A 144,179-nucleotide genomic window follows, 5' to 3' on the forward strand; every position below is an offset into this window, starting at 1 on the left:
CGTAAGGAGGAGAAAAGGAAAAATCTGTGGGCAAAGAGCTCTGAAGGGTGGTGTTTGTTTCTCTTTCCTCCCACAATCCCTCTCTCTGCCAAAAGAGAGAGTTCCTCCTCCACCAAGTGTGACTGCCACTGCCCAGCCATAAAGGAAAAACAGAACTAGGCAGTTTAAGCTACCTTTACGCTTGCTAAGTCTAAAATGTCAGAAGAAAAAATGCTTTACTGTTGCTCTAAATTTGTTTCTGTAATGTATTTGAATAACTAGAAACCACAGTAGCAAATCTAAAAAAAGAAATTTCCAAATGGTAATTACTCATCTCCATTTGGTCAAAACAGTTATTTTTCCAAAGAAAACCTGAAGTTTTTAAATTATATTTTCATTCTTATATATAGCAATTCAATTTGAACTTTTGTGCAATTTTTTACTATCTTTTCACTTTATAATTTCAACATTTGATTAAAAGTTTTTTCAGCTTTTTCCTATTTTAATGTTTTTCTCCATCACATTGTGATGCAATGTTTGTGGTATTGTGAAAAAAAATGTGACTTGAGAGACGTTACAATTTGTATTTACATCTACTATTAGGGACAAATTGTTACGGGCAATTATTGCTGCATTATTGATTCAAAAATTTTAATCCCCTTTTCAGAGCTGAAAAAAATTCCTACGTTTGTCAATGTAAAAAAGTGTGCAAGTTAAGAAATGTTTTTTAATAAGAATATCAGACAGTGGGTAGGCTTTGGTACAGTAATGAGTCTTGGTTTTCTCAAGCAATTACTTTTATCTTTTGATATGTCTTCCCTTCTTTTGTTTTCTGCTACTTTAAAGCTATAGCATATTTTGTTTCTTGGCATCAGGAGTAATCTTTGCCTTCTCTACTGATTTGCCAACTTCTTTTGAAGTAAATTTTCTTTGTGCTAAATATTATTTAGCATTACTCTGTCTTTAGGCAGCCTTAATTAGAAGTGCAAATTTGTTTTGCAGGCTACATCAAATGTAGAACTTCAACACTCAAAACAGTTATTCTCAAGTGTAAAGTTTGAGATTTCTTTAGAAGACTTTATCTATTTAAGACTTTAGAAGACTTAGATATTTACAATACAATCCAACCAGGTATCTTCAGCTGTCCTGCAATTCTCTAAATATAAACATGCAATTGTCTCAGTGTGCACTAATGGACCAATTCTTCCTGACATTCTATTGAGTGTAAGGAACCTGTGCAAGGCACTCACATCCATCTGAAGGGTTATTTATGCTTTGCTTTGCAGTGTGCTATTGATAGCACAACTGGCAGGATTTGATCTTAATGATGTAAGAAATCACTGTCCCTCTCAAGTCAAACACATTTCTAGGGGCAATACGTGCAGCAGCAGCACAGCTGGGCTGATTCCTCTCAGTGCTCACAGCTGGAGATACCTGCAATGGGGCCCAGGACTCACCTAGGACTGACATATCTAGCCCAGTCTAGTATTTAGACCCCCACCCAGCTCAGCCTAGTATGTAAAACCCACCGCGGTCAAAGGTGAGAGAAAGAGAGATTCCCACAGACAAGGAACTGTCCATTTGTCTTCCACACCAGTGTTCAGTGAGGATAATTTCCAGGTTTGATTTGAGAACTGGTACCTGATACTCAGAGGCAGAAGTGAGAAGACACAAGTCTGCAGTGGTTTTTAATAAAACCACTGCTACAGACAACACTGACATCATGTCCATGCCAATATATTTGTATTTAGGAATGGATCTGTTGGAGTCTGTGGTGCTGCCTCCTGCCCTTCTTTGTCTGAAAAACTGAGAATAGGGACTTGGAATAAACAAAATCTACTTGTTTTAAGCAGGTAAGGAAGACTCACATTCTTCTGAGATTTCAGGTACAAATGTATTTTCCATACTGCTCCAGATACAGGGAAACACGAACAAACCTATTCCGTGAGTTTTAAGATAAAAACTGTGCCGAAAGCTGAGGAAAAGGTGGAAGAAACACACTTCAACTTTCCTTTATTACTTAAGGAGTTCACAAAAGGAAAAAACAAGGCTTGGTTTGGAGTGCTGGATTAATCTCATCTGTCTTTGGGGTTGAATATGGTTCAGGGTGCAGACACTGGATTTAAGTCTCCCCACAGAGGTGTCCAGAGGCTTGCTAGCAGCTAAGCTCATGCTGCAGTCAGCAGCTCAGCTGGGATCTCTTAAGTGAATGGGATTGAAAGTCTGCCACATATACTTGCCAAAAATAAACATTTATAGGCTGAGTTTTCGAGCCTGTGACTTTTTTTTCTATATTTATACCATTATTTTCAGTATTTCTTTCCAATTCATTTGCAGTTAAAGAAGGCAGTCTGAGCATCATCTGAAAATGTTTGGCAGAGAGAATTAGATAAAGGGCCCTTTATCTTAGATTTTATACATCTTGGTGGTAGGTGGATGGGTGATCTGTGATTCTATGGAGCTACAAAAGAAACAAAGTGTGAAAAGCAGAAAAATCAGCAGAAAAAGGAAACAATTTCTGAATCATTCAATTTTAACTGCACTTATTCAGTGCCTGTGATTTCTCTTTTCCTTTGACAATTAAGACATAAAGAGATCTCTATAATACATTCAATTTTGTTGCTAATTACACAGAAGAAAGCTTTCTTCATGGGAGACGAGTACTTTATTAGCAAAGACATGAAACAGTGTCTTAGCAGGAAGACATAGGTTGGCCATGAGCCCTATGCTACAGTATTTGCAATATAATATATATTATATTCAAATTCAATTCAATTCAATTCAATTCTATTCTATTCTATTCTATTCTATTCTATTCTATTCTATTCTATTCTATTCTATTCTATTCTGAATAATATAATATAATATAATATAATATAATATAATATAATATAATATAATATAATATAATATAATATAATATAATATAATATAATATAATATAATATAATATAATATAATATAATATAATATAATATAATATAATATAATATAATATAATATAATATATAGTGTTTACATTTTTACTATTATAACCCAACAGTGACTGTGGTCATGCATACATGTTTAATAAAAATTAGCAATAATTTTTGTAACCTGAGGCCTGAAATGACAGTCCATAACAAGATACCTTTATTTGTTTTCCATGAGTCACAGCATTTATGTGGGGTTTAATTTGTTCTTCTCTTTTTCAATTAAAAAGAGCTTCCATAAAGTAATCATTCACTAACATGGGCTGTAGGATGAAAGAAGAGGATATTCTGCTTGACTTACAATTTCCCTGTAGCAAGAAAAATAAAAAAGTTGTTTGCATTAGGAGTGACAGCAGATGAGATTCATTTAATCATGAGATAAATCTCTCAAACTAAATATAACCTCAAGACTCTCACTCTCTGAGGGAGTGAAACACAGAAAGCCTTAGGGAATAAATGTAACTATTCTTTTAAATGGTCAACATTTTAGCAAGAGACCTCAGGCATTTTTTTGTGACCAAATCTTTTGCTGAAAGGCTCTGTTTTTTTCACCTCAAGGTCAGGTTTTAATTTCCCATGTTGTCTTGCAGCTGAAAGCAGCAGTAGGAGCAGCAGTGATGAGCACAGCTTGGAACACAGCCCCATGGGGGTCAGACAGGGCATCCTACTGCCACCTTCTAATTAACAGAGCCAGCATGATAAATGGATGTCTCAGCCCAGCTCCTCCATTAACAGCAAAGGGGAGCAGGATTTGGATGATCCCACCCAGTTCCAACTTCCCATGCTGTGTGCTCACCTGCCTCAACACTGCTGGCATCAGCTGCTGGCTGGAGGTGCTAAGGACCAATGTTCCCATTAGTCCTTCTCTGGACATTTGTATGGCCCAATGGAGGGGGAAGGTGCCTTTTGGGATATGAGACTCTTCACCACCTAATGTAAAATGCTCTGCTTTAAGTCCACCACTGTTTAAAGCCAAAACAAATGCTGTGGGTTGCAATTTCCTAATCAGCCTCTGAAAGACTGCAACAAGTATAGCCATATGCTGAAATGTTTTTTTTAATAAGATTGGTTTTCAAAGTGTTACTCAATCCCTTAACTTCTTTGTCTGTGGCTACTTAGTCATGATTCTGGTTCACCTGTCACACACATGTCCTTGAGGCTATAACTGAGGAAAAAATTTTTGACCTAGAAAAAGCAAACCCAAACTTAAAGGACTTTCACCTACTATTCAGTGAATGTGCCTAGTAAAATCATCAGTAAACCCCTTACTGGAGCAAAATCAGGATATTAGCCATGTTACTCAGAGGGGGAGAAGAAATTGAAACACAAATTTGCCAAACGATGTTATCATAGGGTCATATTCACAAACATTTCTCAATTTGTGTTCTGCCTGAATTGCAAGCATCCGCTCCCACTGGCTAAACAACTCATCTTCTGTTAGTGGAAAAGTCTCTGCAAATTTAAAATCAATATTTCAAATATCATATATATTCTTAAAAGAACCTCAGTTCTCTGTCATAAATGCAAGTACAGAGAAAAAAACATGCTTTTAAAGAAAAATGAGGGACTTGACTGCCATTAGGATGAAGCAGAAGAGATTCTGAAGTCAAGTTGGAGAGTGCTGTGTGGCACATTGTCCCTGCCACTCCTGGCGTGCAGGCTGGCACCTGTCCCAGCCTGACACCAAAGCGAATGTGGGAGATGCTTGTGGCAGGTCTATCCTCCCATGTAAATATCCACAGACAACTTGTTTCTGCCCTTAGATTGCAAGCCCCGCTTTCCCGGGTAAGGGCTCTGTTTTGCCATGGGGATCAGTGCAAGCAGCGAATTTCAGGCAGGCGGTGTGGCTGCGGGAGGCTGCGAGAGCGCCCGCCTGTCCCTCGGCTGGGTAGCAGCAGGAACGCCACCCCTTATCCTGTGCGCTCTGCTCCTTCCCGGGGCCAGCAGCATCCCTCCCCACTCCCACCGTGCCAAAGCCCCAGAGAAAAGCTGCTGCGGCTGCAGGCTGTGCTGATGTGGATTTTATTCATTTTAATATAGAAACTGAATAAACCCACTGCTGATAGAGGTCTCTGGGGTCTCCTCCTAAATGACTCATGTGGTCAGGCAGGCAACCATTTATCACTGCAGAAATACCATCGTGGGGACCACCAGGCAAGATTACACCCAGGCACTGCTGTTTCTCTCCAAAATAGCTGCAGTTCAGTTTGGGGGTGAGCCTGTGTGCCCAGCATAATGACACTTCTGCTCAATGTCCTTGACCCAGCCTCCACACCAGGTCTGCACAGGGGGCATTTCAAAAAAGATAACATTGCATTTGCAAAGCAGAACACGATCCCTTCCTATCTTGACTCATTTGATGACAGTCCTGCTACTGCTGGCACTGCTTTAAAAGCCCGTTGGTTTTCTCTGTGCAAAAGGGAAAAAAATTGAGAAAATAGTACAAGTGTAGTGAAAATCTTTCCTGACTTTTGGAGCATTTAAACACTAAATATTGCAATTCCTTCAACTGAGTTATATAATCACAATCAGTTTTAGTTATTTTGGCATAGCTTTCTAATTGCTGTTTTTCAACTTAATGTAATTTGGCAAATTCTGTTTCAAATGCATTTTAAATTTGATTTGGAATAAACAAGGTCAAAAGTCTGCTGATATTGCTAATGTTAAAAGTAGTAACTTATAACTACATTTTATTTACAGAAATGATTACCTAGTGACCTTTTTTCAAGTTTATTTTTCCCTTTTTCCTTTGGAATATTTTAACCAAAACATTTTTTAAAAAATCCTAATATTGACATTCAGTTCCCAGATAAATGATCTTGCAGTGCACACAAGATTTTTAAAATTGTCTGCAACAAGCTAGAAAGCATTATGAAATTTCATAAAATCTTGGAAAATATAAAAATAAAGGTTTCACTTGGAATCCCACAAAATGGAAGCATACAGATAATTTCCTTAAGTATTTTATTTTTTCAACAGTTATTTATTGCAAATATTCTCTTCTTTGGTATTTTATTAAGTGTTGAGGAAAAAAAGTCTTTATCTAAAGTCAATTATTTTCTCTTGAAAAATGAACAGGAAATTAATTTAAAAAGAAAAATAACTCTTCTCTGCTTTCTCTGATGTCCTGCCCAAGGCACTGGAGAACTATTTTCTTTCCATCCCTGTCCAAAAGATTTAAATCTGAGAACTGAAAACTTTTGAGTCCTTTAAAAAGGCAGTGACTTTAAATCCACTTAGAGGAAAGGTTATAAATTACATTAGCCTCTTGTCTCCAGCTACAGAGGGGGTGTTAGAAGACCCCTCTTTATGCAGGGCAGACAGACACCAACAGTCCAGTAGTGGTCTTGTCTGGAAGAAAATGAGATCTTCCTTCATGCCTCCTCCTTCTCGTGCCAGAGGGCTCAGGGGTGACCTGCCATGAGGAGCCATCATTTCCTGCTGTTTTGGAGCCCATGGAGGAGGCAGGTCTCTACTTTGTTACTTATGTTAACCACAGAGCATTATTTTTCCCTTGACTTAAAATCATTTTCCCCATGCAGAAAGTCCAAGTCATTAACTGTGTGAAAAATGTGGGCTGGAGCATGTGTTTTTTCCTCTTACAGATTCTCCAATCTGATACAGTGCCAAATATATTGAATTGCTGTTGACTTTTTATTTATTCCAGAAGAATTGTGAATAATTTCCCCTTAAGGTCAGACAAAACAAACAAATTAAAACAAACATACAAAAAAGCTTCAAATCCAGCCCGTCTTTGCTGATGGAGTGGTATAAATTGTCAGTGTGCCTATTTTTGATGCCAGGGATTCAGTTTCTAGTTTCAATGTATTTAATCCAAAGCCCAAGGGCAGTTTCATGAAATAAAACAGGGCTATTTCTGCAGAAATGTAGAGAGGTGCCTGCATTACAGAAAAATGGGAACAAAGTCAAGTTCCTATAAACTTTTGGCTTATGCTGTGGTACTTGCACTAGTCTTTCCTACTAATTAGCATACAGGAATAATTCCATTTCAGAGGTTTGTTAAATTCATGTTTCACTGACTTCATGCTGTATGAGCTGTGCCTGTGTGTTTGCTTAGCAAAATGCTATACACAATGAGATTGAAGACCAAATGAAGATTCAATACACCCTTTATTTGATTTAAACTTTACTTTGAGAGTTCTAATTCAAAGATTTGTTAAGATTTGACAAAAAGACCCCAAAGCAAGCTTGGGCAGAAGACTAGGACCAGCCTTACTGTCTTGTACAGTTGAGAAGGAGACAGCATTTATGCTTAAATATTGTTTCTTGAAAATTGTAATTGAATGGCAAGATGCGAAGAACAAGCAGAAACTGGAATGGAGGAAGGAACACATGCAAGGAAGAGACTAAATTTGTCAGGGCAGTGACATGATGGGCTGATGAAGCAGCTGCCAGAGCAGCAGGCCTGAGGTGAGGTACAGCTGGCTCCATGGAATCTGTGCGGCATGACGTGCTGGGCCTTCAACCCTTGGCAGTAGCTGCCACCTGAGGCCGTGGTCCTTTCTCTGTGACCAGGGGCCAAGGACGCTCTCCCACATCAGTGCCCACAGCAGCAGCATTTGAAGGAACAGCAGGAAGATTGGGCAGATCCCAGCCACCTTTGAGCCCCAGTCTGTAGTACCTGAACTGGCCCTAAATGAGTCCCACAGTGAGCTGTTGCTACTGCAGGGACAGGGGAGCAGTGCTGCAGGCCTCTCTTGGGGTGCCCGCTCCTGAAGGGTGGGCAGAGGGAGCTGTACCACGAACCAGCACCCACGCTTGCTGGGACACCACACAGGACTGCACTCCCGGGAGGCCTAGAGGAAACTCATGGCGCCACTTGCTAATCTTCTGTTCCCTTTCATGGCACTTAAAAGTAAAGCGAAACAGCCTACTCTACCCTTTCTCTAGATGATCTCTAGCCAGACAGCAGCCCCACTCTGCTGTCAGTGGCCTTATGGCTTGTTCTGCAGCATAAAAGTCCCTGCAGATTTTGGCCCTGTGTCTCTGAACAAGGAGTTCATCAGCTGACAGCTGACGCAGATTTCTTTTACCGTAGGCAATTTTCCAGCCTCCACATTCTGGAGCACAGCTCTAAGGAAGAGACTGAAGCGAACAAACAGTCTGTTCTTCTCATGTGTTCCTTGGAAGACATGGGGTTTGAATCCTACAGATTGAGTCCAGTCTTGGCCTGTCAGTGTGATCAGCTGTAGGGTACCAGAGCACTGCTGGGGCCACCCCACAGCAGGGAGGATACCCAGCCAGGGAGCCATGGACCAGCCCCCCTGTTTGCGGGGTACTTCTGGACATGTGCCAGCAAAGTCATTACGGTCATGTCTGTCCTGTGCAATGAAGGAAATGACCCAATCTTGTGTATATTTGGTGTACAGTGTGTCAAGGACACGTTTTTGCCAAGGACATTGTCTAACTACAGCACTTGATGGAAGCTGCTGACAAAGCTGTGTGCTCTGAAGGCACACAGGACGTGTTTCTTTCCTCACGACTGATTGCAAGGAAAACCCCATCCATTTAAGGAGGTCACCTGGAGCTGGGTCAGGACATCTGGCTGGGGTAAGTTTTTTGTGTGTCAGTTTATGCTCTGCATCTCCATTCTGTCTGTAATTGTGGACACTGGGTACACAGGATGGTTTTGTACATGACCAATAATGAGTAAGGAAAAGCCACAAATTGTATCACTGAAAGTAATTTTAAAGCCTGATTGTGAATCCAAGCAAAAGTGATATTTTAGAACTTTTTGAAGCAGTGGTTCAGCTTCTGTCATTGCTCTGCTACAGAGCTGTGCAGATGTTTGTAGTAGTCACAAAAAAGGAAACGAGGGCAGGCTGCACCAGAACATTTTAGAAGCCATTAATGAGACTTTATGTTGTTATTCTGAAGGGCATTTTCTGCTGCTCTCAGCACAACATTGTAACTGGCCTTCCTGAGATGGAAAAAATGAAATATTCTTTTTTCATCCTAAATAACTGCAGTCAGTGTAAGAACAAATCCCAGGGAGGACAAGATGATTTGCAGCTTCTCTACACGTGAGGAAACTCTAATGTTATACGTATAAAGGGGCCCAAATGCCACCAAGCTTCAAAATGTCACCTGGCTTTGAAATAGGAGCAGCCAATCTTTTTGCAGCACCCCAGAAGAGAGAGAAAAATCTGACCTTGAGCTTGCTGAGCCGTGGCTCTAATCCCTGTGTGGCAGCTGAAGCAGGGAAAAGGGCTTCTACCAGTCGTGGATTAGAAGGAAGTGGCAGCTACAGCCTTTGACAGTGGCAGCCCACTCTCAAGGACTTGGCCCCAGGCTCAAGTGAGAGAGCGTTCACATCACTTTCTGCAGTCCCTTCTGGGTACAGCATTCCCCAGAGTGGCACATTTCAAAATGAAAGAAATAGCTTCTGCTTAGGGGACAGGGAGAACAAAAATTTATTTCCTTTTAGGAGAGAAAAATAAGATACTTTGTTTCCCCAGGAATTCTTGTATTGATGCATTTACTTTAATCCCATTTTGTCCAACTGGGACAAAAGTACTACACAATGATGTATTTTAGGAGGGACACTTACCTGAAGGATATTTTAAAGAGCCACCATACAATCCTTTAATTTTGGACTTTATGATTAAGACACAGCATTGCCACACAGAAGTGTCTGATACTGACCTGGCTGGAAGCAGTGCTTCAGGTCATCCTGCAAGAGGTGGTGTTTCCTTCTTGAGGGTGGCACATCCTGGGCTGTGGGAACTGATCCTCTAGGAGCCACTGGAGTGCCTGAGGTGGGATAACCCATTTGCAGCTCCAGTGTGTATCTCCTAGGATTTACCACACTGCACCATCAGAGAATGGCTGTATCTGTCAGGGGACTTACAGCTCTTTTAAGGAAAAGAGCTCTAAAAGTGCAGCTCCTATGAGACTGCATCAAAACAGAGGAATTCATTAAATAGTGTTACATAGAATTGTAGAATCACAACTTGATATGTTTCAGATCAGTCGGACAATGCAAATAATCTCTACATGATTGCAAATAAAATATTTTTATTCTGGAAAGAAAAGAATAATTTGAATAAAACAATTTTTGACCTTTTTTCATGTTTTCTTATTCTCTCTACTTTCCACAGAACTGTATGTCTGTATGTAGGTAGCAACTTTGCAGCAAGAATCTACCTTGTGCACATCGTGGATTTCTCTTCTTAATGCAGACAACCCTGCTAGTTCCTGAACTTTGCCCATCTGCTCGAGCCTAAGGGGCAGCAATATTAAATTAATCATAGTCTGACATTTCTTTGATAACTGACATTTGCCCAAACAAGACCTACATGCACATGTGCACATTAGGAAATTAAAGTGTAAAGTAAATAAGATTATCCTTGCGTGTTTCTCCTCAAAAACATATTGCAAGTCATTATCTCTCCCTCTAATGACTGAAATTCTGGGTGCAAAACGGAGTAATTCAATTTACATATCTGAATGCATGCCATTTTCTTGCTGTTGCAGGGCCCGTAGTGAATGCCTCGTGAGTTAAATCATGTCATCGTCAGGAGCCGCCGAGCTGCGGGCGGATAACTCCTCCTGACACATGGCGTGAGAGAGCAGACACACGCCGGCGAGTTCTGCTCCTGCTGTCCCTCCAGAGCACTCCTGGCGATTCTGGGGGAAGGTTTCTGCCGCTGAGCAGCTCTCCTCTCCCTCCAAAGGCAAACCCTCCTCCCAGCCCAGTTTTGTAGTTTTTAGCCTAGAGAAAAGGAGATTTAGGGGCGACCTCATCGCTCTCTACAACTTCCTGAAGGGTGGCTGTGGTGAGCTGGGGGTCGGCCTCTTTCTCCGGGTGACAACAGACAGAACAAGAGGACACAGTCTCAAGTTGCGTCAAGCGAGATGTAAGTTAGAATTAAGAAGGAAATATTTCACAGAAAGAGTGGTCAGATACTGGAATCATCTACCCAGTGAGGTGGTGGAGTCATCATCCCTTGAAGAATTCAAAAAAAGACTGGATGTGGCACTTGGTGCCATGATCTAGTTGAGGTGTTAGAACATCGGCTGGACTTGATGATCTTATAGGTCTCTTCCAGCCTTGAACTTCTGTGATTCTGTGATTCTGTATCTCTTTGCAATCCCACACAACCCAATAAGGTTTTTTCTTGTCTTTGATGGTAAGACCAAGATCAAGCCCACGAAAACTGGGTGAATTTCAACTGCTTGGATAGAAGTTCGCAGGATGTTGAGAAGTCCTGTCCTTCTGTCCATTGACAGCAGGTGTAAGGCTGTTGGGTTGGTAGCTACCCCAGACCCCTATGTTCAGACAGATAATATGAGTTGAATGAAGTAAACAGAATGTGAGGGACAGACACTTTGCAGCTGGTGCAGTGTGACTGAGGGTATCCACATGGGATGCCACAGAGGAGGAGCCCAGGCTGACATGCTAATTAATTTACATACCAGGATCCAGCCTTGTCCAGGTATGCATGGGGAGAGCAACCAGGCACTTCTCACTGTTTTCCTTCTCACTGTTTTCCTTCTCAGTGAGTTGATCATAAAGAGTTTATTTTTTTACTGCACATAATGATGCTGGGGAATAAAATTCCCCATATAATAATAAGAATAATAGATAAATATTATCTATTATTATTATATGAGAAATAAAATGTGGAGCAAAAAATATTAATTCAGGAAGCACTTACTATACTGTGTTCTGACATAAACTCCAGCAGTCAAGAAAGAGGAATAGGTATTTTCTTTTTCCAGCTCACACAGATAGTTTTGAGATCAGAAAAGATTGTGTTGTCAAATGTCCATATCATTAGGCATCATAACAGGTGGGAATAGAGCACTTCAGAAATGATTTTTCAGCCTGGCCTGACAGTCTCCAAAGAATCCCTCACTGGAGGATTTTTCTATGGTTTCTTTCTGCATCAAGGAAAAAAGAATTTGTCTCTCTCTACTGCAAGCTGCAATCCCTTCACTACCAACTGATAAATGGCCTCAGATTTTATTACGTTTTCTTCTTCTTTTGTTCCTATTATCTCCGCCACCTGTGATTTCTCTGCTCTTTGTAGAACCTTATTTCCTCCAGATTTAATTCCAACTGAGGAAAGTATACACTTATCTTTTCATCACATGAGGCCATTAATCTCTCCTGGAATGGTATTTCTTGCTGAGCCACAAGCACAGACACAGGCCAGGCTGACAATCTGTGCAGAGCACACCTGGGGAGAAAGACTCAGGTTTGTTGGTCAATGAGAAGCTGAACACACCCCTGCAGTGTGTGCTTGCAGCCCGGAAAGGCAACCATTGTCTGGGCTGCATCAAAAGAACTGTGACCAGCAGGTTGGGGATGGGATTTTCCCCCTTTACTTCACTCACTCTTGTGACAGCACTGAGTCCAGCTCTGGGGTCATGACAACATAAGAAGGGCATCATCATGCTGGAGCAGATCCAGAGGAGGCCCATGAAGATGGTCTCCACATAGAGCATCTCTCTTACAGGGGCAGGCTGAGAGAGCTGGGGTTGCTCAGCCTGGAAAAGAGAAGGCTCTGGGGACACCGTTTGACAACTTCCAGTGCCCTGGGGTATCCTGCAGGACTGCTGCAGAGGGACTTTTTACAAGGGCGTGTAGTGATAGGACAATGGGTAATGGCTTTAAACTGAAAGTGGCAGATTTACTTTAAATATTAGGAAGGAATTCCTTACTGTAGCACTGGTGAGCCACTGGAACAGATTGCCCAGAGAAGCTGTGGATGCTCCGTCTTTAGAAGTGTTCAAGGCCAACCTGTACGGTGCTTTGTCCAACCTGATCCAGGGGAAGGGATCCCTGCCCATGGTGGAGGAGTGGGAACTAAATGACCATTATGGTCCCTTTCAACCCAAAACATTCCATGATTCTATAAGACCTGCTGTGGTTTGAGAGGCTCACCAGAATTTCATGCCAGCATTTCTCTTCATGTCATCACAGGGAGCTGCAGATACTGAGAAGGTGGTTCTGGATTGGTGCTTGTCATATATGAGAGTATTCAGGAGAAGGATAAAATCCAGGGGCCATTGGGAGTGTAACAGTTCAGCACAGGTGTTCATGCAGGGTTTTCAGGAGATCAGGAGATGTAGGGTACCACAGCAATCCTGTCTTAAGCCCCACCACAACCAAGTGCTTGTGTTTCAATGTCTATCCCATGTCTCTCAGGCCATGCCATGTGGCAGAGTCTGGGACACCCCTTATTTGTAGGGAAAGGGAAATAATGAGATACTTTGACTATCAGCACTTCTTTACTTCTCCCATCAACTCTCTGCTCCCACCAGAGGAAGTTCCCACCATGGGGCAGCACTGCAAGTGTCAGGAAGAAGCTGAAGCACACCTGGATCTTAAGTTCCATTTTTCAGGGGAACATACATATGACCCTGTTAGAAAACTGGAGAACTCCTTAAGAGGTACCTGTCACCTCTGGACCAGCTTTTCAAAACTCATATTCTTGGACCAAACAAAAATGTGTTAGAGTTTACAAATGTGATGCTGGGATAAAATGACATTTTTCCACTATAAAAGTTCCCTTCACTATTTAAATGAATGAAAGAAAAGGAAAATCTCATCATGTTAAGCCTAAGCATTTAGTAGTGCTCTCATTTCTTTTCCCTGTTTTTTGAGGTGATGGTTAATTTGTGAATTCTGAATATCCTTCTGGGCAAGAAAAATGAGAACCCCTGCAGTAGGTGTAAAAAAAAAATCAAAAATGATCATAAAGAAAGCTGTGAGTGGATGGATGATGTTGTGAGTGACTGACAACTCTCTTCATGTTACATTATTACAGCCCTTGCAAATGGCCTTGCCAAAATTGCGAGATTCTCAGGTTTCCAGCAGCATGTTCAGACATGGTATCTCCACTAACAAGGACAACAGAGCTGTCTCTGCTTAATGTTATAAGGAGGCACATTCTGCTGAGGCACCTTGGCATTATTTGATATGCTTTTAGATAGCCTTGCAATCATTCCCTGACAGCTCCTCACAGTGGGAACAGGATTAGCTTCTGCAGCCCTGCTCAGTAACATCAGATTCTTTCTGGCATTTGAGATATGCAAACACCTGATGGTTTTACTGACCAATGTCCATAAAACATTCATTATTATTAGATTTGTGGCTTACTTGTCACTTGGACTGGCATTTATTGAATATTGTCTTATTTTTCACCATGAAAGTTTAATTTACTGTTCTTAATGTGTAAGTCTAGATATACTGCTTCATATTTTTAAACAAATAAGACTAGTACAGTGGAAAAGCTGTATTTTTCCCTCTATTCTTATATTCACAACTATTGCATTGAGGCTTTACTCATAGCTAAATCTCCTGTCTTTCTTTCAGATAAAAACCATTGTGTTTCCTGGGTGTACAAATTGAATAATATGCTCTTGCTTGAAAAGAAATTTGGGTTCTCCACACCAGAAGTGGCTTACTCCAAAAGCAGGAAAACTCTCAGCAGATGATATGTTTGTTTTGATCAGAGAACAGGAGGAAAGGGAGCATTGACATCACAAGGTGCAACAAGCACTGCAGAGTCACAGTTTTCCTCTAGCAGCCTGAGATTGCCTTTGCTTCTGCCATGCTGGAAGCAGCTCTTGACTGTGGACACTGACAGCTCTCTGCATGGTACAGGAGGTTAATGCATAGCCAAGTACGAAACAAAAACATATTTTTATTCATCAGCCTAGTCATACAGAGGTGATCCTAATGCATACCTCTGGGAAAGAACAGACTCATTACAAAATCAAGACAGAGAGCTTCCCATAACCAGAAAGCCTTGATTCTCTCAGACCTTTTTATTTTACCACTTCTTCCCCTATTATGCTCATTAAACATTAAGGAAAAAAAATTGAGAATCTAATAAATAGGGGTCTCTCTTTTAGCTGGCCATCTGGTTCAGGTGGATAATTATCTTCTGACATCTGTTCAGTGATATGCACTATACAGCAGTACTTAGATTTGTGATCTTAAGCCATTTTCTACTGGACACAAACGTATCTGCAGCTGCAATAACATTCTAAGGGTCTGCAAGGTCACTTCTGGGAAGCACTCAGCACATTCAAATTCTAATACTGCTAAATGTTAAACCAAAGTTGTTTACTGGCAGTTAAACTTGTCAAAAGATGTGCACCCTTCACCTCTAGCCTTGAAAGACACAGTGAGGATGTTAAAGGGAAGGATTTCTGCCTTTATATCTGCCTTTACATTTGTATTTTCTGCAACACTATCATTGCCCTGCCAGGAGTCTGTAAGGGTCTCATTGTTTTTCCCAAGGAGGATGGCAAAAAATGTACAAAAGCATCTTAGCATCTGCTCAATTTTCCCAGCCTAAAAGAATCAAACACACATCAATTGTAAAATTGCAACGCTGACCCCCATACGGTCTCCTGTTAACTCACCAGTTCCTGTCACTGCCAGGGGTTTGCTCCATTTGAAAAGGCTCTTTCTCTGTCATGAGTTCTGTGATTAAATGCTCTCTGCTGAAAATGCCAGGTTATTGAGTGGGAAAGTGTGAACAGGAGAGGTTCTTCCTATGATAAATAAAGCCATTTCTGAACATCTAGGAAAAGAAGTTTCAGGATGTTTTGCTTTAATAGCTTCTAATTTTTCTTCTAGTCCAAACCAGCTTTCAAAGTGCAGATAGCCCATGCTAAGCAGAGATGGAGATGATCAAAGGTAGGAATGAAAACTTAGACTCTTTGAATGTACTGATCTACAACTGATTTTAGATACCCATTAATCCCATTTTACAGCAATGCTATTATGCAGCTACCTGAGCAATTTCTGCTCAGCAAATTTGCACAGAGTTTCTGAGGTAATATGGTCTCTGCCTTGGCCCTGTTCCCTGTGAGAATTTCCCATAAATCCTCTGTAGGACTGTGCTTGGTGACAAGCACGACTTCCCTTTTGACCAGCCCTGCCAGCACAACTGGGATCACTTTTCCTTGAAAGCACAGAAAATGTCACCACCTTTTCCTTAGGTGTTTGCCCAAAACTTGCTGCAGGGTTGACAGTGACGAAGTCTTGCTGCGTATGGAGCTCTAACCCAAAAGACAGCACTTCACAGCTTGTCTGATCAGACATGAATCCAGGAGCAGGCAGCATAATGTTGTGGATGCTTTATTATAAATCTCTCCCCCATCCCACATGAAAGCCAATAGTTGTATCCTGGGGACTTGGGAACAGAGCACACTACAGAGAGGAGCCACATGAAAATGCTGGGGATGTGGATGCATCCCCGTCTCTGTCTCCCTGACTGTGGGTGACAGACACTGTGCCACCGAGTGGCTGGAGCTGACAGCCACCTCTGGTCCATCCCTGTCTCCAGCAGGGTCCACTAGACCTGGATGCCCAGGACCAGATCCAGGTGGATTTTGAGTAAGTCCAAGGACAGAGACTACACAACCTCTCCAGACAACCTGTGCTGGTGCCTGGTCAGTTTCACAAAAACAACAACACTATTTTTAATTTTGTTTCAGTTTTGTGAACATTGCCCCCAGTCACGTCACTGTGTACTACTGAAAAGACCCTGGCCCACTCTTCTCACTTTCCCATCAGGTGTTTTACACATTGGAAAGATCCCCCTGAGTTAGACCCAGCCCATCTCTGCCCCATCCTATACAGGCTCTGATCAACCTTCTTTGATGCTTTACCCTCTGCCAAATCCTCCAAGAGATGAGTGCTGCTGCTGGACTTGGGCAGTTACAGAGGAATGACACCCACTCCATGTCTAACTATTTCATGTTGTACACAGCATCTCCTGAGGTCAGATTAATGACCTGGATGAAAGATCAGTGGGGATTTATAGTCACCCTTCTCTCACTATAATGCTCTAAGGCAACCCATCTTCATCACACTTAGCAGGGTCTTATATATTAATAGGAAAAAGGAAGATTTGCATGTAAAACCTGATACTCCCTTTGTTGTCTTATTAGATACATCCTATTTTCAATTGTTCTGAAATAATGGTTTCAAATTTTTTTGAACTAAAATTGAAAAGAAAAATCAAGGAGTTGAGGTTGGTTTAGAGATCAGGTTGATGTTTCTAGAGACTAAAGCTAAAAGAGCTGACTAGAAACAATACTATTTTTATTTTGGCTATGATGTGACACATATATTGATAGAATCATAGAAAGGCTTGGGTTGGAAAGGATCTTAAAGATCATGTAGTTCCAAACTCCTGGCCATGGGCAGGGACACATTTCACTAGACCAGATGCTCTCCAACCACGCATTGAATACTCCCAGGGGTGGGGCATCCACAGCTTCTCTGACCAATAACGGTCTCCTACTCAGTGTGCAACAGATATTAAAATAAGTTCCAGAATTTACTTTCTTCTCAACTTTCCTCACCTTCTAATGTACTAATTTCCTCACTAATATATTCCCCTTGAGGAAGAAGAAGGGGAAAGACAAACAATTTTTAAGATCTGTGCATAGTCATTAGGATTCAAGGTTCCTGTAAACTCGCTAAAACTTAGGAACAACATTACATATAGCACCACAAAACATTGTTTATTGAAAGGAAATTCAAGGCTTTTGCAGAAGAGTTTTGGCACAGCCCCTTCCAAGAACAATCTGTGAAACAGCTCTTCCTCCTTTTCTCCTTGACAATTTCGTAATGTGCATTTTATGGACAGAAACTTTGTTTGTCTTTAACAATCTCAAGGGATTTATATAGATCCAGCATCTCTTCCTTCTTTAAGGTTTATGGAAATCCAATTATTTTCCCTCACAGAATAAAATCTATCACACTAAGTCAGTGTAATACTTCACTTTGTGTACTGTGGCAGCTCATTTGTCAGAGCTGTGAAATATTGCATTTTAAGGACAGCAATCAAGCTCTCTGCATGTCATTTCTGTTGACATTTTGCCCAAGGTCCATTTAAGCTTAGAACTTGACTTAGTGATCTAGCAATATTATAGTACAACACTTAGCACAAATTACTTATCTGAAAGCAGAGAAACTACATTAGTGCAACATGCAGGTGTCTCAATTATACTCCAGCATATGTGCTTTAACTTTTAGTGCAGAAGTTTTCTAATCCAGTTATCCTTGTAAATTTATTCATAACAGAATCTACAGTTAATTATTTGCTAAGGTAACTGTGGTCCATTTTTACCATGTTACCACATGTATCTATTGCATTTTCAAATCAAGCCCATGAGGATTTAATATTTCAAATCAGGCTGTATGCAATTTTAAAAAATCAATGCTTAGGTAGTTGTTATTTTGTGTTATATTCAGTAAAACCTTTTTTTTTTTTTTTCTTCTTGTAAATCCCAGGGATTTTTGCACTGATTTCCTTATTGTAGATTGAGAAGGTATAGGTCATTTTCAAATGGCTAAACATAAACATGTATATTTTCATCACATTAACAACCTCCTGTCTGAGCCTAGTTAAATGGGGCATTTGCCAATCGTGGGATGCTTCTCTTCTAGCCCACTCTAATTGGAGGCAACTGCTCCAGCTGGACTGGCTGTCTGACACAGAAGATGATGACTTTGTTAGCAGGGTACAGGCTCTTCTAACCATCTGTCTAATGGCAAGGTGCTGGGCTATCTTCAGCTTTTCCCTGTTGGCTGGGATTTTCAAAGGTGATGAAGAAGATAAAGTGTCTGTTCCTATTTCTTTGGATCTGCTGATCAAACACACTTGGGCTTCTCCAGTAATTCTAGCTTTCTTGCAACTCTGCTTAATGACCTAAGTATCCGCAATCTATGACGACTGATTAGCACTACATTTCCATAGAGGCATGCAAAGAGAAAAACTGTGGAAGCCAATGTTGTCCTTCTGTCATTCATACAGCAATTGTACCTCTCATCTCAGACCATTGGATACTGAACTCCTGCTTTCCATCTCCAGTGCATGTGCAGCTGTGTTTGCCTGGGACCTTTGTGCAAACCTAACAACAGCCTCGGAGTGTCAGCTCTCACAAGTTCAAAAACTGTAGGTCAGAAATCAAAATAATAGAAGATTAATCTAAAAATAGAATTTAAACTACTGAATAACACTGGGCAGTAATCTTCCACTGTCTTTCTTTTTTCTGCCCATTTTTCATACATTTCACAATTGGAACAGTCAATATATGTTTCTTACAAAGAAATTACAGCCCCGGCTTTTGTGATGCTGTTTGACTTCCCCATTTGCTGGTCTCTTCACACTCATGTTCCAAAGGACACCTCCTTGCCCCAGCTTCCAGCATTCCTGCAGATGTCCTCCACTCCTTTTCCATGCTGGCAATGAATTTCCTACTCTGTATGTGATGGCTGGAGCAGGCCCTCTCCCTGCAGCCTCAGAAAAGCATTGCACTGGGCTGCAAATGCTTCTGCTATCTGTGGCACTGAAGACTTTAGCCACACCAGTGCCACTGAGGGGACATTGCAAGGGACTGCAATAAATGCTCTGAGGCTGATGCTCTTTCTCCTGAGAGAAATGGCCCCCTAACATCAGGCTGCCTTTTCAACCATGCCTGAGCACTGGCAACCCTTTGCGAGAATTAATGTGAGTTCCTTGTGATCTCCTGATCATAAATTTCATATCCCTAAGACGCACGGAGCAACCCTCACAGTTATCTGTAACCAGAAAAACAGCTCAGCTTTCGTTCAAAGTAAAAGCAAGCCATGTTAAGAGCAGGAGATTCCCCTTTTCTTTCAACCTATTCCCCAACCACTTCAAAATGACCCTTCTGCAGCCAGAGGGAGCTGCAGATGGGGTCTTCGTTGCTCCTAGAGAAGGCATCCTCCATCAGACCCACTGGCTGGGGGTGAGTGCCTTGGCAAAAAAAAGCCTGGGAAATGGGGATTATTACCCCTTAATACCATAATAATGAGTCTTGAAAGAATGTACTATTTGCCAGTTTCTTTTGGAAAAAGATAACTCACCCACTGGGATTTTTATTAGCACACTTAGAGCCTCGGCTCCTTCACTGGACATAGAGGGGTGGATGTGATTAATGTGCCCTTGGCGGTTTTGTGTTTCTTTCTCTTCCTAGGTGTCTCCAAGAACACTGGAATTAAGCATTAGAAAATTTTAAAATGCAAAGCTTCAAAAGCTGTATACACCTCCAGTTTCCCTGAAGACTCCAAATGAAGTAAGGAAGAGCTCAAGGGGGCAGCTGAGACTCAACCTCTAACGTGAGATGCAGTATTAATGTTACATTGCTAATGGACTAATTCTGTGTATAGACTAACCAAGAACTTATATTCTGTTTTTTCTCCCAGAGGAAACACTTTACAATAAAAAAGACAATATATGAAATGAAATACAGGTGTAGAAGTCGAAGTGATAGGTCTGTAAAACAGAGATGTGTAGGAGCAGCAGCACTAGTATTGGAGACTTGGCAGCAGGGAGTGAGAAACATAGAGGGAGAAAGAGATCTGTGGAGTTGGGGTGAGGATGTGTACTGCATAAGTAATGTGTGCATCAGCAAAGGAGTGGCTTGACAAGGAAAGAGTGGGGAGCAATGGAGACTGAGGCTGACCAGGAGAGAACTGGTGGATGGGCAGTTTGGGTCAGAAGATGTGGGAGAGGAGGCCTCAAGGTGGGTAACAGTGGGAAGCAGACAGGGACACGGGCAGGTGTCACACGGAGGCATGCAGGATTAGCTGAGCAAAGGCAAGCAGCTTTCTGTGGGCTGGTGTTGACACAGAGGTTTCTCTCTAGGACAATGGTTATTTGACACTGTCAGCCTTCTAGCAGAATTAGACTTGTGACCCTCTCCTTCTTTTATATGCTTTTTCTTCTAGTTGCTTTTCATGTGAGAGAATAAGATAACAACTAAAAAAGCTTGTTATTAACACCAGTGCAGAACCTTGACTTCTGGCCCCCAGAGAATGTTTCATTCTTAGAAATGAGACAATAGTCTATTTTTTTACATATGAAACATCAAAACCGATAATATGGAAAAGTGTAAAACAAAAAAGAAGGGACAAAAAGAACATGAATACAAAAGCATCTAGAAGACCCCAGAGAGGGAGCAGGTCACTTGGGAGGTCCAAGGGAAAATATGATCTCTCCCTGAAGGCAGGTGAGGGTGCAGGGATGGACAGGAACAAAAAGAGACCTCTAGTCCTGAATAGCCCAGGGTCTGAGTTGTCCAACAGTCTACACCTAAGTGGAGAAGCCAGAATTGTTTTGCACAGTGATTTTCAAAATCTGTGGTAATTTGGAAAATATTGTACTCTTAGAAGAATAAATTTAATGCTGTTAAGATCTACTCAAATGACACTCCCAAGTGACATTCCTATAGAAATAAGTTTTCTAACAAAAGCCATTTTACAGGCAGTAGACATTTAAAGTTCCTAGTGGCTAAAAAGTATCGTACTTCAGTCCACATGATTCTGAACCTTTGAGAACACTTTGAGAAACTGGGGACTGGGAGAGGGAGCACTGGAGACTTGTGCTCCTTGCAAAGCTGCATAACTGCTTACCATTGCATTTTCAGAGATTCTGGTATCAATTCCTGCAGCTGGCAGATGTGTGAGGTATCTGAGAGCTGAAAGCAGTGCATAAGCATCAGCTCAATCACAGCCATCACAAAGGCTTAGTAGGGACCCTTGGGTCTCAGTAAAAGCTGAAAGCAAAAGAAGTTGGTATCACAGCAGAAATAAATGGTGAAAGGATAAAATGTTGAACTTACCTGTAGAAGCAGTTACTAAAATGTTGTGTGCTGGGCTTTTTATAAATCATTGCGCTATTTTCTTTCTAAACAAGAGAAACTTATGGGCTTGATAATTTTTTCAAAGGTATTGACGTTGCAGGTGTGAGCACAATTTCTATCTCTGTGTGTATGTTTCTAACAAAAGCAAATCTCACTGTTTTTGAAAGGAAATACATTGCAATCAGACCATAGCAGCATTTTTAAATCCTGTGCAATGAGCTGAAATAATGAACGTGTGATTGTAAAAGTCAATCAATTTGTATCCTTATCCCACCTAGAACAATTTCTTCTGAAAGGCAAAAAAAAAAATATATTTTAAAACTGTATCAGTTTAGTGTAATGTGGAAATGGAAAATGATGTTTTGGAGCAATTTATTAATTAAATTTTTTTTGAGAAAATTTAACAGAGAACATTTGGTTTATGTATAGTACTAAACAACTGATTTCCATGTGACTATCCCAGAGTGTTCTTTCCAGTCCTGATTAATGTTTTCTGGGTATTCACCTTTGAAAGAGAGATGAAAAAATCATTAATTGTAACATTTGTATTTAACACTATATCTGATCTCTGTGGATGTTAGATGTAATTATTTATTTTTTAGAGAGAAGGAACAAGGCTAATGGACACCTCTTTTCAGAATCAGAGTCCACTGCTTGTCCTAGTCAGTCTTGTCAGAATCACAGGCTAATTGGGCTGGAAAGGACCTTCAAAAGCCACCCAGCCCACCCTCCCCTGCCATGGCAGATACCTAACTAAAACATGCTGTAAGGCAGAGTCTTCTGCCAGAGGAGGATCTCAGGTTTTTAGTTGGTTCAGTTTAGGTTTGAGTGGGAGGAATTGAGAATAGATGAGAATTTCTTACAAGTGGAAGATGATTTCCACTAAAATAACTTTTAAAATTCATTAGTCTAAGGAACTGGCAGAGAAAAAGCAGCAGAATTAGTTATGGAGGGAAAAAAGCAAACAAAGAAAGTAGGAAACTAGTGGGAAGAATTTCTAGAAAAAGTCAACTGATTTAAATACAAAGAGGTGCCAAAGACTGACAAATATTAAAGGAGATTATGTGAAAAGCAAAGAGGCAAGATGGACCACTGCAATGAAAAAAAAATAAGATAATTAGACCAACAGAATTATCCTAGAAGTTTTGGAAGTTGAAAATCAAACAGATATTCTGAAAAATATGGGAGAAAAGAGCAGTCTTTAAATCAGAGGATAAGGTTGAAAGTGAGGTGAAGATTACAGCAAAATTAGGGGAACCAAGAGAGAGATGTGCTAACTGTATTAAGAGCAAGTCTAGATCTACCACTTCAAAAGAGAAAAAGCAAATTAATTTATGCAAGAATGCAGAGATATGGTGTGCTTTCTTGGCATAAAAAGAGTTAACTCCAGTCATTGAATCACTAGCTTTCATTTGTGGTGGTGATAGAGGAATAGGAAAGAAAAGAAAGTGAGATGTATGCAAGCCATCTGATGAAGAGGACTGCAAGAGGGAAACAACTGACTTACCTTTAAAAAGCAGAAAAAATTGAACCCACGATATCACACACCCATCAGTTCACCTTCGATCCAAGGAAAGCATGGATCTAGAGGATAAGATGGAATAAAACCAGCCAGCACAGTCCTGTAAATAATGCATCCCACTGCACCAGCCTACTTCTTTTCTTTGGCAGAGTAGCCAGCCTTGTGACTTTAGAGGGTTGTTATGATTCATTCTGGTTTTAGTGAGGTTGTTAAAACTGCAGTAGACAAATATCCTGCAGATGCAATCATTAAAAGTGGGTGCATGGCACCGTGATGAAGCCCTCTTCACAAGAATTCATCAAAGATTCTCTGCCACTCTTCGAGGGCATTGAAGTGTAGTTGTACAGGGGTCAGAGTCATTAGCAGTTTCAAAATTGTGTTTAATAGCTGAGATGATGGAACAGAGCACGTGAATACCAGGTTTGAGAATGACACCAACCTGAGTGAAGAGAAATAGCAAGAAAGAACAGGAATGTAAAGTGGTTCTCAGTGAGATGAAACTCAATAAAGTCAAGTACAAAATGCTAAATTTAGGCAGAAGGCTCCCATGTAGAATGGGATGTATCTGGCTGAGTGTCAGCACTGCAGGAAGGACCCACACGGAGTAATGGGATGAAATGATGAAAAAAAAAAGAGAAATTTTATTCAGGAATATATTTTTAAAAATTAGAAAGATGGGATCACTTTTATAACTGTAAGATTTTAAAGTGGAGGTCACTGACTTCTTGGAGCCATACATAGTACATGACTTCTGAAGAGTGTTACTTAGTTGAATGATAGGGAAATGAGGGAGTCCAGAAGTGAGCTCCAAAAATGTGAAGTGGTTTACACAAGTAATTTATATGGGAAAGAAAAATGTAATATTTTTTTCTGGAAAATGGGAATATGAGCAGACTGATATTTGAGAAAACAGGATACAATGATTTATAAGCCGCTGAAAAGGTAAAGCTATGCTCACTGTTCTCCTTTCCAGCACAGCAGAAATCTGCTCACTCTTCAGAAAGACAGTTTAGGATAAGTCTTGGGAAAAACCTTCAAGCAGGATGATGAGGAATTGGGCACAAGCTAACTAGAAATGCTACAGAAAGTCCTGCTCTATAGTTTTTCTAAGAATGTGTTAGTTAAAATATGTGCCCAGGGCTGGCAAATATAAATTCCATCCTGCCTCAAAGCAGACTGCAGTGTACCCAGGAGTCTTCTGCTGACTGAATTTTCTATAGTTCCCCTCCCTTTCTGGTGCTTTCATCAGGTTCCCCCTCCAAACAAACTGTCTGCCATGTGTCTCTATCCCTACTATCTTCTCCAGGCTTCCCACTTCACTGCCTCCCATTGCTCCAGGAAACCAAGGAAGAAATTGGTGGAAATCAAAAAAGGAGGAGGTGCACACTGGCACCACAGGTCTTGGACACCTTTAGATGCATGCAGTTGTCCCCACCACCCCAGGCCTCCAAAGGGTGCAGGATCCCTCCATGTAACAGTTGAATTGACACAAATGCATGAATATTTATGTATACATTCAATACCTCAGCTCATCTTTGTTTCTTCAAAGACACTGGAAGGTGCGTTAATGATGCAGGTGGCAGGGGAACTATAAACAGCAGGTGTCAGTGGGAAGAGGTGGTGCCATTGCCATTCACCCTCCCTGAGGCTGCACAAGCTCAGAGCCTCCTGCACCTGCAGGCAGGATGCTCTCTGACAGAAAAGGCAGTGGAGCTGGAAAGAGTGGAGAAGCCTGAAACTTGTGCTGAAATTATGGCCACAGTACAAAAGTTTCAAGTGCCAGGTAACTTGAAGCAACGTTTTCTGCAGTCAGTGAGTTAGGCTTTTTCTCAAATTAAATAAATGACTGCAAAAACATATATCCTTGGATGCTCTAAGGACTAGCTGAAAACACAGTTTAATGTAGTTTTTAATATCATTATTTTCTTCTGCTATTTATCTCACAGTAACACAATTTAGGGGAAGACAGTCCATACGTATTTTTTACAATTACCCTGTTAGTGTAGTATCTCAGATCTTTGCACTAGAATAATGGTGCATGTGCACATCCATCCCTTCAAGAAAATATTTATCTTGTGCTGAAAAGAATAGTTCTAAAAAATTCCACAACAAAATGTTTTAATGCAGTTGTGCTGTGATTGCGTATGCCCTTTTGTAATGTTTTTTTTTAAGAACAATTCAAACATCTATTGTCCCAGAAATAAAGTCATGGCCTTAACCATTGCTATAAGCCTAACTCAGCCACTATACTCAGTATATCCACAGAAGACATATTTATGCTTTCCCTTGCTGAGAAGGATCTACCTCTGTTTGCCTTATGTTCAGTCATTTAGTCTTTCAAAAAAGTCTGCCTGTGCTAAACCACATGCTAAACCATCTTGTGTGTATTACATCATAACCATATTTCCCATCAGAAAGCCCATAAAGTGCTTTCAAAACGTTGTCACTGGATGTAGTTGGCCTTAATGGGACAGGAAGGAAGCAGAGTAAAGGCAGTGTGGCTGTGCACTGCAGTGCTATATTTCTTGGTTTTCCAATATTCTGAGTGTTGCTGACCTCAGTATTCTGGAAGGACAAGACTTATCTCACTGACTAACTCAGAAAGGATTTATGAAAAAGAAAAAAATTGCCTCTGAAATGGCGGAAATTAAGTAGCACAGACCCAGAATGAATTCTTGCAGGTTCTGCACACTCTGTGATGCACTGCAGCATTCGGTGGCGTGGCTGAGCCATTTTGCTTTGTTTGTCAGTAATGCATGGGGCTCATCTGCAATTGGCTTTACGTGTCAGGTTTTACCTGCAGACAGACATGCTGATGTCAGATCAGCTGATGACATGAGTGGCACAGTTGGCACACCTGAAGGATGCGACACCATCCAGAGGGATCTGTACAAGCTGGAAAAATGGGTCCATGTGAATATCCTGAGGTTCAGTAAGAATGTGAAATGTCCTTTGCATCAGGGCCAGGGAATCCCCAGTATCAACATGGGCTGGGGGGTGAGCAGAGAGAGAGCAGCCCTGCCCAGAAGGACTTGAGGGTGCTGGAGGATGAGAGGCTGGGCATGACCCAGCCATGGGCACTCACAGCCCAGAAAGCCAAATGTGTCCTGATCTGCATCCAAAGCAGTGGGGCCAGCTGGGCAAGGGAGGGGATTCTGCCTCTCTACTCTGCCCTCATGAAACCTCACCTAAAGTCGTGCATCCAGCCCTGGGTACCCAATGCAAGAAGGACATGCCCCTGTTGGACCGAGTCCAGAGGAGGCTGCCAAGCTGGTCAGAGGGATGGAGCTCCTCCCCTACGAAGGAGAAGTTCACATGGGAAGCAGATCTCAGAAAATACCTGTTCTGTTGATGACTGAAAATAAAGTCCTTCTTCCATGGAGTTCAGAGGAATGTTAGCCAAGCAACTGGTAGCGCCCATGAAATGCAGAACTCCACCCCAACATTTTGGCAGAAGTCTTCAGGACCACAGGTGTGTTCTCCAAAGAGAGAGAAGTTCTGGGTGAATTGAATTCCCCTTCTCTGAACCTCTGTTTCTAGAGTGCTCATTGTATATGGACATTTGTGCTGCCAATTTCAACACACTGAAACATTTGTAGAGCTAGTTTTAAGCTCAGGCACATAAGCTGCCCTGCCAGAAGTGGTGCACTTGATGTGAGATGGGATAGTATTTGACAGCAGAAGGGCTGAATTCCCAAAATCCTCAGCCAAGGCTCCTGTAGCATGATTAGGCATGTGCACCTTTTGCAAGAAGGGTGCCTGCAAACATAATTGGTTTGTGTTGATGTCTGCAGCTCTGACAAAAATTGGAGCCAAATATCCCAGTTTTCCAGTGATTTTATACAATACAGGGCAATGCTCAGCATAGTGAAGAGCTTTTTCCAAAGCTGGTACTAAGAGCTCTCTCAGGGTCCCAGCTTTAGCCATGAGGAGTGTTCATGCAAAAATTGATGTTGCAGTGATCTCCAAAATCCCATTTCCTTCCACTTCTATAAATGGAAGCTTCTTTCCCTTGTAACAATACCTAAAAAAAACCCCAAGTATGAGCATTTAGAAATAGTATGCACAAAAGAAAAAGTTTAAGTGGCGTAGAAAACACCAAAGCTCTCAAGTTTTACTTCAGAGTTACAAAACTACAGGATCTTCCCAAACCCTGCCTTCTATTGAAACTAGGTTTGACCTGGTTTAGCAGAAGGAAACTGCAACAAAATTTATCCTGTGAATTACAAGTGGAGAATGCTTGTATTGGAAGAATAAAACACATGAACCAAACAAAACAAAACAAACAGATTTAAAAAATGAACAATTAAATGCCTGAAGAAAATGTTCTTATCTCAGCAACAACAAATTTGTACCAAATTCATGGAACCTCTTCATAAGGCTCTATATTTTTGTCCTTTTTTTGGGAGAGGTGATAAAAATCATCTTTTTTAAAAATCGGAGAAGAAAGCAAAAACAAGGATCAAAGATGATTAACCACTGGACTTTCATAATGTTACAGTCTGCGTAAACACATCACTGTTGCAGTCCTGTCCACTGCAACCCTCTCTGAACTTCCCATGGACGCTCTGACCTTCCAGCTCCTCAGGCCCTCTCCCCCTCTGTGCCTCCTTGCTGCGGTTCAGGCCTTTGCTCTCTGCATTTATCGCTCCTCCCAGCCATTAGCTACATGAAGGGACACACTTCTAGGCTGCAGTCCCACCCCTTTCCTTTTTGCCCTGCTCTCCTTTTGGAACTACTTTTCTTACCCAGCTGATTCCTGTCGTTTTCAACCCAATAAATCTTCATCCAGTTTCAGCATTTCCTTAACAAAGGGAGTTCCCACTCTTTCTTCCATCTCCATTTCTACATCCTCCCCAAATTTCCCTTGATATTTTCTACCAGCTTCTCCAGTACAGGTGATCCTACACTTCTCTGCCCTTCCATCCATGACGGGCTAATGCTGACCTTTTGCACTTATTTCCATTTTCTTCTAAGTGTATGCTTGGGATGTCTCAACTCATAACTAAATAGGGTCCTTAGTGTAGCAATGTTCCTCAATGCTTTAAGCAATTGTCAAGTGCACAAAATTTTGTGAGGGAAATAACAAAATGAAGAGGGTTTTTTTTTTCTTTTTCTGTGAGAAGAGAACAAACAACTTAAGCTGCGCTTTCTCCCTGAATGTCCAACAATATTCAACTTCGTGGCTAGTGGGAGCGACTTCCCAACCACAGTTCCTTTCAGGATATTTTGGCTTGTGCTCACCCCTCGTGGAAGAGCTCAGTGGAATTCCACCCACTGGAGAGGGAGCTTGAAGCACTGACACACCAGAGCGTGGGAGGTTCCCAGGAGTAACGTGCCATTTGCTGGGATGCAAGTGCACCACATGCTACAGAAAATTGTTTTCTCCATTTCATTAGTCTTGCTCTTTCACTTGGTGCTTTTAAAGACATTTGAATATGTGCATTTTCCAGGATGAAAATATATTGCTAATAGACCAACTATTTGCATAATAATACCAGCAATAACAGCAGTATTTGTGTAGAAATCAGAAATGTTCCTGTAGCTTTGAGCACATTGAACAGTTGGTTGCCTTACCTGTTGCTGACCAGCTGTGTGACATCTTGATGAAAGGAGGAGAAAGTGTGTAGGTTTTCCTGCTGGTGTCCCTCACTGTGCCTACTACTGTGTGTGGCAGTCCTTTGAGAGAAGAGGGGCTGCAGAGAGGCCTTCAGGCACCGAGGGTGGAAGGTTTGATTACAGCCACAAAAGAAGTGCTGGATCACGGGGGTAAGTTCCACCTCCCCACAGAGAGGCGAAAGTTACCACACCCAACCATGCTATTGGCAAGTGAGCTGATTAGGGAAGGTTGATTGCCTTGGTTCCTCTGTAGTCAATAGAGAGGAAAATATTTCCAGAATGGGTTTTGTTTCATCCTGAGGTAGGTGGATAGGAAAGGAGGAATGACTCATCTTCTGGGTTTGCACCTCTGTCTTTATTCACTATGGAGGAGGCTCAGTGATGAGTTTTCACAAGGTCCAACCTCGTGAATTGCATGAGACAAGTCACACTCAGAGTACCTGTGGCAAGCCAGGTCCATACTGGAGGAGCTGGGGCCCTGCAACAACTGTATTCAGAAAATTCAGAAAATTTGGTATGCAGCCGTATTTGAAGACTAAGATCCTGACTCCTTCTGTGTTCAGCATCCCTATCTCGGGTTCAAGCCAGAAGGAAAGGCTGGAGGTGAGCTTCTTCAAAAAAATTATCTCCCAAACCACACTTCTGGGTTAGTGGAGAGAAATCTGGCAGTCTACTAGCTACTAGACAGTCTGTAGCTCATTTTTTCTTAAAAATTCTGTTTTCTTAGTGTTTATTTGTAAGGATAACTGGTTAATGGCTATTCAGCATGAAAGACATGGAGAAGAAAAAGGAAGATAAATAAATCAAACACACAAATATACAGAAACCTGAAAAGGCTGATTGATGGGCCACTTAATGAACCACACAAGTACAACCTTGAAGAGTCATATGTTCAGACTCAACTTTGAAAAGGTAAGAAAAAAGCAAACAAGATTACAAAGGGTCATGTGGGGGAGAGTGATCGTATAATAAGTTGAAGGGAGATGTATGACTGTTTTAAACTTATTACATAATATTTAGGGGAAGAACCAAAAGGACGCATCAAGGTGAACATGGAAGGGATGAGTGTGGGGAGAAAAGGGTTATGGGGATAACCAAATGAAATCTATGTGTTATTAGGTCGGTATGCTCACCTGGGCAGGCTTTGTGCCCGACCACTGTAGTCTCTCCCATTCCCCTATCAAATTTTCCACAGCTGTCTGCTGTGAGTGTGCCTCTTCCCTGCTTGCAATCTGTCTGCAAGCTTCAAGCCAATGAGTGCAACAGGTCTGCGGCTGGGAGCTGGAGGGACTACAGGTCTGGGGTTGAAAATTTCACCCATTTTTAAGGAATATGCTGGACAAATACTCCCTTGAAAACTGGGATACTTTGGAGAAGGACTAGAAAGAATATCTCCTTCTGCACACAGGACTTAAATCACTACAGAAAACATAATTGTCACAGATGAGCCCTCCCTCGAGTTGTTCCAGTTTGCCCATGGTGGATCTGTAAGCAGTAACAACTCTTGATATGAATGACTCCAAGGCATAAAACTCAAGTTTTTAATTTCAATTTTAAAAGTTAGGCAAAGCTTTCACATAAAAAGAGATTTATTTTTTTTTATTAATCAGATATTTAGTTATGCTGTTTTGATTTTCTCTGTAGTCAGCAGGACTCTGCTCAATTAGTACTACAGACAACCTAATCTATGGCAATAATAAAACACCAGAGGAGATTACTATTAGTTTTTGAATAATGCAAGGAACAAATAGTCGCTGCTTAATTTTCCATTTGGTTCCACAAGAGTTACCACAGGCCTTAAGAGACTGACAGAAATATTCACCAGAGTCAAGTGAAGTTCATGACTTTTGGGAGCTTTTTGTGTTTTTCCTCTCAGCGTATTTCTCTCATTTACCAGACTGACTCTGGACTACAGTTAATATTATTGATATCATCTTCTAATATGCTCTGTAACTGTATTTTCTTGCATTCATTTTTTCCTCAGCCATAGCAGAGGCACTTTCAATCGTCCATCTTCTCAGAAAAAGGACTGTTTTGCCTGTAAAAGCCATTTTTCTCTCTAATTTCAGGTAAGTGAGTTACTACCTCCTCACCTGGGAGGTGTTTTTTGAAACCTTGTTTCCCAGGTGATTTCTCCAGCCTTGATCTATCCACGAGCCTCGGGATTATAAAGGATTCTTTCCCCATAAAATTTCAGATCCAATGCCTTGTTCCCATTTATATATTTTATCATTGTCCGACATGTTTATCTTATAGTTTCAATAGCACGTTGAAGAAAGGGATAAAAATACCTAAGTGAGGAACATAGAGTGCACCACTTTCTCTTGACATGTATTTTGTGTAAATAATAATTCTTGGCTTTATAGTCTTGTCTTGATATAAGGCAACTGAATAAAAAACCCACTAAATTGTTGTTTTAAATAAAAGTGCCTAAATACCAGGAGCTTGCATTTGAAAAAGGGCAAAGAAAGAACATTAAAATATATCTCCCAGAGAACAGAGCTCCAACCACATCTATTCTCTTATTTTTTTCTCAAGTCAATAATTCTTATTTATCTCTTTCATGACTAGATTGAGCAAGGAAATAAATTATATTCCTCTAATGTCTCTAGTAGATTTATTTTGAGAAATCTATTGGATTGGGGTCTATAATAAATATTTGAGATGAAATCACATAACAGAACCTATAGTTCAGGTTGGAAGGGACATTTGGGGATCATTTAGTCCAACTACTCAAAGTAGAGCTCATTTGCTCATTTCAAAGTTTACATCAGACTGTTTGGAACCTTTGCCTGAGTTTTGAATTTCTGAGGATGGAGATCCTGCAGCCTTCTGCGCAGCCCAGACTTGCTGCCTTCACATGGGATGTATTTTTCTTAATTTGTTTGCAATTTCTTTTGCTTCAACCTGAGACCATTGTCTCCTACCTTCCTGTTGTGCATTCTGAGAAAAGCCTGGTTCTGTTTTCTTCAAAACCTCAGTGATGGAAGTTGATGACAGCAGTTGGATGCCCCTAAGCTTTCTCTTTTCAAGGTTAAACACACATAGTTCCCCCCAGCACTGAAATTATTTTTCTGGAGGTGCTGCAAAAAGAAAAAAAACTCTTCTGCTGTAATAGTGCTGGTTATCTTACAATCCTAAATGCAACGGTTTGCTCCCTTGGCTACCTATCTGGCTAATGGTTTGCAAACAATTTCAGAAAACACCAAGTCATACATTGGTTAGAAAAATAAAAAGTTACTGTCATAACCAAATCAGTGCTGTCTATCTCTCTTCTTCATATGAGTTACCCTTTTTATTTCAGCCTTCAATTTTGATTTTATAATTTATGTAAATTATACCCGGGAGAATGGTTGCAATTTCTGCAATGCCCCAAAGTCTGTAGTTCAAGGAGTTCTTACTTTACAGCTGAGGAACACCAGGTTCCCAACACAGCTCTTTGCAGATGTACATATCTTGTAATACATTTTGTTACTAATAAAGAGCCACATCTCTCATCTACTTGCCATTCTATAAAGACATTAGCTGCCATACAAAAACAATGATACGTAGGGAACAATTAAAAAGCTTTATCCCTAAATAAAAAACTCCTGCTGCAGATCTGTCATCTAATTTCGAATAGTGACTGTGCAGAGCTGAGCTAGACCATGTTTGTGGGTAGCAGTAATTTCTTCTATTAGATCATCTAGTACATTCATAATCTGCAATATTGTTTTTAAACCTGGTTCATGGAAGTTGGTATCTCACACAGATTGGCACATAGTGTCCAGCACATCTGTCACTTTAAATGAGACAAAATGCTCCACATTCAAAAGAGAGTCTGTCATTTTCCTGAACTCACCTCATCACATAGGAGGGCAAAGGCAGCACAGAACAGCTGAGATTGTGAGGGATGTCTTCCAATATCATAGAGTCCAACATCAGGGCCAATGCAGGGTCAGCTAGAGGACTGTGTCCTGTCAGGGTCTGAATAACTCCAGGGATGGACACCCCAAAACCTCTCTGAGCAACCTGTGCCAGTGTTTGGCAACAGGGAATATTTTTTTCTTAATGTTAAGATGAAATGTAATGGATTTAATTTTGCTCCTGCTACCTCTCCTCCTGCCAGCGAGCACTACCAAGAAACCTCTCTGCATTCCTTCTCTTCTCAGGCTGAACAATTCCAGCTCCACCAGTCATGAGAGGTCCTCCAGTCCCCTCAGCACTGTTTTTGCTTTTTCCTGGACTCAGTTGGGCATGCTCCTGTCTCCCAGGTGCTGGGGATCCCTGACCTGGATCCAGTATTTCAGACGTGCCTCAGCAGGGCTGAGAAGAAAGGAAGGACCACCTCCCTCAACCTGCTGATAATGTTCTACCTGCTGTTCCCCAGGGTACTGATGACCATTTTCAGCATAAGGGTACATTTCTGGCTCATAGTCAGCTAGAACCCCCAGGTTCTTTTCTGTAGAGCTGATTACTGGTCAGACAGCCCTCTGACTGTACTGTTTCGTGGAGTTGTCTTCCACAAGGTAAAGGACTTTGCATTTCCTTTTGCTGAGTTTCAAGAAGCTCCTGTCAGTCCTTTCTCCAGCCTGTTGAGGTCCCTCTGGACGGCAATGCAACCCTCTGGTGTATCAGCAATATCCCCTGGTATTTTTATTTCCTTTGCTCTCCCTGTGTTATCTTTGGTTGTCTTTATAAGCTCCCATTTCTGACTGATTTCAAACTTTAACTGTAACCCAGAAATTTAACTGGTCTGACTATTATCCAAAAGGTTACATTCTGCCCAAATGTTTTTAACCAGGCTGTGCTCCATCAAATGCTCTGCCTCTGTTTTGTTGAGCTTTTACCCCTGCACCTCCCAGTGCATCTCATAGGGGATTACATTTTTGATTTTACCTAGACCCATTTGAGAGAAATTCTTTTCCCTAATTAAGGAACCAGGAGAAAGCTACCAAGCACTCTCTAATGAAGTTATTCAGTATCTTCAGTTTAAAGCAGTGCTGCAAATTTTTTCCTCTCTGAAATACCCACAACTGGTGATTTGTGGGTAATGAATCAATCTTGGATTCATCATGAACAGAATAAGGTCACAGTTCTAATACTGTGCTTTTAAATAGTTTCAGGCAATATTTCCTGCTTGAGTGCTTTTCTGTTTGTTAACCTGCTTTGACTCTCTTACCTTACCTCCAGCATATGCCAAGGTGCAAATACTTAACATCACAAACAACTACCAAGTGGCAGCACTTAATGTTGAGTTTATAAATCAGTCCAGAAACTTATTTCTACAAAAGTAATTTTTCTTCATTAACTGAGGTGTTGACATTGAGCAACCACCACACTGTCTACTTAGTTGCTCTAATTAGTTCCTTGGAAGCATTTACCTTTCCTCTACTGACTAGTTGGGAAACCTAGGATGTGAACAATTAGTAACTTGAATCATACATTTAATTAGACACAAAAGTTGCTTTGAGTGATGGTGAGAACACTTTGTCCATTCAGACCCTCTAGCTTTTAAAGAAAGTAAAGATCTATGACATTCTGGCACTGCATTATTTTACAGGCACAGAGCAAAAACAACTGAACAAAACATGCTAGTAATACAAAAAAGCAGTGTAACTCTGGCTAATTATCTGCTTAAGTACTGAATTTTACATAATCCCCACATAACCCACCGTCTGTAGAAGCAGCACTTTTTGTTCCAATATTTAGCTGTGTATGCATTTGTAAGAGATGTGTACGTTACTACCAGGTTACTACTTCTATCTTCATCTCTCTGCATCTCTTAGATGTAGGAATGGTAATGCCATTCTCTTCTGAGAAGTAAACAGGGAAATATATACAAAGATGCTGATTTTTAATTGAATAAAGATGGAACCCTAATATTTTGGAAGTACAAAAAGTGGAATCCGGTTATTGGATGTTTCTTTTGAAATAGCCACAGATGAGTTGTTTTCTAAATGAATGGGATAGCAAAGCTATAACTGTGGTAAGTGAATTTTACTCACAATTCTACACCACATCTTTTGATTCCTTGTTCTTCTAAATTTTGTAACCGCTGAATTTTCTTGAATAATTCTTCCTAGGACTTGTCTATGTGCAAGCTGAACAGCACATAGGGCTACTACATGCATCAAATAGAAACTCACAGGCAAAAATTGTTCTTCTGTCAGGACATATTTTTTCCCTTATTCCTAAATAAAAAACATGGGTTGTTTTTGGTTTTTGGGGATTTTTTTGATGGAGAAAAAGCTTTAAGCTCCTCACATGTAATTTTACTTTTCTGCTGGTACTTCAAGAAAATCTCGGCTAAGGAGGTTTTCTTCTCTACATTTCCATTATTGTTTGTCAGGCAACACCAACCCTGTTGTTGGTGGATATAAAATTATGTTCCAAATTTTTCTGCACAAGAAATTATGGGTTTTAGCCTCTAAACTCTGTGCAGGGTCTTCACTCTCCTTTGTTTGGGTAATAGCAAAGTGTGGAGCTCATTAGTATTTTGGACAGAGAGCAAAAGAAATAATGGTTTCATGTGAAAAACCTATAAAAAAAACTTACAATTTTTTCTCCAGCTTCCAGTTCTTCATTGAAAGCAGACCCACTCTTTAACACCTCTTGCTGAAATGGTTGAATTTTCAGGGAGACCTTGGGGGATTTTTTTATTTCTTTTTAGAGAATTGTAATAAATAAACTTGAGAATATTGCTTTAGTCAGCTTTTCTATTTACTTTCCCCAAACACATTTCTTAACAAGATGCTAACAGATTTGTCCTTTCATATGCTGTCATTCCTGCAGGAGTTACAGTCTGCAAGAACATTTACCTGAATTTGTGTACACAGCAATTATTTCAAATTGTAAAGTTAAGACAGGTTTGTTAGAGGGAGGCCAAAAATGGTATTAAAATGAAAAGAACAAGCTAATGAATCTGTGTGGGCTCTTTATTGACAGTTTTATGCTTTCTGGCAAGAACCATGGAGAGAAAAATAATACCTTGCACTGCAGTAATATTTTCTGTCTTAGCACCAAGAGAAAGTTTTACAAATTTTGAACAGCAGAAATGCTCAAATCTTCTGGCTTTGGGTAACCCAAGAGGACATGAATTTTCTTTTATAGAGCTAGGGATTTGTCTCTGTTGGGAGCACTAACATCAGGTCACAGAGCTCTTCTAGTTGCGAGAGATCACAGTGATATGTCTGTAGCACATGGCTCACCACCCTGGCCATGAGCTGTTCTTCCCTCCAGAGCCAGGAGAGGCATTTGGATGGCCTTGGGGCTGCTCTTCCTGCTGTTTATTGCTTCCAGGACGGAAATTATAAAGTTACTGCAGCATGTGCATGGCCACTAACAGCTAAATCGAGGACAAATGCAAACTGAGAGCACATCCAGCAGCTTCTATCGGGTGGGCAAGGGCTGGTCATTCCACTGTCTCTGAAACCACAGAGGATGTCAGAGCTGCCACCTTTTTGGGAACAGATATCCATACCTAGCTTGATTTGCCTTCTGCAAGAAAAAAGAAATCTTGCTGGATTTCTGCAATGGGTATTTGAAGCAGATACTCCCTTCCTTTTGCTTGGGTGAGTTCATGGGGTATTTTCTCTTTGGTGCCTGCCATTTCCATCCACTTCACAAGGCTAAAACATGCCATGGTCCCTTGAGAAACCAGATGGAAAGCCATCTACTAGAGAGGAGCATAAAAGACATATCAAATAAAGTACTCAGGACAGTTCACAGTAGGGGAGATATATATCCAGAATAACAATGACTCAGAGAGGGATTTTATAGGCAGCAGGGAAATGCTGCATCAAGGGAAGAAAATGTTTACAATTATAAATGATTAATAAGCATGCCAATTTTCTACCTCATAATTTTGATCAATTCCTCTAAAGCCAGCTTCCCCTCTAATGTGTTCTCTGCAGGGCATAGCAAAGCCAGGTTTGTTCCACTGCAGCCAAAGTAATAGAAAGTTTCTGCATGACCCTTTAGCAGCTTTCATTTTTGTCTCAAGAGAAATAAGAGACCTGGTGTCCAGAGCCTGCTGCTTGGTTGCTATTTACCACACAGGTGTCACTCCTGAAAGCTCAACAGGTTTTCCCTTCCTTGAGTTCTCTGCCAGAGGAGAGGACAGGGATGGCAGAGGAAAGGACAGGGCATGGTCAGCAGCTGCTGGATCTCCCCAAAACTGACAAATGCCATTTTTGGTCACCTGAGGAACCCCCAAGGGTCCTCAGTTTTATGAGGCTGGAGAAACCACCCAGCAGCTGAGGAGCCTCAGCACCTCTGCTCCTTGGGGAAGATCCAAAGCTTTAGGGATCCCAGAGAGGACCTGCTTGAGCCAGAGTCAAAAATTCCTTGTTGAAGTCCTCTTCAGCCTCTTTTCCTGGAAGACAAACAAGTGCCAAGAACTGTGAGGAAGTGCAGCTGGCTATGCTGCCTGTGCCCTGAAAGGTGCGAGGCTGCATCTGTTCCTTATCTGCTTGAAACTGTACGGATTAGCTGGCAGGAGCTACCCCATACAGTGGAATTCCTTCCCTATTTGAGTGGGATCCCAGACATCCGTGTGCAGTGCAAGTGTGGGTGTCCTCTGCTACATTCATTTGGTCCTCCAAAGATAAGTTGACAGACAGAAAAATAGATACATGCAGTCCCAGTTTATATAATGTATAAAGAATGCTAAATAGCCATTCTGATAAACTCAAGTTCTTTCCTGATTAAAGAGCACCAAGTTTATATTTCATTCTGCACATAAAATTGCAAGGCAATCTGTAATCTAATCTCTTCCAGAACATCCCATAAAATTTTTCCAGTCGATTTCCAGCCAGTAACAAATTTACTAATGCCTTCATTTTCACAGAAATATTAGGAGAGACCGTGTGTTTTCATTATGTATTCATGGAAGACAAATTTTACACCAAACAATTGAATTTATAAGTTTATAGGAAAAACAAAAATTGTTTTTTTTGAAAAGTGAAGTTTCATGCAGATGATTGATTTGCATTCAAGTGTATCTCAATAAACATAAAGAAGTTAACAGTGCAGGTGATAAACATCACTGTCTATTCCAAAAATGTTCTAAATAAATATAGTTCATAATTTTCTGTGATTGAATGCATGACTTGCAATAAAAGGACTGATGAATTCATATGACATCTTGGAGAACAAAGCAGAATGATCAGGCTTGGGCCTGACCCTTCATCCATCATCTGTGAGCTCCCTGTAACATTTTGTGATGGGATATGCCCCACCTGGTTCTGACCACACCTGCTACTGGGTTGTGAGAAGGTAATTCAGCTAAAGTTTCATTCATATATTTGTAAAAGAAGCGCAATAGCTCCAGAATGCCCTCCTGCTTATTTGTCCCAAAAGGACAAACAGGGGAGCCAGGGACGAGCGCTACTTGTTGGGTGGCATAACACAGACAAAAAGCCCCAGTACTTATGCTGCTGCAGAAATCCCAAGGCTAAGAGTGGGATGAATTTGATACCAATTAGAACCGTGCTGGGGTAGTGAGCACAGGTGTCCAGAGCTTCTGTGGGTTTGATTTTCTTCCCCCTTGCATCCTTTCCGTCTGGTGCTTGGATGAAGCAATGCTGGTCCCTGATATGTTTGTATCAATCGTGCTGGACAACAACTGCTCTTGGAGAAGAATGAAACCCAGGTGCTATTTTTCTGGCTTCCCCAGTGTAATAGGGCCCAAGTCCTGGGATTTCATTATAAATTTTATCTTTCTTAAACACGGTATTTTTCCAAAACTCTGTTATGAGAGGAAGCCGTAATTTAAAAAACGAAAAACAGAACAAAACCCCCAAACAAACAAAAAACCAAACAAAACCCAAAACAAACAAACAAACAAAAACAGCAGAAAAGAAAAAAAGGGAAAACTCCACGAACAAAAAACCCCACCTGATTCCAAACCTTACAAGTGGTTCAATACACTGATGATAGTTACTGAAATACCACGTAAACCTGCCTCAATTTCAACAAGCAAGAACAAATGAGGATAACAGGTTCTGCAGTCCCTCCTTTCCTTGAAAACCTGCCCTCCTGGGAACGCCCAGTTCAATTCACGGCACATTGACTCAGGAATTCCTTTTCTGAATTCAAAGGCTTTTCATGCTGTGTACTGCATTGTGAGTTTCTCAGCTGAATCTTTTAATCTCGCCCACAAAGATGTTTAAAATGGAGTGAGATTTCAAATACAGCAGAGGTTATTTCTGTGTCCTTGGCTAAGCAGCAAAACATCATCCCCTGCTGCTGTGCCATGCCACTCTGCAAGCTGACTGAGAGTCCCTGCCACAGGAGGAGGTGCACTTCACTAGCTTTGTCTGTTTACAATGCACAGTATTTTGCCCAGAGGTTTAGGAAAATGTATTGTACAAAATTTTTATGAATCCCATTCCTTATGTCTTGGGGCTTGCTGCGTGTTGATAATGATCTCTGCTTATGGCCCGGTGTGGACATGAAAATGCATCAGGAGCTGGCACTGTAAGCCTCTAAAGGAAATCTGGACCTGAATATAAACACCATGCCTTGTTTTGTCTATAAATAATTTGTAGGTTTTTAGTGAGCACATTCCAGGCAATTAGAAAATGTGCTTTTTTACTGCCTGTGGCACAAAGGAAATGAGAAATAGGTAGCTGGAATGTAGGCAACAGGTACTTATGGATGTTTATCATGCTGAAATACACTGTACACATGACTCTTAGTCATGTACTTTGATTACTCTGAGTTTTCTCCTTGACCATCCTCTCTTCTCTACTTTCACATCTTCTTCCTGCAAGATCCCTTTGGATGCAAGGTGTAGGTCCTTCAGCTCTATCTCCCTCAGTAACACATCAAGTAGTCTAAGAGTATTAAAACCTGCAAACCTCAGTATTCTGGTTTGGGTTGGGATAAAATTAAATTTTTTTGCTTGTATCTCATGTAGCGGATGAGAATAAAGTTGATATCACACTGTTTTAGTTGTTGCTGAGCAGTGCTGACTCTAAATCAAGGATATTTTCAGCTTCTCATAATCCTAGAGATGAAGCTGAAGAGGTGGGATGACAAAGCTGAGAAGGGACACAGCCAGGACAGCTGACCCAAACTGCCCAAAGGGCAATTCCATGCCATATAACATCATGATGATCAATAGAATTAGTGGAGCTGGCTGAGGAGTAGCAGTGCACTGCCCAGGGATTGACTGGGCATAAGTCAGCGAGTGGGGAGTAATTGCATTGTTCATTATCTGTTTTGTGTATTCTTTAAGCGTAATTTTTATTATTTTTCCCCACCTGTTTTTTTGTCCTATTAAACTTCCCGTATCTCACTGGTAAAAATAAGTGGGAGAAACAGATTTGATCCTTCACAGTCACCCTGACCATTAAAATTTGCAAAGAGGAAATATCTGAAAATAAGAATGAAGACTCCCTAACACAGGTTATAGTCTCATCTCTTTGAAAGAATTAATGAATGTTTCATCAGACTTTTATTTCAGATATTTGTAGACCTTCAATAAAAGCAAGTAGATATATAATTGAGCTGCCTGTAACAACATTAATCTTTCATTAATTTGATTTCTCCATGGATATTATATTTTTACAATACATTACAGTGTGCCATGGGTAATTAGCCTTCCTTCACTTTAGAAGTTCTGATCTTTCAGGTGCAATTCTGCACTAAAGAATTAAACAAAAACGATTATCAACTGAAAGTAGATATTTGAAGTGATTCCCCAAACTAAAATGGCCAGTTACTCTTCCTCTTTAGAGCTGAAATTGATGCTAATAATGAGGGCTGTGGTCAGGCCTGGTCTGTGCTCCCATTCAGGATTAAAGCTTGTTACTTGGAGCTTCACCTGAACAAAGCTACTGGAGCGTGTTCCAGCTGCTCCAGCTGCTCCAGCTGTTCTGCTCTAGCCCTCATCTGGGCTTTCCCGTGAGAAGGTCCCCAGAGTCCACTGCCCCTCGACTCCACCTGCCCCAGTTCCAGCATGAACTTACAAAAAAAGGTTGCCTATCAGAACAGTTCTCTTCCAGTTATATCCATTTTGGCAACAATTGGATACAGGAGACAAACTAGCACAATTTTGTACTAAGACTGATGAAAGATGTAAATGCCACAATAGTTGCAAATCAACTGAGATTTTGTTTTGATTTGTTTCTAGTGAAGATTTCTTCAATCTAGAATATCACATACCTTTAAAGTTGTCATGAGTGTTTATATGCGAATATTTTTGGTAGGACCATGGATACACTTTTTTCCCAAGAGAAAATAGCAATACATGAGTAAAATTAAAGAGGGATTTTCTTGTTTACTCCTGATCTATTCAGAGGAATGTGGCACTCCAGCTTGGAAAGGTGTTTCTGCAAACATTGCTTTGGTTCTGGGAGTTTCTGTCAGTGGCATTGAAGGGATTTATGTTCTTTGACCAGATGCCTTGTTGAGAGGGGAGCATGGATGAGCAGTTGGCTCTGCTTCCACTGGGGAGAGGTGATGCAGCAAGCTAGAGCTGAATGGCCAGGCAGCCTGAGCGAGCAGAGGAGGCTGTCCAGCTGCAGGGAGAATTTTCCCACTCCTGATGGAAGAAGCTTGCCTGAATCACCAACTGTTTCAAGTTGCAAGAATCCCTTCTGGGACCGTGGGATTACGTCTCTTGGATGAATTGCATTTCTGCTAGCCACAACTTTCTTCCTCCAGATGGATCTTCCTATGGAGTTATCCTTTTAGTTTTCAAGACTTAGCTTTCCCAGCAGTATGTGCTGGGGGATTACATGTTCATTATGTGGAGGATTCAGGGATTTTTACTTTAATGCTGCATACATCCAGAAACGTGAGTGCGGCATTCACTGATTTTTCATCAAGTTTGCCTTTCTGTATTAAACATGAACAGACTTTTGAGTTCAGCAACGATGCTATGAGTAGTATGCTGTACTTCAACGTAGTTGTACAATTTCAGTTAAAAACTCATCTTCTGGGTTTCTATAGCTTTCCATTCAGTTGAGAATATTAAGACAAAAATCAAGATGCAACTTCTGTGCATGTCAAAGTATGCTGCTTTTCCAACCATGGCTACCTCAAGTCTGGGAAGTGTCTTCCCCTATCTAAGTGTAGGAAAGGAAGCCCCAAAGTCCAATCTAACATACAGGAGAAAGGATACCTTTGCCCTCTCCTGGAGCAGGAATTTCTGAAGAAGCAAAAAAAGAGCTGTTGGGACAGTTTGAGGCAAATCTTCCAAGAAGTTCAATGCACTTTTTAACTGACGTTTTATCCATGTGTTTGTCTAACTGGTCTGTATGTCTTAACTTTTGTCTGTTATTTTCCCTGCCATTATATTCTCTCTATTCCTTTTAAGTTCTGGTCCCTATTATTTCCTGTTTTTCTACTCTAACCTTGTTTCTTTGTGCTCTCTACTGTTCAACTTTGCTTCACTTTCTTCCAAAACTGAAGATGAAGGAATTGAAGCAGTTGTCTATAATAACACCAACAAAAAAGAAGCATGACATGAAAATCTGCTTTTGAAAGATAGACACTGGAAGCTTCATTGGAAGCTCCAGATAAATGTTACAGGAGCATTAAAGGAGCACGATTTTACAAAGGTTGCTTTGTCTAGTAACAGGTTTTGCTGTTGGCAAAATATTTCCTTGGAGCCTAGGTATTCATCCCATCTCTCTTTCTCTCTTGTCTCTAACAATGCCTTCCCCACTGTCATGGAGGTAAATTTTAAAATTTAGTGGCATATGATTCAAGCAGAGGCATTCAATTTGAGGCATGATATGAAGCTGTCATACTAATACTGTATTCTCCCTGTAATGCTGCCACAGAACTTAATGATATTAATCAACCTTAATGGGAAAAGTTGCACTTCACATTGCATCTTGGGCTTAGGCATCTTATGGCCTAATGTCATAGTCCATTTGGATTTCTCAATTTCACAGGACAACATACTTCCTTAATTAAACCTTTACAAGTTCATAAAGTTCGTGAGGAAAGAAAACAAACACATCAGTGGTCAAACATGTAAATTCATTATTGGTTTCTTAATTCAGAATGCTTCATAATTTGTAATTCATAACCCCTGCACCTATGAGCAGAATGGTTACCTGGCTGATGGTGAAAGCATTTATACTTCTTCCTCTGTCAAGTTGTGGGTGTCCCCTCTATCACACCTGGAAGCATAAAACCCTCAGCATTCTGGCTGCTCTTGGATCTGCTTCAGAAGCTTCTTGAGTGAGCTGACATGTCCCTTTCACCTTGCACATTTGGTCTGTACCATTTCTCTAAGTTAGTGGATTCTGAAGGAACAGACAGGCATTGGATAGACAAGGATGACGGCTGCAGGTGACCACAGCTGTGTGACCTTTATCTCTTTCTGTCCCTCGTGTCCCTTGTGTTGCTCTTGCTTTGACACAATGGCAAGGATCCCAGCAGACAATGGGCCATGGCTGTGTGCCAGCTGAAACCAGAGGTAGAATGGAGTGATTCTGATAATCACACTGAATTATTTCTGAACCAGAAGCAGTGCTCTGACAACTTTGTCAGGCTGAGGCATAGTGGGGTCATAGAATAAATGGAATAGAATAGAATAGAATAGAATAGAGTAAATGGAATAGAATAGAATAGAATAGAATAGAATAGAATAGAATAGAATAGAATAGAATAGAATAGAATAGAATAGAATAGAATAGAATAGAAGTATTTTCAGTTGAAAGGGACCTACAACAATCATTTCCTCCAACTGTCTGAGCATTTATGGGCTGACCAAAAGTTAAAACATGTTATTCAGGGCATTGTCTAAATGAACACTGACAGGCTTGGGATATTGACCACCACTGTAGGAAGCCTATTCAAGTGTTTGACCAACTGCTTTGTATAGAAATGCTTCCTGATGTCCCGTGTAAACCTCTCCTGGAACAGCTTTGAAGCAGTCCCATGTGCCAAACCCCTGGACATGAGGGAGAAGAGATTAGCAGATTAGCACCTCCCTCTCCACCTCCTGTCCTCAGGAAGCTGTAGAGAGCAATGAGGTTGTCCATCAGCCTCAATTTTTTATCTTTCTCATTACTACTTCCCCCCCCACCCTATTATACGACTGCATTAGTTACAGTGGGAGAAGATATTCTGCTGTTCTCAGTTCAAGGCATTCTCCTTTCACACGCATGTTGGGTCAATGCATAAAAGATTTCAAAGTGTTATTTGCACCTGCCTGCCAAAACAAAGTGATTTCAACTAATACTGTGGCAGATGCTCATATTGCTTGGGTTTTCCACCACAAAAGGAGGCATCTTGTCTGGTACTGGTACACTGATGTATCATTTTATGAAATTGAATCTAACGTTCCCATAAAACACTTATGTTTTATCTGTTTATTCAACCAACTCCTTATCTATCTCCTAGTATGGTAGCAAGGCTCTTACACAGTTTGCTGCAGCCTAAACACACAAAACGAGTGCTGAAAAGTAAAGTTCTGTGTGGTATCAGACTGTCAAACCCTTCAGTCTCCCAAAAGAAGGCAGAGCAACTTCAGTGCTCCTTGGGGGCCCTTATGAAGCCCTGGTACACACAGATCCAAGAGCAGCTGGACAGTCCCCAAAGGACATGCTGAATATAGGAATGGGTAGGGATAAGCCTTAGGGCCTTTGTCCCCACTTTTGGCTGCTGTACCCCATCCCATCTGTTTCTGGCTTTGAGCTGTACTCACCCTTCCTCCATCCCTTTCATCTCACTATTGAACAATTGAATTATTGAACAATTAATTGTGCTTCAAACCAGATTTTGCAGTCCTCAGGCTGCTGCTGGGAAGTGTGATAATAGAATTTTCTTAACAATACTTATCCCACATTATCCTTTCACTGCTGAGTTCAAGAACTGTGTCTTGACCCATTTCAGGCTGTCTGTTCTCACCAAACTGGGTAAGTGTGGTCTATGGATGCCTTAGGAACGGCCTGAATTGCTAAAGCTGTGTGGTCAGTTATCCAAAATAGTTCCCTGCCTTGGAAGTACTGACTGCTGTTTCTCAATGCTCACTCCTCAGTAGAATAATTGTAGAGCACATGGTCATCATCCTTCTGTTCTGATATTTAAACCCAGGCAAAGTAGCAGCATTACCCAAACATGGAGACTGATTCTGAGAGACTTCCTCTTATCGTTCTGATTCAGGCAATCAAAACACTTTACAGCTGGATTCAAAATATCAATTCCTCTCTTCTGTACTGTAAGAACTCACTTCAATTCAGCTTCACGTAATGGTAAAAATAGCTTAGTTATTGAAACACTATGTTTTAGGATACTATTCTACATTCAAATTCTAATAGTTTCTTTCATTTTTGCTTCCTCTTCTTTGGTTGAAATGCAACATCTCACTCTGAAGATCATTACCTTTCATCCCTGTCATAATGTTTAAAAGACAAGTATTTTCAGTTATCAATCCTTTTTTGTTTTGCTTTGTACTGAATAAATTATCCAGATCAGGAGGCAGGGCCTTCATGTGTGAAGTATTGGGAATTTTAAATGTTTTAAAACATTTCCAACTTTTTCACATTACAACTCCAGCCTCCCAGGCTCAGATTTTCCCACAGTGGAACTTCAAAATCAAACAAAACACAGCAGCTCTAAATCAGCTGGTGTGCAAGTGCCAGGGGAGGGAGTGGGCAGTGGGAGACATTGCTGCTCTAGCCCATGCTTTCTCCTCTGCAGAGCTGCCTGTGCTCCCTGCAGACACACAAACAGTTCCTTGGGAACACAGCAGCAAAATAACTGTCTACATCTTCTCCTAGATATCGATGTCTTGGTCCTAAAGAATCCTATCTGCTATTGCATATGTGACATCCCACATGTGGCAGGGGTAGCACACTGTACTGCCTGTTTGTGACATGGAGGTTAAAGGTGGCACTGCCTGCTTGTGATGTGGAGGATAAAGGGTCCAGCTGTCCCTACTGTGAGAAACATTTCTTTCATTTTTCAAACAAAAAAAATCCTCTCTCTGTGTGCATTGTAAACCCTGCACTCCACACTTCTACTTCAGCCCGTCCACTGCTTAATGTGCTTGAGGTGAAAGGATCCCACAGTCCATTTGGCAAACGAGTGTAAATTTTCTGGAAGTGCCTTCTGACAGTGTACACAGAGCAATTAGCAACTCTCTTTTTCCAGAAGGGCTGCAGCAGCTCGGGCCATAACTGCTGGTGACACCCTGACGAGGCCCTGCAGGGCGCAGTGATCGATCCGGGCTCTGATTTAATGCTGGCACTGCTGCCGCTGCCTGTGAGGCTGTTCCCCTGCTTTTTCAGGGCTGCAGAACCTCCCCCAGGATCCCCAGGGGAACTAAGTCATAACAGATGCTCATCATTGGTTTAATGTCACTTGCACTGCCTAATCATTTTTGCTGTTTATGATCTTGGGAAGATGCAATCAAAAGAGTATGTGGCTTATCTGGCGTGTTCAGCGTGCAAGAATCAAGGGTTTAGGCTGTGTGTCTCATTGGGTTCCATCGCTCTGATCATTTCTATTCTTCCTGTATTTGTTAAACCACTACTCTGCATTTAGATAATTCAATCCCATGCCTGAATGCTACTGAAAATTAACAAGGGTATGCTATATTTAAAAATTAAATTGCCAAAACAGTGGGATGGAGTGGTGAAGAGAGAAGAGCCATTTTTTCTTGCTCTGACTGTCCAGCTGTGGTTGTCATGCACTGGGTTTCCAACAGCCTTGCAGTGTTTGGTGGACTCCAGTTAGGAAGAAAAAGGCAACAATCCAGATTTTCACCAAGGAGGTGCCCAGCCTTTGGTAATCTTCTTTGCTTCATAAGATATCAAAAGTTACTCAGCATCATTAGCAATAATTAAGGATTCTGTCTGTGGAAAAAAGTTCATACTATTTGACACTTTTTCTGTGACAAAGCCTATGACAGCAAGCTAATTTTATGATGCACTTTATTATACATCAGAAAACACATGAAATACAAAGCTCTTGGTAATGACTTGTTTGTTGATTTTGCCTTATATGAACATTCTGAGTTTCATTTCAAAACCATTACTTGGTTATAAGATCTTAGGTGAAAAGTTTTAAAATTTAAACAACCATTGAATAGTCTCCATATTCTGAGAATTAATATGGTAATTTTATGTCATAAGACATTTAGGATATCTTTCCCCATCTTATATTGTTCAGAATAACTTTTCCTAAATCTGTGAAATCCTCAGGAAGGAAACATTCCAATTCCCCTTCAATTTTTGAATTAGTGCTGGCAGTTCTTGTTAGTTGTGAAGAAGGATGAAGAACAGAGTGAAAGAGAAATATCTTTCAGCTGAAGCATTCAGTCAACAAGTCACAGAAAAGAAGAAAAAAACCCACACAAGGCAAGGCTTTCTTTCATCATTATAACTCTGAAGACATTTCTTCTTTTTAGACTTTTTCCTTTTTAGGGTCAGGGAAAGGGGGAAAAAAGACAACATGAAAAATGTAAAGTTTATGCAAATATCAAAATTGCTTTGTAAATTAGGTTTGTTTTATAAGTTAAGCAAGGATGAATTACAAACCAGGACAGACATATCTATCTGTTAAGGCTCACTGACACAGTGTGAGAAACCATCTTCCTTGTAATTGGAAATCAGATGGAAAGAAAGAGGGGGCTGATGTGCTGTCAAACTGTGAGTGCCACCTGAGCACTGAGGGCATTGGTGCAAGTTGCAGCCCAACTTCCCACTCTCCTGGTGGCAGTTCCTGCCCTCAGGGAAATCAGGAAAGATATTTGTACCTCCTCTCTCATTAACCTTCAAAACTGACAAGCCAGCAGGGTATCTGCAAGCCTGAAGCAGACATTACTGGACCATCTTTTCCTCAGATTTGGAAGTTTTAGCAAGGACAATGTACCTCATCTCTGCCCCTATCATTATCTATATCTAAACATATCTATATGATCTGTAACAATATCCTGTATCAACAGGAATATATATCTATATTTATCTCCATCATCTTTATTGCTATCAAATAAAAGTTCAGCTTTTGGACTAATAAATTGAGAAAAAATGAAAAAATGTTTGCATTATGCCAGTCCCGTAAGCAAAAACAAGCTAGCAGTCATCTTTTGTTGTTTTGTTTGGGTTTTGCTTTTCATATTTAAACTGACAGACAAAAGCAAGGCTTCCATGTTTATATATTCCATTGTGATTTTGTTACTTGAAAGTAAATATGCTGCAAATTGTTCAGTTTCTAAGTGATAAAGTATTTGATTTACTATTTAATATGCTTGTACAACTAAAAAGAGATAAACTAGGAAAGCTGCCTTGTAAAGAAGTAATTAGGAAAATCACATAAAATTTAGGATGAAACTTTATTTTTATCTGCCTGTGAACACAGAATAAACTGTGGATCTGTTACTTTTATGTCTTCATAAGGGTGAAGCTGAATAGAGTTTCTCCTGGCCCCCAAACCATCAGGTTAAGATGTGCTCACAATTGGTTTTCTTTCCATGGTGCTCCAATGCAACGAGACCTTGGGAGAGGAACAGAACCTGGCTCAAGTATTGCAATCTGCCTGATCTGAGCTGATTTGTCTTTTCATGTCTTGCTTACACTTAGAGCAGCCAGCTGTTCAGCATGTGTTTGCATAAGTTCATGTTTTCAATCCATCTGTGTAGCAAAAAGTAGACCCCAATCCACTGAGCATCCTCCACATTGTTCATGAAGAGGTGAGAAAATAGTGGAGTTATTTTGGTGCCTAAAGGTGTGCCCAAGATATGGCCCATGCATCAGATATGAAAGTGAATGTATCAAAGATGTGGAAAAATTATTTCAATTGTCTCAGTGATCTGACTCATCTGCAAGTCTTAACATATGCCTTGCTATTGTAATGGAATTACATGGCACAGTGACTTCCCAGGCCTGTCTTGACTCATGTTTTGCCATGAGTATTGTTGCTAGAGTAGAATGGTTTACCTTGTACAGCTGTGAAGTATATTTTAAGATTATTTTCTTGTAGCCCACAGGAGCATGTGGTGATCTGCTGTTGGATTTGATCTGTGGTGAACTAATTGAAGAGAAGGTGGTGTCTTCTCACAGATTCATAAATCAGATTTAGAGATGTGTGGCAGCCACAGGGCTGCACGTGCTAACTCCTCTTGGAATAATGTGTTTCTCAAATAACCGTAGGCAGTTGATACTGCTGGTGTTTTTCTTTATGCCATAGCACTTCCCCATCACAACTGTCACAGATTCCCTGCTGAAATTTGAAAAAAGCCCTAAATCTTCTAAAATCACTGTGCCTTTAATCAACTCAGATGAAGCTTGGGTCTAAGTCCTCACAATGCATAATATTGAAACCAAGGCTTCTTTGTGCTCAAAACCCACCACAAAAAATTCTGTAAGGCAGAAATGGGAGATACCAACAAAACAGACATTTTCTCATTTTCCTTATATATACAGAGCTCTATATCTGATTGCATGTTTCTTATAGATGTTTGGGGTTTTTTTTCAGTCCCCTAACAAACTGTTCTGAAGGTGAAACTTCGATTAATTTGTCATATATGAAGAAAAAATATTGTCCCTGGCTTTGGAACAAAATCCAGGTTGGGAATACTGTCCATAAGAAGAGAAGAAGAAAATGTTCTTTGGAAGTAGAATCACATGAATAGTATTGGTTTTTAAAGAGACTTTTTATCTTAGTACAAGAATTTAGGTGAAGTTATGTCAGACTTGCCATAAGTGCTTTATCTCTCTCTCTCTCGTATCTCACCTGGGGCAGGTGCAAGGCAAAAGATTCAGGAAAGATGTGAGTTATAAGACTAAAAAGCCAAGTTAAAAGTTAATCAAATCTAGGTGAATTCAGTATGGGGAAGGTAAAAATAACAAAGTTTAGTTGCTGCTCAGAAATGTCTTCAAGACTTACAGAAATGTAAGCTTGAAGGAGGAATGAAAGTGAGGGAAGGAAGGCAAAAAGAAGCTCCTTGTGAGACATTCTAACAGGAGAAGATGGGATGAGAAGGTCTTTTCTAACCACTATGGAAAAGTATTTAGAAATAAGTAGCAGCGGTGAAGTCAAGAAAGCAAAATGCCTGAAGATTTCTGGGCTGATCTAGGAGGATATTCTGATTTTTGTCTATTTAAAAAACTAATGAGTGGAGGGAAATCAAGGTCAAAATAAAGAATACCATTCACCTAGAATTACTAGCACTTTCAGTACTGAGAGGGGCTAGGAAAATTGTGAATTCTAAAAGCTTTGAGAGCATATAAATAGCATTTATATGCTATTGCATGTCTTTGCTTTCATTCTGCAATTCCAGAGAACTGAGACAAAATATGCTGGCATAAAATTTGTATAATGAGGTGATAAATTGGTTTGTTATTTGGAAGAGGGAAAGGACAGCGAAGAAGTGACAGATTTGATTTGTAGCCACTAGTTAATAGCCACCAGAAAATGCCATTGGACATTAAATGGCTAATTATCATATCTACAGCTAAATTGGTGCCTCAGACTCTTGCACAGGATTCCTTTAAAAAGAGAGTGATCAGCTTAGTGAAAATATCCTTGAATGATAGCTTTACTCCAAAACATAGCCTGAATATATTAATAATTTAGTCAAATTTTGTGAACTAAAATTCTGCTTTATGAAATCATTAGTAAAAGTGGCCCTTAGACAATAATTTCCATTATTTAATCAGCCCTTTAGAGCAATAAATTTACTTGCTCTGCAGGTGGTGGATCTTAAGAAACTTGGAGAAATGTGCATATCTAAAAGGAAAAGCAAACAGGTGCTACCTAGCTGCAACTGTCAAAGAGTATCACACAGTATTGGGCTTTTTCATGGATGTGTGATGTTCCTTGGCTACCACAGAGCCAGAACCTCCCAATACTGCTCCTCTTCTCATATGTCTTATTCCATGGATGGCCAAGGCATCCTCTCCTGCTCCTCTTCCAGGAGAATTCCCTGGGAGTAGGATAATCTCTGATAATTAAATCCCTTCCAAACAGAGAGGAAGAGTGACTTTTTGTTACTCAGCTCCCAGTGCTGGCTGCTGTTAATCTGCATGTAAATGGGGTTTCCTTTCTAGAGACCTGATGTATTCTGCAGACTGGTTTAACATAAATCTGGTTTAATCCTGATGGATGGAGTAAATCCAAACAGTTTCCTGGAAGCCATTACACAGAGTGTGTTCTTGATGAAACTCTTCTGCCAAATCAAGACTTTTGACTGAGCCCAAAGTATTATCTTGCTTTCACTTTAAGAGTAATTTTTTGCCCTGCTGACTAAAGCTGACATATTAAGACAATAAAAAAAGACAATATAAGCAAACAGCTTGAGATCTGTTTTCCTCTCTGGGTCTTCTAGACATGTGGAAAAACATAGAGCACACCCAAAAGCCATAACTCCTTTCCCCCGCTTTTCTTTCTTTTGGAGGAGTAGAAAATAAAGAAAATAAACATCACAAAATACATACTAATTGTAGATGGTGTGCACGTGTTACACAAAGACATGCATGCTGCAGAGAAAGGCAGACAACAAAGGGAGTAATGGCATTACCAGGTGCTGGTAGAGGCACCTATCTCCAATAGAAGTGAAGCTGTAATTTTGTAAGTCAGGAAGATTACACAGCCTGGTCAAACACAAGGTCAAGTGGTCTGAGAGCCTTTTGTGGGAAGAATTATTCAAAAAGAATACAGCCTATGTACAGGACGTCATATTTATGTGTAGGACTCTTTTTAGGTACACAACCAGTTTCTGAGGTATTTATTCCAGTGTTTCAGCAACAGCAAGGAAAGGCAGCAAGAGCAGTAGAGCAATCTTCATACATTCTTGTGCTAACAAAGTATCTCTCTGCTTTCTATCGTCAGATTACTTTCATTCTAATTACAAGCCCAGAGCTTCCCAAATGCATCTCCAGAGAAATCCCTGAATGATCTCACAAGAAGAAAATACTCAGAATGAAACTTCATCAATTCACATCTTCATAAAATCGCATTTCAGGGAAAGTGATTAAGGGATATTCACAAGTGAGAGGCAAACGTCTGATAATGTTAACACAGGCTTTGCAACCAGCTTCTTAATCTGTGGGAAGACAGCCAAGATAATCATCTTTACTTTAGCAGCTTTTGAGATTTAGATGTTGCTGACCAAAACAATCCACTGATGGCAAAGGCAGTTTCCTCCAGAGCTGACTTTGACAAAATTAAATTTTTTAAATACTTTTTTTCTTATGTAAATGAAATTTTTATTTTTTCCTCTTTCTTGGAGCAGGCAGAGGTTCCACATGAACAATAGATGCCTTTGTTACAGGAAGCACACACACGATGCAATGGAGTGAATTATAGGATGGTTTATCAACCATTTTGTATCTAAGAAGTTTTTAGATATATTCCTTCATTCCCATTTACATCTCTATTTTAATGCCTTTGGATATAAAAAGTCTGTGCCTTAAGCACTGTTATTTACAGTGAGAATATCATCTTTCTGTCTTAAAAAAAAAAAAAAAAAAAAGAGCCAAATTTATGCTGGCATCTTTGTCCAATAGAGGAAATCATCACATCTTTCTGTCTTCCTCTTGAGAAATTCAGTGCTTCCGTTTGCTCCTGTTCACTCACGAGCACTGAAGCTGAATGTGTGGAACTGAGTTTTATTTTGGGTAAAGAAAAAATTAAAAAAAAAAATACCCCAAGAAGCAGTTATCAAATTTCTAATGTTACCTAGTAGAGTCTGTGGTTGAACAAGAGACTGCTCCAGGTATTAAAAATTCTCAGATTTATCTCTGTCCTTGACACCAGGATTTAGAAAGTTCCGGTTAAACCACAGCATCAGGGCTGCTGTTACTGCTGTTGCCGTGGGGCTGAGATAAACTCAGCAGTGACACCTCCAGCAGCCTGTCATGGAGAGCTTCAACCAGGGGCTCAGAGACCTTTTTAACCCCTGATCAGCCACACACATCAAATGTGCTAGTGTAGGTGGGACAGGAATATACAGCAGTGCTGACCTTCCTTCTTCCCCCCTCCAAACATGTGCCCCTTCGCACACCTCGGTCCGCTGACATGGCATGTGGGATACAGCATCCAGACAGGATGGTTAGGCAGATTGTCACCCCAAAATGAGCTGCAGAAGGTGACAAGAGATCTGCCTGTAAAATCAAAACTGGTCTAAATGGGGTGCTCAAATGTGAAAGCAGAAAATACTGGTGAGAACATCTCAAGGATAAACAACTCTCTGGCACAACAAATTGTTTTGCCTTCATTTCACTTGTGTTAGAGAGTCTTCAGCATTGAAAAGAGGTTGGGTAAAACAGCCTGTCTTAACCTGTGGTCCAGAAGCATGACACTGCATTAAATTTGCATTGGTTCAAGCTTGAGTGACCCACAGGGTAAGGATTTATTTGTATTCATGGAGACCCTTTGCAAATACTTCATTCAAAATGCCATGGGGGAAGGAAACAAATCACATTGACCTCTGGGAAGAAAAATAAAAGATAATAGGAGTATATTTGTATTATTAGGTCTGTCTGATTTTGCTCCTTGAGGGGTCATGCTTGAGGAGAGAGAGTGACTTCTTTGTCTCACTCTACAAAAACCCACAACTTTGAGAAAGAAATCTGTTCTTGATTTTTTTCCCCTCGTCTTGAACTCAATCCAAGCATAAAGAACAAACAGAAGTACACAGGGTATATCTTGTGACTGATTTGAAAATAATTCTGTAATTCTTATGAATTTCCATGGAGTTCTACTGAACAGGCAGACAAGATTAACACTCAGAGCATCTTTGAAGAATTCTGTGTTCCTGTATTACTTTACAATGAATTTATAGCCACTATAAGCCAGTATGCTTACCAAGATAGGAAATACATTTACATATAGCTTTACAATAAGTTAATATTATCAAAACATTTGTCCAGGTTACTAAATTAATCCATTGTGAAATTCCATTGAATTCACAGAGTTTTGATGGCATGACTGAATTTTGCACATTATTTTTCTTCAATAATAATAGAGCACACCTGTGGAAGATATAACTTGAAAAGAGAAGGTGCTGGTAGAATCTCCAGATGCTTTTAGACCTGTAAATGAGGGATGAAGCTGATCTAACTCCTGTAAATGTGCATGTCTGACCTGCTTCCCTAAGGTTCCCTGTACAGCCACTGGAGAGAATAGATGCCTCTAGGGTAGAATTTACATATCATAAAGCAAGTACCTGGAATGGGTTGTGTGAGTTATATCCTGAACAAACCAATTCCTCTCAAGAGACTGTGGAAGGAGTCTCAAATGTCTGGTTCACAAAAAGAGGTTTGTGCCTTGTACACTCCCTAGGTGAGGTGAGGCTGGAAAGATCTGTTGAATGACCCCCACCTGAAAATCCTAGGCCCTAATATTTCAGTCTGATGTCTCTATATTATGCTTAGCTAAAGGGGACTTGCTCCAGGAGCACTGGAGCATCAAGATTTGAAGGCCTCAATGGATGGATTTGCTCCCTCCTCCTAAGGCTCAGACATTATAACAGCTGAAATCTGGGGACAATATACCTGGGGCATAAGTCATTTAGCAGTACATGCAGAAAGATGATATATTAAAAAAAAAAAAAAAAAAAAGAACACCTAATATTTCTGCTAACTTTTCTATACACATATACACATGCATGTGCAAGTGTACATAAAACATAAGACTACTGCATCAAACAAAAGCTCTGTGTGGCCTGACCTCAGGTCTCTTAGTGTGTCCTAAATGAATGCCTAGGGAAATAAATAAGACCAGACCAAATATGTATGACATTTCCCTGACATACTCTCCTTGTTTCCTATTTCTTACCATTCAAGGACTTCCTGAGACAGACATTTTTCCTATCCTAAATTAACCCAATGATATTTTTGACCTCAGACTCTTTCACTGAGCTCTCCTCATCCCTAGAACTTTCAGCATCTATGATATCTTGTGCAGAGGTGTTCTGGAGCCAACCTACATTTGAGGGAAATAGTCACTTACTGCTTTGCTGTTGTGGAAGCTGGCACCCACCTCTTTCACTCAATGCATCCTCATTCTTGTGCTGAGAATTTTTTTTTGTTTTAATGGTGCTAAGGTCTTTGTCAGACGCTTGAATTGGGTCATACCGTGACAGTAACTTCAGCTTTGATGTCTTTCCAGATAGCCACAAAATCCATCCTGCAAACCTGGTGAAGACTCCAAAAGATTTGGTGACATCATTGAGGGCTTAACTCTGAAACCATAACGTACTCTTCCTGGAGAAACTCTACCATACTGGGATTTTAGATCAATCTGCTGCTTATTGCCTTTGAAGCTGGAACAACTATAGGCCCAAATATTCCTTTTGCCCTTTTTTTACTGCCGAAGGAATCATTTAATAAAGTTTTCATAGGGCTGATTGAATTTTATAAGCAGCTTTTCCATGGTTGCTTGTTTGGTTTCCCCTGCTTCATTGTTGTTCCCAACCTTTTCTGCAAGTAAACTAATGTATTTAATGCCTTCTGGCACAAATGTTCAGCACAGCTGGGAATTCCGGCTGAACAGGAGCAGAAAGCCAATTCTGAATCCCTAATTGCTTTCATCACAAGAAAGGGGACTCGTGGAGCTTTTTGTAAATAGTCCTGGTGTGTGTGACCCAGAAAATGGCATTGAACCACAGAAGTTAGCATCTCAGTCCTGAAGAGTTAACAACCTAATCCGAGATAAAGACTTGACAAGTCACAGCAGCAAAGCACACAGGAGTAAGGATGCCAGGGTTGGCTGTGATAAATAGTTTCAGAAAAAGTTTGTAAAGCCACAAGTCATTCAAATTTTTGCTTGCTTGTTTTCAGATATAAATAAATGCAGGCATGTTCCCCAGGCTATAAGCAACTGGTACTTTTCTTCACTAACACAGTCAGCATGGATCTCAGAGACAGTCATGAAGAAACAAGGGATGACTTCAGAGCTTAACATGGGGACAGGCTCTTGTTTGAAGAAAGAGAAACAGGGGCAAAGAAATTGTTGTTCTGACGGCAGAAGGAGCACCAAATATGCTATTTGCACACACACCCATGCAGGACAGGAGTAGCACAACAGACAGCAAATTTTAAACACATAAAATAATTAAGAATCAGAAATGTATCATACTTTCTCATTCTTGGTAGGGCTTTCATTTTCCACCACACTGAAGCTACGCTTTCCCCCTCCATCGTTTGTGATTGGTGCTGTTGTTTAAGTGGCTGTGAGGGGCTGAGAGCTCCCCTCAAGCTCTGTGCCAGTCACAGTCTCAGAGGCTGAGAACACTCAGCAGATGCACCACTGTGGGTGCCCCAGTGCCCAACCCAAACAGCAACTCACAAAATAACAGACCAGCCTGGGGAAAGGTGCTGGAGGAAAGTTCAAGCCATCCAGAGTTACGGCACTTGAACTGCCCCCACATTCAGGATTAGCACGTCGCTTCAGTGCAAACGCAGTCAATTTGAGAGTGGCACTCCTGAGACACGCTCCTACCCGGGACAATGACCTCTGCTGTCAGTCAGCACAAATCCACAGGCAGGACTGAGCTACGTGGGTTACCCAGTCCATGGGTCTTCATTTGAATCTGTACACTCAAAAGAAATGGAGCTGAAGTCAAGTGTGGCTGTAGTTGATCTCACAGGTGACTGGATTTTTTCTAAGTCGTTGTTGTGGGGCTGACACAGCAGGGTCTTGGTTTTGGCTGAGGTCTCTGAAAATCACCTTAAAAAAGAGAGAAATTCTGATAGTAATATTTCAAAGTTGTAGGTCTTAGCAGAGAGGGGCCGAGGGTTCTTTGTTTTCAGTTGGCAGCACAGAAGGCTGTTCTTGCTGCGAGCAACAAAATGAAAATTATTCAGGCTGAGGGTAGGCGTTGATTCAGAGAGGATTCCTGGAAGTTAGCTGGAGCAGAGCTCATTATTAGCCACTTATGCATTCTGCCAGGTAAGGTATTGCCTTTATTTTAATATTTATGGAGAGGCTAGTCAACACAGAGGTATCTGACAGGTGAAACATGCCAAACAAATAAGAGGTTACAGCAAATCAACAAGTGATGTCTCATTTTTCTTTTTTTTTTCTTTTTTGAAGGCAGAGTGGATTAGACAACAACTGTGCACATTTGGTAATAGAGCAGAACTCAGGAAAACCAGTCATCTGAAAACCTGAGAGACCTGGTGATGCTGAACATCATGTGACACTTAGTGAAACTGCCACAAGGCAAGTTCTGTTGTCTCATGGGGCTTCTCTGCTTACCATCAATTACTTTTCCACAAGAACCTCTGCATTTGCTAGTTTATTTAATCCCATGCTATAAAGCAAGAACTATCACTGTCAGGGCTTTCACTACACAGCAGCTTTCACTATGTGATGTTTCAGAGTGATGTGGAGGTTGGGAACGTGACAAAGATTAAAAAAGCAAACAAACATGTTCTCTTACTAAATCCATTATTTATATTTTTTGTCTCCCTTCTTAAAAATTTCCAGTAGAAAGTTAACTTATGACTAACGTTTGTGGGATTTTTCTTTTACAAATAAATCCTTTTTTGCATATATCATTAAAGGATGTGTTGCTGTCAGGTCTGGTGAAACTGTAATTACAGTGAGTGCAATAAATAAAAGCATTATGGCTCCACTGCATAAATAATGGCTCATTATCCCAGTTTTATTGGTGTTTAGTTTGCTGAGCCAAGAAGTCCTCCTGCATTTCCAAAGAAAATGTTCAGATCTGAACAATTCTGCTACATTAAGTGAAAGAAACAAGGCAGTTTTTGTATAGAGAGGACTCTTGGTCCACTGATAGTCCCTTGCATGGGCTTGCACTGCTGCTTCCCAGCTGAAGAGGCACGTCAGCATCCTGCCTTGCCATGGTGCTTTTTCAGCATGTGTGGTACCAGCACAGCCATGCACTGACTTGACAGGGTGTGCCCAGCCTGCATGGCCCCCAAAATTCCCACTGGGGTCAGCTTGGGGGGATAATGCTTTGGGCCTGGTCACATTGCTTTGTGCCATGAGTATTGAAGGGAGATTTGCTCCAGCCTGAGCCTCAGTGCCCTACCACCACTGTCACTCCAGATCTTGTCCTCCCAGCTCCTCTGGGACCCTTTCATGCTTCCATTTACTGAGTCTTTCCCTTCAATTCTCTTGAACACCTGTTTCAGTACCCTTGAGTGAGATTATTAACACATCAATGCTAGTCTGAAATCTGCCAGCCTTCTCATTCCTCTTGCCAGCTGTGGGTAGGGTGCCAGCTCCTGTGTTTGCACCCCTGTATGCATTGGCATACACCAAATCAGTAAGTCCAAATAAAGCTAGTATTTATACAGCAGTCTGTGTGGCAGAGTCTGAAGGTGAGGTTTTCTCAAGCCTCAAGCTCACTTGCCCTGCTCTCCAGAGCAGGTATGATTTAGTCCTGTGAGGCAGCCACAAACCATGTTCTGATTGTTGGTCCCAGTGTCCTCATGGCATGACATCAGGCTCTGAAGAGGTTGGAGGCTATTCTGCATTTTTGGCACTTGAAGAATAACAACAAATGATGTAGAAACCTCCAGCTCATTGGAAAGTTTCAGCATTCAAGCAAGGAAGAATCAGGAAATCCTCATCTGAGGTGCGCTTGGATGAGAACTGGTTCTCATACAGGTTGCTTCCGACATCCGAGTTCATGGAATGTTTGTTCCCTGCATCAAACCCACCCATGGGACCACTGACACCACCAGGGGGACAAAACTGTGTTCCAGATGATTATTCATTACTCTTTCAGGCAATGTCCTCCTGAGGGGACATGTCAATCAGCTCATCTTAAATGCAAGGCACTGAGTGGTAACAGACACATCTTCAGGCGAGACGTGTAACCAAATTACCAAGGCATCACGAGGTACTGGATGTCACCCAAGGCACGGTTACAGCCTGTGCCTGTGCTCCTTTCCCATGGTGAATGGAGCACTTTGCACTTGCCCTGAGCCAGAAGTGCCTGTGGGCATTTTCCCTGGCCAGCCAAGCACAGTGACCCAGTGGCTGCAGTGCCTCCACCAAGGCTGAGCCACCTGCTTGCAGAAGGACGTTGTAGCCTCTCCATTAAGGGTTGGAGCTTCCACATTTTAGATGCTGGCCCTCCAAATGCTGGATTTCTTTTAGCAGCTGACACTTTCCTAGAACTGGCGACTCCTTTTACCAACCCGCTCTCAGTGATTCTTGCTGACCTGGGTAGCCAGCTTTTCAATTGGGGTTGCATGCACCCCAATCCTCAACTCAAGTCACTGCATGGGCATTAACGAGAGATGAATTATTGGCACAGAGTTGCTCATTGCCTCTTCCTGGGGCTGTGTCTCCATTTCCAGCCATCCCACACTCGTACCATGTACTTCTCCCTGGAGCCTGGCAGGTTGGCTCAGTTTGGCACACTGTCAGCTCTCTCGTCCTGAGCTGGATGTTGCTCACACAGCTGGATCCCTGACTTTCAGGCATTGCCATGGAGAGTGGCACAAAGCTCTTTCTGGCTCCCTTTTGGGTCCTACCTGCTGGCTTGCATCTTGGAGACACCACATAGGAATCAACACACTTCACCACACTCCTCCTTTCTTTCCTCCTATGGCATCCAGGTTCTTTATTTTCATCCTATCTGTCCAATTGCAGATTCGCCTTCCAGAGCTAACTTAAGCTTAATGGTAATTGTTTTCCTTATAATTGCATTTTGCACTGAGGACGTGCCAGTTCTTTCCCAGTGCAAAACAGCTAGGTGTAATACATTGCATTAATTTGTTTTCCAAGTGGCTAGATTTGCTGTAATTGCCTGAATCCCCCTGAATGACCCTTATTTGGGGCTTTAATGAAGAATTGCTGAAATTCTCTTCTGAACTCTGTGTATTTTCTTTCATGTATGCTCCCATAATAAGAGTCCCTTCATCTGCAGGGACAGCACTTGTCATCGGTGTTTTATAGAGAAGCAGAAATAAGAAATTGCCCTAAACTGTTACTTAGAACATTTATTTTAGATGATATTGTCATGTATCTTAGTAAGTTTTTCACTGAAGGCTGTAAATTATGGTGCAGAGAAAACACAATCCCTGTCTTTCAATTATAATCTGTCTTGGAGCTAGAAAAACCCTTTCTAGCAGTCTGGGCTATGCCTGGCAAGTCATGTGCAGACTGCAAAGTAATATATAAACAAATAATAAATATTAGGCTACAGTAACTTCTCTACTCTTAGGAATTACTGTATTCTTGGGCAATTACTATGTTTCACTGGAGTTTTCAGCATGTTGTGAACATTTACATAATTGTTTCAAAAGGAACTGTGGATCTTGCCTTCAACATATATATCTGATATATGTGTTCCCTAGATTGGAGGTTGAGTGCCTTAAGTGTGTTTTTTTTTTTTCCTTTAAACAGAAATACATGTAGGGAAAGAATAAGACTTCTGTTATCATTAAAGCATTTAAAAATCAGTGCTTATATAACTGCTATTATATAGTTCCATTATCATTTTTTGAATGGCGCATTACCCGTAATTGGTTTAAACTTTACAGCCATACATATCTCACATCCGTTATCACAGCAGATTCAAAGAGTGCTGGCAATGTGCAAAGACAAACAGAACTAATTGAATGCACACAGTCTCATAAACTGAGTTTTCAAGAAATTGACCTAGTGCAGAAGTCAGTTTGACTCTGTAGGTGCCCCGCTGCTGCAGCACAAGGAGCTTGATTCGTGGTGGTTTGCATGACTGAACACTTGCTCAAAACTAAATTAAAAATGAGCAAGGGCTCGGGAATTCTATGTAATGAGTTAATATTTCTGACTGTAAAATGTTTTAATGGCTGATTATAATTCTCCTCAAATGTATTCCAGTTCGGATTGCTGTCTTTTTGAGAGGAATATATGGGGATATTAACATAAGCCCAGGACTAACAATCAATGCAAGCTGGCAGTGACCAAGGGAGACGAACAAGTCACTATTCTTTTTTGAGTAACAAGCATCAGATGATACCCAGATTCCCTTGTGAAGATGCCATTGTATGCAAATATTAGTCTGGAGCTTTGTCAGTGCAGCAGAGCCAAGAGTCTTGAACCTTCTTCTCAGGATGTGACTTTAAATGGAATAGATTTTAGCTAATTTTGTAAAATGTGGTTTTAAACCTTTAGGGGGAATAATTTTCTCTTCCTAACTGAGGATCCTTGAGATGGCCCTGCTGCTTCCTTGACTGGCAGAACAGACTCAGGTCCCTGGAGTTTCTGCTCTGCACCACCAGGGCTCCAACATTCTCTGTAGGTACAGTAACAGCAATGGCCGATCCCAAAAGCTCTTTCTGTGCATGCCACATGTTATTCTGAGCCAGTTAAAAATAACCATTAGCGCTGTCACCACTGCAAGCTAGTTGAACCAAACAATGTGTAGTAGAGGTCTATTTACACCACGAGCTTCTTCAAACACAGCTTTTGTGGGGGTGAAACTTTTTTAAACCACAGACAAAGTGCTGTGGTTCCCTGTGAGGCAGGGAAGCAGCAAGTAAGGTTTGGAGGACCCCCATTGCTGTTTCTTTCCCCCACTGAAGATTGCAGTACTGAGCACTACCCTCACAGAAGTAAGGAAAATGCACCCATTGTCAGATTTCCATAGCTCATCCTGGACACCAATCATGGCATTAACCTCTAACCATCTCACAGATGTACAGTGCCCCCAGCATGATGATCTAGACTCACAGAATATCCTGGACACAGGAGAATCATTGAATCCAACTCCTGACCCCACACAAGGCAACATAAAGCATGTATCTTTGAGATACATTGGGCAAAAAGGTGTTTGCCAATAGGGTTGACCTTTTCCCTGGGCATCTTGTTCTAGTGCCTGACCACCCCCTCTGTGAAATGTCCAGTGTGAACTTCCTCTGTTGCAGCTGTAAACCATGCCCTCACATCCTATCAGACACCAAAAAAGAGATATGCACACTCCTCTACACTCCCCTTTAGAGGAAGTTGTAGACAGCTCTGAAGTCATCCCTCTATTTACTCCTCTCTAAGTTAAACAAACCAAATATGCTCAGCCATCCATCATAAGTCAGGTCCTCTAGTCCTTTCATCATATTCTTCTCCCTCCTTTGGACACGTCCTAATGTTAAAACATCCTTCTTACACTGTGGAGCCCCAAACTGGGCACAGTACTTGAGGTGAGGCTTTACCAATGCTGAGAATAGTAGGACAACCACCTCTCTACCCAGTTGGCCATGCAGAGCTTAATGCACCCCAAGATAGAAACCAGGGATTGATTGATCTGTACCCACAGAGAGATGTTGCCTGGTACCATTAAAGGAGGTAAGAGGAATCAAACCCCATCCTTACTTTTTATTTCTTGGTATTATTACTAGAAATGAGAAGAGACAAACGCAAAAAAAAAACCCCAAAAAACTAAATTTCACCTATGACAACAACATAGCAGCTGAGAAAGAAGAAACAAGACCTACACAACTCCCCACCACTACCCTCCTTTGATATTTCCACATTATATTCTCCAGCCTTCCTCACCTTTACTGCAGCGTTGGGTTATATACCAGGAGGTGAAGAAGACAATCCAGGGCTGCTGGTGGGACTGCCACGATCACTGGATGCATAGGCACTATCTTGTGGTGGAGATACATTCAGTGATATAGAAAGGAGAAGCTACTCAAATTCAATAATTTGAATAAAAAAACTACACTCTGTACTTCTTGGGTCCCTCCAGGATAAGCTGGCACTTCATAATGCCATTTGTAGAAAGGCAACTCCACGTTCTAAAAATTATGCTCTATTAAATAATTGTAGAGTCATATATAAAAGGGAAGAGATTTAAAAAGAGCATTAATAATGCCTCTGCTACTGCTGAAGTCCCCTGAATGCTACCCTGAGTTACAACTCATTCCTCTAGAGTACTCTGAGCATTATATATTTCTCTCTGGAATATGTATTGCCTTTATTTTAACTAAAATGATATGTAAAGCTAGATATTTTTAGTATAAAGACTCTACAATAATTCATTTTTTTCTTTACTCATTTCTCCTTCATTCCAGGAAAATATGATCCTTCCTTGAGAACATGGTTTTAGTCATGGCATTTATTCCTCTGACTGATGAGGCTGATTGTGCTTTTTTGTGAGGAGCATTTACCTGAAATTAGCTACTTATAAAACTCCATGTTAGAGATATTCTTCACCTCAAGTAAACTTCCTGGAGGAAAGAGTGACTAATCTTTGGAAAGATTAAGGGATGGGAGGAGAGAGAGAGAGAAAATAGAAGACCAATATCACACTTAGGTTTTTTTCATGAGGCACACATACAGCCCTCAGAAAGGGACCCAGTTTAAGCTGCTCATTGCAACAGAAGGAAAGAGCTGATTCAGTGCATCCTGGTGCAAAAAGTAAAACTGATGTCTTGAAAACAATAAACATTTCTACTGCCTCAAAGAGAACTTTACATAAATTCTGAGTTTTAGTAATGCTCTGCAGGTAATCAGAGCTGTCTAATCTTGTCAAACATTTGCCCTCTGGGAAACAGGTATTTCCAAGGAGTGCATCTGACAGGCAGCTCCATTTTAGAGACTGGCAGCAGAAACACCTGTAAGAGCTGCACCAGGATCTTCCTTCCAGCAGCAGTGACATTTAAGCAATTTTTGATCCTCAGGCAATTTTAGCTTCCAAGCATAGGGCATTTTTTCCCTTTCTACTATGAAAAATAATAATTTGTGCCCCTGTAAATTTTGTAACACCCAAATCATATTCACTTTCTGTGGGGATTTTTTTCTTTACACGAATAACCAATGTGAAGCTACTTTTTCTGTGAGTCATTTTCTTTGCAGTTTCCAAATGTTATCTCACCTGAATAAGCTGTAATTCTGTCCCCCTTGTCACAAGGATCTTCCATTTACCCTCCAGGAAGTTCCCTCTGCTGAGGAATTGAAAGCCTGCAGCAAAAATGAGAGAAGCCAGAGAAGATGGAGGCATTTTACATAGCTGGAAGCATCAGAGCTGGAAGAGTTATATACTTTTTGCTTATGCCAGTCTGGGCAGATGCTAAAATACAGAGGAAGGCAAACTCCCAGTGAGCTGTATGAGGTTCAGTTCACTAACTGGGTCATGTAACCTCCCTTCCGACCTCTTCCTGCATGCTGCTGGCCTGCCCTCCCTGTTCAGCATCACCACCAGCCTTCGCCCCCTGTGTCCCGCTGCCAGCGTAAGGGGCTGTAAGGCTCCCTTTCCTGTGCTTTGTCAGGGCTGGGACTGATTCCTCACACTGGTCCACCGCCCAGCAGTTCTCCCGGAGCCCGTCACTCCTTAGGAGCTGCCAGGAAAATTGTCAATTGCTAACGGGCAGGCAGCAGGACCACTGGGAATAGCAGCGTCATTAAGCGGCACTCGCGGCTTGCGGCCTGCAAAGGGAGGTCTGAGCCCTGCCTGCTCCCTGCACTCCACAGGCCCAGCTTCCCATTGCTGCCGGCGCTCCTTTCCCTCCCACGCTCCTCCTGCCTGCTCTGCCAGCTGCTTGCCTTGCCCCAGAGATCCTGTGGACGTTCCTGCCCCGTGGCTGCAGGAGGCCCAGACTGGAGCTCAGCCTCCGCTCCCAGGCCCATGAGCTCACGCTGTGGGAGGTAAATAACACAAATCGTAACTGTCACCTCTGAACAACACAAAGAAATGCTTGCACTCCATGCCCACGGGTTATAATTTCAGTGGTAAAGCTGAAAACATGGGACAGATAAAGGAGACACGCACTTATAAAAATTGATGATGTTTTCCTTTAGAGCAGCTCGTGACTTTGCAGCCAGCTGTAAAAGAGCCGTGGGGGAAAGGTCAAAGCAGAGCAGAGTTGGGTGAATTGCCATTCCGGTTCCTGTCCTTCCCATGCCTCATAAAATGAAATAATGATACAGTAAAGTGCAGTTGCAGCCTCACTAGGAGATGACATAGCTGCAATAGCCTAATGAGCTTGAAATGACTGAAGAGTGTCAATAGATAAAATCTATTGTGGGAAAATTGCTAATGCTCAGCACAGCAGGGAAATACTTTCTGAAATCCCAGAACATTCATCAGTGACACTGTAGACTGTAAATTCATGCAGTATAAAGACATATTCAGTACTCTAATAAAGCATTAAATAAAACGAGTACTAAACAAAATCAAAATGTAAAGTGTTACAAAGCAAAATGTATATTAGAAACTTGAATTTTGGAAGGTTTGGGAGTTTTTTTAGAATTTTTCTTTGTAACATAGGATATTAGAGTAATTAAGTCCTCAGAAGAGCATCAAGCAACTTCCCCTGATTCAGACACATGGCCAAACTTTATATGTTAAAACAAACTGTTTCAAATCAACTAAAGAACATCCTATGTCTCAGTAGCAGTCCTTGTGAATAGGGGTGAAGGAGAAGGTATCAGGGCTTGATTTTATTAAAGTTTCTTGTGTTGCTTCAATTGCTTTCTCATAAAGAATCTAAGGAACACGTGTTCGAGACTGTTAAGGGATGGATGCAAACTAGGTGCAGACCCTGACCCAGGGGGCATGCAATCCAAAATATACCATCAAAAGGAAGGGTTGGGAATTTACTGTTCTGCCTCTACCACTGCTGAATGTAGTGAGCTGGTGGGAGGCAGGCAGGACACAAGGAACAACCACACAATCTACCAGAAGCCCTCTGTCATTTCTTGGTACCATATAAGCCAGTGACATCACTGAATGCACAGACCCAAGTTCAACACATGAGATACTCTTAAGGTCTGCTTGGCACTGGTATGGTCCCATTTGATGTATCAGACCTGGTGTGAGACCCTGTGCCCAGCAAAGGCTTGGGTGACTTGAAAAAAGCCAAGAAGATACCAGTGAGTATGGCAGGAGGCCCAGAAACCCTGTTTGTATAGATTTAGAACAATGAATTGAAGAAAGATGGGAACTGTCATGCCAAACACAGTTCAGATACCAAGAGGAACCCAAGAGGAGGGTAGACAAGCATTGCCAGGGATTGGCAAGTATGCAGGTGAACCAGGGTGGAGGCAAGAGTAAGGATCAAGAAGCTCTGATGATTCCCCAAATCTAAGGTACCACAGGAATGGAACACCACAGAGGGCAGAACATCTGCTTGTTCACAAATCTGTTGGCCAAAAGGCCAGACCAACACTTTCCATACCTGTAGCAGGCTGTCCCTGATGAGAGGGACAAGGGACAAGGGCACGAGACAGGGGTGATTTCCAAAGATCAAAGCAGAACCATGCCATCCATAGCCTCAGTGCAGAAAAGTCAGCGCCACCCAACTGGGGGCTGGCACTCTGGATTTGCCACTTGATTTTATTGAAACCAAGAGCACGCTACAAAGGCACTAAGAAATCACTAAAAACCCATTACGGCTCTTTTTGTGTAAGCAAGGAAAAGAATTCAAATTAGAGTCTGAGAACTGGGTCTGCTTTAAATATTTCAAGTACATACAGCATTCCTTCATATGACTGCTTCACTTTCAGAGCTGTGTCTGACAAAAAGGCTGGTCTCCTTGACAACAACATGAAGCCTTTTAGACAGAGTGATCGTGCTGTGTGGCTCATCACAACTTCCAAGACGCTGCTACTGGACAGAGAGTACTCACTGAAAACAGGCAGACTTCTATCATTGTTCACAGTAACAATTTCCTTTGCAGCTTTCCCTGGGCAGTGAGGCGGGTTAGAAACCTGGGGAATGTCAGGACAGTGAGTTAAATATTTTTTATTCAGGATCAAATAAAGCACAGTAGTGCACTGCTGCTTTTATTTTTTATTTTTTTTAACCTAAGTTCCTTACCTGTTTGTTGTTCTAACTAGGAGTGAGAAGTCATACAAATACATTGTAAGAATTCTTTCACATTCATCTTTTACTAGCAATGATCTGTGTGATTCAGAGTATCATATGACACTGAGGATCCAGCTCTCGGCTTTTTTTCAGGCAGTTTACTCTTTTTTCCTGCTTTTTATTCTGATGTAAAGAACAAGCATAAATGTTGGCAAATGGAAATACAGAAAAATACCGAGAGGTCTAATCTGGATCCTTTAATTTCTGTCACCCAGCTTTGCTATGTGTATACCAGAATAATATTGATATGCAACAGTGGGAGTGGGATAATTTTAATTAACACTAACAGTGGAAAAAGAATTAATTAATTAACACTTTTCTCATTTTTGAGTGCAAAAATCTCTGGAAAGGAATATTGCCCTTTGCGAGTTTAACTGTGTTATTCAATTTTATTAACATGACAGGGTACTTAGAAAACTAACTAGGATTCAACTGTTTCCACATTTTTCAGCTTTTTCTGAAATTTCTTTATATCAGTGTAAAGCAGACCATAACAATTAAAAAAAAATCTGTATTTTGCTGGGTTTGCTCTGAGAGGAATCCAGTTATATAAGCCATAAATAATTAGATCTTATTTTAAATGACTTGCCTACTTCAATATAGTCATCAAAATTTTTGCTTAATTCTGAGAACTGCATTTGATATCAGGACTCAAAAGGTTTTGGAAACCAGCAGCCCCAAGCAGCAACAACCCAGATGGTACAGGCAAGCAGAGCATTCACCCTCTGCCATCAAGGCAGAGGCACGTATTTAGAAGGCCACAGAATGGCTGCTCCCATTTGCTCAACCTTGTGCTGCTGCTCAGCTCTTTCTTCTGTCATCTCTGGTCTCTCAGGGGTAGATGGACATGCAGAACAGAAAATTTGGTGTTAAAACAAGTGTGTCATACAACCTTGCATCAATTCCACCAGGACTGGACATTGCTGGTTAGAGACAGGATAAGGGGAATTATTTTCCTTCAGTTACTCTCTGATCTGGACGTTGTTAGTAAATCAGAAATGAAATAGGAGAATGAGCCAATAGAATAATTCAATGCACTGAGAGATGCATGTAAGTAAAGATGTAAATTAAATGGTTTGTGGAGGAAACAGCATGTTTAAGAAAAGAGTATCTGAGATTTGCTCAAGGTTAACATCTGCTAAGTTGGCTGGCCGTTTTCTTCTCCCAAGCCAAGAAGGTGATGAATGCAAAGAGGATACGAAAACATTTGCAACATTTAGCTTCAAAAGAGTTTGTTTTTCATTAAAGAAAAGAAAAAGCATTCAGAACTCATTCCTCAATTTCTGCCCTGGTGAGCCTGGGACATGCTTTTGACAATAATTAGTCAGATCCAGTAAATGTAATGATTAAGCTTTATCTAATCTCAATCCAAACTCACAGTCAACGCTGGAAAGAGCTTGATCCTGACAACACAAAGTCCCTCTCAGGTTTCCATGCACAGCACAACACAGTGCCTGAAGCAGTCCAGCTAAATAATCAGCCCACATCCAAGGAGATCCATTCAGCACAAACTGGCAAAACAACTGCATGCCTCTGTTTTGGTCCCTGCTGCTCACTGCCTCCCCTGCACCCCATGGGGCTCTTTGCCCTGCAGGTCTGCTCTCAGCTCCTTTCCTCTGTGGAGCCTTGTGAGGCATCAGGTGCTTTACAATAAGCAAAGGATTCTCTAAATGAAGAGGCACTACAGTGACACTGGAAGCTGTGGTGGCTGGAAGCCCATTTACTTCAGAAACCTGTGAAGGTGCATTTAAATGTGGTCCAGAGCAGGAAAAAAAAAAAATCTCATAATCCAAACTAAGGGGAGAAATAGCATAGCGCAGTGGAGACAATGAAAGACTGGCATGTGCATCCCAAACACCCAGCCCTACCCTGCCCTTAATCTCCCTTGTGGGGGATTGATTTGTATGTACTCCTTTCTTTGGTCTGAAGAGCACAGATCCAAGAGCATTTCCTTTCTTCCTGCATCCCATTGTTTCTGCTGTCACATCTCTTCCTCTATCATCACCCTGAAACTGATACCGTGCTGCACTCACAGCAGCAATCACAACTGTTGTTTTACTCTGAGAGCTCTATTCATCATCAAAAGTTAAGAAGTTTCAGCACCAAATGTTCAGCTTGGCAGAGGCAAATAAACCAATATCTCTGTTTCCATGATTTTATATAAAGCTCCTGTTAACGAGAATGCAGAAGCACTGTTGTGATTTTCTCAACATGGTTTCATTGCTAAAGAAGTTGGGACTTTTTTCTGCCCTCCTTGCTCCCTTGCTTCTGCTCTGGTTTGAAAGCAAAACCAGTGAGAGACTCCAAGTCAGAAACACAATTTACTGGGAAAAGGGAAAAGAAAACAAAAATACATGCAATAATACAAAAGAAAAACCACTGGCAATGTCAGAAAACAACCTGACACCCTGCTGGTCAGGGTCTTGGTAGCAGTGCTGGATTGGTGGCTGCAGTCCTGCTGCAGTGGTAGATGTGGTTCTGTAGGAGCAGTGATCCTGTAAAAAGGGTGTATCTTCATCTGACGATCCAGCAGAAAAGGCAGCCATGCCTCTGGGGACTCAGTGGACAAGACTGACTATTCTGTCCCAAATCCCAGATTGTATCCAGGTGGGGATGCTTAGCTCCTCGCCCCTGGGCAGAGCATCTCCCAGTGGGCTGGTATCCATCCTTCCATGAGTCATGTGGTGGGTCAATTAAACAGAAATGGCTCCTGGAGGGAGTTATGTCTGAGTCCTTTGGCAAGGCATTGATGGGCCCATTAACAGGAGATAAGGAAGAAACAATGCCCCTCCTGGTTTCAACAGCTCTTGAGGATTGGAATAGATATATCTTAATATTGTAACCCACACAGCTTCCCAGAGGAGAAAAAAGCGAACATACAGATTCCACATGTTCCCTGTGGGATGGGGACCCTTTGAACAGAGAGCTGGAGGAGTCAATGGCAGCAGGTCCCAGACATTGTGGCCCACACACAGATATCAAGCTGGACAGTTTCCCATGGAGCTCTCTGCACTTACACTATTTAACCTGTGAGAGAAAAAGACAGTCAAATGGTCCTGAGGATTATTTCCTGTCCTCACCAGTGCAACATGAATCAGAGTCTGGGAGCCATCACCTGAAGGATAAAACAGAAAACCTGAAGCACCAGTGAGCACATGTCCGAGAACAGCTTCTCCATATATTGCAAGAGCTTCAGCAAAAAATTCAAGCCATTTATTTTTATAATCTCAGCACTTACAGACACTTATACCTGAGATGTTCAGGCATATGGGATATGGCTATGGGCTGGATAGCCAGCTGAGAAAGTGGGAGGTGAAAGATGATGGAACCACTGGGTGCACCAGGACATAAACACAAAGAGCAACTCTCATGAAGACGAGGAACTGACCCCCGTAGGGAGAGGATACAGGAATAGATGTGATGATGGAGACAGCTGGACACTTCCCTTTGTTTTCCATCTCCATGCGATGGAGTCCTTCCTTTCCCTACATCATTCTGTTCCTCCCAGTGGTTTGAAGTATTATTACTCACTATTTTCTGGAACCTTTCTCATTTGTCATTTTTTCTGTTGTACACAGCATGGATTTTCTTTGTTTCATCAGTTCATCTTTTTTGGCCCAGCTTTGTTCTCTGTCTGTTCCTGCATAAATTTATCCTGGTGGCTGGCCATTATATAAAATATTGTAGGAACAGGATGTTCCTTTGAAACATAATTAAGCATAGAATGTGAACAGCTGATATTCTGGCACTTTCACCAGGAAAAAAAGGGGGGAAACTCTTTGATTGCATGTCTACTTTAGATGAAAGTTGTGCTGGACAGAATCCAGTTGGTGTAGTGACCCCATGTATCCCCCAAAGACTTCATTCTTCCCAGGCTAGGACAAGAAGCATTCTCAAAATCACCCTCCCACACGAGTGAGGGCAGCAATCAGTCTGCTTTGGAAAGGTATTTCAGTCTTTCAGTGAAAAATGGCATGCACTTGCGGGTCCACTGCAGCAATCTGGCTTCTTGTGGGATTTCAGCTCATTCTCCCACCAATCCCACATCCCCCAGGGCAGCTGTGGTGTGTGTGGGGGAAGCTGGACACGCACAGAAAATTTCCTAGGAGCATGACTTTGACAAACGTGTGTGGATGGTGGTGCCATCAACCACCTGCGTGTGAAGTCTCAGGACTAGGCAAAACCAAATATACAACTTTTGGATTTACAGATGGAAGAGAAGGATGAAAAATTGGACCAGGCCCACAATGAATTATGAGCAGTTTGGAACACATTGAGGTACCCTGGGAGTTCCCAGGTTATTAAACAGAGGTTAAACACTATGACACAAGCTTATCTTACCTACATAGAGAAGAGACACTTGAAATAAGGAGCTGTTTTATGCCTAATTGCAGTCAAATAGAAAAGAAATATTTGCAAGTTTACTGCAAAGAGAAGCTAAGCGCTATAACATTTTCCTAGTATTAATGGTAGCTGCTCCAGGACCAGAACTTTTTAAGAAGAAATTAAGTGCCTTTCCAGGTGCTGCTGAATGTTTCAAACAGTGATTCATCTAGGACTGCCCCTCCAGCCCGTGCAGAGCAGCACCATAGGAGAGGTGATCACTGCAGTCCTTTTAGGTTTAGGCTGACCACATGTGCTTAATGAAAGTACATTCTCAGGCTGCCTGGCATGAGGTTGCATATGGTGGATGTGTCTTTACACAGCATGCAAGATGTCTCTGCTTTTCAGTGGGTGGGATCTGAATCAGAAACAATCTGCCTCGGAATTCCTGGGGCTGAGGAACAGCCTGAAAGTCCCCACAGGCATTAACATGTAAAGCAGGGGAAAAGGCACAAGGGCCATGGAGTGAAACACACTGCACAAATGCTGCCTCCAATGGAGCACTGAGATGCTCTGAGGCATCCCTGGAGCCAGACTGGCATTTGGGATCCTAGCAGGCTGAGGCCACGCTGCAATTCACTGCCACTGCTTTGCACAAGCATCAGGTGAGCAACCTGATGAATGGACGGCAAAAAGCAATCAGGCTGAGACATAAGTCAGGTTTTATTCTTTAACAGAGCTTTCACACTCTATTCCATGTTTCCCCTGACTTGTGAAGTATTTCATACTGTATGTTAAACAGGGGTATTAGGAACCAGAGGTACTCTGGTCTATCTTTATAGGAAATATATTTTTCAGTCACGAGGAACACAAGCAATTGTCATCATCCACTCCACTCTTGCAAGTTCACCCATTGTGAAAATGTCAGGGTAGGCTAATTTTATGCTGCATAATGTATTTGACCTACTCCTTTCTCTCAGATGCACTTGAAACTATTCAGCTGATCCTAAGCAAATCTTGCAATGAGCACTAAATACCCAATGTTATTGATTTATGGTTTTATTGCTCTATATATGATTATAACTGTTGAACACTGTTCAATAGGTCAAGTACCCTCTTTGCTTAATTAATTTTTGCCATAACCAGTAACCTGAAGGAATGTTGGTAGAAAAAATTATGGAAATATGCAGGCTGCAAACTTCATGGAGCAAAGAAGGTCCTTTACATCCTGCATTAATCTTCCATCATATCCTGAACGCATTGAGTATTTTCCTTTGGTTGGAGAGATGCACAGAATTGGAATGTTATGAAAAATTCTGTTTCTTTGTCACCTACAAATGACTGGATGTTTAATCATAGATACACACACACCACACATAACACTCCTGGTGTCATTCCCTCTGTGCAAGCCTCCACCCTCCACCTTCAGGCAGCTCTGTTTTGCTTGCCCAGGTTACCAGTCAGTCATGCTGTATCCAGCCCCGTGCATGCTTCCAAAAATGCAGCAGCAGGATGCAGTTTCAGTGAGGAAGATCTGAGAGATTTTGCCCTATAGCTAAGTACACACCTGGGCTTCCTTTAACTTAATTTTGATAAATATTGTGGCTTTGACCAGAAGACAAATGCCAACAGGGCTGTGCCAGGAGGCCCCTGCACCTCAAGCAGTGCTCCCATTCCTGAAGCATGGCACCTCTGGCAAGTTTCAGTAGGTGTCAAGGTCTGTAACAACCCCAGTGAGCCACCTAATGCACCGTGCAATGTCTCACCGAAACAGCAATACCCAGCCCTGTGGGCATGTCTGAGAGAACGGATTATGCACAGACATCCATTTCTGTGTGTTGGAGGGTTTATCAGCATCCTGCTGGGGTCCAGTCCCAATAAAGCTGCCCCCATGCTCACACAGACAGGGCTCCATTGGCAGGGAAAGCTGATCTGTATCGACCCCCTTATGGCAAACAGCAGCATGCTGCACTTGCCTCTCAGTGTGGACAGGACAATTTTCACATGGCAACCCTGTGGAGAGTCTGGTTCTAGCATGGCTTAAAGAAAGAGGCCATGAGGGCATACAGTTGAGGGAAAAGTAAAGGGTAGTTGTAAAGCATTTCCCAGGCTTGATTCTATAAATAATTAGGCTCTCTCAAGCACCACTTTATAAACAATAAGATTCTCAGACAGTCTTCCCATAACAGGCAAAACACTCTGTCCTTGGGCTCTCTGGGAACAGACAGCTGCTCTAGGAACAGATATGGAGGTTTTGGGAACTTTTCATATCACAGTGAGAACGCTGGTCCCGTTTTCAATAAACAAACACGGGTATTGTAAACAAAAGGAGGGGTTAGAGTTTTCTCTGTTAACCTATTGTGAGCTTGGATTTTGCAATATGCATGAAGTTAATTAATGCTGTTATATAAAGTGGCTGATTGATCAATAAATCGAAGTCAATGCTGATCAACGACAAGGTGGGTTGGCTTCCCTTCACTTTGCTTTCAACACAACCCCAAAACAGTCAGGTTAACAGTTAACTTATACATCTCTGATCTTTTGGGAGTTTCTCAAACACAACTTTTAGATTTTTTTGCTCTACAAGGACGCAGTGTTTTAGTATACATTCAATTGCTCCATCAGTGAAAAGCGAAATGGCATCTTTGTTACATTCTGCAGCACAACACACTTTGCATGCTTCCTTTTATTTATTTGCACAGATAAATTATTGGCTTTTCTATCTCTTAGGCACTATTCAACTTTAACTCTTCTTCCACATTTCCAGACACCCAGCAAATTACATTGCATTCTTTTCTTATTTATCCTTACTTGATTCTCCCTTGAATGAATGTTTAACAGTTGGCCCTGAGGGGAATACCTTTCTTCTCTCTTTCTTCCAGAAAGGGAATGGGAATTGAACAACATTGGAAGGAAAGAGAAAGGTGGAGGTGTTCCCTTTTGCAGGTAGGAAGGTCACTGTGAGATTTGCCTCGTTTTATACCCTCCTTGGACAGACAATTCTTGCAAATCCATAAATCTTCACAAGCTGATGTTTCTTCCTGCACTCTGGCTGGGTTGTTTCAAGCAGATACCACACTATCCTCATAAAAAATATACTGGTGACTTTCATCTGCAGGGATCTGCCTGGCAATGGCAAACCCTCCTGCAGTTTCTGCAAGTCCCTCTAACCCTGGCTCTTGCACCTGCTGCTCCCTCTGCCTGCCATGGCCTGACCATAGTGCTGCAGCTACAGCTGTGTTGCTGTTCTCCTCCTGCCCTCCATGGATTTTTTCATTTTCTGATGCACAGATAACCTCAAATCCCATTGCCCCTTCTATCCTTGTTCCAGGGTGTCCTCTTTCTACTCAGATCTCTAAGCATCTTGGTTTTCCCTTGCCCTCTCTTAAAACATCCAACCTGCACAATTTTCCATTCTCTCAAGCTGGGAATCTATTGTTTTTCACCTTCACCTGTTCCTGGAACATTTCTTTCCTCACATAGGGCCATCTCCTTTCTTCTGCCTTGTGCTTCTTCAGCCCAGTTCTGATGGTGCAGCAGTAAACCCCACGCTGGTCCTTTGCCTCTCCAGTCATGCTGCATCTTCTCATCTCTGCATATTGGAGGCATGGCCCTCCACAGCCTGATTTCCCATTGATTCTAGACTTTAGTCAGTCAATATTTTTCTGTAAATGCTCAGTGTTGCCTCTGAATGGGCCTCTTTATATAACTTAATTCTGACTATTTTTTTTCAGAAGATTTCCTTCAAGCAAGTACTTAAAACTTCAGAGTGTGTCATGTTTGCTCCTGGATCATGGCTCAGGCAATTTACTTTCAGTGAAGTCACTGGATTTCAGGATATTGCATTTCTCAGCAGGTCATAAGGATTATTTTCACTTTCATATTTTTACTGAATTGAACTGAATTTCTGAATTACTGAATTTCTACTGAATTTAATCAACAATTGATATTGTTGATGTGTTATTCCAAAAAAAGGCATTAATAAAACCTCCTAAGGTAATTATTTTGCAAGAATCTCCTTCTTGCCATGAGAGGAGTTTGTTATAACCCTGACATCTTTCTCTGGTCTGATACAAAATATACACATTACGAAGATCCTGTAATGTACACAAATCTTATTTTTTTAACTTCGTACCAAACACTTTTTTCTGCAGCTCTTGTATTTCTGTGTACCTGTGAGTGACTCTGAGCCCTCCTCTACTACTAACTGCAATGGGCATGTTGTGAAAATACATCAGGATGTGCCTGTTAAGGCTGAAAGCAGGAGGTGGCATTTATCCCTGTACTTTCTAACAAGACCAGAAATCTAGTCCAAAAACATAATGTCAGGGAAAAATAACATAGCTTTTCTAGCTGTGTTATATGTTAAAGCTTTTCAGCTAAAGATGCAGCTGTAAACAGACAGACTTTGAAAAACTCAGAACAACAAACTTTCTGAAAGTCAAAGGAAAACCTGGATGAAATTTTACTAATATTTTAAGACTTTGGAGTCAGTAGTACTTGCTACAATATGTTTCCTTCCAGAAAGAAAAAGGATATTACTGTGGCTTAAATAAAGTTGTTTAATATACTGTTTAAAAGAATTGACAATAAGTCACAGGGGAAAAAAAAAAACACCTCAGACTCAGGAAAATATTCAGAGAGAACACCAGTTTACCTATGGCAACAAAGTGAGCACAGGAAATCAGCAGAGTGTGACCAAAACGAGCAGATTTGTCTTTCCTTTACTAAATACAGGGGTAGAGCAAGTGGGAAATAATGATTCTTGGGAATAAATTACACTATAAGAAAGAAAAAAAGAACTTGATTACTCAAGGTTCTTAGGACTGCCAGTTTATTTTACTCTGGTTTTCTCTTTTCCTGAGTGTAATGAGAAAGGGACTTGATGTAGCAAGTTTGGATCTTGTGCAAGCACCATTTGTGGAGAAAAATACAGAGATCAGGAGAAGCTCTTTGACCAAGACCATGAAGAACACGAGTGCCTGATCCATAGATATCATTAGGACGTCTGAGTCCTGTCAAAAAAAAAACAGTGGAAAGTACAGTGAAACCTGAGCCCAAGTCTGGAATGTGGAGATTTTCTTATGAGGTTGTGCAGGGAAAATCTCCAGTTTCCTGGGTGCTGATTTGCTGATTTGTTCAATAGAAGGAACAACAAAACTTCTTTCCTTAAGACTTTTCAAGGCAGGCAAGCAAAACATTTTGTTGCAGAGATTAAGAACTTCTTGGCCACAGGGGATGCCAAACCTTATCCACTTTGTATTAAGCCTTTGAAAGTCTGACTTCACTTTTCCTGGATGGGCTTTGTTTTACCCTGGAGGTGCTGCAGCTTCTGAGAGGCTGAAGCACTACCCACAAAATTTTGTCTCCCATTGGTCATGGCTCCAGGAAGACTCAAGGGGATGATTACTGGAAAAGGGGCTTCAGGAGGCCAAGTGGGCCGTGTGCCATTGGGGAAGGATGTCCAGGAGTGATCTCCAGGAGCTGGGGCTGCCTGAGCCTTGCTGCTGCTCAGCCACCCGGCCCCACACAGGGTAATCTCCCCACAGATGACAGCAGGTTCCACCTGGCAGTATGCAGGATTGGGATGATGGAGAATTGTCCAGTTGGCTGTTTGTCTCTGCCCGGACACACGTGGGATGGCTCTGGGGCAGCCCGTGCTTCAAAGAACAAGTCTGGACTCTTCAGATTTTCAGTCTTCAGATTGTTTATTATTTCTTATCTACAGAATTTTCTTTCAGCCCGACAGAGGTCTGACCAGCAAGGCAGCCAAGGGCACTCTGGCCTCCCACTGGGCGGTTGTCTCCTTTTATACTAAAAACCACGTACATCATATTTACCTTTATTTCCCAATACCTTTCACCCATATTAGCAAGTGCACCTTCACCATGGACCAATCCCAAAGTGCCAACATCACCACAGAAAATGGATGACAAGAAGAAGAAAGAGGAAGGACAAGACACTCCCTGATTCCTCCATCTTGTCTCCATAACCCCCCTGTACCAAAACCCTAAAATTTATATTTCACCCTGTAAATACATCATTTCTTGCACCATTCATTCCCAAGTGACTCTCATGTCCTCAAACAGGTGGCACATTCCTAGAGGGATCGAAGTCAAGCCACCAGGTGCTTCTGGCAACATTCCAGGATTTCTGAGCCCCCCCAGGGTTGTCTCGGTAACTCTGGACATCCAGGGTGATGTGCTGAGTTCCCACAGGGGATGGCAATGCCTGTGAGTCTGGAAATCAGTCATCACTTTGATCCAGACTAATGCACACAGCACAGCTGCACCAAAGGCTCTCAGCCACTGGCATGGAGGAACTGCTGTGATGTGCTTGTGCAAGAAGCCCATGCCATCTTGTGTAGTCCTCTGTTAAAATCTTAAGGAGCTATTTGCTGATTAACTTAAAATGCTGCAATCTTTCACCACCTTTCACAAACAGTAATGCAGAGGGACTGGGTTTCTCTTGGAGTGCCTAGAAACACCAGCTGCTGATGTCCCAAGTGGCAAGGGATGCTCCACCTTTGGACTCCATCACTATTAGCAGCAGAGAAAGGATGGCACTTCACTGGAATGGGAATTCTAAAAAATCACCAATATATTAAACATAGGAAGAGAAAGGACTAAAAATACTGATATATTTTTTTCTATTCTGTTGGACTTATCCAGAAATATCACAGAGACCACCAAGTGACAATGGTAACTTGTATACCATGGCAAGTCCACACCTGTGACGGTGGGTTGCAAGATGAAGAGAGAGGTGAGAATGTTGACCTCATGTTCAGAAGGCTTGATTTATTATTTTATGATATATATATATACAACATAATGACTATACTAAAAAGAAAGGACAGGAAAAGTTCTCAGAAGGTTAGCTAAGCTAACAATAGAAAAGAATGAATAACGAAGGAGCTCTCTCCAACTCTGTCCCAGAGAGAGCTCAGTCCTTGATTGGCCATTAATTGTACACATCCAACATGGGCCAATCACAGGTGCACCTGTTGCATTTCACAGCAGCAGATAACCATTGTTTACATTCTTTTTCTGGGGCCTCAGCTTCCCAGAAGGGAAAATTCTGAAGAAAGGATTTTTATGAAAAGATGTCTGGACACACACCTTCCCACTACTGACAGGAAAAGGCATCAGGCATAGCACAAACCCAGCAGTGGCAGCAGACAGGGAAGCAATGAGAAAGACTTCACCTCAGGCTGACTGTAGCTCTTTTATTTGGTATTTTTCCCCATTTTCCTTCAGCTGGCCTCTGATTTGCTTGCGAGCTGGACCTGAGGTGACCTGTCATTCCCAGGCTGCAAAGACAAGAAAATGTACACTGCTTAATCACACTTCTAAATGGACCTTGCCACTTTGCTGAATCGGGTGCACTGAAGATGTCTCACTGTTGTAGCTAATTCCCTGCACAACACAAACAGCTCATGCCAGCTGGCCAATGTTCATAACTACCTAACATTTATCCCATCTAATTCCCAAAGTGAAAACAACTTTGCAGTTAGTGCAGATCACTACCAGTTCATTTCTAGCAGAACAGCTCATCCAAGTGCTAATAGGAGCTGTCTTTGATCACCAGTATAGTCATGGAGATTTTGACTCCAGTTGAAGTAATTATTTCCTTGACCAGCATAGACAAAATGAAATGGTGCTAAAGATTGAAAATGCATGGAAGAATATTTTCATTAAAAACTGAATATAACCATTTACCAATTTTAATTAGAGTGGCATCATTTGCATTGCTCTCGTTAAAGCTTTACTGGTATCATAAAATCTCAATATACATTTGCAGGGGTGAGATAAAACTTGACAGGGTGTATTAGCTTGGTTTTAATGTGTTTTTTAATGCTAATTTAATATATATTCAGTGTAAGTAGAAATTTAAACCCAGCTTTGTGAGGAATTAAATGTCCCTCCTCTAGAGCTGAGTTGTATTAAAGAATCTTTTTAGCATTAACCAAAGGAGTTTCCTGCCCTGAAAAATATTTTTCTGAGTTTTCAGGGGTTTCCCTACTTTCTAAATTATGAGGTCAAGATTGTGTCAAAGTTACTGTCAATAAGAACTACCAACAGAAAAATTAGCATTGCCTTAAACCAGCTGGAAATGCCAGCATCTGATTCTCTCTCTTGATGGTGGCAAAAAATGTATTTCTGATTCTCTGCATCCATAGTCCATGGCTCACTACAGTAGCTGGGGCTCAGTTCTCAGAACTTCTTGCACTGCTGTGCCCCTTGATGACTTCCACACCAATCCTCCCAGGGTCTCTTCTCTAGATTTGCACATGAATTTTGCCTGTGAACTGAGACCTTTTCCTGGCCTGTGGGCATTTGCCACCAGCCATGGTCCAGCTGCAGCAGCTGTAGTCCAGTCTCTTCACCAAGGAGCTCTCTTCCTCATCACAACCTCATCAACACCTCCTGGAGGTGTTCATATACTCTTTTTGGGGAAACACCTCTCTCCAAGTAGCCTTCCAAATGGACAAAAAAATTCCTATGGCGCTGTCATTCTGCTCCTATTTGTCCACTCACACATGCTGTCTAGGCATCTCTTTTACTTTTTGCAAGCACTAAGAAGAGGCTGTAACTATTTCTGAGCACTGTTATGCCAGGTTGCTTGGCAGTGTCCCAGGCCTCAGTGTGCAACTGAGCAGAGGCTGTGCAGGATCACCTATGAACTAAAGATCAAATTTTTGTGTGAGCATGGTGATGGCAACTCCATTTCTGGTGCACAAAGGGAGTGGCTGCACAGGTGTTGCCAGCTGCAGGTGGAGAGTAGAAACTGGTCTCCATGGAGTAAAACTACGCGTGCCATGCCTTCACTGAGCTTTGTGCAGAAAGGTGGGAACAGAGCTTGCAGAGCAGCTGTCCCAGTGTAGAAACATTTCTGAGCTGAGGAAGGTCACATTCAAGGAGAAGCAGCAGAGAAAGATTGAGGAAGGGCAGGCCGGTCAGAAAAAATATCTCTTCTTCCTTTCACACATCTTGGCAATCAGTGTCCTCTGAGTTTGCATTTAAAGAACACCTTGTCTGAGATTTTTCTATATATTTATTAGGAAAAGAAAAAGCTTTGGAATTATGGCAAAAGCTCTCCTTTCATCAGACACGATAGAGTGAATGAAAATATTTTACACAGCTCTCCCAGTTTCTTTTCTTTGCAGGTAGCAGTGAAATAACTCCCACAGTCTCAAAAGGGATGCCTATGCTCAACTGAAGATTTGAACCAATTCCTGAGATTCCACTTAGGTTTCATCCAGGTCTTTCCCTTTTTTTGTAGATGAGACAAAAGGTGATTAAGTACAGGTTGTGTGTGCACAGAACCCTAAAGGCAAACAAAATTGACTACTTAGCTGTGTGCATCTCTTTCAGGCAGAAGGAATAGAGTTGAAGGATGATTCTGTACTTCTGAACTCTGTGAGTTATTTATCTCACTCCAGAGATACAGCTGTGGCACTGCCAATGCAGAGCAGCTTTCTGTCATCCACACTGACTGTCACAGAGACAAGCCCCACTTATTATCCACATCCACACTATGGTTACATATCCCAGCACTAGGTGCTTGGAGATTATTGTGGTGTATTTCTAATTTCCTAAGCAGTACGTGATCCTAGGAAGTGTCCAATAGATAATTGTGGGACAGCTGCCCTTCTACCTCCAACTTCAGGTACTGAAGCTGTTTTTGCCTGACCACACTGCCAGACTTGTCAGCCCTGGACAGCAGTGTGTTCTTGTGGTGCCAGCTGAGTCAGCAGAATTTTGGGGGGCTACCATTTGCTGAGAGTGTCACCCAACATGCAGGGGGGAGCCAGGAAAGGCAGGTTTGGGTTCTGCTCACAATTTGTGATATCCCCCTTCCTTTCTGCCTCCTGAGGACTGACTCAGCATGTCGGAGGGACCAAGGTTCTCCCAAAATAACATCTTCATCCCTTGCTCAGCAGGCCCCCAGAAGTGCTGTGCCTGTTGTTCATGAGGGAGTAACAGCTAGACAAGCAGCTCCTCTCTGTGTCGAAAAGTTCCCTCCTACGTTGCCATGGATATGATGACCTTTTTGTAAACTCCTTTTTTTCCCTTTTAGTATAAGATCTCTACTATGATCCTACATTTGATCCATACTAAACAAAATTTTAGATTAATTACTGTTCTGCATGTATCTTGTGATCACCAAACTGTTCTGCAATTTAGTTACTTCTGATTCACCTTCTGCCAATCATCAACCAAATCATCATGTTAAAAGCAAGGACAAGGAAAAGCTGATTTGGCTGAGCGGGTTTTTCACTTGTTTCGTGTTTCCTTGAGAGATGCTTTGGGCCAAAACAACAGAGCTGAAATGTGTGTTGTGAAAATAGTTTACAACCGTGTTCCCACATGCAAGTGGAAGAGATTCAGAACTTCATCAGTAATGCTGGAGAAAACTATCCATGTTAACTCTCTCTCCAACCTATTTATTCATCAGCTGTGTTTGTTTAGACAATGTATGGAAGGAACAAATTCTGGGAATAATAAAAAATACATTCAGGTAAGAAAATGAAGCCTGAACTCCAAGTATCTAAGAAGAAGACATTGTCTGAGGGGATTATTTCTACTTTTTTGATGACTGTGATAGGTGTGCAGGTACAGACCTCCTTTAGATATTTTCCTGTAGAAAATACCACCTAAGAGCACTATTCTCCCTCTGTTATTTGTTCTTGAGAGTTGCTTTTCCCTGACAACAGCTCCATTTTAGGCAAGCAGTGTGAAACATCTGTGGGTGGATCTGAAGATTGAGCACATCTGCATTAGTGTCAGAGTGGCCAAAGACAGCAGCAGAATCTCACTCACTTCTTCCTCTGTTGTGCTGCAGTCCCTGAAATGTTCTGCTTTGCTCTCACCCAAGGACTTACTCCATTTCAGACTTTGCCTCTAGGATGCCCCACACCACAGTGCCAAACGCCTCTACCCAGGACAAAAGGAGTAATTTGTTCACCATTTTTCTAGAAAGAAGGCTAAAGCTAGACTCCCTATTGTTCCTATCTGGTTGAGCAGGGAGAGAAGATAAACTTGGGTTTATAATAAACTTGGGTTTACAATACCTTTGTCAGCAACAGAGAGGATGAGGAGAGTCGTATTTTGTTTTGCAATAGTTTGTGGTTTGTCCCCCAGATGCTGCCATCCATTTTCCCTGGGCTTTGACTCCACAAGGCAGCCCCCAGCATGGCAACTTGCTGTTCTCCATTCAGGAGGTGGCATCCAGAGGACATGGTGAGGGTCATTTGGCTCCACACAAACACCCAGGACATGGGAAGTCTGAGCTGAGCACTCAGATGACTTAAACTGGTGTTTCTAAAACAAAAATCTGAACAAAGAGCAGAAGTGTGTGCAGGGGCAAGGGATGGGGATATTGTTAAAATGCTGCTGTAACTTAAGAGAAAGTAAATAGTTACAGTGCTTTGTGCACTGCTATTTGCAGCATCATTAAACCTCCCCTGAAGCCTTGCTATTGGAAACTAGATTTAGCCAGGGCCCATTATGAGCCCAGACAACTGTACAAAATTGCCTGCTTTTTTCATATAATGATGCCTAAAATATTTAGACCTGGGTGCCTCAAATCAGGCATCTCCCTATTTACATTCCTAAATTAGAGTCCATTTGTTATTCATGACTTGCTTACCTGTGACAAACAGATTGGGCTGTTCATACAACCCATCTTGTCCTTTCTCAGAGGAATTTATTGTCATTAAATATTCCTAATTTCCTTGCAGTGCATTGTACTTTATGGAATGTAATCCATTCCAGAGGTTTTGACATTTCTACTTGTCTGTCTCAGGTGGCAACTAAATATGAGGAAGGCACTAGCAAGAGCTGGGTTTTAAAAAGTTCTCCTAAATATTTATCCAAATTTAATCAATTGCTTTTCACATTTCTAAAAAAACTCAGTATTGGAATCAGTACATGGTGTTAGCAGAAGGTCAAGTTATGAGTTTGCTGAGGGATTACCTGACTGCATCCAAAGAGCACAGTGAAGGAAAATGCAAAACATGTAAAAGTATTGGCAATATATTGAAAGCATCTAAAATCTATTTCAGAGATGAGATGTCAGGATTTTTCTGACTGATTTTTCCAGCTGATTTCTCCCAGTTACAGGCAGTCACCACTAAAAATGTACCTATAGCAAAATTTGATCTGCTTAAGCCACTTTGTTGGTAACAACATTTTTGCTGTTCACCACATAATGACGAAGCTTTGAGGTAGGAATACACGTTTCTTGGAAGGGGGGACATATTCTATCTTCCATGGTTCTGGTGCTCCCACTGCCCTGTGTGTCCCAGAGAGCTCAGATGAGCCACGCTGGCTGTCACCTGGATGCCTTCCCTTCACAACCATGTACAGCTGGGGAGTGCATCCTTGGGCCCCCAGAGAAAATAAGTGATGGAGGATTTGCAGTGAGGGGTAGCTCTACAGTGCTGCTTCTGGGATCTGCAAATTCCCTCCTTTGTGTTTGAATAGAATAAAATCCTTCCCAAGTATTTCCTCCTTGACCTCTGATGTCTGATATTGGGACGCAGAGGTGCTGATCAAAAGGCCACCACAGGCTCCTACTGCTTCTGAGGGGCTTCTCAGCTCTCTGCCAGGTACATCTCTCCCTCTCTGGGGGATGTCTGCATGAGTTCTGTTTGTAGGACTGGGGAAGTCTTCCATCTCCTCCCAGGTGGACAGCCCTGCCTGAATTTCCTCCTCCAAGTCATATCCAAATCTAGTGCTTGTGATACAGCTGATGTAGGCAAGCTCAGCTCTAAATACACTTACTGATGGTGTGGCTGAGGTGCTGTAAGGCTTACAAGGCTGTGTTCCCAAAAAGTCCCCAGAATTCCGCTTTCACTTACCTGTGAATTTCAACAACTTCACAGCTATCTCTCATCTCAACCACCTGCAAAACCCAGCCATCCCGTGGGGCATCACCTGTGACTTGTGTCAGGTGCCTGTGCTGGCACTGGCCACGTCCAGCAAGTGTTCTCTGTTCTCTGCTGTGCCCAGCAGTGTCCCCAGAGCTGCCCACTCAGCCAGGACTGAGCTGGAACCCCAGGGCTCCCTGCAGCACTGCAGGCAGAGGGGCAGAGCTGTTCCTCCTTCCAGCAAAGCTTCGGGTGGGAAGGAAAAAAGAGATCACCGAAATCCAGAAAAGCACTGTTGTTCCATGAAATGAATGGCACATTCCCTTCAGCTGCAACAGCTGACAGCAGCAGTTTGCACAGCAGGAGCAACTCCAGGCTGCAGCACACAGGGCCAGTCGTTCCTCTTCTCGGCCAGGTACATGCTACTGTTCATACAGGAGGCTTGTTCTCCCTTCTTAGCAGCTCCACACCACTGAAACAGAAAGCATGGGCTCATAAATATTGTGTAATTGAACCTTACTGTGTGTACTGTGTGCTGTCAGTGGCCTTTTCTCCCAGCCACACGTCTTTCAGCGCCTGCTGCTGTGATTCCACATTAATACCTCTGTCTGCTGCTGGAATGTGCGCTCACTTCAGCAGCTCCTTCCAACAACAGCACTATTAAAAATAATGAAATGTCAGGTTGTGCTACTGTGCATCTAGACCCATTATGGAAATGTGCTGCAGCGTGGTAGCAGCCTGAGCCAGTCCTCCATTCGGCTTTCAGAGGGGGAGATCCAGAGAAAGACATCAGTGGTTTCAAACAGCACCTGGGTTCCTGTCCATGGCTCACCTTTGCCTGAGCAGTGCTTCTCCCAAAAGATGTGCAGGGCAACACTTTAGTGGAAGAGGTGCCAAACAAATCTTGCTTTTCTCACTGTCCTTCTGTTGGTAGACAGAACCCCTGCTATTTTTATCCCCCAGAAGTGTGTGAATGAAAATGAAATGAGAAGAGGTTGTAGGCTCTCGAAGGAGCAGACTGGCATAAGATTTCAGGAGATTGGCAGAAACTGAACTAATAATGTAGGAAGTGAAAATGTAATGGACACTGTACAGTCAGTTTTAACTACTGTTCACTATACTGCCAGACAGATCAATAATATTCTGTCATTAGTGATTTCCACTGCAGATAGATGGAGTGTTGGGGAAGGAGCAACTAAATTATGGGGAAGGAGCAACTAAATTATGTAGAAGATGCAAGGAGCATGAAGAGTCAGGTAACTGGAATTTCCATGCAACATATGTGCTTGAATTCTCTTAAAACAGGCTAGCCTGATTGCACAGACAAGTTCATTTCCATCTATATTAATCCTCTCACTGGGAATTCTCCACCTGCTTCCTCTAAATAATCACAGGCTAAATGAGATGAGCCTAAAGGAATGCAGACTAGGCGAAGGAAACACTGCTTGGTAGTGACTGAGTGTGAAATATCTCTGGAATTACATGCAGAAATGTTCTACCCATCCCATTTGATTTGAGCCTGCGCTGGTGTTACACAGCAAACAAACCTGGCTCTCCCTCTGTGATCCCACAGCGTCTCTTGTGACAAGGATGCCCGGGCTGTGTCACCTACCTGTGTGCTGTGTCAAATACTCACAGATGCACACAGGTGGACAATAGGACCTAGCAATGGCACACAAAAGACGCAAATGGCATAGACAGTGGCACATAAGGTTGTTTCTGAGCAATCTGGGATTCCAGAGGGAGCCATCTTCAGGTGCTTTTGTACCTCCAGGACCATGACCCCCCTTACTGAATAGGGCTGACTCACTGCCCATTCACTCTTTCTGTGTGTGTAGAAGCAAAACATCAGAGCAGCATTGCCCTGCACACACACTCTCTGTGTTCCCCAGCCACAGCCATGTGTAAGACAGACTGATCACATGAGGGCCATGAGAATGAAGCAAAGCTGTCAACTTGTCAACTTGTCAGGGATTTTGACTGAGCAACAACCCTCAGCAGCTGGGATGCACCTGGGAGCCCATGCAGATAATCAGGCAACCACCAGCAGCAAACACAGCTCAAAGCAAATGTTCCATGTGTGCTTGAGAAACAGTGATCCATAAAAACCCCCATTCCTAACAGTGACATGGCTAAGCTGGGCTCTGTCATGTCAGAAAGTTTATGGAGAAGAGTCAAAAGAGCAGAATCACAGCAGATAAGTAACTTCTTGCATTATCTGTTGGTGGTGGGAATACTTATTTGACCAACCCCAGCTGGAAGCATGGGAAGGATTTAATTGCTTGATTACTTGCAGCTGCTGTTCTAAAATGTTAGAACATACATGTTCTCAAAAACTCTGTATAGCTCCTTGACCCATAAATTTTTCTGCGCTGTTAGATCCTAATATATCCAAATTTTGGTGATAAACCCCTGAAATTTAGTGACCCTCTAACTGGACATTGCCACCTTTGTTGTGTTTTAGATAATGTGGAACATTACATAAACATTTATTCCAGAAAAGGCAGGAATAGAACACACAATGTCTGAACAGAAGTGGTTTCTGCACAAATTGTTCCGAGCGTGTGATCCACAACCCCTCAAACTAAGCAAGTTTTCTTATCAATTTCAGCAGGCTTTGGGTGCAACTAAACTCTTGCCATGAAAGTACCTGAAACAACTTTATTTTAATTCAACACAGGCAACTGTATCAAGTGTCAGACTGAAACAGAATTATAGCCATTGAGTGTCACCTTCATTTCATCTTTTACATACATAATGAGATACATCTCTATTAAAGCATCATATTATCCCTCCCTCTACGCATCACCCCTCAACATCACCAGTTAATCCTTTGATATCAGCAATGGCAGTGTTTCCAAACAGCATCCCAAACCAATGGTCCATCCCCATTACAGTCAGGCTGAGAACCACACAACGTCCCCAGCTAACAGCAACCTAAGCTAATGTTACAGCAGCAGCACAAAAGCACACTGTCATAAAATTTACAGTCATCACAGGCACACCCCCAGGAAGCAGGATAGATATAATTAAAGAACTGCTGTGGGATATGATAGCAAAAAATAAGCCCAAGTTTGGGGAAGTTCTTTGGGAAAAGACTAACACAATAACTTCACTCATAAGGATTTTATCAACATAACTGTTGCCTGCAGACAGCTTCAAACATGAGCTGCTTTGAATGCTGAGTGTGAAACTGATTTTGCTTTTCACCACTTCAGCCACGTTTTTTCTTTTCTGTGTAATTTCTTTGTGTTCATATTTCGAATCATAACAGAACACTGTTATTTGCTGGATGTCTCTGCAAATGTTTGTTATTAAGCTGAGAAGATACAAACTTCCAAGGTCTTAAGATACTGTTTCAGTTATTTCTCATCTAGAAACATGAAAATGATTTATGCGCATTTCTTTGTGGTTTGTCAGAATAACACTAAACTACAGAAAAATAAAAGCAGGGGAAATCATTCAGTCACTGTACAATAAGGGACTGAATTGCATACTTCAGTTTTTAGCAGAGAAATTCTGAGTGTGTTCAGGTATACTGACTGCTGTACTGGACCCTTCCCATAAATACAAAATCACTAAACAACTAATAAGAAATTTGAATGAATTCTTAACCAACTTGGAGTTTAAATATTGACTGGATAGTCATAAGCAAAGGGTTTGTAGGAGACATCCTGTTCTGTTCACTTTATTGTGAATAAAAAATGATCCCATAATTAATTTTAGCTGGCATCTAAATAAGAAGTACTTAGTTTTCTGTCAAGGATGATTTGTGTTTTGTTTTTGATCACAGTTTAATCATCATTGGGGTCTTTTATCCAGTCCAGAGAGGAGCCCACAACAACTCCTGTGCCAATAGTGAAATACCATTGAAAATCAAAACTAGAGGTACATTTTACGGAATTTTGAAGCCCCTTAACCACAATTACATTTTTTCAACATCTTCTTCCAAATCTATATGCCAGGAAATTTTATATAATGGTTCACCAACTTCCCATCTCTTCTTGTTTTAGGAAACCCTCTAAAACAGCCAGAAGAAGTGAACACATCTTCAGTCAACATGCAGCATCTTCACACAGCATCTTTGGGTGATCTGAACCCTCTGCCCTGTGAAGGAAGAGGGGTCCACAGTGCCTGGCAAAAAGGCACTGCAGCACCAGTGCCCCAGGGAAGCTGGGCTGAGGCAGGGTGTGACAGACACCTTGCAGAAACCAGCTCAGAAGGTGAGATGCAGGGGAGCTGAAGCTTGTATACTGCAGAGCACAATGCCAACCAGACAGGCTCTAAGCAAGTCAAAAGCCTGTGACAAACATCAGCCTTGGTGGAGCATTGGCTGGGATATATCACACTAAGGTGTTGCTGAAGCATTAACCAAAGCAGATTCCATACAAGCTGTGAGCAGTAAATGAGCTGCCTGTGCAAGAATGAGCTACTGAGGTTGGGGAGGTGCCACAAGACAACATCCTGCTAAATATGCCTGCAAAATATCCAAGGGGGAGTGATGGAGTGAGGGGGACATTTGCTGAACACCTACCAGTGCCACTGAGAGAGATGGCAAGAGCACACCCCGAGTAGGGCACGCTCACAAGACAATGCTGATTATTTTGAGCGCTGTACAAACAAACAAGTCACAAACAGACTTTGCCCCAGCACAGCAGAGCCAGAACGCACTGTGCCCGTAGCATGCCACAGACATTAACAGTTTGTCTGCTGTATGTGAGTGGGTTTGTGCTCTGTCCTCTGGGCTGTACTCCCAGACTGGCCCTTGCTGCTGAGCTGACGCTGCACTCGCTCTGCTTGGAGCCAGAAGACATCACTGACAGCACCAAGCAGCACATCACAGCTCCAGGGTGTCTGGGGCTGCACTACTGACATGTAGACAAAAAAGAACCAGAGAACAACAGCAAACTAATGACCAATTGACTCCTTCTTGCTGAGGAGTATGATTCTGCCAAGTTCTGAATTTCAGTAGATTTATTAGGACAGCGTTTTTAAAAGGGCAGCTCTGCTTTTCCCTGCAGAAATAGCATTTGTTTACACCTCAGGGTCCTACTAACGGCCAGGGACCACCCATGAATAACATAAGCCTGAGAATATTTCTGAGAAGCTCAAACATAAAATTACACATTATTTGCAGTAGTATTTTTGGTATCATCTGTCAACTGTTAACTGCAGAAGTTAACCCAAATAAATGAGGATGCTATTTTGTTAATTTGCTTATGAGAAGTAATTGCAGTGCAGTGGATTACTGGTTACTGACAGCACAACAGATCATCTTTTCAGAGGGAATTATCTCCTTGGGAAGGTAACAGGGTGTCATGCAGAGCTCAGAAAGAGGCAGTTTTGAGAAAAGGACTAAAAAGGACTGTGGTGAATCTGGTGAGTCTCTCTTACAGCATCTCATTGTAGCCAGCACAAGGTGCTTCAGAGAGAGTTGCAAGAGCCCTTAAAATGGGGTTTGAATCACTCTAGAGCTGAACAGGTCTCTGTTTTAGAGTGGTTCTGTAGACACCTGTTTCTGAGCAGCCAGCCACCACATAGAGATGGACAAGTGTGTGGGAGCAGCCACCTGCCACTACAAAACAGCACCTCTAGAACATGCTTGAACAACATTTCTCTATTCCCTCCTAGATTAGCATCATCCTGCTGCCCTGAGATTAAGCTGACTGATCAGCACTGCTTTTGTTTGCTAGGAAACTGCAGAACAGCTCAGATTTGCCCCCAGCTAGGATTTTATAGCATATACAGGAAAGTCTCAACAGGTTCTCAATCTCCACTAGGTCGCGGCTACCAGAATTACTCAAAAGAAGTGAGATTCATTTCACTTCACTGTACATATCTACACGTTAATCATCTTTAGCTGAGCACGTCACCCTGGGCTCCCTTCTGACTCGGTGGAGAGAAATGGGCCCCTCCAAAGGCAGCTCATTTCATCTTCCCGTGGAGGGGGCCTAGGATGGATGAGAGGAGCTGCCTTCTGGAGGTGTCTATTTCTCTCCATTAGCTATACAGAGAGCCTGAGGTGGTGTGCTTGCACTCTGATGATTAACTCACAATGTCAGAAGCTAAAGGCAGATGAATCCCACGTGCAGAGCATCAGCATTCGAGCAGCCAGCCCTGCAGACAGAAGGGATGGGGTTACAGAGCACACTGTTGATTGCCACTCTGGTGGCTCCTTTTGCACTGCAGAGATGTACCTGGTGACATGCCCAATGACCATCCAGGAAAGAAATAGCAGCCTAAATGCAAAGAATGGATCAGGAAAGGGGAAGGGCAATGCGTTAAAAACAAAAAGAAATGTGTGCAGATAGCAACCAGCCCATAATTCCCTGCTGGGTGTTTCCTCCCCAAAACATCATGGCTCAGCAGGACCAGTTATATCTGAATGATCCAGAACTGAAGTAAGGCAGACTGTGGCTAGCCCACAAGATGGTCCACACTGCTTTTCCCTGTACATCCACAGTCCTGCCGTGATGGATATTTGGTAGACTGAACAGGTGCACGCACGTATACCTGAATGCATATGAAGTCTTGTCTGGAAGGCATATTCCTTTCCATGGCAAGACATTTGTGATACCTGAAAGGAAACAACTCAGGCTCTACATAATCTACCTACAAATATGCCCAGCAAATCACTGATCAGGTTGAAGGAGTATTGCTGGGATGCAGTAAGAGACAATCCCATTATAGTGATTCCTCCCCACCATGCAAGCTGAGTACTCATCCCCAGTATCACTTTATAGAAATTAAAGAGTCCTCTTATCACCACTCAGAGCTGGGCAGATAAGACACAAAACTCTCTTGAGTACCAGCCTGGTGCCATAATTACTGACTAATGCTGCCTCTGTAGCCTGTCACAAGAACAGTTTTTGGCAGTCATTTCAGCTCTTTTCACAGTCACATGAAATTAATTTAATTAGTTTTTTAAAATCTGAAGAATAATGGGATTTAATTGACTTAATGTGAAACTTTCTGGGCTGTCACTCCACTCAGCTTCCGATCAACTTGAAATCATTCAGCTGTGAGTGACTGATGTTTGTGCCTTTCATTGAGAACACTTTGTCTCAGTTAAAATCCTTCCTGCCATGCTTAATTTTTGCATAATATTGCTTTTATTTTTCAGTCTCTGTTTTCATTGTCTGATACCCTGGATGAAGGGCTCTCCATGTGGGTTTGATACAGCCAGCTCTTGCTCCTGGAAGTTTGTTTTGCTTGTAGCTGCAGTATTTTAGGGAACCCTACATTTTAGATGTACTGTTCCTGTGACACATGTCAGAATGGAATTAGACATCAAGTTGTTTTACACAACCATGCACATATCTAAATACATACTAATCGTGGTGATGGCCCTGCTATGGCTGATGTATGAACACATATCAGCCTTATCATCCTCCTCTAACGCCCAAACAGAAGAGATGTCAGAAACTCTATGGAAAGTCCAAGACAGAAATTTTATTCACCACTGATGACCATAAAAAATGCTTGGGAATCTCATTCCTTTATTGTTCAAAATTTGAGAAGCGTATTATCATCATTAATGAGATCCAGAGATTGCTCTTTATCTATATCATCTTCCACTGTCATTTTAGATCATGGAGCTCTCCAGCAGTCTTGAATGCACTTCACCAGAAGGCACCAGGACAGATCTCTAATTTTTCTGTCCCTTTGGTAAAGTGTGAGAGACAGGAGCAGAGAGTTAGTGCACAGATTTTTAAACCAACCCTCCACATTAAACACAAGTTTCTAAAGCTGTGCATAATAATACCATTTCTGATTAGTGACAACCTCATTAGAATAAAACAGAGGTTCTTTTACTTCCATTCTTCACTTGATAGCATCCCATGAATCTATCCTTCCTTAGAAAAGTAAAAGCCTTTTAAGACACTCCTATGGGATTTTTTAATCCAAATTATTTGGTATGTGGGGAAGCTTCCATCCTACCTATTTTGGTGGAAGATCTAGCATCGAAGTTGCACTTGACAAAGTTAACATTACTAGTAGAAATTCTGTCATTCTCAGAGGGAATAACTACTTGATTTTGAGTCATTGATGGCCTCTAAACTCTCTCTATGGTACTTCCATAGGGTGTCTATTGCTCTGTACAGCGCATACATTGCAAAACTGAGCGACTCCACTCCCGTGTATTCGGACGGCGTGGACGCAAGGCTACAATCCCAAAACACGTTTGCAAGCCCACATGGTTCTCACTCCAGCTCCGCCTGCTCCAGGAGCGCATCTCCGGTGCCGGTCGGCGCCGGGTGGTCAGGGACGGACTGCGAAGAGCGGGCAAGCCCCGAGCAGGCTCCCCCGGTTCCCCGACAGTCCCCGCATCAGGTACCGGCCCTCGGAAGCGCCCTGCTGCCGGCACACCTCTCTCCGTGCGGCTGCCGGCACCGGGAGCGGGCTGAGCTCCGCCGGGACGGGCTGATCCAGCGCCGCAGCTGGGCTCGGGCAGGGCGGCAGCTGCAGCCGGCCCCCGCCCCGGCAGAGCCCCGGCCGAGCCTGAGCAGCGCCACGGCCGAGCCTGAGCAGCGCCGGGGGCTTGGCCGGAGCGGCGGCAGCGGGGCCGGGGCAGGGTGCCCGGAGCCGCCGTGCCCGGCAGTGCCCGGCAGTGCCCAGCGGTGCCCAGCGGTGCCCGGCAGTGCCCAGCGGTGCCCGGCATTGCTCGGCAGTGCCCGGCAGTGCCCGGCGGTGCCCGGCGGTGCCCGGCGGACAGGCGGAGGTGCTCCTCGGCGGGCGCGGCGGGGAGGGGGCGGTGCCGTGTTGCCGCCGCCGAGGAGCGGAACGGAGCTGCTGCATCCTCATCCTCATCCTCATCCTCATCCTCATCCTCATCCTCATCCTCATCCTCCCCTCCCTCGGCGCGACCCCGCCGGCTCCCCCCGCCCAGGGGGCGGGAAGGCAGCGGGCTGTGCCCCGGTGGCGGCGCGCCCCGAAGTGGCTCCGCACGGCGTTTCCCCCCGCCCGCGGCCGCCCAGCGATAAATCCCGGGGCCGGGGGCAGCGCGGCACTTGGCGGCTGCCGCGCTGCGGGGAGGCGGCGGAGAGCCCCGGCAGGAGCAACAGGAGCCGGAGCTCAGGTGAGGAGGAACGGGACCGTGCGGGGGCCGTAGGGAGCTGCGGGAGTGTGCGGGGCGCTCCCTCCGACATTCCCGGCGGCTGCGAGGGGGAGCCCCGCCAGCACAGCGGCGTGCGGACAGCAAGGTGCTGGCTATGGTTTCTCCGTGAACCGTGAAGTTTCCCTTGGTGAGCTTTGAGGCGGGTCCCGGAGGGCTCCCGGAGGGCTCGGGGGCTCTGCCCGGGGCTGTGGTACCGCGGGAAGCTCGGAGAGCGGCGAGCGGCGGGCGCAGCCCACCCAGCGCGGCTTCCCCGCGCTCCCGGTGCCGGTGCCGGTGAGCAGCGCGCTCCCCGCGGCTGCCCGGGCATCCCCCGCCTCCGCCCCGCGCTGCCAGCTCCTCTCCAAAGCGCCTCGCAGCAGGTAAAAAGGTCAGTGCTCTTCCCTTGCTTTCTCACACCGGAGTGGGGGCTGAATGGTGAAATGATGCACAGGATGTGAAAATAGTTATTCTCCGTACTGTACGAGGCGGACTGTATTCCTTGCTTCGGGAATGGACCTCCGGGGGCATGAAATGCGGGTGTTGAGCTGTTCATCTACCTGATAGTCCTTGTGACTCAAAACGAGCAGCAGGTGGAACCGAGACCTTCATTTGGTTACAGGCTGTACAGTCCTTCATTATCTAGAGAGATGGCGAGCAGAGACGAGGGCTAGTTCATTTTATTGTTTGTAACCAACCTTACACTTCAAGTTTGGGTACGCAGCGACTAAAAAACATGCTCTTAACAGCATAAGGCACTTAATCTGTATTTAGTTATTTGTTGGTGGCTGGGAATCTAACAGAAAAAAAATCAGAAATATTCAGTCTTGAAGGGTTGGAATTGCCATGAGATCATACATTGAAAAAATTGGGGCTCTAAGTTAAGAAAAAGAAAAATGAAAAACCCACCAAATCTGCACCTCTAATGATGCACTAATTTCCCATAGAGAGACATGTAAAAATAGCATCAACCCAGCAAAGTGCTTGTTAAATTCAAGTGAGGGCTTACATACTATGAGCTTCAGCGGCATTACTCAGAAGCTAAAGGCCAGGCTGAAGGCAAACGTGCTTCTGTGATTCCCCAACCCAGGGCTTAAGTACTGTTCATTGAAGTATTCACTTGCATGAATCACACTCATTCAAAAGTTCACGGCAGACCAAATCAGGGAAAGCAGTGGACTGAGCATCATTGTCAGCCTCTCTGCAGGTAATCACCAGCCCTGTGGATTTTTCCCGGGTTTTTTTAGGAAGTATCTAAGTATAGAGTGAGCAGCTCTTGACTGGCTTGAAATGCAGATTGCAATCTCCTAGGAGCCAATATCCCTTCATGATCATGGATTGGCTTTAGCCTACCTTTGCATTTCAGTCATGTCTCAAACTTTGGGACTTGGGAGGGCACATTTTATGGTATCTGCCCAATTTAAAAAATACAAGCGCACAGAAAAGCTCTTATTTCTAAAAACCATTATCTCAAATTCATTTATAAGCACCAAAACCATAGATTGTCAGGCACCAGATACATAGATAATTTTCAGGAACCAGAGCACTTGCCAGCATGAAAAAAAGGACAGTATTATGTAATTAAGATGTCCAAAGAGTAGCATTTATTTCTAAATATCTTCACTCTTCTGTGAGGTACTCTTGGATTCCTATGAAATTAGAGAAAATTGTATAACTGTTCCCTGGTTTTCCTCTATTGACAAAGTCCTGTGCATGCTGAAATAATCTGTATCCTTGGGTATCTTCCCATTCTTTTCAGGATGCAGATAAACACGCCTGTCTTAGGAACTTTAATAAATTTAAGATATATATTTGCCTGTATTGTTATTTAACAACTTCAGGAGTGTACAGACAGGGGCAGTGTTGGGTTTGCTGTTCTGAGCTTCAGCCTGTTGCTGTTGATAATGTGCCTTTGTTGATGTTGGGGGCAGTTTTGGGGTTTTTCTTTTCCTTTTCTCTGTAAAACCCACTAGCTTCCCCAAGTGGCCACCTAAAGACAGTGGATGTCAGCTTTAAAGTTTGTGTTTCACTGATCCTGGTATTTCTGCTGAAATCCTGGTGCCCCTTGCTGGCAATTGCATTAGTAAGTAAAGAGGAAACTGGCAGCAGCCCCTTTCTGACTGAGGGGTTTGTATTTACCATAACCTCCCTGTAAGAATGATATGCTTAAGGCATAAGGATCTCTTGCAGGACACAAAGGAAGCAGTCTCGTATATTAAAAAAGCAGGGGGAAAATTCCCAACGCAAACAGCAAGAAAAGCCTTAAATCAGTTGAAAGCTGTTTGGAGTGTCAAACACATGGAGTACACCAGGAGAAAGAAAAAGGTCACCAGGCCAAACTCCACTCATCTAATTACATTAAGTCTGTCAAACTAATCCCTGGCACAACTTGACTGAAAATATTTCTCTGGGTCTCCTCTGTAAAGTGACTAGTGTATTAAAAAGGCAAGAACCTATTTCTCCACATGTTTATGTAAATATGTCTGTTTATGAACAGCCGTCTCAACAGCATTTGGCCTGTGTAAAATAAAACACCTGCCCAAGATTTTACTTCTGCAAACAGCTGGTGGATAAGCCCTTCTAAACCTTTTTACACAGAAAATTTTGGGCTCTTGACAGTCCTGGCAGTAACAAATATGGGGTCTGTGGAGGCCACTGTGGTGGGAAGTTCAGCAGGTACAGATGAGGTCAGAATTTGAATGCAGCTGGGGTGAAGTAGAGATGTGATCTGCAGAAGTGAGTTCAGGAAGGCCAGGTAGCGAGCATCATGCTGAGCTGGGAATAATCTGCTGCACAAATGTAGTGTGGAAAGCAGCTTGCCTGGTAGCACTTCTGCCACTAAAAAAAAAGCAGAGAAAGACAGACCTTTCACCATGCTGCACAAGGAGGATCGCAATCTGCAAAATATGTGGTGGGATTTGGCCCCACAGCTCGATGTTGGTGGGGTTTGAAAGAGTCTACCACTTGGGACACAGCTGTCACTTACCTGGTGAGGGTGCAGGGAAGGGCCTAGAAACATGGCCTGAGGGAGATTAATCAGGCTCTTTAACCTCAAGAGTGAACTGAAGCAGGACGTGCTTCAGCCTCCAGATTTGTCAGTCTGTTCCAAAAGGAAGGGAGCTACCTGCTCCCTGTGCAGCCAGTATGGGCTCAAGCCCCCCTGAACCATGGAGCTGGACCTGCTGAGAAACTTCCCGCAGGGAAGCAGCAGTTGTACTCCTATCCAGGCAAGGAAACACCCTGAAAGAGTGACAGGGTACACCCTTAGATATCCTGGGCTCGGGTAGCACTTGGCAAGGGTGCTTTTGTAACAGGGAGCTACTCCTACAAAGGGGTATTTTTCTTTAGTCCCATGCCAGCAAAGTCATCTTGGGCAAAACAAAGTTTGGGTCTCTACATTATTTAGGAACACAATAAACAAGCTGATCAGCCCCAACATCTAACTCCTCTGCTCATGTGGAACTACCCTTTTCCTTACTGTTTCCTCAAATCCAGAATGGGAACAAGGAGCCAAAATGCTGAAAGTAAGGCCACCCTATTGAAGACAAGGCTTAATCTTACAATTGGCAGTGGCCAAGGCTGTGGCTGATGCACAGGGCTTTCCAAATGCCAGTTGTCTTTGCTGGCTGGATCCTCTTGCCCAGCTTCTTGGCAATACATAGTCTGCCTGCTCTCGCTGGAACTGCAGGGAAACACCTCACAAGATGACTCCTGGGGGCAGGGGACGTGGCCACTCCTGCCTCTGCTCTGGACACCACCCACACTGCCAGAGTCTCCTTCTCCATCACCTATAAGCACTTCCCAAAGGGCCTGTGGGACATGGAGTACAGCTTCTTCCTGCCCAGCCCCATTCCTGCAGAAAGGCACAGAGGGACGTCTCTTTTGGGAGCAGACAAATCAAGTATTTATCTGTTGCAGAAGCTCAGACAGCCTGGGAGAGCATGGGTGACCCTAAATTGCCTTTCAGAGTCACCCATGCTCTCCCAGGGGTCTGTCTGGGATCCTAAAAATGGAGTTTTTGCTAGCACCCAAAACATCATTCACTCTCTGCGGCACTATCAAAATATACACAGTGGTACCATATCAGCAGCTCATCAAATACAATTTAAAATGTTTGGGGGGCAGTGTATTGCAAGTCCCCAGCACTGTCACTTGGTGACTACCACTGGAAACCCTGCTCCTTTACACTTCTGGCCAAATGCCATGGCATCAGCCTGGCAGGGAACAGGATGGCACTGAGACCTTCAGCACCACACTTGCAGAATTATCCCTTTTTCCTTGCAAGTCTTTCCAAGTACAGATATCCTGGAGGAATATCATGCTGACAGCTTCTAATTATGCTACTGGTTGATTTACCAATTTATGCTCTTTTAAGAGCTAGAAGTCAAGGAAGGCCAGGGATGATCCCTTCCCTGAGCCCACGTCTCAGATGAAGTGGCATCTCTTTGGCAGAGCCTTTCAGAGGAGGGGAGTAACACACATCCTGTTCTCCAGGATGGACAGCCCCCATCCCAGCGTGGGCTGCCTGAGCCTTTGACTGTTTCCTGTCCCTCCAAACACCCTCTTTTTGCCTCTGGGTGCTTTTGCAGCTGCCTGTGCTGTGGCAGTATTCCACAATTTTTGACAGGGCCCAAATACACTGACTAGCTTCACATCCACCTCTTTTTTAAACCTGTTTGGAAAGATTTTGGTTTATACCTATAGCATAAAGCAGCATAAAAAGGCAAGATAGTTACAGATCTACACATTTATTTACTTTAATGTATTCCTCCCCACAAGCTAAATTAGACAGATATTCCTATTAAGGTTTTAGTGGTTCTGGTTTACTTTGTGTGTTTCTTTTTTATAATCAAGCAAGCCAGGCTATCTGCTACCCCAGACAGAGATTGCTACCTGCCCTGCTGTGCTGCTCCTTTGTCCTTTTTTTCTTTTCTTTTTTTTAAGTACCTATTACAAATACTCATATAAATACCCATTTCCAACTAGGATAAGACCATACAAATGAGGTCCTGCATAGCAAAATGCTCTCATGAACAGTGTCCCATGGGCTGGACACTGTGCTGCTCCTGTCTTCCAATGTCTTTCCTGTAGGAGATAAATTTGAAGCCAAGCATAGAAACTGAAAAGCACCATTCAGAAAGATTTATGATCCTGTTTCATTAGGGATGCATATGTGGAATTATTCCCTGCCTGAAAGCACTGACTCAGAGCTCACATGTAAATTGCCAGGATAATTCCACTATTCCGTGTTTCACAGAATTGAATGTTCTGTGCCTTGCTTCAAGTGTTTTGTTGATGAAAATCTCCATTTTCTCATAGTTTTGTACTGTTGAGCTGTAAGTATGTTGTCCTGACCTACAAACACACAATGACTGCCAGTCAAATAATATCTTTATTTTAAACTGGACAGCTTCCTATCTGCACCACTCTGTTCTTGCAGTAATGCTTTTGAATGGTAGCATTTCTCAAATGTGTGAAGTTCTGCATGAGGGAAAATACTTGGAACTTAGCAAAGCTGTATCCATGCTGTGTCTTAGCTCCATATCCCAAAGCATCCAAAGGTGCAAAATCTAAGTTGGCTGCCAAGCAAGACCCTGGCATGAGTGTGGGTGATCATAATACACAGGCATGATTCCCGTGTTTATACCACAAATAACTTAATTTTCATCTATTTACAATGACATTTCATTGAAGGACATTAAAACAAAGTGCTTTTTAAATGGCTGAAGTAGGTGAGTAGTATCCAGTTTGGAAAGTGAGTGAGGTCTGAAATGGGTTACAAGCAGGCACACATTAGTTTTGGTTATTAGATATTTCCCAACTGATTCTGCCCAACTTGTTAGGATCAGAACAGTCTGACCAGAGCGAAGCAGCCTACCTGGGTACACGCTGCCCAGTTGTTTGACACAGCTTGCTGTGTTAGCTGTGGCTGCTCAGGTGGCTTTCCATACAATTCATGTTTCCCTGAGTCATGACAGTTAAGTGTCCACTTTTCTCTTCCTGGTGAGACTAATGCCTTTCTAGCTGTTGTATTTCAGAGGCCAGCATAAAGCAGGCAAGTGCTCTGGCAGAGCAGTAAATATTTGATAAAACTGCTTTCCATGGTGTGAGTGTGAACTTCACAGTGTGGAGACAGTTTAAAATCAAATTATGCTGTGCATAATCTTCTTGAATTAAGGGCCCAGATTGTTACTGGTTTTGTTCACTGGACTGAAACAAAGATCTGAAATTCCTAAATAATTGGACAAATTTGGGCTGGTATGAATAGGAACACTCACCTGAATTACAATTGTATGTTCCTGCTGTATGTGTGTCTGAGCCTTTCTCTGGGCTGCACTTCACACAGCAGCTGTTTGCTGAGCCTTAAGACAGCTCTCAGGGGTATTGAAGCACACTGTGTTCCTCTGAAAAACAGCAATCATCCTGTCCATGTTGGAATTCCTCCCATGGGTCCTCAAAAACTCACCCATTGAACACAAGGAAGGGCTGGGGGAGGCCTCATGGGCTATTTGAGCCTTTTGCTAATAGGGAGCCTCTGGTCTCCTTCTTTGGATATTTTCCAGGTAACATATAGACATAGAAGAAAAAGCCCCCCTCTTACAGGGGAGAACAAAACAAACAAAAAACGTTAGTAAGAAATAGTAATAAACTCTTATTATAGTATGAGAAACAGTAGTTACCTAAGATCCTTACAATTTGTGCTTGAAGAAGACTTTCTGTGATGGGACTGTGCTGCCTGACTGAGCCTCTGTGGGATCTGAGGGGTCCAAAATGTTGTTTGGGCATAAGGACTACAGTCCTAGCTGCTCCTACTTGTGCAGAAGTTTGGAACAAGAAAACAGGGAAATTTCTACGCAGAATTTTTATTATTATTACTATTGTTAAAGAAGTGAAGCCAGCCCTGCATTTAACCTCTTAGTTATGTTGATCTGTGCCCTGAGGAGTTTGAAGCAAACACAGATTTTCTCTTCTCCCTGGTAGCTCCAGAGGTGTCTGTGAAAGACACACGAAATGGAGAGATCTTCCATGAACAGCAACTGTGTCAAATATGCTTTGAAACCTTCTCGTATTAAATGGAAATTGACACTTCTTAATGACTTAGTGTAGTCCAGTTGTCTCTTAGAAAAGCTACAGTATTTAGTGTCAAAATATCAGTTTTCAGTCACTGTTGGTTTTAGGCTCTGACTTATGACTAAACATACATACTAATCTGCTAAGAGTGAATACATATCATACAAAAAGTAAAGATTGCATGTTTCCCATGTGTTTGATAATGGAAGAAGTGTTTGCAGACACTTCATTAAAAAAAAAAAAAGCCAAAAACACACACAAAAAAAGAAAAAAGGAGAATACTCGTCATATTTCATACAGGAGAGAAAAAAAAAACATAAAGAAAATTAGATATACTAGAGACTTAAGCACAGCTTGCTTTGAGGCAAGTTTGATATGTGGGTGGGTGATAGATATACCGGGATTTACTGGTGGAGGTATTTGTAAGTGTTTTCACTTGTTGTCAAAAAACACAGCGTGGATGTTTGGAAGCTTACAGTCCTGCAGTTTCTGCTGACTGTTCCTGTTAATAAGTGCTAGCAGAGAACCCTGCCCTGTGCTGATGAAGAGCAGCCAGCAGAACAGGTGAGAACATCCTGGACGAGCCTTAGGGACGCCCAGGCGCAGGGAGGGAGATGAGCTTGAGGCTCATGCTAAGGCATCACTTGGCATTCCCAGGAAAGCTTAAATCTAGAGCATGGCAGGTCCAGGCACCAGGGCCAGGGGAGAAGCAAGGACTTGGCCCAGTCACAGCAAAATATTGGAAGGAAAAAATCCTGCCAATTTTCTTGAGTCCCTGCTATCTCTACAAATTCACTGCACACGCTCTGGGGGTTTCTCCATGTCCACTGGAGCCAATAGAGGTCTGGGAACTGCTGAGCATGTACATGAATTTTTAATATATAATCAGATAGGGAAGAAAACATTACTTAAATGTCTTCCACATCCTATTAAAACATTTAATTTTTCTTAAGCTCATTTACTTTATTCTTTGGTTGTGGAGAAAGTTTTCAAAGGTAAAATTCTATTGTCCTGTCTCCTTTATAGTTTGGGGAATTCAGAAGGTGTGACTGGGTCCAAGGGCAGGCTCTTCCTAAAGATATTCATATGTCCTGGAGCTTTTGCGTACCATTAGGAGTCACAGTAATATAGTCCTTATTTACTGATAGATTTATAGCCCAGAAGCTTACAGACAGCACTGTGTCAGCTGTGGGATGATTTTAATGTGCAGGCAGCATTTTCATGGATACAATTTCCATTATTTCATAACCAAGCTATTGCTTTCTAACTAGGCACACAATGGGCATTATTCAAGGGGGGGAGGGGAAGATATCTTTCTTTCAGAAACTATATTTTGGATGCATGTAAAATCTCTCTTCTCTGTGTATTTAATTCATGATACTGATGCTACCATGGTTTATTTTCAGAAAAAATATTTTTTCTCTGAAACTGGCTTATAAAATAATGGTTTTAAAATATTGTCTTCAGCAGAAAAGCATGGTAATTTTATTTTTAGTATTTTAGGCATTAAAAAATTGATTCAACAACACATAGCTTAATGGAACTTTTAATGTAACAACCTTTAAACAATTTCACTATCCAGTACAGTAGTACCAATGCTGATGTAATTTTGGCCCATTTTAGATAGTGTGCTTTTAAGCTGTTCCATGAGAGCATGAAATCCTGCATGTGTGGCTCAAACTGTGGCAGTGCAAGGCTGAGCAATTCTGCGTGATCATGAAAATCATTCTGAAAATCAACCAGTCTGAATTTCCACTTATGCTAGAATGGTTTCTGGCAGATAAAGGGCAGGAGGAGGGGGAGAAATAAAAGGATGTTGCAGGGTTGAAGGGAGCTTGAAGTTCACAATGCATGTAAAAGTAGACCATGGGCAGCGATTACCAGCCAGCAAGAAAACCATCAGCAGGTTATGTCCACTGATAATTGCCACATACTGGCCATCTAGCCATGCCTAAAATGATGGAGTTAAATGACCAAAATTCCTAGATGCTTCCTTGCATTCCTGCATTGAAGTGTCAATGCACAGAGATCTAGGTAGTCATTGGAAAGATCCAGATGTTCAGTGCTTCTTGTGGAATCAACATTGCCTTCAGAAATGTCCCAGGACAACTGACTATTAATAGGTCTCAAAAATGATGTGTCTTTACCTAATACCATCATTCCCTCAAAAATTATATTCAATTTCTCTTACAAGCCTGTCAGATGTGCTAAAAAATACTGCCCTAAATTGCTGATTTTATCAGCTTATTTAGGCATAAATTTTCCTTGAAGCCATTTCCAGCACACTATATATCCTTCATATTCAATTTTGGCAGATGTGTTGATGCATCACCTACTTCCAGTTACCCTCCAGTGTTAACCTTTTTGTGCCAGCGTTTATCCCTGGTTGCATTATCCTTTGCACTGAACTGACAAGTGGATGTGGATGTAACCAGCATCTTTGGAAAGGACCAGAATGTCTCTGATTATGTGGATATCTCCACACCCTCACCTGTAGACTCTTTTTTTAAATCAATGTCGTCCAGGCAAAGAAAACTACTTCCTATGCTCAAAAAACCCTTACATTTTTCTGACATTTTGTGTTCCAAACGTAACCTAGCAAAGAAAAAAAACAAGACTTATGGTTTCATGGGGGATGAAAAGTGAGCTCTGTTCTTTTAATGGCCCTTGCAAACTCTGTTAATGTCCTCATAAGTGAGATGTATTTAACGTCAGCTGTTTTTTTTAATGGCTGTTGCTTCAATTACTAGAAAGTATTGCTGTTGTTTGTACTGCTTATGGGACTGCAGAAAAGGAAAGGACCCGGGTTTGGTTGAAGGAGAAATCCTGCTGGTGTACTTCAGTTGGACCAACCCTCTGGTTCTACTGTTCTTGAGGTTTCTCAATGCATCATCTTTCCAGGATGGTCAGATAGATGGCAGGGAGCTCAGCCCTGATTTTCCTTCAGCCTTTCCAGGATTCTGTCTTTGGTGAGACTTTCAACCACTCCAGTATTCCTTAAGTGTTGGTCTGGGGTTTTTTTATGTTTTTTTTATGTTTTTTTTTTTTTTTTTCAATTTCCCCTGGTCCTGTGATGCTTGGCCACTGTTTGCAAGCAGCAACACCATTCACCCCCAGGGGCAGGGAGCTGGTCCTGGCAGCCCAGCCATGGTGAGAGGAGACACAGCCAGCATTCTGTCTGAAAACTGCTCCTCCAGTTTCTCTCTTGTTCTTCGCAATGTAGTCAGGGAATATGCACGCTCCCACAAAGAAGCGCTCAGGAATAGAGTAAAAATCCAGTGAGGGAATATTGCTGGAGCACTTCAGAGATGCTGTAGCTGTGTAGACGACGTGCTGATGCCCTTCGTTTCTAGCTGATGCTTTCTCTTGATACAAGGTACCACAAGGTGATATTTCTCTTGATGTGCTCTCTCCAATGGCAGAGCAGATGCACCTCTCTTGGACTTAACAGGCTGAGACACTCAAGGGAGGCAGTCAGCTGCTTTCCTTTAGTCGCAGAGCCAGGACCAAACAGAAACATGGATAGAAGCCACATGAAGCTGGAGGGAGAGCACATTGCCCCTGTCATGAGCTAGTGACAGTGAGACAGGAGGGGAGAGAAATTTCCCACTAGCAGGCAGAGCCTCTGAGCTCCCATTTTTAGCCCAATGCATTTCCCCAAAGCCCCACACAGGAGTGTGGGGATAGGATCCCTTGCTCCCTGTCCCAGCAGTGAATAGCCAAACCAGCAACCACCATTAGACACCAGCTTCATGGATGCTTGCTTTCTTCTACCTGCATGTTCCTTAGAACAAGCTATTGAAGACTGTCTTAGAATGTTTTTACATGTTCTTCTGATTTAAGGGCATCAAATTCAGCCACTGTTGCTCATATAGTGCTGGTTTTGCTATTTCCCAGCAGAAATTAGGCAGAGGATCTGGGATTCAGATGTTTGAGATTAATGGGATTGCTCAGTCGAAGCAGTGACAAAATAGAAAGTTATTCCTAGTAGAAAATGTAATTAGTCCCCTTCAGATCTTCAGTTTGACAGTAGCACTAACATCAATTATTCTCTGTTGGGAATATTCCATTTTAACAAGGTTCACTGTAATATCATCCTTTCTCAGTAGTAATCGGAAGAAAGAAGGCCTTTTCAAATCATTGTCTTGTTACCTTGAGATTTTTAACATTTAAGCCTCCCACTTATCAGCTGATGCCTTGCATTGACTTCAGCACCTGAACAATTCCAATACTCTCAAGTGTCTGGAAATGAACTCTTTTTTTCCTCCCTCTTTTTTTTTTTTTTTTTTTTTTTTCTGGCAAGAGAAAATCAACAGTGTTTCCAAGCTAAATGTATTGTAGAAAGTAAAGTTAAAATCCTTGGGGTGGAGAAAATATGTCAAAATAATCTGGCAAAGCTATGAGCCCTGGTCTCAGGAAGAAAAGGTAGCTCCACTGTATTGGTTTCAGCTTAATCATGAAGCTCTGGGTCTCAACTCTGTTCCTGCAGGTGACAGCAGTTCTTTCAAGCAGAGCATGCCATCAGCAGCTTCTTCCAAAGGTATTAAATAATCAAACTCTGTTCTCCTCAGGTGCAAAATATGCTTTTTTAAGAGTGGTGCTGCTGTCCTAGTGCACACATCCTGGGGAGCTTCACAGAGCCTGATGCAGTTTGTGCTGCTTGGTTTTCCCAGGAGATCCTTCCTGGATCCCAAGGAGATCCTTCCTCCAAGCCAGCATTCCTGATGAAACCTTGCAGCCCCATGCAGAAGTCACGCTTTCACTTACTTTCTAACCTTGGTGCTCCCTCTCCCATTTCACCATCTCTAATCCAAAAATCCCATCTCCAATTTAGCATCATGTGTTTGAGACTGTTGAAACATGCTTAAGGAGATTTAAATGCACAGCTGTGTGACTCAATCCCCTAGATAGGTTTTATAATCAGCCTTTATGCATAGCTCCAAGTTATTTTGAATAGAGGACTGCTGAAAATAACCAGAAAAAGAATTAAAGAAATTTTAAATGATCTCTTTTCCCACACCTCCAGATTAAGATACTCTCTGGTTAAATATCTCCGAATAAAGCTGTTCTAAATTAAATACTGGCTTTGGTGGTATATAAGATGAAGCTGGCAATAAAAAGTACATAATATCCCATCGAGATGCTGAAGTCTTAATCCAGAACTCAGTGGGAGCAGTGTGCTCTGCTGCCAGCACACCTGGCCACAGTAGCTGTCTCACAGAGTGCTGTACCCTGACGTGGCCCATTTCTGCCTGCCTGGATTTGCTGTTCAGATGTCCAGGGCAGATTGCCAGCTCCTTCCCAAATGACACCTTGGGAGGTGGTGGTACAAAATTAAATCACTGTTGTGACTCAGTCAAAGAGTGGTGAGAAACCAGTGAAGGGTCTGGAGCAAAAGAGTCTTATGAAGGGTCTCATGTGGAGCAGTTGAGGGAGCTGGGGGTGTTTATCTCTAACAAAAGGAGGCTCAGGGGAAACCTTATCACTCTGTACAACTAACTGCCTGAAAGGAAGGGAATGTTGGTCCCTTCTAGGTAATAAGCTAGAGAGCAAGAGGAAAATGCCTCACATTTCGTCAGGAGAGGTTTGGATTGGATGCTGGGAACGATCTCTTGACTGAAAGGGTTGTCAAGCATTGGAATGGGCTGCCCAGGGAAGTTGTGGAATTGCTGTCCCTTGAAGTGCTTAAAAGCCATGTAGATGTGGCACTTAGGGACGTGGTTGAGTGTTGGACTTGGCAGTGCTGGGTTAATGGTTGAAATGGATGACCTTCAAGGGCTTTTCAATTTTCCAAGGGCTAAACCTTTCTGTGGTTCTGTGACTGCTACAACTGGATAAAATCCAGCTTCAGTCCATGGGGCCTCCAGAAGGGTCACAAAGTTGGGTGTTCTTCAAGGGCTCTCAAAAACCTTTGGGTTCAGCAGGGAAGCTGTTCTGCCTCTGGAAAAGCAGAGGCTCCTGCCAAGATGCTTGCTCCTGGCTGCTATACTGTGGAGGCAGTCCAGTTATCATAGGGCCTTAGATGAAAATAAAAAGGCATATTTGAATCCAGTTGTGCTGAATACTTTAACTTGATAATTTGAAACATTTATATGATTCTATTGAAACCCTCATTTTAGTTGATGGGGTTGTTTTTGCAAATAGTTCACAATTTCAGGTCACTTTTGAGATGGAAACATCTTAGAATTGGTTGTAAAAGCATTTTTAAAGTAACTTGTGGTTTATTTACTCTGTCACCAGATCATTTCATGTGCTAATGCACTGGGAATGTCAAGCTGTGCTAATAAGAACAGTTTTCCTTCTATTTGTTGTTACTCCTATGTAAATATAATTAAGACAAAAAGTGTCTGAGGGGTGCCTGATCACATGCATTGAATTAGCTTCCTTTTTGGCTCCTAAGGCAAACACACCCAGAGCTGCAAGGTCTCTGGGAGAGACCCAGGGCTTAGGGCAGCACCTTACCTGCTAGCCCTGAGCCCATGTCTGTGCTGGTTCTATGCAGGAATCATGGAGGGGGATTCACTGGGAACTAAGCATGTGTCTCATCTTCAGCATGACAGCAGATCCAGCAACTGCCTCTGGAAGTACTGTCACATTTCATGTTAGGCTTGTGCTGGAGGTTTGTGTTGCAGCAAGACTCCAGCAAACGTGGAGTCTTGGGAAAACTGAGATTGGAAGATTTGGGAGTGAGTATTCCAAAATTTGTGTGAAAATTGAGGTTTTTTTCCACTATCTGCCAAGAACTCTGTGTTTGTCTTATGAAAGAAAGGTATGGAGTGGCACGTGTCTGCATATCTGGAGAACATGAGCCAGCATGACAGCAAAGCTTCCATGTAGCACAAGGGTAAGGACACAAGGGCACACTGAAGACATCCAAGATGCAGAAGAGGAAAATCTTTGGACTCAACTATGTCTTAAGGGTAAACTTCGAAACTTGCTAATTATTCTCTAAAGCACCACAGGGAACTTGCAGTATTCAGTGGGATTCTGGCTGGGCATGAGGCATCCAAAGGCAACTTGATCCATCTGCTGGAGGCTTCTGTGTGTCAGAGACCAGGCACACAAAAGGGTGGCTTGAGCCCAGACTACCTAGCAAGCAGTCTTTTGAGGTACTCTCACCACACAGACAGTCTTTTAGGCACTGATCTGTGCGTGCTGATGACCCCTAAAAAGCAGACTGGTTTTGATTAAGTACCTAAGAGTGGTTTCAGATGCCTGATATAAAAGCTTTTCAGATAAGGAGCCTAGCATGACCTGGTCAAACCACTCCATCACTACACCATATAATTTGAAGCGTATAATTTGACACTGTGTAATCCATCAGAGTTCATCTATCTCAACTAAAAATTACTTTTGTACATGAATACATGAAACCCTAATGCTGTCCCATTTTCCAGTTCCCATAAATTAAATGTGTTCAGGAGACGACTGAGAATATATAAGTGAAAGGATCAGCTCTCTGCCCTTTCACACTGGCAAAAGGTTGTAGCAGACTACAATTAAAAAGTAGTCATAACTTGTGCCACAAAAGAACCCTGGGGTGAGCACAATTAGAAAAAGAGAAATGATGGTACGTTGCCTCCATATGACAGAACTGCAGATGGACAGTGAAGTGTCAGTAACTTGAAGTGAGACTTGCTGCTGTTGTTGCTATTTTTTTAAGCTACTCCAACATCCTGTGCCAAATAATTTCAACAGCTTCCAGCTATGAGGAAATACATTGGCAAAATTTATTGCTGTAAGCATATATTCAAGAGGAGGATGGAGTAATTCTCCGTGCTAATCACTGTGCTGTCAGCACACTGCTGAGTTGTGAGTGTTTACTGGATGATGAACATAGTGTTAGGAAAAAACCCATTGTTTTTCTGTTTACATGGCTTTTTTTGTACTAGTTTCACCATCTTAACAAAATGTCAGATACAGTTGCCTCACACTGGTTTCAGCAGAGAGATCAAGTGGAATAACCTGTCAATACAATAATGCTCACAAAGATGCAGGGATGAAGACAAACCGTAGTAAGATCGGTAGTATAGCAGCATCGTTAACCTTTTTTTCTTTCCTGCACTAAATTTTCCACAGACAAGAGTGTTAGTAATTTTAACTTTGATTGAGAACTGCTATTATCCACTCACAGCATGTGGGAGCAAACAGGCACTTGGATAAATCACAAAAAAGAAAACCACTTAGCATGCTGCTTCCCTCAACAACACCTTTTTGTGAAGGTGCAAGGCCGAGTGCTGCAGTGAGAGCACGTGTGAAGACAGAAGCAAAGCTGCAAAAGCCTCCTGAAGCATGCTCAAGGTCAGCCCCTCTTAAAGAAGACCAGGTCACGTTTGACTTAAAAGGTATTCTGATGTGCTTAAAAAATTTAAGTAATTAAATAATTCAGTGACTGAAAGCCACCAGGATTCTAATGCAGTGTTAATGGGGTCTTTCAGAAATCATGAAGATGAGTTTCATGAGTGACACAAGTGGAGCCATTAGCAAACTCATCCAAGAGGAATCGTCCATTGAAGGTGAGTGCCTGCACCCCCTCAGTGCAGAGGAGCAGGAGGAGCAGCACAAGCATTCCTGTTTGTGACCCCACTGCAGAGAAACACCCACAGGTAACTTCTGAACTGCTTCACCTTGCTCCTGCAGGCACTCAGCCCTCGGGTGTGTTTGTCACCCTTCGGCAACAGATGAAGCAGACAGTGACTGCACCAACATGAGTGTGCAAGAGGTCAGCTTCTCTACAACCAGTGCTGCTCCAGGAGATTGCTGGGTGAGAAGCAAGTCAAACTGATTTGAAACATGGAATACTTCACACACGGTCATTGAGAAAAGCACAACTTGCTGCACACTCTTCACAGAACTTCAACGCTCTTTTGGAATGGCGTTTCCTACCAAGTGTGCCAACGGTGTCAGCGCGACCAAAGACAGCTAGTCCTGGGGCTACAGCTTCTCCTTTGACATGGTTGGGACAGCCTCCAGAATAAACTTTCAGCTCCTACTGGCTCTTACTGGGTGTATCTTTGATGCCAAGGCCTCTGCAAAGTAACAAAATCAGAGGATATTTGGAACTATATCTGTGCTGTGTAGAATCCAGCAATAAATTATTCCAATACAAAGGTCTAATAGAGTTAATAGAGCATATAAAACTGTCTATTAAGTGCCATCATATTTAATTTGCTGCAATAACCTGGAGATGTCCAGGTTTCAGCCTCCCTTTTGTAACCACCTCTGAGAAATGCTATGCCAGCTGAGCAGTGTCTGTGTCACCAGCATCTCTGCATCAGCAGGCAGTGCAGTGCTTCCAGAGCTTTTGGCTGCTTCTCATCTTCCATTATGGTCCCGATGTGAAGCAGTGCCCTCAGCACTATGGGGAGAGCCACAAGGGACCTGTGGCCTGGTCATCCCCACAAAGAGTGGGCATGGAAGAGGGAAGACCCAGCCTTCGGCCGCCCCCAGATACATCCCCTTATCGAAAAAAACTTTCCTAGGTAGATAGGCATTTTTATTTAAACTAGAATAATATTAGATGGCTGGCTCCCTCTTGTATTTTCTTGTAATAAGTGTGGCAGTGGCTGTAATCTTAAAAGTCATGTAAGTTGGATCTTCAGAGGTCATGTAGTCTCCTGCAAGTATGTTGTGCCATGTGAAGGACCACATGAAATGATTGTTCAGGAGATTAAAGGTCTCTTGGGAAAGGGCAGTAGAGACATGACCCATCTCCTCATTGGGCAGGAGTGTGGATCTGCTGCAGGGTAGGAAGGCTCTGCAGCAGGATCTGGAGAGGCTGGATCAATGGGCCAAATCCAATCATACAACATCCAACAAGGCCAAGTGCCAGGTCCTGCCATTCAGATATAACAACCCCATGCAGTGCTGCAGGCTGGGGGAAGAGGGGCTGGAAAGCTGCTCTGTGGAAAAGGACCTTGGGGTGCTGGTCAACAGGAACCAGTGTGTGCCCAGGTGGTGAAGAAAACCAGTGGTGCCTGGCCTGGATGAGCAGCAGCGTGGCCAGCAGGGCCAGGACGATGGCCAGCCCCCTGCACTCAGCCCTGGTGAGGCTGCACCTCAGCTGCTGTGTCCAGTTCTGGAGCCCTCACCTTAGAAAGGACTTCTTGTTACTGGAGCAAGCTGGTGAAGGGTCCAGTACTATGAGGGGCAGCTGAGGGAGGAAGGTTATTCAGCTTGGAGAAAAGGAGGCTCAGGGATGACCTTATCACTCTACAACCTCCTTTCAGGTAGTTGTAGCCAGGTGGGTCATGGTATCTTTTCCTAGGGAACCTGCAATAGGACAAGTGTGTCACATTCATATTTTCTGAAAAATCCCTTTGCCCAGGATTTTTCTCCTGGGAAGCTGAGAAGCATCAGAGAAAAAGGAAAACAGTCTTATCTCATTTGCTTTTCCTGTGCTGTGATCACATGTGGAATGTGTTTGGAGATTGTTTATCCAACAGGTGATTGTTCCATTGGTTTTTGCTGTGAATTATTTTGACTCATTGGCCAATTACGGCCAAGCTGTGTTGGGGCTCTGGAAAGAGTCACAAGTTTTCATTATTATCTTTTTAGCTTTCTGTAAGTATCCTTTCTGTATTCTTTAGTACAGTTTAGTCTAGCATTCCTTAATATAATATCGTATCATAAAATAATAAATTAGCCTTCTGAGAACATGGAGTCAAATCTATCATTCATTCCTGCCCCAGGGCACCCCACAAATACAATACAAGAGGATATAATCTCAAGATGTTCCGGGCTGATTCAGACTGGACATTAGAAGGAATTTCCTCACAGAAAGGGTTGTTGACTTTGGAACAGGCTTCCTAGGAAAGTGGTGGAGTCATTGTCTCTGGAACTGCTTAAGCAAACACTGGACATGGCACTGAGTTCCATGGTCTAGCTGACATGGTGGTGTCCAGTCAAAGGTTGGACTGGATCTCAAAGGTCTTTTCTAACTTAACTGTTTTGCAGCTCAATGCTACCAAGGATGCTGCAGCTGGAGACAAAGGATAACAGGGGACAGCTGCTACACATCAGAGTCTGCCTCTGAACCTCTCATGTCCTTCCTCAGTGTGTGCAGGTGGTGCAGAACCACCTCCCAGCAGAAAGTGCCCTGGACTTACTGATGAAGTCCTCAGCAGGACAGGACAAACAGAATGCCCTGGGCTCCGGGGTCAGTGTGCTGAGATGTTCCAGCACGGGTAGAGCACTCCTGCAAAGGCCTGTCAGAGTTCCACATTCCTTTGGACATACTCTCTTTTGGTGACTTCTGAATTGTAAATTCTGTATCATAAGTGGTACCATATAAGCCCAGAAATAAACCCAGATAGCAGTGACACAGAATCACAGCAGCTCCTTTTCTTAACCCAAAGTCTGCTCTGTTTCCTTGGTACAATGCCCTAGAGACTGATATGTGAAGGAAGAATATTTACCCTGCACAAGTTTTGACAGAGGAGATTTGTTTCTGCCTGGTAGAGTCTTCAGGACCATCCTGTTCAGAATCTAACTCTGTCCAGTTAATGTCATCCAGGTTGGTATATGTTTGCTTTAGAGACAGAGAAGTGTTGCCTAGTGAGCACATTTCACAAAGCAGGAGGGGTGTTGGGCCTGGCAGCCTGTTCAGAAAGGATTAGAGGTGTTGTCTGTGTGGATGCTGCCCAGCATCTCCCACTGCAGGTAATGCTGGGCTGGGTATCAGCTGCAAAGCTGACAGAACCAAGGGAGTGAGACAGCAGCAGCTCTTCCCACGTGGGATGAGGAAGCCTCAAATGCTGTGAAAGAGCTGTTCCAGCCCCTTCTGGGGTGAACAGAGATCATGCAATGTCAGCTCCTTTCTTTTTGTTAGCTGGGGGTGGGGGGGCAGATGAGTCAGCACAGCTGTGGCATTCATTATTAGAATCCAAATTCTCAAACTGATGAGGATCTTCAGGTCCATGGACTTTCTTTAGGTGTTTAAGGAATAACATACTGGTTGTTCAATTTCACAGTGATAATGTATGTACAAAACATACACAGTGCACGCATTTTTAGCGCCTGTATGAGTGAGAAAATGTACGCTGCTTTAATGTTATAGAACTGATGAATTTTAAGACACTTTGCTATATTTACCTTTGATCCCACAATAAGTTCTACCCAAGCCTGTATATACCCAAGCTTCCTGAAGCAGGTGTCTTGTAAAGCAAAAGAGACAAACATCTTCTATTCCCTCATCTCCCCCTTCATTTCCGAGGCAGAATAAATCAAGGCTTTGCTTGTGCTGCTGATTAAAGTATTCTGGTTTATTCCAGAAATTAATATTGTTCTTAGTGAGAAAAAAATATTTGAAATGCACAGAGTGGGTGTGAAATATATTATGCCCTTAAAATCAGTCTTCTACCATTGAGAGAAGCACCTGGAGGAGCACTGAGGTGGAATTCTGGTTAATTCTTTTTTCCCATGACCCTGTCCTTGTTAGCATAATATTAATATATCTTAATTATTTTGAGTGTGAACTGCTGCAGCAAAATCCAACCCAGGGCAGGACAAATGGTCACATAAGCATTTTTCAGGTTAAAAGGGCTATGTTGTGCTGGTCATCATAGAATGTTATTAGCATAAACCACAGTCTTCTGTATTCAGTATAATCAATTCACTGAAGAAGGGGAAAGTATAAATTTGGTATAAACAGTTTGTAGTTGAAAAGCAGGGGCATTGCCCTTTTTATTCCTACATCACACACACCAATTCCTGCTACTTTAATGTATACTACTTTCAACAGACTTTGATTCATCATATTTTATTGCACCTGCTAAAACTCAATCTTTGTAGTGAGTGAAATTTTGTAATTACTCCATATATGTGTTGTATCTGTGGGTTAATTTTAGTGTGCCTATGGTTTTTGACAGCAAATTATCACTAATTCATATAATGACATGTCTGAAACAGTTGACATTAAATAGTTTTCATAATGTTTTTTGCTTATTCTGTATTTACATGATGCTCCAGATAAGTAATTGAAGTGCCAGTCATGTGAGCTTATTTGCAACTAAAAGTCTCCAAAAGCAGACACGTCTTTAATTATTCCTAGCAATTCACAAAAGTAAACATTTTAGCTTGGTTGTGTGTATTGCAAGGGTTTCAGGGAAAAAGTATATCTTCCTATGAAAGCTACAGCTAGACATGGCTATTGCTAAGGCCCTGAATTATGTAACTGCAGTGGCTATTTTATTTGGGAAACCAAAAAATTGTTTGTATGTGCTGTCAGCTCAGCTCGTGGCTTCCACTACCAACAGCAAAGTTCTGGAAATAAAAGCAGGAACTCTTTTTCATGGGATTTTTCAGGATCTACCGACCACATTTAGCTGGAAATTTTTTTTCAAATCACAGCTCAGGACCCAACCCCTGGAGCATTTGCCCTAAGAATGCAATGCTAACATGAGTTCAGTTCAAATACAAACTTATACGGCCATAAATGTACGGCAGCAGCTTTGGACCTTCCTCAACTGGAAAACTGGGCGTGCATCAGGCCACCATGGAAGCCAGAGCTCAGCCAGTCTAATATCTGAATGTCTCTGCCTCAGCAGGGTTTGCACCCAGGGCTTGTACAAGAAGTGTTTTCTCATACTAAACACGAGTCTGTCCTTGACCTTTACGTTGCTGTGCAGCACATGTCAGTAATTCGTTTCTCCTGTGCTTGCAGCGAGCGCACTGCCCAGATGGAAATCCCACGCTCACAGTGCCAGGCAGCAGGCTCGTGCCATCAGCCCAGTGCTTCTCTCCAACACGAGACATTTTCCTACATGATTAAGGACCCACAGCACCTTCTGCTACAATAAAACTATTTGTTCAGTCACAGAGAATATTCCTTTCAAAGCAAGTCTAGAGCCATTGTGTGAGTCATCTCCTTTATTTTATCAGTGCAAAATAGGGGGGATATTCACTAAGGCTTAATCTGAAATCTTTCTGCTCGCAATGGTAACTTTTCCATTGATTTCAAAGGATCTCAGATCAAGCTTCAAGAATTACTAAGTTTTAGTCTGTCAGATTTGTTCATTTGAGGCCTTTATGAATTGCAGAGCAATTGTGTACAGAACCAAGTCACGTGGAGATTAAATAAACTCCATTGACATCAGTCTCCTGACACAGAATAGCAGCAAGAAACAAATATTGACTAGAAAAACAACGCATGTACAGTGACATTTAGCTTGTATAAAGTCATAGTCTCCACATAAATGCAAATAGCACCATTTCCCCAGAGCTGAATAAATGATATTCATTGGTAAATATTTGTGTGTCTTTGACATGTCTCTAAGCAGCAAGATGAGAAATTGAGATGGAAAATACATTCACAGGTGAGAATTCAGTGCAGATTTTTCTAAAAGTTTTTCTCTCGATGCATTTGGGAGACCTTGAAAAGCAGATGCTTCCCTTTCTATTTAGTCACTTAAATGCAAAGCATCAGAACTACAACAGACCATAGCAGACTCAGCTCCTGTCAGTAGTTTCCTGACCCTGCCACTCATGCTGTGCTACATGGCAGGGCTCCAAGCCTGAGAACACTCCTCAGAAGAAACCCTAAAGCAGCTAATTAATTTAGGAGCTTCATACTGACGCTCAGAAGGGATTTATGCACCAGGAAGCTATTATTTAACTATCTTTATAAGAGATATAAAGAGAGTAGGGGATTTTATGGACCAGGGCTTCAGTGACCTATGTGACCTAAGCATCTTTAATAATGTAACACCTGTAGAAATACGTGCAGAAGCTTTATCCTCTGTATGAGGAGCAGCAGCACAGCTCATCAGTGTGAGGAATGAGTGCTCAGGCTCTTCAGTTAGGAAAGAGAAGACTGGGAGCCCAAATCATTACAACAGAGGTCTTTAAAGCCACAGGTGGCACAGGTAAGGTGGCTAGGTAGTAACTGTTCACCATAGAGAATGAGTCTTCCCTACAAAGTTGCACCCTTAGAATCATATTTAGGTTTGCTTCAAACCATAAAACAATGAAGATTAAATAGGATTTCAGGCACATGCCTAGAGATGATAAACCCACTTCATGGGCAGCTTACAGTGCTGCTGAATTTCTAGAACTGACGCAGCATTCAGCCAGCAGGAGCTGCAAAAAAAGTCAATCCCATTGTGTTTACATGGTCTCCTAGTCACAAACTGCATTTGCCTCCCCAGAGGTGCTAGCAAATGAGGCATTGGACTGTGCCTCCTGCCAGGCCTGTGCACAGTATGTGAAGTATTAGGCTTGCAAACTGTGTTGGGATCTTCAACTCAAGGAAGTAAAAATAAGGATTATCAGCATGTAAGAAAACCCAACTGTTCCCACAGCAACTCTTTCAAGTTATATTGGACATAGACCTCTTATTCTCCTCCTCAATTTTTAAGATATTCCAGTGAGGTTCTTTAATAGCTTGCAAACGTAACAGACTTCTTTCTAATGAAGGATTCTTTTTTAAAAATAGTTTTCCCGCATGAGATTTTGCTCCAGCAGAACAGTCATGGTTTACAACAATTTCACAAGCTCTGCATGATTTCTGTTCCAAAAGACCATGGGAGGAGAGTCATTACAAGGCAGTTTTGTTTCTAGCTACAAAACAGAATATTAGTTCAAAGGATACTAAACTTCAAAATAACTCATTTTAAAAGTTACATAGAGGACTATGGATCTGGAGTTACCTGGAGGTCTGGAGGTCTGTGGACAGTTCTTCCATTCTCCACATAAATGCAACCAGGGGAAGTCAAGAATATTTTTTAAGAGTAAATATTATTCAAAATTAGTTTGAATAATGTATTTTCTTTTCTTTAGCCTATTCAAAAGGAGAAACAAAGATTTTTTACTTAGAGAGACTACACTGTCAGTGACCAAGGGGACACTGAAACATTTTGTCCCTGGTGCCAGTTTTTAAAGTAAGACTTTTTTCAGAAGAAATAGAGTGAACCCCTCTCTTTCTGAGTCCTCCAGCAACTTTTCTGTGGTTCTGTATTTCTTTCAAACACCAAGAAGCTATCTTTGCTATTCCCAGCTGAGAAACAGGGGATCACTTCAGCACCAGTTTTCTAGTGCCTTGACAGCCTGGTCTCTGCAGTTGGAATTACCGTGGTTTTGTTTGGAGTTTTTTAGGGTGAATGTGACTGCTGTTTATTTTGCTTTGCCAAAATGTTTCAGGGAGCTGTTATGGATGGATCTTCATCTTAGCTGCTGCCTGGCAGACTGAGTCGTGGCTGCAGGAAGAACTGCAGGTTTGGGGGATGGACTCACCTGCTCAGGACCTTTCAGATGTTGTGTGCCTTCACTTTACCATTAAGCCTTACTAACCAGCATCATGAACGTCTGTCCCTGGGCCACTCATCAGTGAAGCACCACCCAAGTGCTGTTTTCCTAAGGAGGGCTGTAAGTGCTGGTGATGGCACACGCTTGTCTGCCCTCTCCCCTTACCAGTTACAGGGAGTGATCTCGCACAGTTTAGCTGCCAATGTCTGATAGCATATCCCATTATCCAAGCTGTCCTCCCACCTGTATTTCATCTGATTGCAGGTTTTAGTCACACAGCCAGTGAATAAATAGTCTGAATGGAAGGTGGAGCAGTAGGAGGAGGGATTGTGAAGGGCCCCAGGACGCGCCAATACCCAGCGCCGATGCTCTTTCCTTTGTGCCTGCGCGCACCTTGCTGAGCCGTTCGGCGGAACAGAGGGGAAGAGCAGAGCAAAACAGCCAGGCCAAAAGCAGCAGTGGGCACTGGCAGCAGCGCAAAACCCTGGACAAATGTCTTCCCTTGCCATAACCACCTGCTCCATAGCCAGTGATTTGGGTCTGTCACCAGATCTTTGAGGTTTTCATGTTTTCCCGAGGCATGAATAGATCCATAGCAGGGATTGGTGGCATGGTCAACTTCATAAAACAGCAGAGGCTAAAAGAAAACTTAAAAGCTTTAAAAATTTACTTAGAGGAGAGGGAATTTTGGTGACACGGCATGTTGTAAAAATGTGTGTACAAACTGAAGTAGGACCTAAAATAGAGAGGAAAAGTCTTTTAGTAGTTAAAAACTTAGAAATATGAAGGTCAAGAAACACAGTCTTAACCACAAGTTTCCTAAAACAAAAAATTAATCAGAGAATAATGTGTCTGTGAGAGTGACTGCTAAGCATGAAGGTTGCAAGTGTCAATAACAGGTACAGATTGTTTTATTACAGAATATTTTTCTTTCCAGATGAGAGGTTAAGTCTGTAGGTTATGTGTCTTCCGGGCCTGGCTATTTACTAGACTGGGATATCACCAGGGATCAAGAGCACTTTTGCACTGAGAAAAGATCAGGTGGGAAGCACCGCTCCGGAGGCGTTAAATGCTGCTCTGGGGGAATCAAACAAGCTTGCTGCCTCTGTTAATATAGATGTCATGCATGTACCAGGGGAGAGCATGCCAGCTAAATTTAATCAGGTTAACTCCTGTAACAAGGCTGTCTAGCTGTGGGAATCAGGAACTCCATGACTGAGAATTTCCAGTTCTTATCTGGGTGAATTAACCCATTCAGCTCTCCATGCTAGTGTAACATTGTGTTTCTGTACACAAGCTAGCTCATTTCAGCACTTCTATAAAAGCTGTCTGCAAAACAAATGGAGGCAAATCACATCATCTTTTCATTTTCTGTTCTTTCAGACACAGATTTATAGTGAAAGAAGGTTTCTATCTCCATAAATAATCTCTGGAGGATTAATAGGTACAGTATAGGGAGAAGTTCTTTCTGCCACAATGTGGTGGAAAAGGCAGCACTTACATGTTTTAACAGTGTAGGGTTGTACAAAACTGATTACTATAAATTCTACCTCAAAAGATTTTGCAAGATCCAGCTACCCATGTCTCTTGGCTCTATGGTATGGGAAATTAGAACCTCTGGTGTCCATATGTTAAACATCTCAAGATATAAGGCAGGGCATGAAAAGGATATGGTGAAATGAACTCCCAGGAATGAGCTGAAGTTTACACAGGTGTTTTGTGTAGTGTAAAACAAAAGAGACTTTTTATAAGTACAATGCTAAGGGTCTAAAGGGATGTGATGATGAGTTTTGAAGTTATTTTTTTATTTGATAGTCCCTTGAAAGCAAATTATTATAAATTTAGAGTGTTATTTATTGCAAAATATTGCAAGTACAGTAGGGTGCTACTCTATTTTTTATGAGAAATCTGTGTGTATCACTACCCCCGAGAATTTTGTCTGATGAAAACCAGGATTCAATCTGTATTGAGCCTTAGTTTGTATCAGGTTGCAGCTCGGCAGCATCTTGCCAGCTTTCACTGCCTCAGATTTACTAACTTTCAATTGAAAGTAGATAAAAATGAGTAATCATCTGTGAATGATAATTATACCACTGCTTGTGGGAGGGAGCATGGTTTGAAGATCATCACTAATTATTGTTTCTCATTTGCATGTGCCAAGATCTGCACCACAAAAGCTCACCTCTATAGTGTAATGCTGGTGGAATTATTTTTTTAAAAACCTGCAAAACTGCACCAAGGGGTTTTGGAGGCAGCACCTCCTCTCTCCCATCAGTTTTCCCCCAGGCTTCTAATTTGGGAAGGAAATCCTTCAGGCTGTCAAAGTTCAGTGGGAAGGAAAGTAAAGTCTTTCTGATATGCAAGTGGAGATCCCCTTTCTGATGCTGATGGAGTTGAAACATCATGGTCACACTGACATTTACCCTGGGCTCTTGAGCAAAAGAGACAGAGAGCAACATCACAATATAGAGTATATAGAGTATACAGCAACAAGACACAAATTACAGTACCCAAGCACTGCTTTGCAGCTTGACACTTTAGCAACCTCCTAGACACAATTTAGTTTTCAGCGGAAAATAAGCAGTGCCACAAGGGCTCCTGCACACACACACAGCTGGCCTGCAAGAACACTTGGTTTTGCTCTTGCAAGAGGACAAGAGGACACAGACTCACCACCTCTTTGCTTTGGGGAGGTGATGGGTGGCTTCCAAAGCCATCAGAGTGCTGCATCCCTCTGTCCCCTGGGTCCTCTGCTGGCTGGGAATAACCCAGACCTCCCAGCCTCCCAACAATGGTGTCAGATTTGACTCATGTGCTCTGGTCTGAGAACAAGTTGGGTTATTGCCCTGATTATGGCGGTGGTTGAGTAAGGCATACTCACTTTTTCCCTTGTTATCTCTTCTTCCTCTTCTTGTCCTTTTTACTAGACTTGACACTCCCTGTCTCCATCTCAGCCTGCTCCCAAAAGAACAACTCTGGCCAAATCACTTCCTCTCCATCCATCCCAGTTTTGCAGCAATCAGTGAAATCTGGTTTCTGATAGAATTGATATAGGCATGCTCAGCTTTATATGTGATTACTATTGGAGCAACTGAGGTGCTGCAAGGCTGTGCTCCCAAAAAGCCCTCAGTGCTCCCCTCCACTCTTCTGTGAATTTCAACCACTTCTCATGTAACTCCACTTGCAAAACCTAGCCATCCCTCGGGGCATCATCTGTGACTATTGTCAGGTGCCTGTGCTGGCACCTGCCACGTCCAGCACGTTCTCTGCTGTGCCCAGCAGGGTCCCCAGTGCTGCCCACTCAGCCCATCCTCTCTGGCCAGAATGAAGCACGGATCTACATTACACAAAGACAGGCTGCAGGCCACTACTACATCCTTGATTACAACATGCTGTGCTTTGTCTGGTTAGGACAGGGTCACTGCATGTATGAACATTAGTAGGATGCCCACAGATGCAAACTCACAGCTCTGCCTCCACACACCTTGCCTGCTGCTGAGTCCTTCCAACCTGTCTTTCCATCGTGCTGCCTGTTTCAGTGGTGTGCACAGGGTGGATCTTAACTTGAAGGTCAATTCTATAGGTCAACTCATACAAATTTCATAGTAATTTCATTCCTAGCCTCATCCAGTCTGTGTAGGAAAAGGTTGCATCCCTAAATCTATGGCCCCATAATGCAGCTACAAATTCCTTAGACACGTTCTTGTAAAATTTGGGGCTTCACACAAAAATAGCCATTTCCTTTATTGTCCTTCCCTGGTTTGTGCTTCTGTAAGGCAACCCCAATGCAGCTTTCATTCTAATAGTTTGCTTTCATTTTGCCTACAACTGGCACCAAAATCTCATGCTGTGGCTGTGAATATGAGCTGCTTGGTGACAACAAGATTTTGTTTTGCTGACAATTTTGCCACAGGTTGGTGTGACTCTGACTGTCTCCATATTCTCAGCTTTTGCATGCTGCTTTTCCACATAAAGCATGTTACAAACAGCATCAGTGCCTGTATAAATACATAACGTGACCTCTGCAGCACTGACATCCTTAGAAACCCAAAGCAACACCAGCATGCCAGGATACAATGCTTAGTATTTGGAAACTTATAATCTTCAGTCAAACTCAGCTTATCATTTGGTTACCAAGGAGCCATGAAATCCAAGATTTGCTGACTCTACAAAAGCAACACTAGAAAGTTGCAAGTGAAAGGCCTGAATTTCAGGGCTTTGTAAATAAAATTGGAAGAGAAAACCTCTTTGAAGGAAGAGCACTGAAAGTTTAGCATCTTTTCATAGTTTGAAATATTAGCATTATCATAAATGTGCTGTCATATTTTCCATAAACCGTCTCACAAATCATGGCACAGATTCTTGACCTTCATAGCTCCAATCATGGAACTATTGAAGGTGAAAAGCACTCAAACCAATTCAGATTTTAACAGAGTCAAAGTGATTTATTGCTGTCTAGGGCACAAAGATGTAGCAGTCATAGAGTGCAATAATTGCTTAGAGGAAATGTAAAACCATGAATGCAAAGGAACCAACCTGCCTTGTACATACACGTGTGCAATGCCAGTTGCACTTGTTTCCTCCGAGTGATATTATTCCATTTGTTATGAAATGGTGCAAAGTTTAGTGGCCAAGGAGTGGGAGTCAGTCCAGCAGAAATTCAGAGTACTCTGCTACACTGTGCTCCTCTGCTGACAAGAGGGAGATTTTGTTTTTTTTTTGGCAAGAAGAGACATGGGCATTGCCACCTCACAGCCTCAAGTTGTCCAGTTCCTTTTAAGGAACAGTTAATCAAAGTCTTTCCCCTTTCTTCCTCATAAACAGCACTCAAAGCCATTACCAATAATCAGCTACATGAAACATGATTGATTCCCATTTGGAGGAAGCCAGATGAGTTTCTTGCATCAAATGTGGGAAATTAGTCCGTGTGTGTAAAATCCTCTCTGTAGGAAATGACTGACAGCCTAAAGTGATACAGCTGCAAAACATAAACACAGCAGTGCTTTTAGTGAGAGCACTTTAGATAACTGTTATTAATGTCCCTTCCAAGATGTCACTTAGAAAACCACAATCAATTACTATAGTGATAGCAATACTATATATAGCAATTGTATGCAAGTGATGGAGATGCTGGAAATCAGCTATTATTGCTTAGACAGAGTAAAATTCTCCTTGTTAACACTCATGTTATAACCACAAACACACCTGCATTTTTAAAAGATTGATGATAAGTAGCATTTAAATCCTGCCCTCCTAGCAAGGTCAGTCACTGGCTTCTCTTTGTAAATCACTTCCCAGTTTAAAACATCATTTCTTTCCTGGGCCAAAGCGCTCTCTATGCGTGTCTTCTTATTCAGAACTAGAGGGAAGTCAGTTGGGCAAGCAAGGCCAATGGGAGAGTGGCTGGGGAGGAGGCACTGGGGGAGAGTGGACCTGAGCCCACCTGAGCCCAGGAGGCAGTGCTGGGATGGCACCAGCAGCTCAGGAGAGCCTCAGGCTGCCCTGGCACAGGAGCTGAGCTGGGAGGTGAACAGCCAGGGCCACAGTCAGCTAATTATAGTTATAATGGCAGTGTGTATCCTCATCACCTGGGTGAGGGAGAACAAGGGGCACAAATTTAATCTGTAGAAGAAACCTTCAGCTCTCAAAAGCTGAAATTACTTTTCAGCATTTAAATATACTTCCCTGATAATACTGGTTTAGTGCTCTTATGTGGTATTTATGTTGTCTGAATTGCTAAGGGCTCACTTCCCATGAGGAACACAGGAATTAAAACTGAATTAACTCTCCAGTGATGGGTTTGGATTACTGTGAGCTTGTGGAGTCTGAGGTACCTGCAGGCAGGCTTGATGCTTCGTTTTATATTTTTCCCTGTCTTCAATTATTGCAGTGATTTTCAGGCAAAAAAGTTGGCCCTCCTGAGCAGTAGCAGACTTGTAAAGCCAAACTCCCCTGTGTTATCAGTGGTATCCTTTGTCCTAAAGGAAACCTGATGTTTGGATCTGATTAATTTTGTTTAAATACAAGTTAATTAAGGAAAGCAAAAAATTATTTTTCAGAGTATCCTTGAGGTACAGGGAGCAGGTAGAGCACTGAAAGGATTTTCCTTGGGATACATCAGTGTAGGCCATCTGGGGGGGAACCACAGCAATTCAGGTCTTACTGGATTAAACCTGTGTATAGGCAGAGAAAGTGGTGGGAACCACACAGGGTGGGGAGATGTCCCAGGGCCATGAAACTTCAGGGCCCCAGAGGAGTGAAGGACAAGCAGAAAGAAGTGCTGCTTACATCAAGAAGAACCACAAGATGCCCTGTGTGTGTGCAACAGATCAACGAGTGGTTGTGGAGGAGACGTGAATTCCATGGTGTCTTCCCAGTATCCTTGAGTGTGGGCTGGGGTACACTCACTGAATGGTAGTGCTGAGGAAAGGATGTGGATTACAGTTGGGTTTGGTCTGTGCTCCAGGTGTGCAGAGAGGGAGAGAAAGCCTCTTTGTTTCATCCTCTGATTAAAGCATCAGACATAATGAGGGTGTAAACTAAGGAAACGAGAATCTGGCTTGACAGAAAAGACTCCCATGAACAATTTATGAAGAAGGTTTGAGCTGATATTTTGGCTTTAGGCCTAAACAATCAAATTGACATTTCCATGTGTGGTAGCCACATGAATACTGATGGATGGATTTCCATCTGACTTCTCTAGTCAATTTTCAATAAGCAGGCCTAATATTTCCTCCAAAGCTATTTGTAGTTTAAAGCTGCTTAAAGTAGTTTCTGAAGAATGGAGAATGCTTTGAGGGGAAGGCAGTTCTGCTGTTCCTTGAGCAGAATTAAAATTCACATTTTGCTAACCCAGAGACGACAGCAGTCCGGATCTGCTTTTCTAGAGCCTATCCACAAATGGAAGTTTTTATCTAAAATGTCTATTTTTAATTTTTCCTCATTCAGCTCATTCTGAAATGGCACTCCAGTTTCTGAAGAAGAGCATATGTACACAAAGCTAAGCAGTCAACTAGTTTTAAATGCATAATTCCTCATTCAATTCCTTAATTCCTCATTAGCTTGCATGTGCAAACTCAGAGCCTAATCCAACTCCCACTGGTATCAGTGAGAATGGGTTTTACCTCTCAGATTTAGCCATCTAAAAACCAGGCATGTATTCTAAAAGCAAATGTGGAGGAGCCGCTTGTAGTGAAAGTAGAGAAAGATCAGCATTTCTAGGATATGATTCACAGCACCTTCCTTAAGGGTTGTATTGAGAGGGGACAAGTGTATTTCCAGCAGCCGCTGTCTTTTTCTCCTGCTTGTAAAGGGAGCCTGTACAACTAACCTGGAAGCCTCCTTACTCTGATAAATGAAGCCAGGGAAAGAAATCTTTCTGTTTATTTCAGTGGATAAGGATTCTGACTTTCAGTTTTCCACATCCTTTATGCCAAGATAAATTACAAATGAGTAAGCAAGGTCCCAGAGGTCATCCCAAGCTGCATCTCATGGACTGTTAACTCTGGCTTCAGTTAGCATTTGGGATGTATTGAAAAGACATGTGAACTTCTGAAACAAAATTAAACTTTTTGTTAATTGTTGTTCCTTGCATCACGCTGGACTCCCTGACAGGGAGCACAATTAGATGGAAATCTCAAAGCAATGGCAGAAGCTTTTTGTCTGTCTCCTCTAAAGACACTCACAGTGGGATATGTGAAATGTCAGGAATAATTAGACAAAACTATATGAGCTCCTAGCAACACTGATGTGCTGTGTAAAACCAAGCATTTGCCATAAAGCTTTAAACATTGTTGAAAACCTGCATGATAAAAGTAACCCGAATAATTTTTAAGTACCGTTTCTAATATATTAATACAGACATGGATATGAAAAAGCAGAATAGAAAGGTATGAAATGCTGGCATGTCTTTACTCAGGTAGGCTGCTCTGCTGCTTTTTTTCCAAAGGTGATATATAAAAGTAATTGATGCTGCTCATACAGCAATTAAAATGAAGAGGCAAATTCCCTCAGCTCTTCGTCTGCTGGAGTGTATTTTAACAAGCAGGAAAAGGGCTAGCTCCTGGTATCAGTATCACAAAGATCACAGTCATGTTTGTGAAAAGGGACCTGTGGAGGTCCCTTAGTCCAGCCTCCTACTTTAAGTAAAATCTCCAAAATGAAGAAGGAATAGCCATTTCACATCAGCAGGAAATCTGGCCCAAATTGCCCTTTAGAGAAGAAAAAAAAAATGAACGATGAATGCAGAGAAAAAGCAAGAGAAGAGAAAGGAAAACAGACCAAAATTTTATTTGAGATGACAATATTAGAAATGCAAAACTTTTTTACCAAAAGGTGGGATTATCCTAGATTGACTAACAGATGTGTTTTTATCTTCTAGGAAAACAATGAACAATTAATGTCTTCTTTCCAGGAAGAAATCTGGAAGCTTTTTTGCTGCTCCGTTGAATATGGGATTATAAAATTTTTTAAAATTGCACATAGAGCATCTCTTTCAAATGGATAACTTCTGAAACTGGAACTCTTCATTACCAACTTCTTGCATCCTGGAGGGGAAAATGAATTTCACAAATTGCACCACTGAAGCCAGTGAGGCTGCAAAGCCAAAGACAGTAACTGAAAAGATGCTCGTTACCCTGACCTTGGCCACAATCACAACCTTGACTATGCTGCTGAATTCTGCTGTAATTGCAGCAATCTCCACAACCAAGAAGCTCCACCAGCCGGCAAATTATCTCATATGTTCACTGGCTGTGACAGATCTCCTTGTTGCTGTTCTCGTCATGCCCTTGAGCATCACTTACATAATGATGGATAAATGGACTCTGGGGTACTTCATCTGTGAGATCTGGCTCAGTGTGGACATGACCTGCTGCACGTGCTCAATCCTTCATCTGTGCGTCATCGCGCTGGACAGGTACTGGGCCATCACGGACGCCATCGAGTACGCCAGGAAGAGAACGGCAAAAAGGGCCGGGCTGATGATAGTCACCGTGTGGACCATCTCCGTTTTCATATCAATGCCCCCCCTGTTTTGGAGAAACCACCACAGTGTCACTATTCCCAGCGAGTGCCGCATTCAGCATGACCACGTCATCTACACTATTTATTCCACGTTCGGGGCATTTTACATCCCCTTGACTTTGATCCTGATCCTGTACTACAGAATTTACCACGCTGCAAAGAGCCTTTACCAGAAGCGGGGTTCAAGCCGCCACCTCAGCAACAGGAGCACCGACAGCCAGAACTCTTTTGCCAGCTGCAAGCTCACACAGACGTTCTGCGTCTCGGACTTCTCCACGTCTGACCCAACCACAGAGTTTGATAAAATCAACGCGTCCGTGAGGATCCCTCCTTTTGAGAATGACATGGACCCGGCTGGAGACCGGCAGCAGATCTCCACGACACGAGAACGAAAGGCTGCTCGCATCTTGGGGCTGATTTTAGGTGCTTTCATTTTGTCCTGGTTGCCCTTTTTCATCAAGGAGCTGCTTGTGGGCCTCCACATTTGCACTGTCTCTCCAGAAGTAGCAGACTTCTTGACCTGGCTTGGGTATGTCAACTCGCTCATCAACCCTTTGCTGTACACGAGCTTTAACGAGGATTTCAAGCTGGCCTTTAGAAAGCTCATCAGGTGTCGAGAGCATACTTAAAAGTACTGAGAGATGATGATGCTGGCATGACTCCTGGCCTTAAAAATGAGCAAAATTATTTGACTCTGCCACTGTTTCCCTTGATAAAGGGGATTTTTGTGTTTGCCTATCTTCTTGACTGTTCTTCAGCCTGTAATTCATTATGCCATTTTTTAATCTCTAGTGAAATTCGTAGTAAAAGGTTTGAAATAAATTTATTCTACAAAGGAAAAGATTTTTTAGAAATGCAACAACAAAAAATATCACTAGTATTAGGTACTCATGTCTCTAAGACATTTTGTGTAATCGATGATTCAAGAAGAAAACAACCAAATTCACTTTTATACTTTTTCCATTTAAGAATCAAACATCGAAATTATGTACTGTATGAACTAAACCCCATAAATACATATTGAAAAATTAATAAACACTTCATGATCATGACAGTTAAACAGCACCTCTTTACTACGGTGTTGTGAAAAAGCTGTAACAGCCATTTAGGAGGAAAATTACCACCATTTCCACCTTGGGTTGAGGCAGAGTAAACTATTCCTTTTTTCAGAAATACACTCCCAAAACAGAAAGCAAAGTTCAGTTCATTGCATCTAGAAATGATCCCATTTCATAACCCAAAGGCATTTTTTAAAGTGTCTCTCTTTGTGTAATATTCCAGATTTGCATTCAAGGTATTGGGCAGACAGTTGTGAGATTGTTTGGCAATTGAGAGGATGCAGCTAGCAAGTGTCATACTTGTGAAACTAACTGCACATCTGAGCAGTCACACTTCCAATACCACTAACCCTATTTCTTCAGGCCTTGTGCCTCAGTCAGTTCTGGGGTGATATTTTTCACTTGTGCCACACTTCACCTGAATGTTGTGGTGCACAACCCCAAGGATCTATGGATCTTACCCCCACCAACTCAGACAACTGGATATCTTCTCAGCAGGCCAGCTATATACAGAAATTAAAAAACATCAATTAAACCTAATTATTTCTGAATATCAGGAAAAAAATTCAGTAAAATAATTTATTTTAAATAGCAGTCTGCACATATGCCTTGTTCTCATCTCAGAATTTCCTGTGGCCGTCTTGCCCACCTAACCTATGGTCAGGTGCTCTGGTAGGATTTCTTGCTCTGGGAGTCCTTCACAGACCTACTTCCCTTGTCCTGAGAGTCAAAAAGTCCTTTGTATCCTATCTTTTCTGCTTATGGAAGTTAAAATTTTCTGATTCAAATTAATTGTGGAAATCAGTCTGGGAAGAGGCAAAATCAAAGCTGAGAATTTGGTATTGTCCATTTGAAACTCCTAAGCATGATTTAAATATTTATTACCACCTTGCACCCTTTGCTTCCCTGTCTATTTTTCTGGACAAATTCTTTTTGAATTACACCAATACACAACAAAGGCAACACCACATATGTCAACCTGACATCCAATAAATGTGAAAACTATAGTATGGTGGCTCCAAATCCATCAAAACAAATACTAGAGGTAGCAAAAGTGTTGTAACAGCACTGGAAGCCATCTCTGAAAAATGTTTTGGAAATTTACAAGATGACAATCATTTTTCTTATCAAGAGTCAAGGAAGTGTAAGTAATATGTGGGTAATAAACTGCAAATGGAACTGGGAAATGACATCCTTATTGGTGAGAGAAAGCATTTGGCTGGAAAGATGCAGTGCCACAAGCTGAGTGCAAACCAAGTCTGAAGGTGACAAAAGGGTGACCTGCTGCTTACCCACATGCAGTGGGACTCTTCTTCCAGGATTCCCTGCCTGAGTTTGAGGTCCAACTCCAGCTGTTCTTCTGAAGCTGCTGTTGCAGTTGCCTCCAGCAGATACCTTTGGATTCCCTACTAGCAAACACTAATACCTAAAAAGAGAGGAAAATTACCTCAGCCACTAAAAATTTCTTTTAGTGAGGAAGCACAGACATCCGTTGTGGTTTTTCCTTTTTGCAGTTTGTTGGAGGTGGAAATTGTTGATTGGAATCAGGGAAGTGTGTCCTGACCCTGCCTATCAACAAAGCTTCCAAAACAATTCCCCAGGGTTGATATGCTACTAAGAAAAAAGAAAAACAAACAAACAAACAAACAAACAAACAAACCACCCTGGAAATTAAAATAAAAATGTGGTATTTGTAAGAAGTGCTGCAGCATATTTTTTTTTCTTTCAGAAAGAACAACAGAATTTATTATTAAAGAACAAGGATTCAGCACAATTTCTGAATTTCAGAGAAAATAGGACATACAAGCAGTTATGGCTAGAAGAGAGTAGATTTTGGTGTCCCTTAGGTGCACAAGGGTGGCCAGCTGCTGTGATGACCAGAAAGGGAAGAGTGAAAGTGCAAGACTGCCCCAGCAGAGTGTCAGAGCCACCCCAAGGAGCTCAGCTGAGGCAGAAGCTGCACCCAGCCAGGTTCTTTGGGGCTGTCTCTGGCTCACCTGTGGGGTGGGTGGGCTGCACAGGGCTCTTTGCTAGGAGAAGGAACGGGGTGGGAGTGACAGTGCTGGTGAAAGGTGTTTCAGAGGGGAAAACCAACAAAATGAGAGATGGTTCCAGCTCTGACTGCTGCTCCTAAGGACACACAGAATAATTTAGCTCAGATGGGACCTCTGGAGGCCAGCTAGTCCAAGCGCCCTCCAAACAGCAAACCTCAAAGTGGGACCAGCCTCACAGCTCAGCACTGCTCTGACATGCTGTGTGCAGTCAGTTTTCTCCTGGAAAAACAACAGCTCAGTCAACTCTGTTGCCAAGACTGACACTCAATTAAACCCCTAAGTGTGGCTGAAGGGCTGGAAATGCTGGCTGTGACCTTCACAGCAGCTGCCATAGGCAGGTAGCAGTGCTTCAGAAACAGGGGTGAAAGCTGTAATACACAGGAGCTGCATCATCTTTATTTCTACTAAAGGATTCCTTTTAGTATGTGAACACTGTTATTACCACTCCAACTACCAATCAGGTTGAAGGCTGTATTCAATTTTAATATTTAGAGGTAATTAACAGGAAAAAACAGATGGATGGCTAATTTCCGTGCTTTCCTGTTAAATAAAGACTCACCATTCACTGCCAGCTGACTACTGATTTTCTAATTAAGTCATTAGCTAAACACAGAGAATGTTTTCCAACAAATGCCACTAGATTGATGAAGATGTATGTTTTCCCCATGATCAGAATCAAAGTCAGGAACAATATAAAGGATTGGCTACTTAACTCAACTTGATCAGGAATTACCAGTCTTCCCATGAAAGTGAAAACTTTTGCTAGTCTGACACCACTGTTTGACAACATCTTTTCTTTTTCTTTTTCTTTTTTTTCTGTTGAGTTTTTGCTGCTTTTACAATGGGTTTGGAGACAGTTTTTGATGTGTCCATGGCAACTCCCCATTCACACCTATCCTGGATCAGGTCCACCCACTCCATGTTGTGCAATAGAAGGTCTTCCCAACAAGCTCTTAGTGATGTATTCAAGACCTACAGACTACCTCCATCTTAATCAACCTCTCTAAACCATCCTGCAACCTCAAAGCCTTATTTTCTCTAATGGTGCCCTTGCAAAGGTGTCTTGCTGTACAACCCTCACTTCCTGCCTGTCCTGCCTTTGAGTTTCTGACTCTGTCTAATCCCTAAATTTATTGTGGTCCTACTGGAGCAAGCCCCTGTTCTCCCCTCCTCTCTCTGTAGTTATTAGAATTTCCATGATTGTGGCTGTTCAAGTCTGCAAGATTTTACTGTCTTACATGTATCCAGGCCATTTCCAGGAGATTTTTACTCTCTGTAAGCAGCCAGTGCTTTGGAGTGAGTTCATACATCCCTGAAGACTGCATCAATCAACAAGTTGTCCTCCCCAAAACACAGACTCCTACAATGCTATTTTACCTATTTTTTAATCTTCTTGTCTTTCTTCTGTAACCTATCTTTTTGTTCCCTTTCTTCCACATTAAAATTGACCCTTGTATTGTTCTTATTTGGACCATCATCTTTGCTTTTAGGGACCTGCCCCTGCACAGGTTACTCAGGTTTCACTCAGCTCCTACTCTTCCACCTGTGCCAACCACAACTCTCTTCTCTGCAAGGTTTGTCCTCACCACTTCCATGATCTTTCCACATCTCTCCAGTTCCTTGCGGCTAATGGGTTTTTTTCCCTTCTCAAAACCATTTCTGATATGGTAAAACTCCTGAAAGAAAAGCAGTCAAACTCCTGAAACAAAAGCAGTGTGTGTGTGTGTGTATGTGTGTGTGTTGCCTGTCTTTTTTTCTCCACCTTTCCCATACAGATCACATCCTCTTCTGAGGTGAGCTGTCTCTCTGAAGTGCACAGCATACACAGAGACAGCAAAAACACATTGAGAGTTGTATATGTCCTGAGCTACTTTGATTTGGCACATGCACAGTACTTTAAAGTTGTGGGTTCCTCACCACAATGATGTACCAAGTTGTTCCAAGATAATTTGGTTTATCCAAGACAAGATATTAAAAGAATAAAGGAATCTAAGGAATCTTTTTTAAGGACTCTATTTCCACTCCTGTGTTTTGAATTCCAGTTATCAAAAAGTAAAGAGCATAGAGTGTTGAGGGGAAATATAAGCTTCCAGCTTAAGTGCAGAGATACTCCTTGTGCCTGGTTATTGTTTAACTATTGCAAATATCAATAAGAGACAAGCTGGTTTATGTTAATCCTTTACACACCCAAATGATTTCTATGAAGAATTATCTCAAATTGCTTTATTGCTTAAGTAGGCACAGTAAATCTTGTGATATCTTTTATTGTTCAAGTAGTATTTCATAAGAGTCCTGCACAAAATATAGTCACCCTTTCTAATTACTGTTTTTCACTTGGGGCCAATTTTTTTTATTATTATTATTATCTGACTTTGGATAAATTCCAGCTTCATCAGCTGTAAAATTATTCTTCAGCATTCTCAATTTTACTCCGTGTACTTTTGCAAATATTGCTCCCTTCCTCTCTTATACTGCCAGGGGATCTTTACTTCTTCCTTAATCCCATGCAGGTGATCACCTATGGATGATGTTATATGATTAAATTACTCCTTCCTACTCAGCTAATTTCTATGCTTCTATGAATCAGTGCTTAAATATAAATTTTTGATGCTGCTGCTGTGAGTAGAAGATGTAACTATGAATGAGCTGTGGGAAAAAAATCACGATTAGAAAATTATATTAACATCTTTTCAAAAACCTAAGGGAGAGAGACTCATTTCAATTTTTTACCTTCTTAATCACTTTTCTTTCCTTCTCATTTCACTGTTTCCTGGCCCGTGAAGCCTGTTTGTTAACTTTTTCCCATGTTTATCTTTTTCTCCTTCTTTTCCTTGGCAGCCTTCCTCAGCACCACAGAGGCATCTGGTAACCTGTAGCAAGAAGCAAAGCCGCACTGTGCTGTGTTGATACACATCACCTAAACATCTACTCTTGGTTTTAGGAAATCAGGCTGCAGGCTCTGTTCTTTGGCACTGTTCTGCACAGCCTCTACTTCAGCTTTACTGCAGTTTTACTACAAAACATATTTCTAATGTGCATCGAGATTGTTCCAAGTGAAAGATGCTTGTATTAAACCACGGTTTCTTCCCATTTGTCAAAATTTTTGAAGACATCGTTATTATAATTCCCCCTCTCTTCTACTCACCCATGGGGCTTCTATCAATAAAAACTAAAGCCACAGCTAGCATGGTTTCCAGATGCAGTAAGTGGTGCTGGAAATGCCCACTCCACTCCTCCCACTGCCCCTCATATTTCGCAGTCTTCCAGTTGCTTCCACTGCATACTTAAAACGCATTAGCATATAGAGCAGATTTCTGACGTTTTTGTGGGTTAATTTCCTGCATGACATGTTCTGAGCCTCGTTTCTATCTGGTGCAGGATCCCTTATCACTGGGGTACTCAAATTTTCTAATGTACTGCATCTCCCATATTCATTTTGTACACTACATGACTGCAGACAGCACACACTTCTATGAGGTGAGGCATAAAGCACCGTCTCCTTGCAACTACACTTTATAAAAGATGCATGTTTTGTCAATTAACAAATAAAACATAACTTTTGGGAAAAGAGAGGACAGAACTCCTATTTATTTGGAAATTGTTTTGTGCACAATTTGAAATGACTTCTGGATATTAGTTTTTAAAAAGAGCACCAAGAAACAAAACATAAAATCCCACGTGCGTGCCTGAACAACCTGCAACATGAAGAGTGACCCTCCAGTGGATTTTACAATAAAATATTGTTTCTCTCCAAATGACATTTCCAAGGGAATAAAAAGTTCCACACAAAAGACTTTCACCTTTGTAATACCACAAGAAATATTACCTCAGTCCTTTGTAGGAGGAACAGCCCTCCAAGCTGCTAGACTGCTGGGTTAAGCCTCACCAAGCTTATTTCTTCAATAAATAGAAAATGAGGCTAACACCTCCAGCTTGAGAGTTTTAAACTGAATTGACCACTAAAAAAAAGTCTATCAGCTAGAGTTTTCCTCTTGTTCATACATGTTTCAGTTCAATTCCTCATTTGTTTATTGATAAGCCTGCATATGAGAAATTAAAATAATCACTTTTTAAATTCAGAGTAGCAAGAAAATACTCTCATGTTTTTCTGATTTCAAAACATTTGTGTATTATGACTGGACAGTTGTGTTGAAGCTGGCAGAAAGAAAAAATCCAATTAGAGTCACAGAAGTTAATCTAGGAGTGCAAAATTAAGTGTGGTTGTCTTGGTCTGCTGCTTGCATATACACACAAGTCACAGATCAAAATCTTTTAATTTTTCAGTACAGCAGTTTCACTGCTTGCTGAAGAGCGGGTTATCTGCGGTTTTAATTAGGATCAGTAGGAGGCTGTACCCTCTCCTCTGCAGGTACCATGCATGCAGAGCCCACAGCAGGAAGGGGACTGAGACCAGGCCTTTATGGCTGGCCTAGACTGTGCGCTGGGGACGTGGTGCCACCACTGCTCCCTGCCTTCCTCAGAGCCCAGTCTTCCCCCACACAAACCATGGCTTCCACCTTCACCCAGAGGACCTCTGACCAAATAAAAGTGAGAAGTGTGAAGGACTGACCCACACTTCCTCCTGGGCTGTTCACTAAGTACTTGGCTGGAATTGTGTTCCCCGATGCCATCAAACCAGCGGGCGCGTGACAGGGCAGGACGGTCATCTGGACAGTGACAGACTGCAAACAAGCCACCTGCACAACCACCACACCCTGGGCACCTCTCAGCCAGGCACTGCCCCAAAGCTGTCGCTGTCCCTCTCCCTGCAGCATGGTCCAGCACACCAAATGTGCTCCACACCTGCAGCAGGGACTCCCAGCAGAGCAGACCTGCCTGCAGCAAGAAAAGCTGCCACATTCATCAAGCCCTTCTAGCACACTACAGCAGGGCACACAGCAGCCAGGGCTCAGCGTCGTCCCTCTGTGGGGCTGTGCTTGTGTGTCAGCCTTGCAGAGGCTTGGGCTGCAGCATCCTGACCAGCAGTACCCTGGTTAATGCAGAAAGGACACAGCACACCTTACAGGGATGCCTTCACCCTGCCCAGCTGGGCTGCTTTCCACTGCCAAACCCTTCTTGGTTAATGCAGAAAGGACATAGCACACCTTACAGGGATGCCTTCACCCTGCCCAGCTGGGCTGCTTTCCACTGCCAAACCCTTCTTGGTTAATGCAGAAAGGACATAGCACACCTTACAGGGATGCCTTCACCCTGCCCAGCTGGGCTGCTTTCCGCTGCCAAACCCTTCTTGGTATTGCAGGCAGGCACACAGCCCTGGGGAAACACCAGACCAACTCATGGGGTAAAACAGCCACACAAGGGACAGTTTCTAAACCTCCCCATTCCCTAAAGCAGACTAACAAGTTCTGACAGTCTACAGATCTATACAGTCCCAAGCAGGAGAATCAACCCTCCTGTGAAAGGAAGCATTGCTGCCCTGCACACCCAGAGGTCCTGGCTGGAAGTAAAGTGTGTCTCTCCTACAGACACTGCAGTGGCAGCTCTGGCTGGCAGGGCTGACAGTGTTACTGGAACCAAACCTCACTCCCACACAAAGAGAGCCAAGGCACACAAAGACACCGAGACAACTGAAAGGTTGTGTGGGCAAAACCAAGGGAAGGGCTGATAAAACCCACCATCCAGTGACAGCATTAACCCCCAATCTCTGCGGCTGGGATTCCTGACACCTCACACAGCAGCCACCAATGTTCCCAAAACAACCACTGCTGAGGCCTTACCAGTCTTTAAGAGCCTCTTGAGGTGACAGCAACTTCTCCCTTCAGTGCTCAGCTTAAACAGCTGAGAAAATGCAATGGAAAGCACCTTTTTTTTTGCCCCAGGCTGGGGAGCAATGAGCTGCAGCCACTGCAGCCCCAGAGCAACCACAAACCTGTGGCTTAGCTGCTCTCTACCCCCAGGATGGGGACAAGTATGGAATAAGGCAGTTTTGGTCCCTAAAACTGATAGTTTTGTTGGCCCTTGAATGTGCCATGTGGCAACTACCAAGGGCAGCCTTGGCACTCAGCAAGAGTCAGGCATGTAAAAGTTAGTGGGGCACAGATAGCACTGAGCAGCTCCCACCGACTCTCCTCCCTAATTGACATCCTCTCGCTGAATTTCCTCCTTCTCCTCTCCCTCTTTTGAAAAGCAGTCATTATTGATGGATCCTGCTAGAGTCAGCACAGTCTGACACTGACACATAAGTCTTAATATCAAACCCCTCAAGGTTTGAATCAAACTTTGCAATATTTTTAAAGTACCTATAGCGGGACTGTTGTGATTAAGCAACTGCATTGTGAACATTGTATGCTTGGCTAATCTTTTGTTTTAAGGAAGAGGGAAGACAATTCCAAGATGAATGGGCTGTCTGTCTGGGAGTGAAGTCAGCAGAACTGAGCATTAACTGAGGGAAAGTTAATTCTGGCTGTGAGAGATTGCAGTCACTGACTCATTGACCAAAAAACAGACCCCAGACTCAAATGGAGGAGTGCCTCCAAATGCCTGCACAGGCAGGCTAATTAGCATGAGAAACAAGAGGTTTAGTTAGCAAATAGGGATTTGAGTACTAATTTAAAAAAAAATGTAATCTCTAACCAATGAATGCTGATGCCAATGTTATGAAAACAGTGTAAAGTTTTGATGCCCAGTAAACCAGCCTTTTGCTCACCTAGCTCCCTACTTTGCACAAATTAGAATGAAAAATTACAATACCTCACCTTGGTGTGTAAATTGGTGCCATGTATCAGATAATGAGCCCACATGTGGGACAACAGTCTGGCACTGACAGCCCAAGTCAATGGTAATGACTAACAGCACACAAAGTGTGGAGGTCCTCTGGGCCAGCTGCACTCCCTTTGGAGATTACAGTTACTTCCATACTAAAGAAACAGCTGAGGTGTCTCCTAAAGGAGAATGTTTTGAGAGGACAAAGTACTGAGAAGTTCTGGAGTGTGGTGATCTGTTCACCATGTTTATGTTTCATATATTGTAAACCCATAAAATTTTGGAAACTGGATCCAAAGTCAAAAAAGCCAGTGTTGGAAACTGGATCCAAAGTCAAAAAAGCCAGTGTTAGACCTAGTACTGTCCTTAACTACCTTTGAATGAGTCTCTTGGTGTGCAAAATTGGGAGCTGTTTTTGGAGGCTGTTTGAAAACTTGCCCTATAATCTGCATTTTGGAGTTACAATAACCAGTAATGTCTGGATGCTGATTACCTTAGATGAGTGGCTTTTTCTTGGTCCTCTCTATTTTCTCCCTCTTCCACACATTCCCCCATTATACTGTTGGACTAGTATTTTACTGTGAATCATTATCTTCAACCCAGTGGGTCAGTTTGACTTTGGCAGCAGCACAGAGACTGGAATGTGCTTTCCTCAAACTTTAACCAAAAGCCACAACAAACACGAGAAGCAGGATGTTAAACAGCAGCAGAGGTAGGGCATACCTTGGATGAGGGCTGATGAGTCCTCTAATATGCTCCTTACATGTCCACACTGAATTTCTTGACAATTTTGTGTCTCTGCAAGGCACTCTGCACTTGGTGGCACTCTGAGATCAACTCTTCTGCCATCATAACGACAGGGGAAAACACCAAGAAAACGGAAGAAATGACAAGTGAAATGTATTATGCTTTCACACATGTATGTGTACCACGAGGGACAGAAGTGCCATCACCAGCATGAAACCCACAGGCTGCTGTCATCTGAGCTAAAAGGAGTGCTTCCCTAATGAAAAGCTGTGCCTCCTTGGCAGGCCAGCAGCTGGAGGCAGAGGGAATGCCACAGCCCCACACAGACCCTCAGTGCAGGGGGCAGGCAGGGCTGCCCAGCCCTGGCCCCAGCCCTGGCACTGGGCTGCCAGGGAACAGGCACTGCCCTGCCAGCCCCACGGCTCCCAGCAGGGATGCTCTGACTGAACTGTGGCACAGCTCAAGCCCGGGTTTAACTCACACTTGCTGAGTATTGTGCTCCTCTGCACAGGAGTGTGATTGCAGGGTGGAGATAACAGCTGCAGGGAAAACAAAGGTGTGGAAGTGAACCTCCTGCCAGGGACTGTTCCACATCCATCCAGCTGCCATGGATTTTGCCATGGGGCTGTGGATCCCAGGGAAGTTGGATAGAGTCAATGCATCCTGAGGTCTCCTGTACCATAAGCTAGAGAAAAAGCACTTTTACCTATATGGAGTTCAACTCTGTTTTCCCCATTTCAACAGGCATCACATATTTTTAACAGCATCACTGAAGAGTTTGATTTGAAGAGGCAGCCAGGACCAACCCCTCCAAGCACAATCCCTGGGTTCAAAAGCACAGCTGCCAGCCCCCATGCACATCTGTGTCATGGATGTCACCTCTCTGAGCTGGGGCAGGCAGTGGGAAGGCAGCAGCTTCATGCCCAGCACTTGCACCTGAAACTCCCTTTCTCAGGATGGCCATAAGCCATCTTCAGAAACATTCCTAAACACACTGCCTGCTCTATAGTGTGGACAGGTGTCTGTGTCAGAGCTCCAGTACCCTGAGGGTAGCTGTGTCTGAAAAAAGAAAGCTACTGCTTATTAAGTTAACTAGTAAGATCTGCTTATTAGGAGGGTGTATTTCACAAGCAGGCCTCAAACATCATTTGTTAGATATGTAACTTGCCAAAATGTTATCAAAAATGAACATGCACAAGCCTAATAATCAAACAGATCCTGAAAATAATTATTTTAAAGGGAATTTTGAGCTAAGTAGAAGGAAACAGCCAGGGGTGCTCAGAGATGAATCTTTCCTACAGGCGTTCACTTAGGTTGATGAACTGCCTCCATGCTCTGTTGTTCCCTGTTACTTTACACTGAATACTTTCCAATGGTAGTTTTCTGGCTTTTAACCTACTTAAAACACAAGTTGTTTCCACAGCTCATCAGGTCTGCTAGTCACACAGTTCTTCACATAAGTCTTTCCATTTTCCCTGGAAACCCACCATCTCATGATCCTTTTAACCTATCTACCATTCTATGTAAGGTGACTGACAAGTAAGCATCTTGAGAAGCTACATTAATTAGAAGCAAAAATCAAATACTTCCATAGATGTAAGACCTCTCTCTGGCACTAAAGCAGCTTTGCCACTTATCTTTCAAATTCCTGCCAGAGTAATTGCTACATTTTGCCTTACAAGAAGCTCATTTTCTTGCTAGCACAGGAAATGTAGTACTTGGCTTTCTTGGGATTCAAAGCTTTTTGGTGTCCAATTCGTGAGTGCATTATTTTCTAAAGGCAAAAAAAGGAAAGTTATGATCATTTCACTTATCCTTCTGCTTAAAAAGAAGAAAGCTCAGTTGCTCTTTACCGGCAGTACAAAATGTATTGAAATACCAAATTGTCAAGGCTGCCTCATACTCCCAGCTTAATGAGGCCGAGACTGAGAGCACAAGAGGGATATCAGGGACTGTCTGGAATGGAGACAGGTGGGACAGGACATGGCTGCTTATGAAAACACAAAATTGAGATGCACAGAAACACCTATATGTGTGCTGGCTTTGTCTGCTCCCCTGACATCCAAGAGGGATTTGTCCAACATAGCCTTTGGAATCAGGGGCTGTGATTCACTTCATCCTGGAAGATACACCTGCCCCCAGGCATGACACAGGCCTCTCACACAGACCTGCAAAGCAATAGCAGGATACTTTAGGGCACCTCAGGAGTCAGCGGATGCCTACCTGGGGCAGTGGAGTTTAGCCCTAGGTTTTCAATGTCTCCAAAGGGAGCTTGGACTCCTGCAAGGAAGTGCACATCAACTACACTTGAACACTGAAACACAGTCATGCAAGAATAAGTTTTCTACTTTGACCTTTTAAAAACAAAGTCTTTTAAAAATACCCCACACTCTCTGTGAAAAGTCCATTTCTTAAGTAAAAATAGTTTTCTTCTTTTTCCAGCTAAGCACTTGCTTTGCTCTGTCTTTGAATCACATAAAAGAATTTTCTACTACACATTTTCAAGTTTGTCGTGTGTAGGTCAACAGGGTGCTGGGAACAGCAAGGCTAGGCAAGGAAATAAAGGTGAAAAAATAGATGAAGGAAATGGCCACATTTTTCTTATGAATACATGAACATGCTGGAGAAAAGGGATGCAAACAAGGTCAGTCTTTCAGGTCACCTAATTCCAAGACCTGGAGATAAGAATAGGTTTCTGCACTCACACACACACACACACACACACACAAAGAGAGGCTTAAAAATAACTGTTGAAAGGTAAGACAGTGCAACTTCTCTGCTCACAAGCTCATGTGATACATGTGGGGCTGTGTTAACACAATTTTCATTGAGTGCATATTTTTATCTGATAGTGTACCTGTGTTGTCGAAATATTTGTTAATGATCTTTTGGTCTATAGGCAGAGATAGGAAATGCAAACATGGTGGAAGCTTCTTGTCTTGACGCTAGTCATGAACCCATGTGTGAGCTCCAGCCTGCTGACCCCCAGGGCAGCCCAGAGTCCTCAGCTGCACAAGAGAGAAGCACCACTGCCTTGGGGAGCAGCATGGTTTGGGATTTGTCTCCAGGTCCATGGCTTCACCTGGTTCTGTCAGGTCTTCAGGACTGCCTCAACACTGATGTGCTCATGAATGCATGAGGTGATCAGGCACTATCACAGGGTAATATTATGGTAATATCAGAAGCATCCCCACAGATGTTTTTAACATTCCAGTTAGCTCCCATCTTTGTCTCATCTCCATTCAGAGACTTGTGCCTACCCACAGGTTCCTGATCTTGCTGTGTTGGCCTCCCCACCTGCTCAAAAAGGGAAGGAAAAGCAGCAGGGAGTGCTTGCATGCCCCAGGTACAGGGGCATGCCACAATTCTCTGTCGTCTGCAGATGTCTGCAAGTAACTGCAGATATCCCAGGGCTATTTTAGGAGCTGGAGCTCCAGCACCAGCATCAGCCCGTTTTTCACACACCAGAAGTATGGCGCATTGATGAGAGCTGTTGCCATCAATTGTAAATCTACTATATCTTACTACTAGGGACTGCTCCTGTTGGGAATACCCTGTACTTCTGATTAAGAAGAGCGCCAGGCTGCTCACCTGAGGATGTGGATCTTCCCAGTCCTGGGCTCAGAGCAGAGGAGCCAGCAGCTTTGTAGTGTCAGTTCACCAATGGCCAGCCTCAGTCCCTCAATACAGATGCAGGTAACTGATTTCTTCTGAAAGCTCACGTCACTGACCCATCCCCACTGCCCCTGTAGGTGCTAACCATCCTCACCACAGGAGCCACACAAGGCATCTGCTGCCTCTGCAGCTCACTTCCCGCCGTCCCAGCCCAGGCCTCAGCTCCCCCTCCCATGTAAGCAGTGCATCTGACTGGTTTGGAGCTGCTGGGACTGGACATCCATCAAAGGGAAGCAGTGGTTATCACAATCACAATCACAATCACAATTTCATCTTAGACCGAGGCCTCAGCAGTCACTGCCAAATGCACTCACAAAGCCTTTCTCAGAGACAGTGCTGGCACACTCAGGAACCCCGCTCTTCCTCCGACACGTGTACCTATAGTGACACCTAGGGTGCAGTGACAATGACACTTGCCGATTTCACCACCACTTCTGGCATCCTAGCAATCATCGTGTTCCCTGGGAGACCAGCCTTGCTGTCATTTCCCAGCTGATGCTGTCAAGCACAGATTTTGGTGGCCAAAGGCCATCTGGCACTAACTACAAAACCACAGGGAACTGAGGAGGCTGCCTAGATCACTGTGACCAAACTGCAGTACACACACCCTGGCAAACTGGGGGGAGCAGATGCTGAGTGGGTGGAAGCTGACTGGGTACTGGGAATGTACTTGCCCAGCCAGCTGACCACCCTGGACACAGCTTTGGTCCAGCGGGCTTCTGTAGAAGACATACATCATGTCACCTTAGGCTCTGATCAAAAATGTAGTGAGAGAAGGACAGACAGCAAGGGAAGCACAGGGAGCATGCAGGGAAAAGGCAATGTGCACCAGCAGTATCAGGAAGATGCTGTAATTCACACAGCTCTGCTGTACACCACTCAGGTTATGAATCAAGAGTAACTCACACGTGAAAAATAATCAACCTGCCCCTCTCCTGCTCGGTTCTTTAAAAACTGTAGTGCTGTATGAGCCAGTCTGCAATGTTAGAAGCAGCAAGTGTTACACTCAGACTTTTTAGAATAAGCTTCCTACGTAAATTCCTCCATCCCTTACTTCATTTTAGAAAATAAACTTCAATTAAATGTGAAGCATTAAACTCATATCTGTTAGGCTGACTATTTGTAGTCACAGTGATCCAATAGTCTGACAAGCACATTGTTGTGGTGTTTACTCCAGCAGGCTTATCTGAATTAGATAATCCATCTCAGAAGGAGCAGATCATAAGGCTGGAAGGGCCTCATCCATTCCCTAGCCTCAAGGCAGGGTCACCTACAGCTATGTCACTTCTGACAAATATTTGTTCAATCTGTTCTCCGAGTTCTCCAGTGATGGAGATACCTCATCTTCCTCAGACAGCCAATTTCCCTGCTTCATTTCCTTCAGCAACAGAAAGCTTTATTCACTATCTAAACTGAATCTCCTCATTTGCTACAACTGGGTCATGTTGCTTTTAATCCCATCTACCACCAACAAAGAAAAAAAAAAAGCCCTATTCTTTGCATCAGCCTCTGAGCCCTTACCATCCAACAAATCTTCCTTCATATTCCAGTTATGTCTTGCCCATAAGCAGATTGTGGCTATTTGGACATTACAATATCAAAAATTTCCCTCAAAATGTCATGCATTTTAAAAACTTCCACTGTGCAAACTGCTGCTGTGCTGCATTTGCTTCACAGACCTCCTGAGACCCCTTCTTCTCAGCTCAGCCTTGGAAAGAGGCACTAATACTCCAGTCTCTGCTGAGAGTGTTTGCTGAGAGCAAACTTCAAATTTGCTCAATATTAATAATTGCTGAGTAAACTTTGGCTGCACGAAAATACATGGAAAGTGAGCCAGAAAAGTTGGCTGCAGACAGACACTTGCTGTTCAGTGGAGGAAACCATGCACTGCAAAAGATGGTTAAATAAACCAGTTAAATAAACAGCAGTCTTCACTGTCACTTCCTACCTGCACCCTCATGCAGGGTCCACCTCCTGAGATTCCCAGTAATCTCCATCTCCTGGCCCATCAGCCTTCTCCTTGAGGCACCATCTACAGCCTCATCTTGTTCAGTGTCCTTCTGTCTGCCTCAGGCCCCAGGCAGAGCCGCTGCCCAGGCTGAACCAGCGCGTTCAGCACTGCTCTGCAGGGCAGATGCTGCTCTGCCACCGTGACATGTAGTGGTGGCAGCACTTCCAGGCTCATCTCACCAGTTAGCCAGCACTCAGGTGGGATTTATTTCACCTAGTTTTGGCCACCCGGAAATCTTGTTCACAACACAAGGGCACAAGCGACCCCCTCTACAGGGACATGTCTCTCTGTACTGGTTATGGGGGTGATTTAAAAAATTCCATTCCCACTGAAGAGAAATAGCTTCCTTCATCAGTGCCCAAGTCATCAGACTTCACACAGCTTCTAGCAAAATTCAAACAAGAAGCAGTGTTTGAAGAAAATACTACTATCTCACACCTAACAATTGAAGGGTCAAGGTCAGCATCAAAGCCTCACTGCATAGACAATTACTTTTTCTTCAGATGCCTGCTTTTCTGTGTATCTCAGTGCACAGGGAGCCTGAGGCCCATGAATTGCAAGTGAAAAAGATCATCAACTTCACCTCAGGTCAAGGGGAATAGAAGACAAGAAACCAGCCTACATTCAGTAAACAGTTCAGAATGACATTCTTTCTTATTATTCCTCTGCAGCTGGTGCCTATTACAAGAAGTACTTACAAGTTTGAAATGCCCCATCCAGCCTACACTTAACTATCAGAGCACTCTTCAACAACTCTTATTCCTGGAGATAAGTATTATGGGAAGCACACAGCTTAAGAAAGGACATGTGTACCAGAAAAAAAAATAAAAATCACCTTTAGCAGCAAAAGTCTCTGATTCATACATCTGAGCTGCAGGCTTTACAGCCAATTGTTTTTCATACGTCTCACATATATGCATGGAAAAGTTGCTTTTTGGTGAAGTACATAAGACCTGCACATAAAATAACATTTATCCTCAGGAGGCATTCTCAAATATCCCAGGCAGGCACTGACTAGGAGAGGAGAGCACAAGTGACTCAGCTAGCAGATGGGTGGCAATCCAGGTGTCCAGCAGGTCTAGGACTAACTGGTACAATAGTGACAGCCCTTCTCATTTGAGATAGTTGTTAATTACACAGAGGTGGCTTTGACTGGCTCTTTCCATACTTGTTCAATCAGGCATGTTCAGCCCGACATAAACTGATCTTTTCTTTACCCATTCTCTCAATTATTTTTAGTCTATCTTTGATCACTTCTTGCCCTTTCTGACCTTGACGTGGAGAAAAGCAGAGAAAGTGCAAAAGTATCAGGACTGTCCTCCCCCCACAAATATGTTCTTCTTCAGGAGGGGAAGAGGAGGGGCAGGCACTGATCTGCTCTCTCTGGTGACCAGTGACAAGGACACGAGGGAAAGGCCTGAAGCTGTGTCAGGAGAGGTTTAGTCTGGGTGTTAGGAAAAGGTTCATCGCACAGAGGGTGGTTGGGCACTACAACAAGCTCCTCAGGGAAGTGGTCACAGCACCAAGCCTGACAGAGTGCAATAAATGTTTGGAGAAGGTTCTCAGGTCCATTGCATGACTCTTTGGAATGGTCCTGTGCTGGGACAGGAGTCAGCCTTTGATGATTCTTGTGGGTCCCTTCCAAATCAGGATATTCTGTGATTCTATGGTTCTAGGTCAGAGAATCGTAGAATCACAGAATATCATCAGCTTCTGATGTCTGATTAGTTTTGATGGCACCTGCTGGCAGACACAGGATGTGCCTCTGCAAAGCAGAGAGGAGCCAGCAGACAGACACAGACTGTCAACAGGAATACATGACGGAAACCAAAGTAAGGCAGAACTGAAAGGATAGGTCCTGCTGAAAATCATGACGTCTTGTGAGGAAATTATCTCCACTCAGCGCCCAAACTTGTTCCTGTGCTGGTGGAAACAAAACCTTAACTGTACTACATGCCAACAGAGAGGAGCACTTCAAACAGCACAACACTACACAGAGTCAGAGATCTGAGGAGAGGCTCCAGGCTGAAGCCCAGCTGAAAGGCAGAAAACACACCTGTGTGGCAGTAGAACAGCATGGGTCTCGATATGGCTGCACAATGTATCTGTCAGCTTCTTCAGACATGAGAACCACGGCCTCTGCTTGTGCAGGACTGACAGAAAAACCAATTGCTAGGACTGGTGATCTGCGCTGCCTGCTGGTATTGGCACCATCCTGAGCACCAGGAGGACTGTCCAGGCAGGCACAAACACCACAGACATGGTACCTGTCTCAGGATTAACTCAATGTAGCAGTCACATTCCTTCCCTGCTTCCTGAATCACCTTCCTTTACCCTTCTGCTTGGAATTAGTGGCTAACTCTGAAACTGGAGTGAGATACTGAGCCCCCTGGACAGCCTGAGGAGCCAAGGGAGATGGTGGAAGGACCACAGGCAGCCCTGCCAGTCTCTGATTGTCTCTCTCCACATGGGTGCAAGGGTACAAGGAAGGCAGGGAAGCTTAAAAGTATGGTACCACTAAGGGCTGTAAAACTAGCAAGCAAATAAACTTACAAATGATAGCTGTGAATAATTGAATTATTTTTACACTAGGTTCTTAAATTTTGAGGCTTGATCTGTGCTTATTTTTCAGCACTTGAAGAACTGCTATGAATCCTGGTTTCTAGGAACACTTTGTTCCTTGAGATATGTGGCAGATAGAAGAGAGATGCAATTTGCCTCCTCAAGAGAAGTGGATGCAAGATCCTAATGGAAAAGGCATGGGAAATATGTCTGTCAGAGCAAAGAGTA

General features: G+C 42.6%; 1 protein-coding gene across 1 annotated transcript; it reads left to right on the top strand.

The window, feature by feature from the left end:
* The first annotated feature begins 124,483 nt into the window (after positions 1-124,483).
* Positions 124,484-128,107, top strand: HTR1E (5-hydroxytryptamine receptor 1E). Its single transcript, XM_063153403.1, has one exon. The coding sequence runs from the start codon at positions 124,656-124,658 to the stop codon at positions 125,748-125,750; it is 1,095 nt and encodes a 364-aa protein (XP_063009473.1). The 5' UTR covers positions 124,484-124,655; the 3' UTR covers positions 125,751-128,107.
* The last annotated feature ends 16,072 nt before the right edge of the window (positions 128,108-144,179 follow it).

The sequence above is a fragment of the Melospiza melodia genome, chromosome 3 (genome assembly GCF_035770615.1).
Source record: "Melospiza melodia melodia isolate bMelMel2 chromosome 3, bMelMel2.pri, whole genome shotgun sequence".
In the NCBI taxonomy this organism is placed as follows: Eukaryota; Metazoa; Chordata; class Aves; order Passeriformes; family Passerellidae; genus Melospiza; species Melospiza melodia.

Excerpts from the sequence above, each read along its gene's own strand:
- HTR1E (XM_063153403.1), top strand. The coding sequence starts at position 124,656 with ATGAATTTCACAAATTGCACCACTGAAGCCAGTGAGGCTGCAAAGCCA.